The 121,896-nt window shown below is 37.8% G+C and overlaps 2 protein-coding genes across 5 annotated transcripts; one reads left to right on the top strand and one right to left on the bottom strand.

Moving 5' to 3' along the window:
• The first annotated feature begins 430 nt into the window (after window positions 1-430).
• On the top strand, window positions 431-66,660 carry LOC149076722 (protein Skeletor, isoforms B/C-like). Its single transcript, XM_089244352.1, has 16 exons — window positions 431-600; window positions 17,427-17,588; window positions 17,948-18,020; window positions 19,101-19,209; window positions 20,137-20,302; window positions 24,582-24,654; window positions 37,381-37,567; window positions 40,865-40,964; window positions 47,313-47,452; window positions 47,905-48,031; window positions 52,159-52,275; window positions 52,516-52,869; window positions 54,011-54,204; window positions 56,159-56,219; window positions 58,238-58,401; window positions 60,349-66,660. The coding sequence occupies exons 1-16, from the start codon at window positions 573-575 to the stop codon at window positions 61,720-61,722; spliced, it is 3,429 nt and encodes a 1,142-aa protein (XP_089100478.1). The 5' UTR covers window positions 431-572; the 3' UTR covers window positions 61,723-66,660.
• A 2,151-nt stretch (window positions 66,661-68,811) lies between these two features.
• Window positions 68,812-94,672, bottom strand: LOC149076721 (xibalbin-1-like). 4 transcript variants are annotated; one of them, XM_089244350.1, is made up of 4 exons: window positions 94,480-94,672; window positions 77,451-77,562; window positions 75,985-76,056; window positions 68,812-69,229 (listed from the first exon to the last, which is right to left on the bottom strand). In XM_089244350.1, exons 2-4 carry the CDS (start codon window positions 77,543-77,545, stop codon window positions 69,091-69,093), a joined length of 306 nt encoding a protein of 101 aa, XP_089100476.1. In that variant the 5' UTR covers window positions 77,546-77,562; window positions 94,480-94,672; the 3' UTR covers window positions 68,812-69,090. The 4 variants fall into 4 exon arrangements, with proteins under 4 accessions (XP_089100476.1, XP_089100474.1, XP_089100477.1 ...); XM_089244348.1 differs by having other exon boundaries at window positions 75,964-76,056; window positions 94,480-94,666; XM_089244351.1 differs by having other exon boundaries at window positions 75,985-76,039; window positions 77,449-77,562; window positions 94,480-94,664.
• Window positions 94,673-121,896: the final 27,224 nt, after the last annotated feature.

Genomic DNA, 121,896 nt, shown 5'->3' with positions numbered 1-121,896 from the left:
AGTCTGAGTGATATCGTTAGTATACAAACGAAGTAAATAAGATCGGACACCAAAACCGATCCCTGGACGACTCCGCTTGGCACCTGGCATTCCCTTCATATTTCACACTTGCAAGCTTTTTTTCCTTCACAACTGATTTTTTTAAAAAAGCCCTTTGTGGCCCTTTTAACCACACCTGAAATGGCTCCCCTTCCATTTTATTTTCAACCGTTCGCCCCCCCCCCTAGACCATGTCAGGACCACAAGCGTGGAGAATCACTGCTGTAGTAAGAGTAAACTTTGACGGAAAAAGCATGGGTTCAAATTTGTATTTTTCCGCGATGCGAGGAGGTCAGTGGCAGAGATGGCTCTCGCGTGATCACCTCACCGCGAGACCTCTTTCTTGGGATGGTGATGATGATGAGTAATGATGGGAGGGAAAGGGAACGGACGATGCATCAACAAACGGTCATTGCACTAGCATGAGAAAGAACTAGTCTGCGAGCCGGACAGCCACGGAAGCAACACTGTTTTGTGGGTCTGTGTGTTAGTAGGGACGAACGACGAAACTGCTGCTGAGAAAAAGGCGCATCATGATCGCGACTGCTCTCTGCTTCTCGGGTGAGTAACCATTTATCCAAAATCTTTGGCACAAAAAATATGTGCATTTTAAAAATCATTTTCGATTCGACGAAAACAAAATCAACCATCGTGTGAACGATGTAATGACCTGAAATGTGTCTTTTCTTTCGTTCTCTCTCTCCAGTTTATATGCAGCGATATATTTCATGCATAAAAATTAAGCTTATATATGTGAAGATGCGCGATATTTTTTACCTTTACTCTGTACTGCACAAGTGAGATGTAATGTGACCTTCGCTTCGAAATCGGTTGTATATCGTCTGGCATCATATCACTCGATATTTAAAAATGTCACACATATAAAGTGAAAGGGTATTTCTGTTTACATAAAAAATGAAGACTTCGATTCACAAAGTTTCCACAAACAACGGCCTCGCCCCTAATAGGGCAGAGACGCGGGAGCGTCTCGGTTTCACATGGCCCTCCCCTATGCCCCCTCCCCCATTAACAAAGACGATCGAAAGTTTTGAATACACAGTCGGCTCTGCTTAAACGAATATATGGTTCAAGCACATAACATCCGATTAAGCGGGATAGTCGATTATGCGAGGAACAGTTCGATTGCCGTTTCATACCGTTAATATAGTTGGTAAAATGTCTTATATTTTGCAAGGTCTTAAGCATAAAATTTTTCCTTTGCTACTATCTGTGTAACCCCCTTTTGAAGCAAAAAAATTAATCACAGTTTTCAAAATCTTTGGCGATTTCCTCTGCATTTTGTCTAATCATGTCGTCGTGGATTGATGTACTTTTGACTCTTTCAGTACGAAACCATTGCAATACTGCAGCTTTGTCAACAATCTGATTTTCTCTTGCATTTTCTGATCGAGCTTCTGTCCTTTCCCCAATCTTCTTCAACCTCATCAGAATTTTTGTTAATGCTTGCATCTGAGAATAAAAAATTCGACACTCTTTGGCAATTTCAGTTTGAATTTCGTATTTTATTGCATGCGAAATTTTTAATCTGCTGCCGAAATAGAAATCCCTTTCTTCGTGATCATTTTTCTAATTTCCAGGCAATGCATGAAGCCATGGCGTTTATGCAGATTTTATGAGGTTCTTATTTCAGTGAAAATGTTAGTGTTTTTTTCTCTATGGGCTCAATAGAGAACAATAATAAAATGATGTAATTAAATGTACTAAGAAACACAGCTTAGACGCTCTGAAGCTCCCAAGTTTTTTCATAATTCTCCGCTGGTAACATATTTGTCATAATTTCCAAATGTTACATATAATGAAAATATTATGTATACAGTGGTTAATATATATTTACTGTTTTCGTTTGAATCATAATGAAGTTGATTATAGAATTAACGTTAAGAATGAAAAATGATCAGTGAGATAAGAAATTCAGCTATGATAGAACCACTGCTTATCCTTTTCACACTCAGATAACACAAACTTAGCGGGTTGCTTTTTCTCGCTGTAGGTATTCTTTTTTCACCTTAGTGAATTGGACCCTGACTTCAAGGACTGAGGGTGTTTTAACGTTGAAGTCAGGGCTTAACTCCCTGAGGTAAAATAAAAGGAAGGAATATCTACAGCGAGAAAAAAGCAACCTTCGTGCTTACCAGGTCTTATCGATGGTTTTGGCAAGAATAAAACATTTCATTCACCGATATCTTGACAAATTTTTCTTGAATTAGTTACGAGGTAAATTTCTTTCCCTTTTTTTTGTTTCATTGGGGGATGACGCACAAAAATTTTGATTTTTCCTACTTCTCCCAGTTATGAATTTACAGTGATGAAGCTTCTTTTCGTTGTTCGTCTCTTGTACTGTCTGTCTAGCTCTGTCTCTGTGTGTGTGCGCTTCCCGTTTTTCACTTTCTCTTAAATTAGTTTGTCCCTATTTCTACCACTTTGCACTCTCTCGCTGGCGTCTGGCTCTAGCCTATCCAACAAGGAAAAAAAAAAAAAAAAAATCACCGTGACGGTTACCTTAAATCAGTGCATTTCAAACTTTTGTCACCAGCGGTTCCTCGCCCAATTCATGATTCATCTGCGGCTCCCTAGAATAGGTTGGTAGATATTTTCCTATTTAAAAAAAACACTTCAAAGCATGAATGGGTACAAAAATCAACTTCTCCAGTACCCCGCCACGCTCCTAGGAGACACGACGTGTATTTTGAGAATCAATGCCCTAAGTTAATATAATTTTCTATTTAACGAACCGCGAATCTTCTTGAAGTGGTCCTCTCTACAGGATTGGGTGCAATGCAAGTGCCTAAATGACAGGGGCTACTGGGGAAAAATTCTCACCCGCTTGAGACATTTTTCAGTGTCCCTTCTGCTTATAAGCTGCACTAAAAAGCAATCAAGAAAATCATCTGAAAACCCGCAGATTTATAATCCATGTTTAATATCGTGAAGGATAGCCGAGACAATATGAGGAGATTATTTTCAAAAGGGAATATTTCCACTTTTTTTTGAAATGCACTTTTTTAACGGTTTCTGAATCTTGAGAAGAGCTCTATGGTATTACGAGACAGGGCTTATTCACAGGGAACATTTTTCGTACAAATCACAATGTAAAGTTGGTCGTTTCTACCAAAAGGGGCCGTTCAAATATTACGTCAGCATCGATGGGGGGCGGCGGGTTTCCGATTTGCTGACTTTTGATGACGAGGGCGGTTATATAATGCTTACGCCATCAACCACCCTTTAAGAAAATATGAAATATTTTTAATGGCATCTTACTCGCTGCGCCAAAAACCATCAGGAATTTTATTAAATGAGTGTATGGTGTATATATATCTATATAAATTTGTATAACAGAATAACAAGTCCAATTACAGGAGTATAAATCAACGGAATAATTATGATGAATCGTGGTGTAATAATTGAAATCTAAATTGATATTGTAGATTGATATAACCAAAGTTCCGTTGGTGGCGGTCCGTCCGCATTCGTTGAATGCCACAAGTTATAGTCGTGTAGGCCGTAGAACGACAGTCGTGTCTCACAGTAGAACATTTCGATAACGGACACCCGTGGAACCCGAAAATTTTGTCTGTTGTAACGCGAGTGTCCGTCACAATGAATAGTGAAATACATTGAGTCCTGTCGACGTAATTCAAAAAAGTGGCCGTTAGTGGAGATGTCCGCTAACGAGAGTAACCGTTATAGGAGGTTCCACTGTATAATGACCGTATCAAGAAAAGAATTCCTGTAGGCTTCGGACTACTCATTACTTGCTTCCTGCGGTTGCCTCCGTTTCGCTTCACATATACAGAATATATTTTCTTTTGTAAATATTATTTTATGTACAATAAAAAATCCTTCATTAGCCACCCCCAAAGGGATTCAGCAGTAAATTGTCCCTAGACGATTTGCCTGAACTATTATCGGCGAATTGAATTGACTTCTAAAACGACCGTGTTTCTTACGTTGCTAACGAGATGACAGTAAGGGGCCATTCAAGTAGTACGTCAGGCAGATTTTTAGGCATTTCAGGATTGGGCAATGCATCAAAAATTAAATTTTTTTATTTTGCTTCTTATTTCATCCACGCATTTATTTTTTGAATTCTACAAAATATTTTTTTTCTTCTTGCAAATTTTCCTGTAAATATTTCTTCCTCACCCGGATTTGCGTCCCCCCCACACAGCTCTGGAGTCGCCCTGCTCGATAGATTCCAGGAACATCATCGAAATAATATCTTATCGTAGAAAACACCATTCTTGTGGTCACATTTGAGGTCTGCATATTTGCGTAGTTTTTTAAAAGAAAAAGTGTGGATGGTATTCGGTTACTGTCAGCTTTGGTGCTTCTTATGGCTCGTCTTGCAGTGAAAACCCATCTTGTTCACCGGATTTTCTGCTAGGCTGTCCATCTGATGAATGCGAAACGTAGCCTACTCTCGCCTCTCTCTCTCTCTCTTGAAGATTGACGGCAAAGGAGAAAGCATCACGTCCGATGCTGTCTTGCCTGTTGGTAATTTCCATGGATTTTCCCTTCCTAATTTTTCCATTATTTGTTGCCAAATTATTGTTTTCTCGCTATCGTTCAGCGATGTTGGAATTTCGTGAGAATACAAGTAGCAGCAAGGTCCATTTGAGAACGATTTCGACGCCCGATGTTTTCGCAACCAACGTCACCGTATCAAATACAAAATGCATTTACATATTTCTTTTGCAAGTGCTCGCGTGATTGTGACACGGAGGAGGATTGACGAAAGACAAAAGAATTAATTTAAACCCCGCGCCACACAAAAGTCACGATTACTCTCGTGTGCATCTGGCAACTTTGTTGCGGGGGGAAGGGAATACGAAATCCAAATCCATATTTGAGAATGCTGTTGAAAAAGAGAAAACGTGTCGTATGCAACAGGGTTGCAAGAAAATCCAATCTGTCACTGAAAAAGGAACGGTTAGTTCATGTAGGAATAATATAGGGGAAAATACATTATACAAAATCATAGAGTAATACCTAGTGAGGGAAATTCACGCCCGTTGTGGTGGTGTTTTTTGGATTTCTCTTGATGAAAAATTCAAGTATCATGGTTCCCCTGCCTGACTGAAACTACCAGCCTACCAAATAACATATATGCATTTACCATAACATAACTAGGATTTTTTCTGCCCGTGGCAAACATGATTTTGCCACCCTCACAACTTTAAAATTCGATAATTTTATAACGGTGTTCTTTGTTTTTTCATAAAACTGACACCTCCTAAATTTTGCCGCCCAGGGCAGTTGCCCCTTCCTATCCACCTCTAGTTCGGTCTTGCATAACAGGTATTTACTCTCGGAAATCGTAATACCACAGGTGCCTGAGTATAAATGTAATCTGAAACGAGCGAAAACGTGATAGAGGGTTACCCGACGTACTATAAAGTCGTGAGGTCAGTTGGAGGTGATACAAGTTATTTGGCGATCGGGAATAAGACGACATGAGTAAAAGTGACAAAATCCCGTGGTTGCAACTCCTAATGATTTGCCGTGGTACCTTAGAGTGTATTTAAGTGTGTCACGAGGTAATTTAGGGGCAGAAGTTGTATTGAACGTATTGATAGGGCTGTGCTTACCAAACTATGCCCCCACGGCCCACTGCACACCAGGATGCTGTGAGATTGGGTAAGAGTTGCAGCCACACTTTTGGAGATAAATTTATACAGAGATAAGTATATATATATGGAGATGAGTTTTTTTTTTATAAGAGTGAAGATCATCAATGCGGCTTATTGTATAATCATGTAATTTTTTCTCGAGCTAATCAGCCTAATTAACGTACTTATTATAACATACTGATAATCATTTCATATGATTACCCTACTCACACTGTGGAGCAGTGTTATTCGAAAAAATAATTTTGAAGAACGATTTCAGGGTGTTTTTCTTAAATAAGAAACAGAGAAATAACTATTTAAAGAAAAAAAATTGAAGGAGTATTTTTCACTCCTCTCAACGTAATTTGAAGGAGCAAAATTTAATTTTTATGCGTAAATCACTCATCTGGAATGTCCACACTGCACGCTGTGCAGTATAATTACACCCTAATGCTAATAAGTAGCCTTCTCTTACTCCATCAGAATAGTTTACCAAACTCTGTGGTTATTAGCATCCCCACAACGAGCCGCAGGCATACGGAGCGGATGCTCCTCAAACCTGTAGACGAGGTGCAGTGCCTGGAAGCAGAAAGGACTCTTCATTTTAATCTGGGCATTTGAGGATAATTTTTCGGGTTTGACTGATGGCTTATGCAGCCTGTCTCGTCGTTCAAGTGGAAGACCTACTAATGACTCAGATAGCAAGCTTCCAACACGATACTTACTTAACACGAAAACTCAGGTATACGCCGTTTTCATTTCGAAATGGGGAAGGCAGATGGCAGCGCCACCAGAACATGGATTTGGTGACAGATCCGCACGTTGCATTTCCGCACATGGGAGGAATTTGGGGACATTTTACGCACAATCAAGCCCCTATTTCATCACCTATAAATATAATAAAGTCTTGGTATACGAACAAAATTTATTTTAAACTTGTCAAATGATTATACCGAATTTTTCACTTTCACCGTAACCTGTGTATAAAGTACAATATAATATAACCTGTATATAAATATTAAATATAATACGTTGCTACATGTGTGTGTTAAATAGTATGCCTCGTTTGATCCAGCCCGCGCGATGCCTCAGTGGTTGGTAGGAGAGAGAGTGGTCACATGAAAAAAAAAAAAAAGCTTCCTCAAAGAGCTTGTCAGTCATGTTGAATGCATCAGAATTTAGTAGAGCGTTAGCGCTACCTGTCGGCAACTGCGTGAAACTCAAAATTTTCCTCTTTCTATCCATACATTATTCGTTAAAAACGGATTAAAAGCTGAATAGTTATGATTTTTTTAAATCGGATGATTCTTTTTGAAACACCCTGTATTTAAACTCTTTTTGTTTTTCTTCTTCAATTGAACAGTTTTGTCAATCTGCCCATGATTTCCTCTGGAATAAATCATTTGAAGGTTGTACGTCTAAAAATTTTCAACTTATGACGCATAACATGAATTTAAGTCCTCAAAATAAATATTATAATTTAAAATAGTGTGAAATGCAAAATTTTCACTTTCCTGTCTGAAAAAAAAACCTTGCTTTAAAATTTTTCAAAAGCACATTTACATCATGCAGGAGAAAAAAACCGAAATAATAACTAATAACCGAAAATTAAATTTGCCCGCAAAATATTTCGTTTATTAATTCGGTGCTATAATGAAGAAGCATAAAAAAATACTTCGGTTTAAAAAAGACAAAAATGGTTAATAAAATCTAATTAACTATGAAGTATTGTCATCATTTTTTCATTGAATAATTTTTTATTTCCCGGTTATACATGTTCATATTAAAAGCTAAGGATTCCGAAAATTTTTTAATATTTTTCGCGCTTTCATAATTAAGAAGAATGTTTGAGATGCGTTTATACAAATACGCACAAATACAAATACAACACCACAACAGGCAAAATGCCCAACGAGGTGGCTGAGAAAAAGATGCCCATAAAAAATGTGGATGTCATTTATTTCAAAAATACAGCAACTTAATTAAAAATGCAATTAACAAAAATTATAAACAATATATACACATGATAAAATATTATACGATGCCCATAAAGATTACTTATGGTTGTCTTATTCTAAGAATGGATAGCTTCTCGATTTACCCCAACATGTTTATCGTATTTCTTTTTAAACGTGTCAATTGTGTTACAATTTACTACCTCCGGGGGTAAGCTATTCCATTTATTAACAACCCTATTAGAGAAAAATTCCCTGCGAAACCATAACCTTGCATTGTCCCTCACTAATCGATACTGGTGTCCCCTTGTAAAAGCAGTCGATTGGCGGTGTACTAAAAGTTCATGGTCCATCCTATCCATCCCATTGAAAATTTTGAACACTTCGATCATATCTCCTCGACACCTGCGTTCATCCAATGTAAACATATTCAAAAAATGAAGTCTCTCTTCATAACTCAAGCCCTGTGTGCCAATAAGGGCACGCGTAGCTCTTCTCTGCACCCCTTCAACCAAGTCTATGTCCCATCTGTAGGTATGATCTCCAAAACCTTACAGCATACTCCTGTCCAGGACGAACTAAGCCTCGAAAAAGCGAAAGAGTCCAGTTTAGTGTACCTTTTGCATAATTTTTTTGCCCTCTAAATCCACCTGTGCTCGACTCATGAGGAGAAGTCACTGTATTTAGGATTCCTCTCTTAATCACCTAGGATAAGCATTCTTATCTTTGCATTTGGCTACCCATTATGGAATGCATGAGAGATGATTTTAGTGTCACAATTTCATGTGGATACAGCCCGCCCCCTATAACTTCGGGCCGTTTATGGTAGAGAAGAAAAGAAGGAAGAACATAAGGAAGGAAAACAGAAAAAGAAAGACGAAAGACAAGAAGGACTTCTGTTTTCGCAAGTGCGAAATGGACTGTCCGGCTTTGACATCATAAACACGTTAGGACCACACCTATAATCAGAACGCAAGTTCCGGCATGCAACAATTTGTTATAAATTTCTTAAAGTAAAAGTTCTCAAACTGTGTGCCTCCAACCTTTGTCAGGGGCGCCGAGTAGTGGTCACCCTGACAAAGGTTTTTCGAAAATATTCTTTGCTAACAGCTCTGGGGGAGCCGGTAGAGCTCACGGATAAGCATTGAATAGGAAACAGGGACGCTACGGGTGGAAAAAAGTTTGAGAACCCCTGCCTTAAAGGGATGTTTATGAGGTACGTGCGTGATTATATAACTTACTAATGGATATTCGTAATGCTGCTTTAATTTTGCGTTAATTTCAAAAGTGAAAATTAAGATAATGCGGAAGGGAGAAAAAATATCGATTTCTTTTGTTTCTTAATTAGTAGATATATGACGTAGCTGACGTGACTCGTGGAATTTTCCCCAACAGCCTGTCTCCGTAATTTGACAGCTTCATTTTTGTGAAGGGTTGTTTGGAAATTTTCAGATCGTACCCCTTCCGTAGATCACCATCTTCACGGGCGCATTCTACGTTTATTGTGAAGAATAATTTAAAGGGTTATATATTTAGAGTGTTTTCATTCCGTTATTTGTGGTTATTATTATGTACAGTATTACGAATTTTCTATCATTAATAGGGCTGGCCCGAATTATCAGGTCGGTTAATCAATCAATTGCTAATCGCAGTTAATTTTTTTAGTTGAGTTAATCGACACGATCAAACCGATTAGAATTTGTGTAATTCAACTTCATTTATTTACGAAACTGATTGGACGTCTTAAATTATGTTCCTATATACTTTGATACCTCGCTACAACGATACTCGATATACGCTCGACTAAATTAAAATAATCCTTTAGCATATTAAATTGCGTAGAGCGGGGCAAATCCACTCATGTAAAATTAAGAAAATTTGCACATTGTGTCTATTTTCGCAAAAAGTACTGAACCAAAGGTGCTAATAATGCCACCGAAGAAATATGCAAACACTCAGTGTCGAATACGTAAGCATACACGTGCGTGTGGGCGAAGGTGTGACCACGGAGGGGATGATAAGGGCACGAGGCGTTTTCCACGATTCGTGTGCTCGTTCTCCTCGGTACCATTCGCTGTGTTTCTCGCAAGAGTTTGGTAAATTTTATAAGCTATCACAGGTAAAATGAGTAGCCACAAACGTATGGGTGACGGAATGAGATGGAGAATCGTCGGTAGATTGTAGGCAGGGCAATCACAAGTGCAGGTGGCTACAGAGCCGTGTCATCTGCAACAGTCTGGAAACAGGTTCAGCACACTGGATCCATATCAAGAAGACCTGGACAAGGTCGTCAAAGAGCCACGACGACCAATGAGGATCGTTATTTGGCACATTCGTCGCGGCACCACAGGAGTGCTACAGCATCACAGCTCTCACGCGAACTGCAAGCTGCCACTGGAACTCGAGTTTCACGGTTTACGGTTGCCCAAAGGCTTCATGAGAAAGGGCTTTTTGCCATAAGGCCCGCTGTTTGCGTCCCGCTTACTGCAACACACAAGAGAGCACGTTTAGCATTGTGCAGACAACATCAGCCTTGGACCAGACTTCAGTGGCACACACTCATCTGGAGTGGAGCCTGGTACCCTATACCATCCCTCCCACATGAGAGAAATGGACCACTGTGGTGGTGTAATTGTCTGAGCAGGCATCATGTTGGACACCCCTCCATGTGTTTGGCAGATGGTCCGTGACTTATAGAGAGATCTTAGAGGCCTATGCCCGGACTTTTCAGGGGCACAGATGGCCCTCGGTTCCTGTTCATGGACGACAACGCTCACCCACATCGGGCTCACCTGGTCAACGATTATCTGAAAAGTGAGGATATTCGGCGTATGGATTGGCCTGCCAGATCTGACCTAAACCCTATAGAACATGTCATGGACGCTCTTGGGAGGGCAATTGCATCTCGCCATCCCCCTCCGAGAACCATCCAGGAACTGAAAACTGCGTTGTTGCAGGAGTGGGACCGATTGCCACAGGGACTCCTCAACTGCCTCGTGTCCAGTATGCCGTCGCGCTGTGCGACCTGTCTGGCTGTGAGAGGGGAGACCATACCCCATATTAGACTCATTTTGGGTTCGATATCGCAACGTGGATTTTGGACATTCCTGCAATGATAAGCTTTGCTCACAATCATGCGTACCTACTATGACTTTTGTATGGTACATCTCTCTCTCTCCGTTGAGACTATATATACGTACCAAATTTCATTAAAATCTGTCCTAGTTTTTCAGAAATTCGACATAATGTGCTATTTCTCTTAATTTTACACGCGAGCGTCTTATTATAGTGTATATATACTTATCCATCCATTCTTATATTTGTTTAAATATACGGCTGGGAATCGATTAAAATGCTTAACTGGCTAATCAAAAAAATTTAATTGATTAATCGGATTTTAATCGACTATTCTCAGATGCTATTCATTCATAGCAAACGTACTGTTGGTAACTACGTAATATTAATTGATGCTATAAAATTATATTCATTTCACGCATCTATCTACTGAATGGATGTAAATAAATATAGAAATATAGATTAACAAATATAAAGGTTGCCCGCTGGAAGCTATTTAATATCTCGTCCGCACTTTGCCAAAAACATGAATGCGCAAATTTCAAGCGCTTGGAAAACGACATTAGAATGTTTACTCTACCCATGTTACTGCGTGGAAGTTGTTCTCCTAAAATTTTTTTGTAAAATGTGTTTCAATAGGAGATAGACATTTCCGTGTTTCTGGAAAAACCTAGCAAAGTAAGTGATCCAACACCAGCTAATAAATTCAAAATTTAAAATTTGCACATTCATGTTTCTGGTTCCTACAATCTGCTGGACATGCATGGCATATCCTGGAATGTTTTTCTCAACTTGGATCTTGTCGTTTTCTTAAAAATCAGTAATGTTGGAAACCGTCACTAGTTTTCATTGGATCGAATTGGGTTTCCTCATGTCGAAAAATTTGAACAAAAAAAAAATTGATTCAAATATTTTCAGATAAGGTCACTTATCTGACTAGGAACATAATTTAAGACATTTAATCGGTTTAGTCAAATAAATCAAGTAAAATTGCAAACTATTAATGAAAATTGTAATCGAATTTTGATCAGTTCATCTCAACTAAAATTTATAACTGCGATTAACAAATGATCGATTAACCGACCCGATTAATCGGATTTCAATCTGGGGAATATGTGTTTGAAATAAATAAAATACGTTTTTATAGCATGAATTAATATTACGTATCTACAAAAAATATTCGATTAACATAACAAGATTAAATAATCGATTAACAAATTTTACTTAACTAGTTTTAATCTATTCCCAGCCCTAATCATTACTTATCACCGATCATAACTATTACTGTTTTTTATTTCGGTGCAACATGACTTCAAAGATAAAATCCGAAGTGCAAAACGACACGATTCCCACGTAAAAACAGGAAGACTGTAAAACAGTAGTTTGTTGTAATAAGAGAGAAAAAAAAAAATTCCATTGAAATAATACAATGTACGGGTTGGATCTTGGTCAGCGCAGTTATTCTTCAACGTGTTGTTTCTAAAAATGCCACTCATTCATTCCTGATTCGGTGTTTCTTTTATGAATGAGGACAGAAGGAAAAAAAAGAAAGAAAGAGGGGTCAGAAGAGAAGAAAATATTCGCGGAAAAATAAAATAAAAGAGGCGAAACAAAAAGTGGAACGCAATGAACGCAGATGTCCCTGGTTGTTAGACGCGGAAATCGGTGTCATCCTGACCGACCGACGGACGTTTTCCATTCGAATCTCTCATCATGTTTAAGAATCGAATCGGTCTTTTTATTCTTCTCTCTTGTCCCTACCGATTATTTATCATTATACCTAACAGTAGCATGATGGTTCGGCAGTAAATGAAATGAATCCAAGAACGAAATGAAAAAAACAAAAACAATTTCTTTTGGTATTGAAAGGTCTTTATCGTCCTATTTTGCCTGCAGCAACGAGCATTTTCGCACCCGACTTATTTCTGAAAGATTTCATGCGACTTAATAATCTCGATCGTACGTTTTCACGTCAAACTGGTAGCGACGAGCGAAAACCGAATAAATTAATTTGAAAATCGAAACGAAAGGCTCTGGGCAACTCAACGAAACTTGAAGCTTTCGGATTCGAGCGGCAAGCGAAAACTTTCTACTCGAAGAGGAGTTCCAGAATTACGATGAAGTTGAGACGTGATAGCAATCGCCAATCGCAATTTAAATTTTTGTTTCTCTTATATTTATTTCTGTCGCTCTTCTTGACACTTTCTGCGTGATCTCAATTCGGTCTGAGCGAGTCTCATTTTTAGCGAGGGGAATGTTCGATTCCTATATCTCCGCCGTCGATGATTAAGATGCGAAACGGGAAACCCGTTGAAAAAAGAATGGAAGGGTTCGGAACTCATAGAAGGAATTCTTCTTTCATCTAAATCTGGCGTTTTTCTCAGGGGGGGTATTGGGTAACTGATCGATTAAGGAGCAAAAACGTATACACATTTGGAGACACCAGCATTTTGAATGTTGAAGTCTGGTCCGATCCCGGCTAGCCGGGAAAAGCGGGATTAAATAAGAATCTTACGATACATTCAGAAGAAGGGAAATTGAGCATTTACTTATTGCTCCAATATAATTATCAAATTATTATGGAATACAAATACTGTATTCTACGCGTTTTTCAGCATGCTCAGAGATTAAATAAATATGCAATCGCTTTCGTATTATGTACAATATAATGTTTTGCAGCACGATTCTTTTTCATTTTTTTGCTCTGCTTATTTAACACATGATCAAAGAATATAAATTTAATTCGCAGTCTACTAAGTTTTCCGACTATCTCATCTAATCTACGAGAACGAACATGCTTAGTATCCAACATTTGCAATAAATCAAGGTTTGTGGTAGTAAAAGCAAACGTACTTCGTAAAACACAAAGCATCCTAAAATTCAGGGAACAGACGAAGTTCAAATCATTTAATCGATTCTTCGAGTCTGGATATTTAAAAATTTTCCGGAATCTATGACTAAATTTCCCGGCATGCTGGTCCACCTCGCTGTTTCCCGACATGAAGGCTAATGGGGGGGGGGGGGAATACGGTAAATATGAATTGATGAATTAACTCTGCAGAAAGAATGATGACCACAAAGTAATTTTAATTATGACTGTAATTTTAATTATAATTTTAATTGTTAATAGCTTTCAATGATGAGAGTTACCAAAAGAGTTAAAGCAAGTTCTAGATTGAAAACCAATCATGTTCTGCATAATAGCCTATCACAAATCATTATACAAGTTATAGTAATAGTTATTAATTGGTCATTGGTCATACCGCAGAGGAATATGGACGAGTTGCATGCGTTTTGTTTAGTAGTAGTAGTCATCCCCTTAAGACTGATACTTCGTTATGTCCTACCCGTGTAAGAGATTAATTTTGACTGGATGATCGTAGAGGCTTCTACCAGTCACTGAAGTTGGTTTCTGTGGTTTTTCCGTTCGTAGTCTTCTGTTCTAAAAAGTCTCACCTCAGTGAACAGCTCACCCATAAAATTAAATTTACACGCGGGAGAAAATTATAAAAGACTCCCTAGTAATATAATCCGGCCGTGTGCTAGTGTCTGGTCCGTCCACTAATCCAGCGTTTCCAAGTTGGCTGCTTTCGTGTGCGGAAGAGGCAAACATGTTATTGCGTGTCCAGGGCCAGGCTTTGATATTGGAGGGAGAGTGGCTAAGCAAAGCAGAAATTATGGAATCCCTGCGACAAAGTTAAAGATATTTTGTTAGTCAATGAATGCAGGTTGTTTAAATTTTGAGGTTCCCTAAAAATCATGGGTTTCTGAACAAATGGCCCACTTGCCCATGCAGAAATCGAGCAGTGTGCATGTTTATGTACAGAGGTTTGCATCAACTGAATGTTTTTTTTTTACTGCCTTCCAGTAATCCGGAGATTTTGGTATTCCAGCAGAGCCTTGGTCACAAATGCGCCGGCCCCGGTTAGTGAGAGTCAGACACTCACCCGGGGGGGGGGGGGGAAGAGATTCGTAGATCCCCTCAAGCTAACCAAAAATTTCAGTTTGTTTTAAATATTTTCGTAAAAAATTAAAACATCGAAGCAAAATACATTTTCAATGATATTTTTATTCAATTTCCATTAATTTAAATGTTTTTTTGAAGTTTGGTAACACAAAATTTCTCCGGAAGAAATTATTTTTGCCTCTCAATTCCCTCCCCCCCCCCCGTTAGTCCACTGTAATTAAATTAAATTCACGCAGTTTGCGTGTCACAAACATGATACACACACACACACACACACATATACAGGGTGATTATAAAAAAACTATCCCGACATATGGGCCCTAACTATCATACCATTCACAGAAACTGAATGAAATTTTGGCATAAGGTATTTTGATGTATGCGCTCAAGAATGATATGGAAAACAACAGTGTCACTCTAACAGTTACGGTTACAGTGAGAAAATTTCGAAAATATCAACTGGCAACACCAAGTTTTTTGTATTGGAATGTGATCTTCATTGTGAAAACCCCTAAATAGCGTTCGAACGGCAACTGTAGCATGAAAATCACCGGCGGTAGATAGGCTAAAAGTGAGGACAACCAATAAGGACAGAGAAGCAGCATAAAATAAAGCATTTTATTGTGTTTCACAAATTTTCCACATGACCTTGTGGAGGACTAATCAGGCTGGGATCGAAGAAACGGTGTGACGAATGAAACGAACATTAATGCTCTGGTGCACGGCAAAGTCCTTTTTCCTTGCCTAGCTCCGGGGATTTTCGTGCTACAGGTGCCATTCCAACGCTATTTAGTGTTTTTCAGTACGGAGATCGCATTCCAATACAAAAAAACTTGGTGTTGCCATTTGATATTTTCGAAATTTTCTCACTGTAACCGTAACTGTTAGAAAGACACTGTTGTTTTCCATATCATTCTTGAGCGCATACCTCAAAATACCTTATGCCAAAATAGTTTTTTTATAATCACCCCGTATATATATATATATATATATACCCTTTCTAGTGTATTTTCGAAAGCCGTGGGGCTGATCCCCCCCAAATGACGGTCCTGGATCTATTTCCGTTGAAAATATGCATTTTTATCTATTACAATAAGAATGGTGGTGATTGTCATACGTAAATATGAGCGCACTCGAATAAACGAAATGCGTTGATATTAAATTCCTTGATTCATTATTTATTCCTTCCTTAAAGTTTCTACATCTTTTTTGCATTTTACGTTGCGTTGCAAATATTTTTAAGAAGGTTTGATTTGTTTTATTATTATTGTATATTTCGGAGTAATTATGTGTAGGCTGTGTAGGAATTGGCTATCATAGGATTTTCTCAGGGGGGGGGGTTTAAAATTTTTCCTGGAAAATCACACTATAATCGCTTTTCAAGGGGAAGGGTTATAACTCCCCCCCCTCCCCCTTGCGTACGCAATTGTGTGTAGCTCACTGTCGATTTCTTTAGCTGATGGAATAATGCGATGTTGAAAGTTTTGTTAAGACTTCTGGTGTGGAGACAAATTCTATGTGTTTGCCAATTTAGTTTTTCCACTATAACTATGTAGGTTATTCACCCAATCATCTGGTTTATGAACTGGAAAAATAACACCTGATTCTACCAGCTCACCTAGAGGTCTGCATAATTCTTAATACGAGGACCGATGAACTCTCCTTCGGGCATTTAATGCAGGAATTTAATTCCTGCACATTCTCCGCAATGAGGTTCATACAGTTCAGGTCACATTATAATCCTTTGCCATCATCGCAATCACGCGTCAGTCCGACCGCGTGCTATGATTTTTCATTCAAGCGAGCGATTCTATGCTATACAAAATAGACCGTTTCTACTTCTTCCTTCATTATTTCCACAGGGGGGGGGGGGGACGTTATTAGTCTTAAAACAGCGGTATAGGGTGTTTGATTTGTGTGTCTTGAGCTTTCCTACGTCAAGTACTTCGTCAATATCGTACTGTTTGCTATATAAGCAATTTTAAAGTAACCTCGTCTATTGTTTGGAGCTTTCTATGAATACCGTGTAAAAAAAATAAACTTAATCACATATGCTGGTAAATATTTTTCTGAAGAATCTCTAGCGGATTCGTGCATGTCTGGAAATGCTTTGTGTATATGTGTCTCAATAGTATTTATAATGTCTGAGGTTATTGCGTGTTATGAGTTTAAAGAGAACTGCCACCTATCTTCTGAAGTAGAAGCGGAAGTGGCCGATTCTTAAATTTTGTATTTTGTAAGTATCGTGTTGCGTGTCTCTTGCATGCTCTCTCTGTTGACACATTCTTGAACATTGTCAGCTGTGTTACTACAGAGCAGAAATGCATAACCTTCGGTCCGCGAAATGTGTTCCTAAAAAAATATCAAACCACACAATGTACAACGGTCTGTGCAGGGCCGGAACTAGAGGGGGGGGGGTGGGAATGGGAGGAGGTAACTGCCGCAGGTGGAAAAACTTAAGGAAGGGGGTGCGGCAATTTCAGGTGGAAACAAAGAAAACCATCATAAAATTTTAAAGTTGTGGGGGTGGCAAAAAATCTAGTTACGGCCCCGAATCTATATCCCGTGAGCAGGCGTAGGTCCAAAGTGACGTGTCGAGAAGATTCATAGGTTCCTCTCGTACACAGACGAATTTTTCTCATATTTGACTCTTGGGAGGGCGGCGAGGGGTAACTATCGTACATATCTGGCCTCAGACTGAAAACGTTGAGCACACCTGCAATAGGGAATTCACCTATTTTCTCCACTTGTCATTTTTAGCAATTCTCACTTGTGGAAGCAACATTGTGGGAGCGGCTCCTTACTACGGAGCAAAAATTGGCAAGTTGAACGGTCAAGTCCACGATGTTGAGGGTGAAGTGTTCGCTGTTGATGACAAGACCATATACATCAAAGGCTTTTCTTATGACGGTCAAGGCCCTGGTAAGTGATTTTCCTACCGTTTATGATGAAAATCTTTTGTTCAAGGCTCTATCACGAGACATTATTTTGCTAGGTTCGATTCTGTAAATGTTTTTCGATTATCTAGCAAATGAATCAAGCTGCGTAACTGGATCGTGGCATTTCAGTTCGCCGTCACGAGACATGAAATCGAAATGCGTTCGCGGATTGAGCTCTAAAGCGAAAATAAATCTTAATTGATCCCAATTGAACTGCTGATTTCATTGTAGTTTGTGATCGCGTGTTTTATGACAGTAGTAAAAATAAAATAGAAATTTTACGAATATAACGATATTGATTTATTAATTATTATAATCATTATATTGTTGTTTTTCTCACAGATGCTTTTTTCTGGGGTGGAATCACTCGTAAACCAGACAGTACTGGTTTCATAATACCAGATGAAAAAGGGAAGTAAGTATCACGAGTTTATATATTCAACCATAATGCAAAATGAACGTAATTTGGATCAAGTATGGATTCACGAGCATACATCCACAATTCATATAATTTTACCGAATGAATAATTTACGAATTTACAGGCTGCAATTATTGAAAAGAGTACGGGAATAAATAGACACTACATTCTTACAATACGACACAGAGAAAACAAACCACTTGGATGAGACGTTAATCAAAGATAGATACTACCATGAAGAAAATGAATTGTTTGAAAGAAGAATGGACTGGACCAATTGCTAGAAGGCAGGACAGCCAGTTGATTCACCGATATTTTGACTTTGTATAAGTTATAAATGCTAAACGTCCGAGAAGGCGCATCTAAATAAGAGCGAGATTAGAAAGCTGGGTGGACTTAGGATGGAAAGCTGGTGGAACGAGGATGCACGACCTCCGGCTTGTTGGCCAAATGCAATTCCCAAAGGGTTTCTATTCGGTCCGCGAAAGAATCTACTAAAATAATATGAATCCACACAACACGATTAGTACATCAGTGACCACCCACGAACAATAGTCATCTCGCATATCTGGCTGTGTGGGCCGCTGTGATGGTCAAGTGGTCATAGTGACGGGCTCGAATAGCGGGGACACGGGTTCATGGCCCCCCATCACCACAGTGGTGGTTGGCTGAAGTTGGTTTTCTGTGGTTTCCAACTGCGAGGCACAAATGCGAGCTGATCTCGCCACAGAGAGCAACAGGCTATAAACAGTACAAATATTTCATCATTACACTTCACTTGTTTTCTCTCTTAAATATAGATGTCAGCACTGGGGGGAAAATCAAACACAACGCTAGATACGCACTCAGACTGTTAGTTACACACACTTCCGACACAACTCACTAGGTAGTAAATTGGCCATGGTACCTTTTGTTGTTCTCGGTTTATAAAAAAATATCTGGCTGTAAGCTGAAAAGGCTGTGCACTGTTGGAATGGTGAAAGCGTTAGACTGACAGACAATGCAAAAATTTAGAACCGAATATCATGCATATATATTTTTCAAATCAATGTACTATTTGTCATTTTTACTTCCAGAAAAACACCGTTAGGTGAATATAGAAATAAAAACCTTCTGCTCCGACTGCCCAGTGGACGTACGCTGAGGAACATACGGTGGATATCGGTGTGGTGCAGAAAGTTTAATGTAAGTATCATTTTGCAGTTTGTTATTATTATGCCGAAGAAAAAACTAATTTTCGAGATATCCATGAAAATAAAAATGAGGCAAAACTATCAAGTAAGGAAACCTCGCGATAATGAACTCGCGGAAATTCTTGATCTTGTTCTGGAATTTAGTTGGTTGGTACTGTCACAGGGTATCTTATTTTTATGACGGTGAATTTTTAGCTACAGTGAAACCCCTCTTTTGTGAACACCAGCGCGGGATTGAAAATTCGTCATTTAATGAAGAATGACCGTAAAAAAAAAAAGACTTCCTATTACGTGTGTAGTTCTCAATTTCTAATTCTTCATTTTGAAATAAATGAAATTTTAATAACATGAGTGATAGATTGTGTATGAAACTAGACATACCTTTGTACAAATAATGCAATTTATTTTATAATGAAAAAATTATGATAGTTTTCAGTAAGTCGGTGGGAAATTACATCCAGAAAAATGGCAAGAAGGAAAAAAACATCGCAAAAAAAGTTTTCTTAAAAATACCCTCGACTTTACACGCGTCTTTTAAATGTCACAGCTTCGTATAAACCGCACCAATTTTCTTTCTGGAATTTAAAAAAAAATTACAAAAATTTGGGAAAAAGCCTAAATATTTGGCGTTTAACTTTATCGTTCAAGTTATTTTGAGAGAGTTTTATAACATCTCTGGTTAAAGAGTATCTTAGATAAAGAATGTTCATTGGAATCCCTCGAATTTGAATACCAGAAAAAAAAGTTATTGAATAGAGGGAGAGAGAGACCATGGCTTTAAATTTTTGCCGTTACAGCTAAAAATTAATTTGTGAAGCTATTCAAGCAACATGCATGATATAAAACTAACGCCATTAATTATTGAATGATATCACTTTATATCATATCACAGTTGCAATAAACATATTCTTTGTTTCAGGCAAACTTCGGTGATATAATCATTCCAGACAATTTGTTGATACCACAACCTGCCGAAATCGGTAATTTACCGACAAAAGAACACGGAGTTTCATCAGGACCGGTCATGATCGTCGACACGCAAACTCTTCTTGTTCCGGAATTCACCTACGATGGACTCGGTCCGGGTGAGTCAACACATCCTCCAACAAGTGTATGAGCGCGAATTCTTAATCTTACGCAATGTTTTGAAACGCACTCATGTCGAGCGATTGTTTTGAATTGTTATAGGTGACTACCATCGGTAAATCTTCACGCGTAACAAAGATTACGGTTATCACCTTTTTTTTGTTTGCTGAGATTAATAATTACACGCGTGATTCCTTTTTAAAAACTAATATGAAAAAGTGTTTTCAGTTTTTCGATCTGACCCATAATTAATGAGTTATAACGCTTTAAAAATTGATAACGCCACTTAAAAATCCTGCCAAATTCACCAATCGTACATTAAACGTATAACTTGGCGTTTTTGAAAATGCTAAAAATATATTAACCCCCACACAGAAATCCAGAAAACGAGAAAGATATAAAATTATTTTTTCCAATAGTAAGTACACTGGCTCTAATAACTACCATAAAACTAAACCTTTGTGAGTAGATTAAAATAGCCAAATTTTAGGGCAGGAAAAAGAACTTTTTCATGTTCCCAAAGGAAATTTTAATGGTTTTAGGGTATATTGGGGCTGTGATTTCAAAATTGGTGTTGGTTTTGCCGAATCGGCTCTAGTTTTTGAGATAATGCGTAATATCGATATTTCAATATGGTCTGCATCCACTAATTTTTACGTGGAAATTTTTCTTTGAACTTTTTATTTACTTTCTTATTTTCTTATTATATTTAACTCATCATTTCCAGACATCAGTGATCTTTATGTATTCATATTAAGTTTATTAATGACTTACATTTCGCACTGTTTCAATGTGATTTGTATGCTGCTTGCGGCGTGAGCGGATCCAGACAGTTCCTTCTAGAGATAGAAGGCCTATGCACGGGTTACCATAAACGTCATTCAGACTACCTAACGAATTTGCCACATTTTGAAACACAGCATCCTATTCCGTTCCTTCTTATTTTGGCGTAGAATCTTCCTGATTGGCTCACAAATATCGCATATTGATTGGATGTAGGGCATAGAAATCGCCGATTCTGAGCCCGATCATACTGGATCAAAGATGATACTGGCATGAGCAGGGAATTATTTTTCCTTGAATATTCTGAGGGAAAATGGACTACTTACTGACGTCACAAGCAAAGTGCGGAGGCTTCTATCTGTAGGAGGTACTGATCCAGAGCTCTCTGTTGGGAGAGGTGATTTTACAAAATAATAATAATAACAATGATCAATAAATAAAATGAGTTATGCAACTGTGAATAGGGTGACCAAACAACCTTCATTTCATCCAGCATTTTCGGGAATATAGTCCCGATTTTTTCTCTTTTTTCTCCGTCCCGAATTTTTTGAAAAATGTACAGGTTTTCCTATTTTTTAGTCGAAGTTTTCTTGAATTTGTCATTTAATCAAAAAGAAACAAGTAATTTTCAACGGATTGATTGAAAAAATGCAATATTATCATATAAAAGTTTTTATACGACTGAAAAATTTCATGAATTATTGCGTTTTGCTGGGGGGGGGGGTCACACAATTCCCCTCTCTCCCACATTGATCCGAACCTGGCTAATGGTATTACCATTAAAATTTAACTTTCACTTCATCCCCCAAAACTAGAGCCGATCTGATAAAATCAATGTCAGATTCGGAATCAGTGCCCCAAAAGCACCCTAAAATCACTGAAATTTTTTTTTAATAACAAAATCAGTATCGAGCAGTGTGATCAATAGAAAAATCCGAAACAAAAAATTATTTTGAATAGGTCAATTCATAACATAATAAGTTTGATTAAAAGTTTCCGATTGAATCATTGTTGTTACTTTACTATTTCCACCAGCCACTCACATTTCTCAGGCTACTATTTTTATATCTTAATTGAAGCCTTTTACGAGTAACAGCTTCAATGAAAGTTCTAAAAACTCCAAAAAATATTGCCGTTTTATTGATCAACATATAATCTGACTAAAACGACAATGCAAAATAATTATCGCGCAGTAAACACGTACGCACTATGCGCCTTCCCTCCAAAAATTTTACTTGATATTGAAGGTAAACAAATCGCCACATTTTGACAAAAAAAGTATTGATTTAGCTAAAAAAGAATTTCAAACAGATCTCATTTGGCTAATACTACAAGTTATGCCTAATAACAAGGTTATAATATCACACTACATGGAGAGAGAAAAAACGCCAATCGTGAAGGAAGAAGGCAGATCTTGGCTTCTAATGGGATTGAATATTTCAGTTAATTTTCAAGAAGTGAGAAACCGCTGCTGGAGGAGAACTTTCTGATGAAAATTAATACTCAGAGTTGGAGAATTTTTTTAAAAAGCATTTCTTTTTTTTTTCCTCAATGCTCAAAATATCCAGGTTTTGCATATTATGGCCTCTGAAATGCACCAATAAACTTAGAACTAAGTTAAAATAGGCATTTATGGCATTTTGCCTGAACTTCCGGTCTTTAGTGATAACAAATGGTATATTAACCCTGGTATGCTTCTCTACTTCTAGAACGCCCATTTCATATGGGGTGCAGATGTTCCACCCGGTTAACATTCGAAATCGCCATCTCTTTCCTCAGCACGCAGGGACTTTATTTTAATTGACTTGGCTCTCTGGCGCAATTGAGTGCAACATATTTTCCATTGGACGTTTAAAAATATCATTCAATGCATATTTGCTGCGAAATTAATGTTTTCTTTTGTTGTTTTCTTCTAAACAATGACCAAACCATTTCTTTCCGTCTTACATCAGTAAATAGGCCTCGATGGCAATTATAATATTTAACCAGTCTGGTGGATCAACCGACGATATTATTGGGAAATTTCAACTGAAGGACATAAGCGCAGGAAAGAAGGGAGAGCATAAGAATGTGACCTCCTCTCTAAAATGAATTATTAAGTAAATAAAAAAATTCCCTTTCCTTATCGGCTCCATCAGTACCACCCATTTCAAAATTTTCGCGTTTGATTACTATAATACGATAGAAAAACGTTTGTCTCACCAAGCAAATAACTATTTCAGTGGTTTCCAAACTTTTCAGTGCATGTGTGAAAATGTGGACCCCTTTACAAACAGGCATTTTATAATTGATTTGAACGGTATATATAGGGCGTCCTTAATTAAAAGACCTTATTTTAAAGTAGCCTATAGGGGAAATCAGTCATCAGAAAAGTGTAAAATTTTGTGGAAGACTTGAAGTGATGTTTCAGGGAGAAAAAAAGTAGTTGCACATATCGCCACCAGAGGGCATTTTATTAAGAAATGACACATTGGCAAATGATGCAGTAAATCCACACCATGCCGTCACTTTTGGTGAATGCAACGGAACCTCTAAGATAGCGCGTGGATTTTCTGGTTCCCAAATTTGGCAGTTGTAAGTATTGACTGCACCATCCAAGTGACCACCGCTAAGAATAATATAAATATAACGATAATATTTGAGAAATAAAGAACATTTGAAATTTCATATAAGGGCCATTCAAGTATTACGTAAGCAGATTTTCAGCCATTTTTGCCCCCCCTCCCCCCTTGTCAGCAAAAGTCAGCAAACACTGACCCCCCCCCCCCCCAGCAAAATTTCGTCAGCAGCTTAGTATATTTCATATCTTCAAAAAGGGGCGGTTGATGCCGTAAGCAACCTTCAAACCCCCCCCCCCCCCACCTTGTCACCGAAAGTCAGCAAATCCGGAACCCCCTCCCCCTCGATGGCCCCACCTGAAGAAAAGGGGGGGAGGGCTCAAAAAACGAGGAGGAGTTGAATTTTTCAAGAATTTTCCAGGTAGGGCCTCAGAAAAATCACTTGGCCCGGGGACCCATGATGTTCTTAAAACGGCCTTGGCTAGCTGGGCTTTGAAAAGTTGTTTCTCCGAGATGGTTACTGAAAAAATTCGCGGAGGAACAGTTTAACACGGGTATTTGTGCTTGTGTGCACGAAATTGGAATCGATATTCTAAATAATCAAAGAATGTGTCGACGAGACATTGATTGATTCGTACGGGTTTGAGAGTAGATACTTAAGTACCCCCAGAGTCAAAACATCCTTCGGCGGAGGTTCACCTTCTATGAAGAGTGAAAGCGTCGGCGCGTTATCGTTAATGGAGGAAAATGAACGACAAACCGATTTTAAAATTTATTGAAACTAGAAAGTAATGTCAATGCAGATATTTATAGTAAATAAAGGAATAGTAATAAATAAATGAAGATAAAAATTTCTACTTTGAGTCCATTTTGAATATTTTGTTTTATAGCAAGAATTTACTCTCGAAATTAATAATATTTTGCCCTCTGTTAACAGCTGCTTACTGGTGGGTGTCTAGAGGTGCCAAACAACATCCTAGAGGAACAAGACTTGCCGACGAAAATGGCAGGTGAGTACTTGAGACAAATTCATTCCCATTTTGAAACATTCTCTTCTAAATGCGGTGGCAGTTTGGTTTCAACGTATGCTAGGTCAACAACATCCTTGACGAATTTACTGATCCCGAAGAAATCTTTAATTATAATTGAATAATAATTAAATGATTATAATAGATGAAAAATATTTGCATCAACTTGCAACGGGTTCTGGGTGCGTTGGTCGGTAACAAGAGAACAAATACGCCGCTCATCTCTTTTCCCTCTCGTGAATATCAAATACGTTACCCCAGTGGTTCTCAAACTTTTGCCATTCACGGTTCCCTTGCCTCGGTCAATGTTCATTAGCGACAGGCACACATCAAACAACAGCCCGCCACGAAACATGCTTTGAGAACTATTACAGTAATCACTTATTGGAATTCTGAATAATGTTATAATTCGCGGGTATTGTTATTAATTTCGCAAAGTACAAACCAAACATATTTCGCAAACGTTTGAAAAGCTGTATCAGGATTTTGGTTTAAATTATCCATTTTTTTTGTGAATTTTGAAGATAAAGTGTATTAGACATATGAAACAAGAACCTGTTTATGAGGGACTGCCCCTGACTATGGGGGAAGCAAACGGATCTGGTGCCTGAGGCGCTGCATCACGGGGCGCAAATTTAATATTTTAACCTCTCCTTCAACATTACAAGTGGGTGCCAAAATCCTAGCTTTCCCCGGCTGATCAAGCATCTTGATGCGGACCTGTGTGAAACAAAATATTGATATAACATTGTGTATACAATGCGAAACAATGTCCACAGATATTTGAGTCAGAGCTTTTGTTGCCAGAAATTTCTTTCGGAGGGGGCGGGAACCAAACTGAGAGTACAATTAGATTCATAGGCACCGGAACCTAATGACTGAGGCCATTTGACCCCCCACCCCTCCAATAAATTTTGTAAGGGGGCTAAGCCCCTCCGCAACTATTTCTGAAAAACCAATGCAATGCACCCTCCCTCTCTTGTATGCGCTCGAGTCCCGTATGTAAAAGGGACGACCAGCAACTTTCAGCCCCCCCCCCCCCCCAATAATTTTTATGGCCTTCAGTACAAAGGCCACGGAACGGGAGGAACATCGGGATGAGCCAACAACAGGGAACGTTCAGACAATTCGAATGGATAGGGAAGGAAGACTGCTCGTTTGCGCTGCTGCGTGTTATGCCCTAGTATACGGCAAAGAATTAGAACGTGTGTGAAGAAGGAAAGTGCAGCGCAAAAGGCGATGGTGGATGAAGTCAGTCAATAAGAGCCTCAACAGGTAACTAAAATTAAAATTAAACATCACTTTTCATGTAAAGAATTTAATTGAAAGTAAGTTTAACAACTGTAGTTTAAGAAAGAAATGACTAAGTGAAATCATCTCAGCAAATTGCATTTTCTTGGTTGAATGCTTTATTCATTACGAGAAATCCAATTACAATATTTAATGAAAAATCTATCATTATCTCCACCTTAATTATCTTACCCTGCGTCGCGAACCAAGTGATCGTGGGATCCGTCCTCTACGTTTTGCAAAATTCGTCCTTTTGTTCTCCTTTTTAGCTTTCCAGAATCATTTTCTTTCTTTTTTTCAGGGGAATTGTTTTTTTTTCATTCTGAAACATCTGTATTGGTAAGAGTGTTTGCATGTGTCTTTTTTTCCCACACAGTTTTACACGCTTTGATCACGCCATCGAGATTCCCGGACGAATCTCGAGTTGCCTCCAAACAGGGCAGACGCTATATTTCCAACCAGCGACCCAGATGGTTTCAGGATGACGTGAAAAGACAGTCGAAAAAACAGCTTTGAAAGAAGAAAACCGCAATATCCATTTTGATAATACCATTGCTCTGATGGCTATTCTGATTGTACCAGATGGCTTGTACTAAAGGGGGGGGGGGGGGAGGGGTATAGATGGTGAACCCTTGATCAGCGGACCAAATGTGGTCCTGAAGGTTATCTGATGTGGCTTGCCCCCTCAAACCCAATTTAGTAAAAATGAACTAAGCGGAACATTTACAGATGGCTTAAATGACCCGTGGCACAATTCCAGAACATTTAAGTGGTCCGTGGCACATTCAAAGATCACTTAAGTAACCTGCGACACAGTTCCAAAACACTTAAACCATCCGTGGCACATTTAGAGGTCCTTCCCAGATTACGTAAGTGATCCGTGGTATAATTGCGGATCACTTGAGCGATGCGTTGCACAGTTCCAGAGCACTTAAGCGTCCCCCAGAAACATTTCCATAACACTTAAGCAGCCTGGACACATTGCCCGAGCACTTGAAGGATCCGTGAAACATTTAGAGATCGCTGAAGTGGCTCTGTAAGGGATTTATCATTAATGAGAATGTTAGTTCAGGTGATTTGTATATCAGATTTTTTTTCTAATGAGCATGCACTGACAAATTGAAAATATACAGTTTAAAAACGTGTTTGCTTCTTTGAGGGTATTTAATTTTCAAATGCATATTTTCTCAGTTTGAGCACATTTATTTGTTTTGCACATTCACAGTTTTGGAATTTTTAACCACTTTTTTAGGCTTTTTTTGGAGCAAATTTTGCCATGTTTTAGTGCATATAATCCGGGCTCTATTCATAGCTATTAAAATGAGCAACACAAAAATATTAAAATTTTATCGGTAAAATATTTTAAGGTTAGAAAACGTTTTTTTAAAACCATGTTTTCATTTAAGATGAATTCCCATCATGCCAAAAAGGAAATGTATATTCACACAAAACTCCGTGAAAGATATCCATAAGACAGAGTGCGCGACTTGTTGCCCAGTAACATGTTTCGATATGGTTGTTAATTTTAATGTTAGCTTTCTTCACATTTTTCATTATAAGCAACATCACTGTGATCGAAGTCATCATTCTAGACTTAAATTTGAGTAAAATTTCCGGTAAATTTAAATAATTTAGTGACGATTTATCATATTTACCAATACGAGCTGGGGATTACACATAATCACCGATAAATGTGAAAAACAAAATTCATTAAACTTATAAAAATGGTTGTTAACTTACATAATAGCCGGTGATTAGGCATAATAAGCGGATTTATTAGATGTCCTTAACATATTTAACAATTCTGTTTTAATTAGGAAACGTTATTGCAGTAATGGTGAGTTTCTTTTTTGGAAGAAAAGTGACGCCATCTGTTGTGTAAATTGGAGGAAATGACGTCATTAAGGGTGCGCGCGCAGGTATCCTCCTTTCGCAGTTTTTGAATATGGTAACTCTAATCTCATTCTCAAATATTGGAAATAGTGGTGCCATCTATCGAGATATTTTTGAGCAGTATATTTCACAGGGAGTATTCGAAATCGAAACGCTCTTTTGCAATTTTCAAAAGATTCACAAAAGAAGAATGAGGTTCACAAACTGTGCATCGCGGCGCCCTGCGCAAGTGTGCGGATGGTTCAGGGGGATCTTTCCCCTTCCGACGAACGGAAATTAAAAATATGCTCCGTGATATTGCCTATAAAAAAAATTAAACCATCGAAAGAAAATATCTTTATAAGCATTTCACATTTATCAATTTCTGTTAATTTAAAATACTTTTTAAAGTATAGTATCTTAAAATATATTTGGAAGGTATAGTCGCCTGGCAGTCCAGTGGTTAGGGAGCTAGCTTCTAACTGTACAGGTCTGGCATGGGTGTCTACTAACAAATTCCCTGGACAGATGCTAATGATCTCTTGGGAATAACGGATGATCACGTTATTCATTATCGAGACATCTCTCAAACCCGGTGTGCACCCTCCAAAGGCCAATGTTAAAATTCGCCCCTTCGCCTGGAACGCCTTGACAACAAAACTATTTAGGGCCATCACGATGAAATTAGAACGCGTGGATAATTTATTTCATAAGTTGTGCTTAAATTGCTCATGAATTTTAATTATCGTTCTTACTTGGGGGGGGGGGGGGGGGGGAGTCGATTAAAATTTTTAATTTGAATATTCAAAAATTTTAAATCGATTTCTCGAATTTTTTATCGGGTATTTTTCAAAATCAATTACGTAGAAAATGCATGGTATTGGTACTATGTAACTATGGAATATTAATTGATGCCATAAATATTTTTTCTCTGCCTTTAACCATCAGAAACGCATCCTAATTGCGTTATTGATACATTCATCTCTTATGCTTGGAAATTACGAATCAATTTTCATTTTTTCTACCTAACCAATTTTGAGTATGAATGTCGAAATAGTATTAGTCACAAAAAAAGAACTAAACATTCAAATTTTTTGGTGAATACTATACTGTATTTCATGTCATCCAAAAACTTCATACTGTATAATTGTGTGAACAGTAGTAGGTAGTCCTATTCTTAAGAGAGATGATGTGGTTTTCTTCTTTAAAAGCTGTTTTTGGACTGTCGTTACACAGTAATACTGTTCCGGATAATTTTCCACAAGACTTCGGGATTGCAAAAACAAGAAGCGGTTCGACGGACAAACACAGATTTATTTACAGAACAGCAATTTAGACTTATTTACAGGCTAATCAGAGAGCTAACAACTTTCTCGCAAAGTTTAAACACAACTGACTGAATCTCCTTGTGCCTCTCTCAGCCTTTTCTAGCCTGCCATCTTGTGAGCGCCGCACTATTTATAACCCCGGAGAAACTTCGAGAAAAAGAACATTCCACAAAATTCGATTTTACAGTTTCCAAGTCGACGGCGCCACCGTACGGAGGGGGCGGGACTTTCTAGAATGTTCTCACCAATAACATCTCTATCCGATAAACCGAAACCAGCATGAACCGATTTCGATATTTCTGAGAGCCATCGAACAAATCGCGCCATCTATCCCCTATAAATCGTAACAATACGTAAATGAAGCCATGGCTAGAATAATATCCACCATGCTTGGATCAGGGCCGTCTTAAGAGTATCATGGGCCCCCGGACCAAGTGTTTTTCGGAGGCCCTACATGGTAAATCCTAGAAAATTTCAACCGGATCGCATTTTTGTGAGGTCCCCGGGCCGTGCCTGGGTGGACCCATGCGTTAAGACGGCACTGGCTTGGATTACCGTTTTCTGCGAATTTCAATGGTGATTGGTCGATGCATCTGGGGAAAAAGAAACAAACACACACTGATGAAGAGATATGCATTACAGTTATGAAAAAAGAGATGCATGTTTCCCAGAGCAATTCTCTTTTTACCTAGAACGAAACAAGAAAAATAATTCTGGAAACATATAAGACAACACGGACAAATTTCAAAACGTATGACAATGTCTGGTAACCCTAAACTTGTGTTTCAAGATGGCCCGGAGTAGAATAATTGTTCAAAGTCCAAATTATGTAAACTTTGTCTCTATAAAAAAATGCATCACCTTCTTTCTCATCACTTTGGTTTACACAGGGGAATTCTTATACGGTTCCCCTATCCTCTAATTTTCAATTACAAAATTTTTGTCCTGTCTTTTCTGAGTCCAACAAAAGAAAATGTTTTAATTACAATATTCGCTGAGATATTCGAATTCAAAAAATCGGAGAAAAGTTGGGAAAGAATAGCATAAATAGGAGAAAGAAGCATTTTCCTGCGTCTAATTTTAGTAGAAATGAAGCACCAAGCCTCTCTATTGTTCTGCGAATTTTTGTTTCAATGTTTGATATAATTCTGGCTTCAACATTACAAAGTTACATTCCTGTAGCTTTTCCATTAAAATTTTTCTTGAGAGATTCAATATTTTTCTTTGGCCGGAATTACACTATAAAAGTTTGATAAAAATTATTTTACGAAACTTTATAAATACAACCAATAATCGTACAGGTTATATTCGCGCAGATGCGATAAGTCTTATTGGCTGCATTTTTAAAGTTTGATAAAATCCCTCTTATAAAACTTGAAAAATCCAACCAATAAATCTCATAGTCTGCATTCAAGCAAATGAAACCGGTGGTTTGGTTAATTTTCAATAATGTTTGGATAATTTTCCGCTCATTGGTTAAATTTTTCATGTTTTATAAAAGGACTTTTATAAAACTTTTATAGTGTAATTCTCCCCCCCCCCCCCGGCCTTAGTTAAGAATTCTAATGAATTTTTTACATCTCATTTGTTAGACGTAAGCAGGCCAAAGAAACGCAAATCAATGTTGCGTTTCACTATTTGTGAATTTGTCATAACGAAATTTTTCTTTCATATTTTCCAAAAAAGACAGACCTTTAATTTTTACCTTTTGTACTAGTCTTTTAAAAAGATTCAAACATATGTTCTCTCATTGACCACTTCTTGAAATTTCCCGAACCGGCTTCAGGAGGAACCGCTGAACCTTAGCACGGCCACAATATTATGCACAACCACAGTATGGTTTTGATAATCCGATGTGAACAGGACTGAGACTGCCACGGACTCGATTTATCCGAGGAACATTAGAAAACAATTTTCAGGATGGGGGGGGGGGAGAAAAGAACCTCCATTTATTTATTTTATACAGTTATATATATGGTAAATATACCATACATATTGCGTACTAAAAAATTAAGAAAATACCCCAGGGCCGGGCTGGTTGGAACTTATCCTTCTTATCTGATGAAATTGTTGTAACTTTCTCATTTTTTGTGATTGTTGTAACTTGTTTTGTTTGGACCTACGTATTTGTACTCACTCTTACCTTTTAAATTCTTGATTCTCAAGAGTTTATTTCATTAGATGACGGCTGCCAAGACTCATTTCCGTTTCGTAACAAGGGTGCTCTAGCACTGGGGACCCAATACGAATATATATATATATATATTGCTTACACTTTAAATTTACGTACAGGAACCTCTGGAAAATTGTGATTGGTGCCACCGAAGATGGGACTCCCCCCCCCCCCCTCCAGTCATGGATGGAGATGCGGAGTCCTCTTCAAACTAAAACTACTGACATTCCTAGAAAAAATGAATTTCTAGGAAAACACGTTTTTTTTTTTTTTTTTGAAAAAATATGGAAAGAGAGAGAAAGACGATTTTTTTTAGAAAGAATTTCCAAAAAACTTCCAGCATATATAACCCAGATTATCCGGAACCTTGAACTTTCGGGACAAATTATTGGGACTTTACTGTACTTTATTTTTGGCTAATCACCATCACCGGGTACCTTTTGTTTCTGATATATTTTCCGAGTTCGTTTGCAATCTAGATCTGGTAGCATTTCTTTTGATTTTATGGTGGGTCAAACTACACAGTTGATCCACTTATGACACATATACGAGCATGCCCGTAGATATGCACATTCCAAGTTCATGTCCTTATTCTGCATTTTAGTTTGAAGAGGACTCGTGCCTTACTCGGTGCCTTCTCGATGCAATTTCCCTGCTATGATTCGGGGGAATACCAGAGGATCTTGTTGCACTGGTTACAAATTTCCGGAGTAAGTCTGCAATCGAAAAGCAGGTATTTATAGTTAGATGGGGGCATCTAAAAATTTCTTTGCCCGTGGGGCCCAATCTAAAGTGTACACAGGATCGACCTTTCAAGTAGCGCAAGGAGTTACTCACCTTCGAAAAATCATTTTAAATTAACAGATATTGATTTGGCAACATTGAAAGCATTTTCTTCCGATATTTTTACCATTTTTACAAAAATATTTTTAATTTTTTAATCGTCATTTGGAGAGTACGGACCCCTACCTGAGGAGCTTATGTAAGGATGCCCTTTCTTTAACTTATGGAAATTTTGTGGCATCTCATTTCAAAAACTCAGCATCAACTCTAGTTTGCGATAGTATTAGTTTCTTTAGATTTGAGATTTCAATATTGTTCCCGTGGAAACAGCACATGCATCTCATTTTGCGTCAAAGAGGAATTTCAAGGTGTTTTCATCTCTAATATGATCTTGGAGGATTTTATACCGAATGGGTGATACTGTGAAAAATATTGTGCATTAATAAAAAAATATGATTTGATAGCTTCATGTGTGGTGCCCCTTTTCTCTTGATGCCCTAAGCGCATGCTTATTTTGCTTAATGGATAATCCGGCCCTGGTTACCAACCGTCCTCCTTTTTGGTGTCATTTCAAACATCCCTCTCGTCCTTTTGTTCCCCTTTTCAGGTTTCAGGAATCATTCTTTTTTTTTTTTTTTTTCACTCTGAAACATACATTGCTTCATTGGTATGAGTGTTTGCGTGTGTTTTTCCCCCACATATTTTTGCAAGTTTTGACCGACGCCCTCGAGGTTCCCAGACGAATACAAGTTGCCTCCAAGCAGAGCAGATGCTGTTCTAACCATGACTCAACTTACCCGAGGATAACATGAAAAAGACAGTCGAAAAAAACAACTCTGAGAGAAGAAAACTGCAATATACATTTCGTGAATACCATTGTTTGCTCACCAACAGCAGATGCCTTGTACTGAAATGGGGGTTTCGGATTGTCTATTCAATTCAGAAATAAAGAAAATAGGATGCAAACAACATTCAATGCCGATTCCTCTGGCAAAAATACAACACTCCCAGAAGATTAAAAAAAAAGCTTCTGAGGGAATAGAAAGCGCCCCCCCCCCCTCGCCTTTCTCCAGACGAAGTAATAAAACTGACCAGAGAAGGTGGACACGATTAATTAAAAGCGAGGGGAGACCGATCGTTATTTTTTTTTTTTTGCTCCAACTCTTAATGTCTATGCTAGGCAAATATGTCAAAATGCCAAGACTTTTCAAGTCCAAGACAATTGTAGCGTTTTTTGGCCGCCATCATCCTACTCCTCTTCCCGCCTGGTCTGAAATTCTGTAGAAAAAAAATTAACCAATGAACGGAAGCATTAAATAAGCTCAATTATGCATAACCACCAATCGTTTTGGTAAGTTTGATACATTTTTCTACATTTGTCAGGTAATTCCTGAATGTAGTAGGTAAGTTTGAAGTATGATAAATATGGAAGAGAAATCATGCGAAAATATCGCTTCCATTCAACCACTTACCAGTTTTTCACGTACGTGATGGGTGTATGCCATAAAATGCCAAACACATGTAATGTGTGCCATAAAAACCAAATTACCGTATTTTAACGTGTACCCCCTGATTTTCAGGGCTTAAAATTTGGGAGAAAGTTTTAAAGATATAGCTATAATACTATCCATGTATAATGAACCCCCCCCCCTACTGTTTTTGGGACCCAATTTTTGACAAAAAGAGTTCCTTATACACGTTAAAATATGGTAAATGAAAATAAGTGTTATGAGAATAAAAAACGTATATATTATTATCAGCATTGTAACGTTAGCTTTATTCACATTTATCAACATTTTTAAATATAAGCAACATCACTGATCCATTCCATCATCTTAGATTGAAATTTGACCAAAATTTCCGGTAAATTTACATAATTTATTGATGATTTATCATTACTAATACGAGCAGGGGATATAACCAATAAATAGGATATAACCACTAGGATATATATAGGCAGGGGATATAACCACACATAAATGTGAAAAAACATAATGCATTGAACTTACAAAAATGGTTGGTTACTAAGCATAATAGCCGGTGATTATGCATAATAAGCCGATTATCAAATTTCCGGAACATATATAGCGGTTCCGTTTTAATTGGGAAAAATGATTGTGTTGGTGGGTTTCTTTTTTTTTAACTATGGTTACCAGGTTCAAAACCCTAAAATGAAGACGCATATGCACACGCTACTTAAATATGCTTGCAACAGATGTCGCAATTTTCCAACAAAGAACCAAATTATCGTCTAAACAAAGAAATTTTTTTTAATATACACACGTTTTCTTCGGTGCTTTAAGCATTTCGAGGGCCATTTCCCTCCTCCCTATTTTTCGAATTCATTTATTTTTCCTTTTGATTCTCTTCGACTTTTTTCTTGTTTTTTATCAAGCTCACGCGGACCTACTAATAACTTTCCAAGGACCCCTCCGGTATATTCAATTTTCGGTTTTGCTCTCACTCAGTATCACAAAGTGCGATAAAGAAAGACAAAAGTGCTTTTCCCTTTTTGATGATAATAAAGGGAAAAAACCGTCCCTGTTTTTTTAATTCCTTCCTCCTCATATCGGGCATAATTTGTATTAAGCTTCGAGCGATTTCACATCGAATTCTGTCAACACCAGCTATAGTTAGACTGCAACTATATCTAGTGTTGATTCTGTACACGGGCGCACACACACGTTCTTTGTGTGACGACTTTTTTTTTTCATTCGCCCATTTTTTTCCCTCCATGTTCGTTCGGTTCTCTGTAACTCGATTTACAAGAAAACGCGATAACTTTCTGTGTTGACGTGAATACACGTTAATGAAATTTTGATGTCTGAAACATGTTGGATCTCATCATCGACGGTGGGAGCTCTCTTGTTAGAATACAATTTTTTTTTATTTGACGGGTAATTAGATGTCGCTTAACTTCGAACGGTCAAAAAAAGCTTTTGTAGGAAACGGGAGTACCTTGTTGTGCAAATCTATTCGGCCTTCGGACACTAAAAAAATTCAAAGGCGTTGAACAATTAAACTCGCTATCATGTTAAAAAAAGAAACATTATCCAAAACACATTATCATTAACCGCTTAACGGTTTATCCCGCGGGCCGCGTGTGTTCAGGTAATGCGTTCGTGCCCCCCCCCCCACCCCCGATAATCTTGGGTATACTGGAAGCATCTTATATTTTCAAACTTATTATATTTTTCTCTTATTATATTGACGTCTCACTTATTTTAACACTTACTTTTTGATTGAAAAGTTTTTGTGAATTTAGTAATAAAATACTGAACGTAAAAAAAATTATCACTGCTCTTCTATTTCTGACTATTTAAACATACACTAAAGCGTCTCTAAAGCCAACATTACAGAACTGGTGATGATTTTTAGATATGTACGGTACGCACAACTTTTAATCGAACGATGGCGATATCTTGGGTTCGTAAAGTTTAAGAATGGAGCGGTTTTTACCAAAAAATATGGTTTGGGATTTTCTACCAGACTATGTGCAATTCGTCTTGATGAGGGGTCATCTACATATTTACTGTGTATTATATTGTTCAGACTTCAAAATCTTCAATACTCTTATTTTTTTCTATCTTATCTGATTTATCGCATTGCATTTACCCTAAAAATAAAATTTCATCGCTGTAAGTATAAAAAAAAAGAGATATGAGTGAAAATGTGTTTGGGGACACTCTCAACATTGAGAAACTGAATTTGAAGGTTGATTTCAGGGGAAAAACACACACTAAACAAGTTTCGAACGATAAACGCTCCATATGCTTGCTACGCGAGTGTTTGGATTTAGTGCTGTTAAAAATAAATAGTTTTTATTTTATGGGGGTGAAAAACAAACTTTTTTAGTGACTTTATACCCGTTATTGGACGAATATTTATACCATAATTATTTAAAACGATGTGTCACAAAGCAATTGTTTGTGACGACAATTTCATCAATTTAGAAAACAATATATAAGAATTTTCCGTCGAACATTGCTTTATTTTATATTATAATTTTATTTCATTTTGCAATTCCCCAATTTTTAATAATGCTAAAAAAAAATACGGATGAAACGAAATGCCGTGGTTTTAGCAGAGACAACTCCACCAATAGCCACTACCCTAAACTTGGCACACACTAAGATGATTTACGCTATTAGGAGAACCGTTATTTATTGATTATCATCTCCATAAGTATTAACATCCATCTAATTGTATGGTATAAGTTTGTGAATTCTTTGCACATTATTATATTTACCATTTGAGCTCATGAATGTTGTCTTAGGAATGAAACGAATTTCTGAAATGGTGAAAAATTGCAAAATTTCGTTGTTTATTTGTTTACTCGAATACTTAAAAAAAGTTTGAAAAACTGGATGGATGACTTATCTATCGTATCACCGTATACTTAAAACCATAATTTCCCATTTCAGTAAAGTTATGAGCTTCATATTTAAACATTTTCGCATAATTTGTCGAGAAATTTTTCAATAATGAGTTTCAAATTTATATCTAGTATATGGTCCCTAAAAGTGGTCATTTTCATATAATCGCTCATATCTTGCGAAATAGAGGTCAGATTAGAGTGAAAATTGATGCTGTTGGGTTTTCTACTATGCTGATTCTAACGAAGTAAAAATTAATGTATGCTTCTATTCATAAATTTTTAAAATATGTTTTAATAATTCATAATTCATATTTAAAAAAAGCCAAATTCAAAATGAGTAATAAAATTATGTTTGGTCTATTAGAATCTATCATTTAAAATAAAAAGTAATGATGTACCTATATTATTTCTGCAATTACGCTCAAAAACAAGAAGTTTCTGTTTAACATTACGACACTCATTTTTCAATAATTTATATTTCACTAACTGTTCGTTCAAAATTGATGAAGTTTGGCATTTTTGACATTTCTTGAGATACCGAATCCAAATATGGAAGAAAAAAAAATGGGATTACCATTGAACTTTCAAAAGTTGGATCTAGTTTTAACATCTAGATGACCCCTTAAGGAAAAATGAACTTATGAAACTTATGGAAGATCTTAAACGAAGAAGAATGCTACTTTCCTTTTTTTTACAATGAATATAACCCAAGATATCGCCATCGTTCGGTTAAAAGTTGCGCGTACTGTACCTTTAGTTTATGGTGCTTTACGCAAATATCCTGTATGAGAATGAATGCAGTTTTATTCCCATTTCAGAAATAACACAAAAAAGACATTCATTTAACGTTTCTTTCGAAAATAATTAATGATTTATTTCTACAGTTTCGCTCCGCTGACGAAATACACGGGCAAAACAGTGGTAATCACGCTACCCGATGAAAAAACCATCTATGATTTTGATTGGTTCGGCGTTTGGTGTGACGAAGCTCGGGTCGACTTTGGAAGCGTCCAGCTTCTGCAAAACATCGTCGTTCCGCCTTCACCACGGATGTTGGGAATTGAGCTCGAAGTAAGTACATGTCTGAATGTTCTTCGTTGTCGTATGGGTATCACCCATCATTATGAAAGCCCCCTCCCGTACACGATCCAGAAATCCTCCGAGGTAAAAATGGATCAAGTCGGTCTGTTCAGGTCTCGTGATTCGGCCTAAACACCCCCCCCCCCCCCCTCAGCTACTGACGCTCCAAAATACCTTTCTTTTCGCTGGTGGGTGGACGCGACGGACGGTAGTTTGGCTCTTGTCGATTTTGTATTGGCAAGACAGTGCATGCTTAATAGAAATCGTAAGAAAAAGCGGCCTACTGATCTAATGTATATGCGTATATATGAATTGACATCATCATGCTCATCATGCCCATCATGCCCCACAGCAATCATCATCTTGCCCCTCCCCAGTTCTGTATGACCCTCCCAACCCCCCGCACATCTTAGAGCAGGGCCCCTAGGTTGGTACTTTTGGGGGAGGGCAAGCAAAACTTTTCACGAGCGCTTCTATAGTGAATTTACATATTAATAATAATAATAATAAAAACGATGGTAATTGTCCCGGACTCAGGGCTGAAGCGCTGTCAGTCCCATCCTTGTGAAAGGCCATTTATGGCAAGTGACAGAAGCTATGAAGATCTGAAGTTTACAACGATAAACTCTTCCAGAAATTTCTGGCTCATGTTGAATGAACCAAACTGAGCTAACACACACCATATACACTCCGGTCTACCTGTACAGCTCGGGACAGTCAAATTTTTATCCGTATGACGACATATTTTGGGATGAAAAAATTTGACACAATGTCGATGTCAGACAATAGCAGCAATGAAACCGTTTTCAGTGGAACATAATATTGGACGGAATTTACCTTCGTTTTTAAATTTGTGATCTTGCGTTTCTTTATACATGGTGAATCCGACCTGTTCTGCCAAACGAAAGGGAGTGATATTGGATCATGAAACAACCTACCAACCCTGTCCTATCTCGAACCGTTTTTGAGTTATGGTGGGTAATCGATTATGGAAAAAGAATGCGTGAAGTCTGAAAAAAATCCAGATTTGTGAAGTTTCTAAGATTCTGAGAGACCTACGCGCAAACTAAGCACATATTTGGAAAGCGCAGAACCAATCCTCTAAGGTCACACCAATTTCATTGAAATATCTGGATTTAATGGCGAACTACAGGCGCTGAAAGATTGACAAAATCGAATTGCCGCCAAAAGTTTTCATTTCCAATTCCGCAAACACTCTTTTAGCTACAATCGGTCAAATTTGCCAAAAACTTGTCCATTAGCTTTTGAAAATCCTAGAAAAAATCAAATTGGTCATCTAGTTCGGGCGAAATTTAGTCGTTTGTTTGCAAGACATCACTGAAACCGGCGTTCGTCGAAGTAATTTTAGTAGGTTTTGGTGACAGTTCGATTTATGACTTTACCGATCTCTCAGCGCTTCCAGATCGCCATTAAATACGGATATCCTGCAGATAGTGGTAGCGTCACCATCCAATCCTACCGCTTTCCTTGTTGGTGCATCCCTCTTATTGCATCTTTGAACTCACTTTGCAAGATCGGTTGTTTCTCGTCTTCCTCTGGGCGGGGGACCTCAATATTAATCAGTTATGCATACGTGTGACTATAAAAATTTCCCATAAATCGATACCAAGTTTCAGCCTCATCTGAGGCTTCAGTTATTTTTTTACATTCTCGTCAACCACCGTCCTAGGGTTATATATCCATGGTGTGCTCGCAGCAGGAAGCACCCAGAATGCTCAATGCTCGTGTCCGATTTCGTGCTCGCGAGGACTTGATCAACGTGTCACGTAAACATGTTGTGCAAACTGCATTGAAGGATTGAAATCCTCCTGATTTCATGCATTGGTATGTCAAATTTGCCGTAAGGGTGCTCTTCTTTTGATGATGGGTATAGGCAGTGCTCGCGACTAGAAAAGGGGTTGAAGACCTCTGCTCTACACTGTTCTTCCCACGCCTGCGCACTCATTTTTTTTGCATTCCTTTGAATTTTATTGTGAAGTGTTCAATATTTTTCTTGGCCTCTATCCGTTCAATCGTTTTTATATATCCTTTTTTCATCCATTCAGTTTAAAGTGATTGGAGTACGTTTTATTATTTTATCGTTTTGGGCCAAAGAAAGATCCCAGGGCCAAAGCAGCTTGTGTTCACGGTACCATTTTTCCCATTTCGAAAGATAAATAAATAAAATAACTCCGATGAGACGACAAGACAGGGTAGTTTCCGAAGGGAATTTGTATAGCTATAGCAATAAGTAGAGCTCCAACAGAAGGACAAACAAAAGAAGGGATAGGTGAGGCTATGGGTACTTCTAGGAGTTTCTAGGAGTTTGAGCCGCCTCTGGTCTGATGATGATGGTTGTACAGCAGATTTCAGAATCGATAGATCGATTGTGACGCACGCAAACAGCCTAGTCTGACGTGAATGGCGTCACAAATGCAAGTGAAAATCCACGTTCGCTTCCATAAAGGAAATTTTCCAAATATTACATTTCTTTTTCTGACAAATTCACCATTTTGGTTGCTATTTTCTACTTCCCCGCCACCTAGCTTTCATTTGGAGCTGTCAAGATAGGTTCTTCTCTTGGGCTTTTTTCCTCTCTCCAACTCTTTTTTTTTAATTCTTCGAAAAATAACAGGGAGTAAAAAAACATTTATCTCAGTTACTGCGGTGTATGGCAGTTTTATGCCGGTTCCAAAACATTTTGGAATCACCGGCTCGCTATTCGAGTCTGTCCTACCCTTCGGAAAGAGGAGCGAGAGCAAAGCTAGATTCTGTAATCGAGCCATTTTTTTCCTCAGACATGAATTCCCGCCTCGGTAATATTCTACACATTGTAGCGGAATGTTATTGAAATAAATCATCGAAGCTGTGCATTCGTATTCGTTTCACCGGAAAATTTGTAAAAATGAATGTTGCTTGTATTTGATTCGTGTAGTTTTTGGTCGAACTACTTTTGGATTTCAGAAATACCGACCTGGTATAATTTTTCATTTTTCTTTTTACTTCGTCTATATATATATATATATTACACGAAATTTGCTATTTTTTTGTTTCAGTTTGTCTCAGCACCAATAACTCGCCACCCCCCCCCACATGCGCCACCGTACATCTTACAAGAGTAACATACATTGCGTATAGAATCAATTAGTGGTTCTGTATAACATGACATTGTTATGGCTCATGAATAATTTTACAGTTACGTAATAACTCAACCTTCATTTCCTCTCACGGTTGGCAACTTATTCATCCTAAAGTTATTTCTTTCTTTGTATTCATTCATCATTCCAGTACAAACTGAACTGCGAGATTTTGCGAGACGACATCGGTTTTGAGATACGATGGATCATGGACGGAGAAGATATCGTCATGCAACTCGTTGCAAAACTTGGTAAGTTTTTATTAGACTGAAAAAACTAACGGTTATAAGGGTTCGTTTCATAATTCGTTCTCTTGTGTTTCAGCTTCAGGAAATTGTGTACAGTTGTGGTCGGTTGAAGTTGGCGAGACCAGAAAGATATATAACATATGACTGACATTAGCGCAAAAAATTCATGCATTTAACATCTTCACTTTAAAATATGGAAGACAGGCGGCAGCATAAGTCGGTCACGCATGCACAGGCACAACACGTTTTCCTGCACGTACGAGTTCATTGGAAATTCCCCAGTGGAATGTTTACGAGGTCCACGTATGGTAAACTAGTAGCTTCAGAAAATTTGTTTCAACAAGTACCCTTTTCCACACCAGTGGGAAGTGGTACTACTACACCAAACACAAATACAAAACAACGCTACACAGGCAAAATGCCCAACGAGGTGGCTGATAAAAAGATGCCCATAACACACACACACAAATATGGATGTCATATATTTCAAAAATACACCTTTAAAAATGTAATTACAAACAATATATATACATACCGCTGTAATGCAATTTACTGCATGGAAATGAAGCGCTGTGTATCGGTGGTCGCCTCAAGCTCATTAGTGGAGATATCTTATTTATATCCTTCCTCGGGTTTGAACCTGAGACAGTAGCAACAACCTTCACGGTAGTAGACGAAAATCTTACCACCATACCACTCGGGCGTTAGGAAAGTGGTACTGGCACTTGAATAAAATCATGCTGGCACCGATTTATTTTTACTCGGTGGAGACATCGAACCACTCAAGCCCATTTGTCAATCAATCCAGTTCACAAGATCCAGAAAATAACAAAACTTCTTCATTTAACCGAACAAATATCAAAAGCACAACATTCCTGGATGGCAACCATATTTGAACTTTATTGCATCCCTTCTCGCTGAAGATCAAAGCAATGAAATGGTGGTACTTACGTATTAGCCGGAACCCGTTTGGTACTGAATTGCCACCATGACCCATGACGATCACGAACAATTAGAAATAATAAAATTGTTACATCGAAAATACAGATGGAAGCATCACACGAATCATTTCAAAGAACTTATTGTTAGTTTATTATAATTTAAAGCAAACTGAACATAAAAAAAACAACTTTAATTTGTCTCATTCGTTTCGCTAATGTTTCTTTTGGGATAGAGAATTCTGACATAATAGGCAAATATTATTTTGCCAGGTATATTCAAGTCGAAAATGTCATTAATAAAAAAACTCCTTTTTGGAATTTTTATGAGAATACTCATTGGTCTTATAGAACAGATCCCTGAGAAAAAAAAAACCTTTGTAGATAAAATCACCTGATGTAATGCGGAGGTTTATCCGAGTGAGTTAGAAACAAAAAGTTTTTTTCAAATGGAGAATTTTCAGACCTTTTGAATCGCCAACGTCAGATTTTGATTTTCTAGAGGAACGACTTTATTTAGACTTCATTGAACACAATCTCTGGAAATCCTATCGGATGAGGGTAATGGTTTATATATCTTTGGTAATCATTTAAAAAAAAAATACTATTGCAAAACCAACTTTACAAAACAAAAATTCAGCTGATTCAAGATTGAAGAATGGATCAAGTCCGAGTCGCAAAGTAGGTTTTCGTATGTTTGCACCCATCAAATCATTGATGTATTTCCATTGTTTACGGGTAGTTTTATTGGATTTAGTAAATTCACCAAGATGATAGCTATTTCTAGATTGACTAGCTATTTCCGATTTTATTTGTTTTAATAAGTTGTAAGCAACACCGAGATGAGATAATAATAAAAATACCAGCGATTTTGAACAGATAATTTCAAAAAACCGCTTGCGGCTGGAATGTAAAGCAACGTACACTTTTCACAGATAAGCGGTTCCTTTGACTTGGGTTGGGAGCTGGAAAGTACTAGTCGTTATACGTACCGTCAGAACGACTCAAACCACGTGAATAATCACCCTCCAATTTTCAGGTTTGGATCTGGTATAATGTATTGTATAATCGCTCTATTTTTAAAATGCAAGTTTGGCCAACCAGCGAACAGAATAGAATCGTCCTACAAAATTTCCCAATACGGTCATGAACAGAACTTCCAACATCATATATCAAGGTGACATTAGGTGACAAGGTCATCTACACATGATTTGGAAGCACAACTGGCATACAGTAATCTGTACGAATACATTATTAAAACAGATGTAAATGGAAATCAACTTGTGCTGACTTACACAGATTCACTAGCAGCGAAAGACCTGCTCGATCCTAGAGCAACAGAAACATACCTACATTGAGGTAGATCTAATCAGATCTAAATGGTCATCACTCATTATGGGACTATAGAGATGAAGCTTCCAGAGGAAGAACAATTCTACAATTTCTACAAAAGAATTACCTCATACTACTCAATCAAAATCTAAAAACTTCAACGTATGTGTACGGAAAGTCTAAATAAAGGGTGGCCAGATTTTTCTTTCTGCAACTCTCCCACACTTTCGGCTTCTACTTCGTGGGAAATAAGTGACAAGGGCACCTCGGGCCATCACAAGTACATCCGAATCAGCATTGCTGAGAGCATTTGTGTTTCATTCTATCCTCGCTATCACGTAACAGAGAGAAAATTAAGGTTGCTTTGCAAAAAACTGCAAGGACCTCTGAACAATCTATTGAAAGAGCTGAAACATCAAGACACATATGATAATCAAGGATCACTAACCTTAATAAAGAAAGTCTTGGATTTTTTAACGACTGCATGCAGTAATACCTTTACTTTAAAAGTTCCCAAAACTATTTCCAAATTGTTATGGTGGGATGAACATTTGACTAAAGAAAATCGCAAACTTCGTGCGATGGAAAATAAAATAAAATACGTGGAAGATAACAGACCAAGATATATAATAGAATTAAAAAAAAAAAAAGTACTGTTTTCAGAAACTAATCAAAAGCACTAAGAAAAGAAAATGGTATGAATATTGCAGCCGAATGGAAGAACCTTACTGGAATCGCTATAAAACAACGAAAAACAACAAATATTTCACGCCGCAACTCCTTCTTCATTTGTGCAAGATAATCATAAAATAAATACTGTAGAAGCAGCTGAACGGCAATTAAATCTTTCTGATCTATATCCTATCCAGAACTGACGTTTCACTGCACACAAAAGACAAGACTATCACACATATGGAAATAACGAGAATCATCAACAAATTAAATAATAGAAAGGCTCCAGGTATGGATGGAATTTGTGATAGAACCATCAAAAAGCTCCATAGTAGGTTTCATTCCCTCTTCTCTATCTTGTTCAATAAATGCATGAGCATTGGAACCTTTCCGGAACATTTTAAAAGTGGCTTGCTATTATTATTCTTGAAACAAGGGTGGAAGCCTGAAGACCTCGACTCTTACAGACCCATAACATTAGTATCGAATGTTGGTAAAATATTTGAACGCATACTCATGAATAGAATGGATTATTTTTTAAACAAACAGAATTGGTTCCATCCGCTACAGTATGGATTTAGAAAAGGCAAGTCGACAGAAAAAACAATAGACAACACGATGCAAGAAATGAAATGACAAAAAGAAAAGAATAATTTTTCTGCTGTAATCCTTCTTGATATCAGGTCAGCATTCGATAATCTTCGTCACGAGCTCATATATAATGAGCTCTCGTCACAATTTCAACAATACCTGATAATTTACTTAAAAGTACTTTAAGTTATTAAAAGAAAGAAATATATATACATATATTATCAGTCATGACAGATAGAGGGCCTGCAACGAAGACACAGAAACAGGGATGCCTCAGGGGTTGTAGAGGTCCATTTTTTCTTGGAATGTTATTATTAAAGAACTTCTCAAACACCACTGGCGAAACGACGTATGCCTGCAATCATATATGCTGATGATATCATCCTTACAGTATCAAGCAACACGTCAAAATATCAATGAAACTGCAACTCGATGTCTAAAAGAAATAAAAGAATGGCTTGCAATTAATCATCTGCAACTTCAAACTGACAAGATTGCATATTTCTGGCTTTATAGAAAGAAAGGACGCCTGAAAATCCAACATGACAATCGTTACATCAAAAGAACATGGAACTTTAAATGTTTGGGAATCAATTTAGATGAAAAAATTTAACTAGATCTACCACATTAACCAACAAGTACATAAAACACATAAAACACTTTAGTCTTTCTGTATGAGTGGGGGTGGGGGGTGGGGAAGGGGGTCTGCAAGTGCTTAACAAACTATTCAGAAATATCTATCATCGAACCATCATCATTCCCCAACTATCCTATGAATCGAGTATTTGGTTTGCAAACCATAACTGTAGAATGAAACGCAAGATGCTGACTGCTCAAAGACAATACTTACTTTTTGTAGCGGGTGCATATAATACTACGCCGACTAATGTTTTATAAATTTCCACTCGAAATTTACCTTTAAACTTTCAAATAGAAGTTATATCGAAAAGAAGCCGACTCCTGATATTAAGACACAATGTTATATGTAACAATTTCAGTCTACTAGCATCTGCATACGAAGAAAAAATAGCCTCATGGCCTCATCATCCAACTATAGATGTTCAGGATGATCAGCTCATCACTGAAGGAAAAAACATTCCAATAGCCACCAAAATATATACGGATGGCTCGAAAACTCTGGTGGTGTTTCGGCTTTTGTTGTCTCGCGCAATAACATCATCATACACGAATGGTCACAAAGGCTTCAAGACATCGATTCTATTTTCCAGGTAGAATCGTTTGCTACTCATCGGGCCATTCTTCACACATACTGCATGAAAACGAACCTATTCGGATTATATCAGACAGTCTTTCAAGTATTTCTTCTCGCACTTAGAAATAATTTTTCTCCCACCCAACTTGTACGACAAATCAGAGCAAATCTAATTGACAAGCCCAACACTTTCATCTCGTGGACCAGGGCAATCAAGGAAATGAATAAGCAGACGCACTTGCTAAAACAGCTGCTTCATCAGAAAATATGAACTCTGATGATCCTCCTTCTTAGTCTCATGCCAAACACAAGATACTTTGTGCAGCGAAAGAAACTTGGCTGTCTAGATGGATTAATGATGACCAACAAGGCATAAAAGTATTCCAAATCATAATTAAGACCAAAATCTTCAACCAACCATGGATTAGAGAAAGGACAATCCTATATAGTGAGCATGGCCCTGTTCCGTATTACCTAAGGAGATACAAAATATCTAAAAATAAATCAAGTGCTTGTGGGGAAATCGGTACATTTCCTCACTATATTTGGTCTTGCCCTAGCACTGCACCCTACTACCAGATCCCGATTAATCTAAAAAAATATTCATGTCTGGAAACGTCAAGTAATACAAACTAAAAACTGGGCCGACATTATCAGGCTTATCAATTTTCTGGAGGGAAATTTGTCGTTGCTACACTGCAAAACTGAAGATCACTTCGAATCTGATGAAAGTTGTGAAGACCTCCCTGCCTTCCACATGGTGACTAGATCGATGACCAGATCAGGTCAGCACCAATAGCCCAAATTTAATGACTGCGCTGTAATTTTAAAAATGTGTTAATTTTTTTTTTCGATCTCGAACTGTGACGTGTATTAAGATTACCACAAACGTGTTTAATTTTTACACTGTTTTGTGCTCACCATAGTAATATAATTGTTGTCCCCCCTCCCTTTTTCACACATGTACTTGGACTGTGACGTGCATTGTGCTTACCACAAATTTTTAATTCTTTCATTTCTTGTGTATGTTTACCATATTTGCATTTCTGTTGTTTCCCTTTCCTTTTCCATTCTTCTTTTTTTCATTTCGGACTGTGAGATGCATGTGCTTACCACAGATGTTTTACCACAACTTTTTTGATTGTCTCGTGTTTACTTTGTATTTTCGTTTTTTTATCTTTTTTTTTATCCTCACATACTGTGATAAAGCGTTCTCATGTTTGGTCAGGTGGGCTATGGGAGGGTGTTGCTGCTTTTCCAACCCTTTACGTTAGAGGTTTTGTAAGGAATGTTAACGTGGATATCTGTCTGGTATTTCAAGTTCAAGCCTCCAATATTTAACGACCATCATCAATAGTGGAGCGGCCACACTACTTGCCCATGACAAACCTTAGAGCCTATTGGTCAGCCTTAACACGAGTGTGTAGCAATTTGAAGTGGATGAACAAAATTATAAATCATGTTCTATCATACTGCACTTTCTACTCCTTATTTTGTTTTTTTAATCGTGCTTGTAATTTTATGTGTATTTTACATTCTCCCCAAACAAAAAGAGTAACTTTTTTGTACTTTTTCATTATTTTATTTCTTCATATATCATTGCAGAAGATAATGAATACATGTCTTTTGGTCTAAGCAAGAATGATAGTCACTCGGAAATGATAAAAGCCGACGCGATGGTTGCGTGGATCGATAGGAACAACCGAGGGCACGCCGAGGACTACCACTTGGGAAGCAAGGAACAGGTCAGTTACATCCACCGTTTTTTCCTTGCACATCGTGGCACACAATGGAATATGGCTAATTCGAATTTTTAGGATATCCGAAGTTTTACAAACTTCCCTGGAGTTTCTAGTTTGAGTTAATGTTCAAGTTAAGTTAATTAAATTAGAACAGAAAATATTAAGAATCGTCCCAGGCCCCCAGACTGAAGCTCTGTCAGCCCCACCTTTGTGGAGCTATATGGTTACCACTATATGGTATATCCACGTATACGGGAAGTCGTGTATGGATGATGATGATTTACACAGTGGTACATAAATGCTATCATAATATCACTTTTCGCTGATGGCTCTAATTTTAATCGTTGAGATAGCAATATAATCTCGTTCTGGTCATTTATGTTTTTAAACGATGTAAATTCAGTAATAACAGCTTATACGTTATTCGGTTTTCTTTTCCACGCATTTTCATATAGTGCGTGGGACAAAGGGGAAGCTGTCCGGACACACGATTTCCCACAGGAGTTAACAGCGTCATACTACTGAATGCAGCTGTCGTGAACGGATTCACCATGATTACGCTGAAGAGACCTCAAGTTGGCCGTGAGTATATTCAATTTACCCTCCTTTGACTTTTTCAAGTCATCTCCTATGAAGAGGAAGAAGGGGGAAAACCTTAATTTCACAAATGAATTCTGGAAAATCGCCACCATAAAAAAGAAATTAAAAGAAAAGGCGTTCTCCAGTTGTACTCTTTTAACACAAAAATTTCACTCCTCTTTTTAGCAGACATCCAAAAAGTTGAATGACTCGAACAATCCTGATTTTCACAATTTAATTTACAGCGCTGGTCTTTCTTTTTTTACCCCTTCCTGCACAAGCACGAGACAATTTGTACTAGAGAAGTCGGCAGCACCATCTATATAGCAGAAGGCCTCCGCGCGAAGCTCTGACGTCACAGAAGAAGTCCATCTTACCTGTAGCCATTGGATATAGCAGGCCGACGCATGCGATATCTTTACTTTTTTTTGCAATATATCTAATAACTATAGGTGCAATGGACTTTTTCAGTGACGTCACGAGCTTTGCGCGGAGGCTTTCTGCTATAGATGATGTCTGTAGTTGGAAGGAATATTTTAGAGACGTCTTTCCCTCTCATCATCGCGATGTTTCTTTGGTAATCCTATCTGAACGAAAAATTCGATTTTTTCCCTTTATCTCTAAAAACTCTTATATTTTTTATTTTCTCCATCAAAACCCCACCGTCGCCACAGTGGAGATCGGCGAAAGTTGGTTTCCTGTGGTTTCCAACTTCGAGGCGCAAATGCTAGCCGATCTCCCCTTTAGAAAGTCTCACCACAGAGAGCAACAAGCTCACAATGGTACAATTACAGTCCAATCCCGTTATAACGAACTTCAATTGACCGAGGAAATCACTTCGCTATAACGAAATTTCGTTATGGAATTTCCGTTTTCAACATGAGTTAAAAAAAATTTTATAACGGAATTTGATTCTAATTGAAAAAAATTACTTATTTGCGCTCTAGATAATAAAAAGAATGAAGTTGAAATTTAAAAATAACTCAAAGCAACTTAAATCAATTAGGCATCGACGTTTTTTTCCATAAGTTTTTCTTACTTAACATGTTAGAGTCAAATAATCAGTAATTTTCTTTTGCACAAGCTTTGCGGAAGCCGAGGAAACAACAAATTCCTCTAAAGTATACGCCTGCTCAAACAAATGGTCTGGAAGTTTGAGCTGATAAATATCGTTTTAGAGTTTCCAAAGTAGCTAAGGCTTCAGATGCCGGAGGTACCGAAACACAAAGCTCTTCTTCATCACTGCTGTCAGCAATGGATTGTTCTTTATTTTCTTGTATCATACGAACCATATCATTGTCCGTTGACGGTTCCGAAGTGAAGACGTCATCGTCGGAGGAATAAAATCGTCCAGCATCACTCCATTCGGAACGGACGTTTCTTTTGCGATGTGTTCCCACAAATCCTGTAAATCGGTGTGTGCACTTTCATCAGCGTTATTCAGTGTTTCACTGCTTCTTTTTTTGCTGCTGCTCTGAACTCTACTGCTTCTTTTGTTTCTTCCATCCAAATAACTTTTTGAGTGATATCTTTCCAGGTCCAGATATCAAATCCATAGCTTGCTTGACGTCAGGCTTCACTATGATTTCTTTGTTATCAAGCTGGTGAAGAATACGTCTCAGCAGTTGCGTACGGTACATTCCTTTCACGGCCTTAATTATGCATTGGTCAAGTGGTTGCAAAACACGTGCAGTTAGGAGGCATGCATTCGATGCGAATGCTCTCTAACTTTGGAGGTTCATTGTGTACCCTGCAATTGTCAATAAGGAGCAGGGGATTTTCTATTTTTTCGTTTCATTTCTCCATCAAACTTAACTAGCTACTCATTAAAAATTCCTGTAGTCATCCACGCCCTTCGACTTCATTTGTAATCACGAAGAAGTGATTTCACGTTCTTCGGGCACCATGGATTTGCAGATTTGCCAATCACTAAAACTTTTCTTTTTTCGGTTCCGTTCATGTTGCAGCAAAACAAAGCAATCAAGCGTTGCTTGGACTTTTTGCCACTAATGCACTTGTCTTTTTTAAATGTCAAAGTTTTGTTAGGCAAACAGTTGGAAAAAGATTCCGGCTTCGTCTGCGTTGCATCAGAAGGATCGTATGACTTTATCACTTTCGCTATTTCACGAGCTTTCTATTCATTCACATTTTTCATGTCAACTGAATTTGCTTCTCCGCAAATCTGCTTTGCTACCACACCGTACCGTTCTTTGAAGCGATTCAGCCAGCCGACACTTACTTGAAAGTTTTCGCATCCAAAAGCCCCTGCGAATTCTAAAGCTTTTTCGAGTGTGAGTAGACCGGTTATTGGCACATTTCGGGAACGAATGTCTTGAAAACAGGTAAAGACAGCTGCATCCACATCTTGGAAATTCAAAAGTCTGATCTTCCTATGGGATCCTATAACTGCTGTTTGAATTTGCAATTCAAATTTTGTCCGACTTTTCAGAAACATTGAAAGAGTAGATGGAGATATGCCGTATTTTGATGCCACATTCTTTTTCTTTACAACAGCATCAATTTCAGAAATTATGTCAAGTTTTTCTTCAAATGAGAAATATGTTTCATTTTGAGGAATTTTTCACTCATTTCGAAACAGAAAAAATGTCAAACATTCGCCACTCGTAGCACTGATTTGATTTCCTTTTCACGCACTGTATTCGTTTAAGTTTCTTCCCGCAACACCACAAGCCGTAGGAGAATACATAGGACTCGCATCGTGAAGTCCCGGATTCGAACCTCACCGTCGTCACAGTGGTGGTCGGCGTTAATGCGAGCCGATCTCCCCTTTAAAAAGTCTCGCCACAGAGAGCAACAGACCTACAAACGGTATAAATGTAATTCAATCATTACATTTCATTCCCTACACTTCTGAAACGTAGATGACAGCACTGAAAAATCAGACACAACACTAGATACGCACTCAGACTGTTAGGTACACACACTTACACTTCCGACACAACTCACTAGATTGCCCATAGATGGCGATAGACCTGAGTTGTGCTCGGTTTGAAAGAAAGAAAGCACTACACATAACAAGCATTAAATAGTAACAAACTTCACACGTTAGGTTCACAACACGTACACACACATTCCAACATGTACGAATTCGTTAGAAATTCCTCAAAGTAATGTGGACGTGTGGTTGTGACCGCAGTTGACGTGAATGTGTGGTCTAGTAGTAGTAGTAGTAGAGTGAAGATCATGCTAGAGGCGGGGGGAGGGAGTATAGTATGACGAGTGTGTGAAAAAAGAAGCATAAGACCGGGTCCATACCCGCTGTGCCACGTAAAAAACTGATAGTGGGCTCAAAGCAGAGCAGAAGGGTGCAGAGCAACGTTGAACGGAGCGAGGGTTCAGTAGTCGAGCAGCTTGTTCCATGTGGAGCGCGCGTTAGCATCGATCATCGCATCTGAATCGTCATCTGAATCGATCATCTGAAAATGAGAGAACGCCATCTCTATAGAATGCGCAGGAATGAGCGAATTTCTCTCTCTCTTTGACGTTACGACTAAAATGAGTGATTCGAGTGAATCGTGCGACGACGAGCTCGAGGATACGTAATATTGTGCTGCTCGCTGTCCAAATCAACAGTGCTGTGCGCAGTTCGACCGCAAATAACTGGATTTTTTCGCGGATTAGTGCAGCGTAGTGTTGTGGATGTGAACCTGGCTTTACAAGGAAAGGTGTCGTATGTAACTGATAAATGAAACGAAAGCATTTTCCAAAGATACCAGTTTAGGAGTTCATGGTAGTTCATTTCTGCGTTGAACCACGTTTTTTGCTAAAAACCCCGTGTATTTCTAATTAGTATGTTTTTTGATAAACTAATTTATATAATGGACTTGAAGTAGTGGTTTTTGGAGTCAAACCAACAATAATAGCGATGTGGTAGCGAAAAAAAGTTGCAACTTTTTAACACCACAATCCTTCGTGGTTCAGTCTCTTACATTGAAACTTGGAATGGAAACTTGGAATGGAAACTTACATGGAAATCTTTAATAATAAATGTTGACAATTTAGAATTATGAAAAGTTTTTTGACACGTGCATTTATTAGTAAAACAAGGGAAAAAAAATCCCTCATTAAAGTAATTCTATAAAAATAATCGTATGTTTTTCTTGTTTTAGTCGACGAAAAATATGATCAGCACATATATTCTGATGGACCTCAAGCTGTAGTTTGGGCTATCGGACCAGTCAATAACAGAGGTGAAGTGTCTTATCATGGGCCTATGAGATCCAAAGGTATGGTTGTCACCGGACGTGGAAAGATCACCCAAAAAAACATTCTTAACTCAACGAGAGTTAATTTTTCTCGTTCGGAGATAGCTATTTTTATCATATTGAGCAGGTTTAACACTTTCTGTTGACCTCGGACTTTAATATAGTTTTTTTTTCCTGCATGGTTGATGTGTTTTTGAATTTCAATGAAAGGGTTTTTAAATAAAAATGCAGCGTCTCGATTCTCACGTTTTTGTTCCAAAGGTGATGTTTTTGTCGACTTCGCTCGCCCGCCGCAATGGAATTGTCCTCAACCTGCAGAACCGACTTCGACGACAACTCGAGCCACAACAACGACGACTACGACGACGGTCAGACCGACACAGAAACCGACTACGAATTCCGGTCGGGCTCGTAAGCCGAAACCTACTATTGCAACATTAACTTCGGATCGCCGTCGTCGTAAGCCATACGCGGCGGCAAGCAGAGTTACTTCTAGCAGAGTAACGTCGAAATCTATCGCTTGGAAAGTTCCACCGATCGTGTGCCCAGCCGACAGAACGTTCAGAGCGCAGATCGGACCGGCTGGTGGTCAGAAAGGTTACCAGTCGATCACGGGTACGATTTATGGTTTGGTGTCAATATTCATTATATGGAAATGCATAACATTGTGTTTTTCTATCCTTGTCCCATGCATAAGCAAATACAGACTCCTTAACGTTATGCCAAAACTCTATATTTCACTTTTTGAAAAAAAAGAAAACGTCAATATGATAACATGAAATAAACATAAAAGAAAAGTTGTTTGGAAAAAAAAGTTTTATTAAATTAAATTAATTAATTAATTACTATTAATTAAAATTATTTTATTGAGTTTGTAACTTTTATAGTAGTCAGTTCAACATTAAGGTACAACAATCGAAACTAAAAGTTCCACTGCTTAGGTAGAAAGAAATAAAGCCCTTTTGGGTGTTAGGTGAGCTTACGTATTCACCCCCAATGTTATAACCCCTCGTTTCAAAGCGCACTATACTGCTATAGGAATCGGTAGAGTAACGATGAAGGGGGCTTGAGATGGGGTAAATAACTACCCATTGGAACACCGAATCGCCAATTACGGTTTCACGTGGAAATAAACAAAAAGGAAGTGTCCCAAAAAAGGCAAAAAGTGGGGTCAAACAGGGAGGGGGGCACGAATCATCGAGGGCGTGTATAGCGAACGGGGTGAATGTCCACTTCTCCCTGACGCCTATGCAAATAATTTTACAACTTTTTCACTGAACGAGAGAGCGATCTCCTCCTCCCCCCTCGCTCCCTTTCTGTACCAGCCTATGTGTCGATGATGCTTTCCTCCGTCTTTTGAATTGGATTATCTCATTGAATACTGCACTTAAAAACTTGGATTTTTTTTGTTGGCATCAGGAGAGACAGGGCAACAACTTTCTAATTGGGTTCTTGAGCAGAGGGTGTCCGTATAGAAAGTTAACATTTTTATTTTTATAATTACACAATGCCCTTGCAACATGAATGACATATCTGAGTACGACACGTTATTTGAATTATTTTTCTAATTGGAAGTATGCCTATAGGATCAACGGTTCACCAGTGAAATACCATACTCCCTGTTACCTATGCATCCTGTATATTAAATCATAATGTGAGGTGCTACATAGCTTTGCGTCCTTTTTGTGCAATCGCCGTTGATTCGCATTCGAAAAACTAATGACTTTTGATTTTTTTCTCTACTTTCTTTTAACAGGTGACGTGGGATGGGGTATCGCGTGGTACATCGACGGTTACTTGATTCCAGAAATCACGGTACAGAGAGGAAAGACTTACACTTTTGTCGTAGAAGGAGGCGACGATACCGAGAATTCCGCCAGGCAACATTCTCTGTACATTACTGATGATCCAGAAGGTGGATTCGAACACAAAACAGACGCAGAGAAAAAGGTAAAATTTTCACATGTATAAGTTTGTTGCATGGAGGTGTTCCCACGTAATGGAGCACAGCCTGTTGTTGTTTACACTTTTTTTAGAATGTAAAAGAGCAATAAATAAATAGTATGAAATAACTTTGCAAAAAAAAGAAGAACGTGTTATAATAATAACCTATTAGTATGTGCAAATACAACCAACGTTTCTGATCGAATTCCTCATGCTAGACTGAAGTTCGTACACGATGCCCCACAAATTTGAATAATTCATTGACCATTTATCATATTTACCAATGCGAGCTGGAGATCATTACTTAGTCATCGATATCCAATGTGATAAATTCATCAATATAGTATATTATCATATCATTATATATAATATTGTCATATGAGAGGTTCACAACCACAGTAGACCATGTCCATTTATCTTTATTATGGATAACAACACCTCAGTCTTTGATAGACAATTAATTCAGATCAAGTGATGTAAAGGAATTAAATATGTGTTAAGTTTAGTTAAAACTATCATTTTTTTAGTGCCCTGCCTTTACAAAATTTGTAAAAACAGGGTTTTTACAATCTACTATGGTTGCGAACCCCTCATATTATATAGCATCATATTGTTCATATTATGAACGAAATTGATCAAACTTGCTTAAATGGTCGTCGATTACGTAATAATCGCAAGTACAAAGTCCGCAACAGACAAAGGCCCGACGAAGCGACTGAAAAAAGATGCCCATAAAAAAATATGGATGTGGAATATAACAAAAATATTATGTGAAAAAAGCCAAAATTACAAGACTGGTAACAATTTGTGTGTAATTTCATCTTTTTTTTTGCGAACATATTTTCATTTAATTCAATTTTTATCACAAAATACGTGTAGGGCGTGTATTGAGTACAAGTAAAACTGAGTTGTGGGGGGATAAATGATATTTCTCTCCGCTGATCATGCGAAAGTTTCAATAGCTGGCTTATGCGAAGATAAATTCGGGAAAGAAAATTCAATTGCCTTTGCGGGGAATCGAACCCACGTCCTCTCACTTTCTAGATAAGCGTGCTAGACCATTATGCTACAAAGGCAACGAATCTCTCTCCTGAGAGCTCGTGTGCGCTGGACGGGACCGTACACTGATAGTCGTATTGACAGGCAGATCGACAGTCAGTACGAATCCGATGAATGGATAAATCGCTATCTTGTGGCAGTAGCAGTAATAGTGAGCTTTGGCCGGAGTTAAATCTCATATAGAGGGATCCTGTTCGGCGCACACGAACCCTAAAAAGAAAGGTTCGTTCCCTTTGTAGCGTAATTGTCTAGCGCGCTCATCTGGTCAGTGAGAGGACGTGGGTTGGATTCTCAGCAAAGGCAGTATAATTTTGTTTCCTCAATTCATCTTCGCATCAGTCAGCTATTGAAAACTTCGGAAATGATATTTCCCTATGAGTTTTCCACATTTGATCAAACGTGTTTTTTTTTTTTTTTTTGATTCCCAATGAAAATGAAGTATTTTTTAGAGCCAATATCTCTGAAAAATGATTTTTTTTTCAAGCCTTAAAGGTTGTGACACCTCTTGGGAGAAACAAAAGTTTTCTCAACTTTCCAAAAGGCTCCAACAGTTTCAAATCTCTGAAACCTCTGTTCGTCTCAGTTTCTTTGAAATAGCGTGAACGTTTCTCTCTCTCTTTATTTCACCGCTTAGTCCCCATTTAAATAAACGATTGACCAATCAATTTTTACATCAGCATTCAAAAAAGATAGAGAAGGAATCGACGTTTCTTTATTGTTATTTTATTAATCTGATTTTTTTCGTCGCGGTTGTTGTTTTGAATTTTGTTTCTACCTGCAGATATTCTCTCTCGCATGTACATGAACTGAACTTTTTTTGAAAATTACATCGTTTAATTGTGTTACGTTGAGCTTAATTTATGTGCCAACGAATTATCTTCCATAAATTGTTTCTTTACAGAAGTCTAAGCTGTACGGTGGCGTTTCCCGTGACAGGCGCGGTAATTACTCTCCGACGGCGAGTGAGTATATACAATACATGGATTCTTTTCACTTTCTTTCTCAGCTATAATTATTGCTATCTCGCTTCGTTCTGTCAACACCGTTTTCTGTCCTTAATGACTGGAGGCATTTCCGGAAGCTCAATAGGGCTGCTGGAACGTTTTTCTGAGGGCAAGAAATTTCATTCACTAATATTTTTTAGCCCGTTTCACAAAAGCGTCCGAAAGGAATAAAAATTATATGATCCTTTCTGGAGTTAAGATAAAATATAAAGAACGAACTGTGCCCCTAAAACGGGGAATCGAGCTGAGAAAGTCACAATAGCTTGGGAAATATTAATTAGAATAGATAAGAAAATTAAAATTTTAACACAATCTCCCAGTCTTGAAAATGCCAACTACACTCGCGTCCAAAAGTTAAGCACGCGACGGCTTATATAACGTAACGACAACTACACCACTTAAATCTTTCCCCTCTAGATGCACGGTTAGTGCATCGGTTATACCACAAACGCGTGGTACTCGTGCATACAATCCCTTCACGTGGAGCCGTCGACACTCAGTACTAGCAAATAGTGTCTTACCAAGTGATATTGCAACCTTGGAAGTAACAGTTGTGGAAGAGTCGCTCGTCGATTCCGTTTAGCTACTATAGCACGATATACCGATCACGAAAACACTTCCCAAGCAAGTGAAACAGCTGACCGGAGACATGGGTCGAGTCAACCAGGTCGCTCACGCCCCTTGCAGTTCCGGCCCTGATTTGAACATATGCATACGAGTACGTCAACATTACCAAATATTAATGATTAATCTTCTTTTTATTTCAAGATTGAAATTTTTTGTTAAGGTAATGAAGTCGATGAATTCGATTGGAATTTCCTTTCAGAAGTTTGATTTGTTTCAAAACCGATATAGAAAAAACCCCCGTTTAAATCTTTTAACTTACAGATACTTAACTTACTTAGATACAGCAGAAATCCAAATCTCATAACTTATTTTCGGTTGTGCGTATATTTTTAATACAAATCTAAATATTTGGATTAATGTCCCACCAAATTTTGTATATGTCGAAGGTGGATTAGGAAATCTTGCTTATTGCATAGAGCCTGGTCATTTAACAATATGCCTGACTAATTAGAAAGTTATTTATCTTGAACTTTTTAACTAGCCTAATATTGTTTTAGGTTTATTGCAGTGACTCCATACACCGTCAACACCATAACTTCAGCCCGCAGACCGAACTTATACTCATTTCATTGGAAAGAACAGCCAAATTATTGCATTTTCCAGCACCTTTCAATTTCAATGATAGTCATGTAGAATTTCCTGCTCATTAAATTTTTTGTCACGAGGAAATACAAGTTTATACAAAAAAACTGAGTGAATTTGGCTTCGAATTCAATGGGATTTACAGATGACAAAACTAAAATGTTGTGTCTCCATTGTATAGAGCAATTCCCGTATTCTGGAATCTAACTGCATTACTATTTGGGAGCGAAACGCCCTTCAAAAGATTTCCTACTGTATCCACCTCCCCCCCCCCTCCCATAGATCCGCGCCTGGAAGCACCTGTATTAAAATTTGAAGCTATCTAATTAAAAACAAAAAAAAACACCAATCTCCTCGCAAAGAAAATCTAGGACTTGGCAAACAGTTTAACACTATATGTTGAATTGCTTCCAGCGAATCTCATAAATGTCTTTGTCTATTCTTCTATTTACAACAAATGGGTTCGTAAAACGAACAAAAGAAATTTATATGGCATAGGCTTATATTGTATCGTTACAAATACTACGCTTGTCACAGATGGTCAAAATTTAAAAATAACCGATTAAAAACTCGATCAATGAAGAAAAAAAATTTCGATTATTGGTAAAAAATGTTAATCGATTCTCGTTCCTGATAAATAAAGATAATTCTATAAACATAATTATACTCTGCACATTATACGTAAAATTACCCAATGCGTCAATGCGTATAATCTGCAATTTAGTTATTCTTATAATTGGTTGATGCTTTATCATTTGTATTCCAAGTGGGAAGAATGTGTGAATACAAGTTGCCGGATGACATGCAAGCCAGTGATTTCGATACATTCGACGAATTTCAACAAAATCTAGAGCTTCGATGTGAAAGAGGAAAGGCGGGAAAGCTTATATTCAGGCCTGATGAAAACACACCCGATTTACTCTATTACCAGGTAAGAGTTCTTATGCATTTATCCTAACTGAAATGAAAGCTTATAAAACTCCATTTAACTGTCTTCTTGTCGCGGGTCGTTTTCATGACAATATATATAAGGAGAGGACATTGCACAGTAAAAATAATACTTCAAATTTTATGTTATAAACTTATTTTATTTTGATCTTTTAATTTTACTACTTTAACAATAACATTTTACAAGCTTGGTCAGATAAACAATACCCAAACGCTCACTCATAAATCAAACAAAAATAAGAAACCTTTGGATCACTCAGCTTAACCATCTTTTGGTACTTCATTCAATCCCAGGTAGACCATAGATGATTCGCCAATCGATCATCTTTCTACTGTCTTGCCTGCTCGAGCGAATGAAAGAGGGAGCAAACTCACAAAATTTCACGCGATATGTTTCCCGACCATCGCCTAAAACCTCTCTGCCAAAAAACAGGGTCAGTACTAACTCAGTGGAAAACTCCCCCCATTGGTTGAGTAGCATCACCTAACAACCAACAACGTTTTCATTGCCCAACAGGCGTGTGTGCAGTAGCGTGATATTCTTCCTTTGTTTGTGGAAAGTGATGAGAGAAATGTGATTTCTCTGCAACTCTTGTATGTATTTCCTATATATTCTTTAGAATATATCCTTATACAGTCGCCTTAGTTTTTTCTATATCAAAAAAAAAAAAAGGTGCGCGTCGTAAGAATTCCCGAGCCAGGAAAGGAAAGGAACCAACGTGTTGTTTTCGGGTGTAAAACGTGTGGTTTTTAAATACGTTAGAGGGGGGATGCGATCATGACATTCTTATTTCGAATTCATTTCGCTCTCCATGAACGAAATGAAAGTCTGTTTCAAACTTTGGAGGGGCGCAAACTTTTTTCATAGTCAAGTCTACATCCAGCCTGAAACCCACCATTCTATGCATTTGACAGAGGGATATTTTGTGACCCCTAATTTACAAAAACAACCTGCTTATAAAAATTTCTACACTTAGTCTTGAAAATCATAGCACCAAATCTCATTATCACGAGGCCCCTTGTGCACTTGAGGTCTCCGGGCTGTGCCCGGGTACGCCCACGTGTTAAGACAGCATTATAGTCAACCCTCGTCCACAAATGTCTGGGATGCACTTGGGAAGTCAATTGCAAATCTTTAACCACCCAAAAGCCGAGAACTGCATGAAAGGAGTAATTTAGTGTTAGAGGAGGAGGTGCACCCTGCTACTAGAACTCATCAACTGTCTCAACGGTGTCTCAATGCTACGTGGCCGTATGCTGCTGCTGTTAGAAGCGACCATTAGTCTAATTTTAGGCGTCTGCTTGCAACGGCAGTCAGACATTCCTGATCTTATGAGAGTTACTGACAATCACGAATGGGTAACTTTCATTTTTGTGTGGTATAAATTGAAGAAACGTTTTTCATTGTTATTTTCCTTTATCATTGGATTCTTCTTTCTTTTGTTATAAATTGCTACCAGCATCATACTGAAATACATTCATATCAAGTTTGTGTCAGGATTTTTGTTTGAGATATTCGAAAAATTGTGTTCGATCTCTTAATTTTGAACACTGTTGTTAAGGAGGGTAGGATGATGGGTGCAATGGTGCAGCTCACAGTTGGAAAGGTGTCATGGTTCGAAAATGCGATTTCGACGAAAACAAGAAACACTTTCTTTTTAAGCATTACGGTAAAAAATGTTACATAATTAAAATATTTTAATTCAATTATTATTCACAAAAGGATCTTCAACCAACATCTTGAACACGATTGCTTTCATTAACTTATATACTTGACAATGCATCATCATTCGAGATGCAATTTTTGTTTATTGCTATCGGAAAATAACGTTCCTTATTTTTACCCCACAACATTATGTAAATACATAATCATTTAACAAAATGATATTGTATCAAATGCATTCTAATAAACTATCTTCTTATTTTACAGTGCTACACTCATCGCTACTTAGGTTGGAAAATACACGTAGTAGATTCGTGCGAAGAATATATACCATCTTTGGATACCGATGCTAGCGTTGCATATGTCAGAAACGTAACGTGGAATTCAGTTAAGGACAAGAAACTTCCCAGAAAGCAGAATCCCGTTGATGAAGACGATGGCTCGTACTCCTATCACTTCACGCATATGTCACCTGCGGATGACAAAGCAACTGTAAATATACCAAATGACGATTTTTCCAAGAACATAAAGTCTACATTGTCGTTCAGGCCTAACAAAGCGACGGAAAATCCTATTCGTACTGATGCTTACACAAAATCGTACGCATTATCAAACAAGAAGCGAAGCCATCTTTTTCCATCCACAGCACCAGTATCATATTACTCAACCACTGCATCCACACTCTCCAGCTATCCCAAAAATATGATGTTTGTAAAATATTCAGATTTTCCGAGCGTGCAGAAATCAAAATCCGCGAACGGTAACTACGGCGGTGCTGTTAGATACTCACCCGCGTCTAGAACACCCTTTGTTTCAGACGCGACAAAAAAGCGGCATCGTACATCTAATGTTAGATTGACTTCGTCCGCGATTGCCGAATTCTCCACTGTACCAACTAGAACAACACGTAGCCACACCCCATGGTGGAAGCCCATTGTGAGTTCCAGCGATAACACTCAAACCATGCGACAGGGAACCCTCGAGATGGGACGTTACCCGATCCAGGCCGAATCGCGCCTGAATTTCGAAAACGGTTTCCTTCCGATCGTAGTCAAACAAAATGGCACTTTCGATAGATCTTTCATCGAAGTCCCTCGTATGCACGGCGATCGAGCTTTGCTCAAGAATAGCCGACACGTTCCTGTGCTCGTGCAGCGACAGCTCGTCGGCTCGGACGATAGTTCAGCTGAAGCCATCCGAAAAAAACCCAAGAACAGCCTGACTCGAGCGCAAATCGAGGCTTTCCCTTTTGTCGAATCCTCTTCGCCGAGAAGGAAGAGTCCGTCTCGTGGAAACTCGGATACGGCTCTGTTGCCGTTCGTGTTGCGAGAAGGCCAGTCCAAAAAGGGCAAAAATTTATTGCCGACATTACCCATCGTAGTGCCCAAAAAGAAGGGAAACAACGTGTACGTTCTTCATCACGTTCTCTCACTAATCACAGATGACCCTCTGGACAGGATCATAGATTCTTCCGCGCCGAAATCGCGGCGGGGAAGGAGCGCCGAATATCGAGATACGGCGAGCGACGAGGGACCTACGAGCTCGGGTACTCGCAACACGATTTCTTTCCTTTGGATGTTTTCGGTCGTTTTATCCGTCAGATTCTTGTGGGCATCGCGTAATTGTTGGGTATCATATTGAAATCGCAAACGTCACATGATGCCGATCCACTATACCTTCGGAATGCGGCGACGTACCCCGGAATTCGACTGCGGATTGAAGAAAATTGTATATAGTCGGGATACGTCGCAAACGCAGTAAAACTTTAAAGCATCATCATTGATACCATCTCGGAGATGGGAGGAATAACTTCGCTGTTGCGATCATCAGATGACCTCATGTACAGATGCACTATACGTATGCAAATAAAGTAATAAAAATTAATACAAAGTCTGGAAGTAAAACATAACAAATAATATAAAACATACTAGAATATTGGTAGGCCAAAATGGTTTGGTTTCCACCCCATGATAATTATTGTTATTTTTTGAGAGATATACTGTACTTATCTTTTTTTTCAAATACTGATTTTTTTCAATGAGAAGTAACGTTATTTTTCGTACACCAGAAGTTTGTTATAAAATTTTTGGTCGCATGGTCACAACTTGATCGCGTGGGGAAAGGGGGGTAAGAAACGTGCTCCTACTTTTTACCTTGTATTTTTTTTTCGTACGCTCTGAACTTTTCTTTAAATAGTAATGCTTAATACCCCTCCAGAGATCTCAGTTCTCTCTATTCAGCGCATAATAACCAAATCATTGCGCATACCCGAATACCATTACTGTAATCCCAGTGCAGGAAACTAAGTTGCTCATTATCAAAAACAGATTTGGTTATTCTACTTTACTGCTTAAGGTACGAACATAGTAGAAAAGCCAGACACACATCCCCACGTTAATATTCACAACGAACCTCTAACGTACATAGTGCACGCTGGTTTTCATTTCTACGAGTCGGCGCCGTTACGGGTTGGCTAAAAACCGGAATTTCAAGTTTCTTAACCAATTCGTAACGGCGGCAATTTGTAGAACCGAAAAACACCGTGCATTAATACGAACCACGCTGTTCGTACCCTAGCGCAGAGATTTTTGAACGAGCAACACTGGACAGAACTAGTAAATACGATCGTTTGAATACTTTGTCAGTCGGGGCAAGCACGTATTTTGGCATCCCGTTCGATGTAGAAGGAGCATTTAAAGTTTAAATTCGGTGCCCCTTCGAGTCCGGCTCCCGGGGTAGCGGACCCACATTTCTCCCCTCCCCAGTTGCGGCCGTGCTAGTAAAACTCAATAAAGGAAAATACTGTAAAGTTTTGTTCTGTAACAAACGCCTTTGATTTTTGTGTGGTAGTAACTGCATTATGTTGTGCCACGTCTGAGCTTCGGGAACTTCTTGACCTTTATTTTGCGACATATATATATATATAAATATATATATATATAACACCGTGCATATATATATACCTTTTTAAATGCAGAGCAAAATACAGTGAAACTCCAATATACCGATATTGAAGGGACCGGAGAAACGTATCATTATAGATGGAATACATCAAATTTATGAAAGTGCACTTTCGAACCAGAGATTAATATCGTTTTGAAGTTGCTTAATCGTTTTGATTTAACCTCGGTGCAATAAAAATTCTTGTCCTTAGGAATAGCCTATAAATAATCTAGGAAGTACAGGTGGTATTACTGTGGTGTAGAAATCGGCCATGAATGAAATGAGTATAACTATCTCGGAATATTGTCTTATACACAACAGTTATTCATAATATCTGTTGTATATAGTTGTTTTTGCAGCATTTCCACTCTTTATAGAATCAGAGTTTGTGGCATTTGCCACTAATTCCTTTAATTTCCTACAACTTTACGAAAAATGCTGTAGATTGCAGACTGCCAAGATCCACCGATTCACATTTTCCCCCACCTGGAGTTTGACAGGCTTTCGCTGTCGTTCGAATTTCTCCAGAAGACCATCAACTCGTTGATTAGACTCGACAGGTCGTTTAAACTGCTTTTAAGAGTCTGTTTCTATAATGGTGGCGGGTTTATAGGGTGATTGGTACTATCGTTAGATTCAAGCTTTGAAAAACATCCCCTTGTGCCTAGCATCCTTGAATTTTCGGGTGGTTTTGAAATACCTTGAAACTTTCATCGAGTACTCTGTGTATTGAGCACCTTTATCGCAAAATTTTTGTTTCTGAATCCATCCCTTAATTTGAATATTTCAACAGTTTCTTTCCAGAGAATTTTACTACCTCGTTAGTCTCAACTGATATTTCAGCCACATATCTTCTCTTCTTTAATTGCCCCCGACTCTTAAATTTTATTCATGGTGTAGATCGTTTGAAGAGTTCTCTTTGATTTTGAACGGATTATTCTTGATATCTGTTATATGGTATTTTCTAACTGCACTGCATTTGTCGGTATTCGATAACACTTTTGTTCTGCAGTCAATGTGGTTGTCTTTTTCGCTCCCGACAGTCTATTACCATATCTCAGGTATGTAGGACAATGATTGGTTTCATGAGTTTGGTTCGATTGTTATTGTTTTTAATTTTCTTCTTTCTTTGAGTTGCACTCGTTCTTTGGAACTAAATGCAGGTGAAAGTACGTCTCCATTGAAGGGTTGGCCAGCCACACTTAGAATATAATAGAATATCACTGAGGGACAGATAACTAACGTATAAAAAGACCGTTTATGGGTGAAAAGTGAAAAAAAGTTTATTATGAATACAGAAATTTCCTGCAGATAGAGCAACTATTTTTGACCGGCGTTTCTTTTCCGTAACGCTTTGTTTACAATTTCTTTTCAAGTAATTTTCACAGGTATTTTTGAAAAAAAAACCAATTTCTAGGAACCAAAGGTGTAATGACTCGTTTAATTAAACTCGTTTCCAATATACATTTTTTATGATTTTTTTAAACTAAATTTTTAAAAATTTTTATCCTGAATTTTCGATCAGTAATTTTTATTTCTTTTCCGTCCATCAACAAAAATTATATATATATTTAAAAAATTACGAAACATTTCTCGTTTAGTACAACGTTTAACACAACTCGTTTAATAATTTTATTCAACGAACCGAATTGTCTCTACGATGATTATGCAAAAAAGGAAATTATGCTAAAAAAGAAAAGTCAATCGATTCGAAAACTATCTGTTTCTTTCATTTTATTTCCCACCCACGTACATGCATATATTTTATAAAATGACCTTGGGAGATGCTGAAAGCATTACGACGGTATAGTGGAATAGAGAAGATCAATTTCGACTTCGTGACACTTGTGACTCACCACGTCGACGAACAATTAGTACCGTATGAGTATTTTCTGCCAGTATTATGTAATCGACACACATTTTTGACTGTGCTACCTCTTCATTTTCCTTCCAACTCATCAATAAAAAAAGCTTCTTCCAGGTCCGCCACAACAGCATCTCAGGATTTTCTGGGGCTCGATCTGGTGAGAAATATCCGATAACCAATTTAACCAAATCACTGTCGAAAATTTTTATCGGATCTCGTTGCCATAAAGTTCTTTTTGCATCCCTGCCAGGGTGCGCCTATGTGTTAAGACGGCTTTGGTCTCATCAAAAAATTTCCAACGAAGAGATGAACGGGATTTATATTTATTATTATACGCGATTATATATTTTTTTCAAAGAAGCATTCGGAGGAGAAAGGATACATACCGCACGTGCAAAGTGAATAGGAGAAAGATACATAACTCGTTTTACGTTTTATTTTTATAGTGTGTTACACACAACTATTCCGAAGAATAATCATATTCCTACAGCTCGGTGCTTACTTATAATCCACGTTCTTAATTTTTGCCAAAAAATCTCAACCGTGAATGCTGAGGAAGTCTGGACTCCAATGAATTTTGGAGCAACACGAGCCAGGTTTCTCTTTTAACAGTGAAGTTTAAGGGTTATTCGACCAAAGTGATCTTGATTTCTCACTTCACTTTTTTTTTTTTTGGTGATATGTCCGGGTTCGGTTCGGTTTACGAAGTCGAAGGCTTTTGATTTTCACGTATTTCTCTGTGTCAACAACTGGTGGCATTCTATGAGAAGCATCTTTTCCCACAGTATACGACTTCGTTTCCAGCAAAACATCGCGATTGAAACTACGAGATGAGATAAATGAAGCGTTCGAGAGAAAACGAGTTTGATAATGCAGTAGAATCTCGTAACAAAGAACTCGGAGGGGAAGGGGGAAAAAAAACCTTGTAAACGGAAATTTAAAAAAACCCATCAAAATAAATGAAAACTTCATTCAACGCCCATTGAAATTTATTATGCGAAAGTTTCTCTAGTTTTGAATAATACTTTTTATGTATTGAAACACCGAAATGCTCGGTCAATTTAGCGCAGTTATTTAAAGAATAATAAAAAGCCAACAGAAGCAGTTTGGGATATTCATATTTATTGTGCTCAATCGCAGTTTACTGGAATCGGTTCAATTACCAAATGCAATCGAAAAGAAAAAAGTGCCTTATATAGCATGCATACTGACCAACCAAACAACATCCAGGTTCACCTTTTTTTGTTTTGACAAACTCGAACTCTTTTCTGAGGGGGAATGACAATGCTTCCGAAGTCGTTATATATGGATATTCGCGGTTCTTCGTCCAGTTTACATAAATCGAAACTTTCATCACTTTACTCATTATTTACAATTGATGAACCGTTTTTATCCTCTGTCAAGCTTTATATTGTCATTCACAAACATTAAAAAAAAAAAAAAATAGAAAATTAAAAAAAAAAAAAAACACTACTTTTTTGGAACTTTACTCGTTAATCGTATTCATTGTAACGAGATTCTACTGTATTTTGCATGATATTTTTAGAAAAGTCGAATAAAAAATATATTTTATATATACCATGAATCCATGCGAGAAATAATCTCGAAAGCGTCATCATGTTGACGCTACTTCTCCGTTTGAAATGCTCGAATGATCAAGTATTTTGTGTTCATCATAAATATTTTATGGACCTACATAATATGTGTAAAAGTATCATTCCTCTGTACTGTCATTATCGAAAAATAAATAAAAAAATAATGTGTCTGTAGCTATGGCCTATATCGCACTTCATTTCGACCTATAAATAAGGTGTGTCCCAAAATGATAAAGCCACATGTAATATTCTATAACAGAATTTATTTTCTCAAAGTGAAAATTATTTTTTATTAAAAATCCCTTACTGCATAGGAACAAAACGATAATAATAATTCCATATGTATCTACATTTCTTATGACAGAAAAAAAAAATAGATCGAACAGTGGAATATAAAGTCCTGTCCCAAAAGGCATAAAGCCACTCAAATAAACTCAAGTCGAATTATATTTTCAACGTCCAATAACTTTTCCATTGTTCTTTATAATGTCAAACACTCGTCCAGGCTTCGATTGAATAAATTTTTGACAACGCTGCAGTGCCATGTCTTGCCATACTTTGAAGATCACCAGTTCGAGTTCTGAAACATTTCTGTATTTCTTGTCATGCTCATACGGCATGATGGCAGTACAGCTACTACTACTTAACTGCACACGCACCTTGTACATATTCCTCTACGGAATTTCTAACGTATCGTATTGGTACATGCTGGACTGTGTGTTCTGAATGTGTGTGTGTGTGTGAGGTGGTCCTAATCCCAGTGCCGTCTTAACGCATGGGCCCACCCGGGAACGGCCCAGGGGCCTTCAAAAAAGAGGGGGCCTCACAAAAATGAGAACAGATTGAAATTTTCAAGAATTTTTCTCGGTAGGGAAAAATCACAAAAAAATCATCTTCAGAAAAATCACTTGGCCCGGGTTCCCATGATGCTCTTAAGACGGCCCTGCCTAATCCTAACGTATTTATGTTGTTAGCATTGTTTTGTGTGCTTTTACGTGCCAGTGCAGCCCACATGTTTTCAATCCGAGTAAGGTCTGGAGGGCATGTGTGCAGACCACTCCACTACTGGGATCTCATTCGCAAGAAACTACTCCCAGGTAGAATTTCCACTGTGAGATAGTGTATTATTCTGTTGAAATTGAGATGTCAACAGTTGTTTACACGAGTAGTAGGTTTTTGTGCGGCTGAGAATTCGAACATTCAGATACAACAGCTAACTGCACTTTTCTATTAACATTGAACTCACCCCAGACGGCTACACCTCCGCCTCCTTGTCGACACTAGAGGCAGCTGAGTTCCTTCTTTTTGATATCATTCATACCAATAATATTTCCAGTCATCTGGACGTCCAAATTAAACTTTTACCATCACTCCAAATGACATTACGCCCTTTGGCAGTCCATCGAATTCTTTCTTGTTTACGATGAGCAAGCATTTTGCGATGGTAGATGTATTTACAACGCTGAAGAACGCGATTTAGATAAATTACGCGTCAGGAAAAGAGATGTTATTTGCCTTAAACGTGTGGAACCAAGTTATTTTGCGTAGAAGCGCACATTGACGTTTAGTCAACATAGGAGAACGGCCTTTAGTCTTTCTGGTGCCATACAGAGTATAATAATACCATAAAAGTTTTTTTTTTACCTTCCCCTCTATTCTAGCAACGAACACTCACTAATCAAACGCGACGAAATTTGCGTAACGATACGATAAAGTTGGGTGGCTCTATCATTTTGGGCACTTTCTTTAAAGAAAATATTCAATAATTTTTTTATCCTTTGAAATTTCAACAAAGTTTCTGTCTGAAAAAGATTTACTATAAGCTGTGGGTATAACAGCTCTTATAAAAAAAAGAAACTTATACTTAAAAAAAAATTACACGTGGCTCCGTTATTTTAGAACACACCTTAGTTCAAGTTCAGGACAAAAAAAAAAATTTGTAATGAATTTTTGAAATGATTTTGAGATTTCCATTCATGTATTTTGAGGTAACGAGACACGGCGAGGAAAATTAAAAACCGTAATTGCGATCATCGTTTCCAGTGAAAATTTTGTTCTTCTTTAGTGTTGTCTCATTTAGTTTAGTCGCAGTGTTTCGATTCTTTTTTCGACGAGAGATGAATAGGTGAATCCTGGGCACATTTTCGACTTCAAGACTACGAAATTATCAAAGTCACCACAAAAAAAGAGATCGAACTTTTGAATTCAATTGATTGTATTCATTATAAACAGCGTTGTCCATTTTTATGACGGTTTCAAAATACTGAAAAGGCGCGTGGGGGAGAAACAAACCACACATACACAAAAAAAAGAACACAATCAACAAACGGTTTCAGTATTGCATTACAAACAACATGTTCAGGTCAAATCAGATGGATGAAAATTTTGGTTTATCACCGGATGAAAATTCGAAGCGACTCATCAGTGCAGTTCGAGGCGGTAGATAAAACACTCATGGGGTTCAGGAGGTGGTAGACGGAATCAAAAAAGAGAAAAAAATTAAAAAGTAGAGGGAGAAAAATAAATGAGTATGTGAGTTGGGCCGCAAGACAGACATAAGAGCGTCGTTCTCAGTCATTGTCGGCATTCTTTTCAGCGACTTCCTCATTTGCCCCATTTCTGGAAAAGACCAACTCTCTGGCACCGGCAATTCGTGCCCCACAAGTTGCAGCGGCAAGATGAACTGTAGCAACAATCGTTTGGACGTTGATCACAGCTTCCACCGCGTCTAATGCAGCTTCTTCTGTGGGAAGAAAAAATGGAAACGATAAAATGTTCTTCTCTCATCAGAAACGCTAAATAATCTACATACACCCCTCCTTTTTTATTTTATAAATTCAAATTACCACTAAGCACGGAACCGAATGCAATTCAGATTTGGAATAACGTAATAGTGTTTCTTTAAATGATACGGTCTTGTCTTCGGAGAGACTGACCGACCTGTCCAATAGCTGAAAAAAAGCAAACGCGTACTCACATGTGCGCACGTTATGATGAACATTTTTTTTTCTGCGTGGGTTGGAAAGAAAGTAATGATATCACATATATATATATACGTATAGTTTATCAAAAACTACAGAGTTGTGCACAACAAATTTGCCTCCTTACTACTCCTCCTTAAAACCAAGAGTTTTTTGTCACAAATAAAATCCGAAATTGCAATCTTAATATTTCAATATTCAAAAAGACGTCCTAGTATATAGGTTATCGAATATTAACAACACTAGCTGCAATCAGCCTAAATATCAGATATGATTTATTTTATAGTACGCAAACTATTGTCTTATCAGAGAACGAACTACCAAGCGGTCTTTAAACTACATCCTAAATTTTCGGACCTGCGTGCTCTTAAATGTTTTTATGCATCAACTCTCTGTTCATGAAACAAAATATCTCCAATGTCGGTACTGTACTAAATGAGTAATTAGATTGAGGAAAAAAAATCGGAGAGACGTCTTACCTTTTTTTTCGGAAGTTCAGTAGTAAAAATTGTCAAAATTTAGAATTTATACATTGTATATCCATCTTCCGGAATATATGAGAATGATTCAGATGGTGGTGTTTGAAAATTTCCAAGAAGTTCTCGAGCCTCCCTAGGGAAACATGACAGTTCAGAATTTCCCAAGAAGGCATGCAATTAACTCTCCGAAGGTTAGTGGAAGTTACCTCGCTCCGGGCAGTCATCATCTAAAGATGTCCATGCTACAGGCTACTATCAATAGTGGAAGCACCGCCGGATCACCTTGTGCTCACTATTGGTACCTCCAGACCAGATGGTAACTCAAACGAGAGGGGGAGGTTTCAAAGGGGGGGGGGGGAAATTACTAGATTTCTTTTGTGGTGTTCCTTTTCGTTTGATGACCTAAGCATGTTTTTTTTTCCTTGGTTATTCTTTAATGACAGAAAGAAAGGCCAGACTTTTTTCAGGGGTAAAGAATGTGACCACCTGCATACACTCTTTTCCTCTTTGAAATAAGCTAATGCCACACCTAATACCGCTAAAAATGGTATTATAGGGGCTTCAAACTGGAAGCCTCTTTTCACAATCAATAATAGTTTAATGGGAAAAAAAATAAATTTTAGTCAAAAATTTAAAAAACATCTGCTGAGTAAGAAAATGTTTTCTTTTGGAAGAATTACAGCCCCTGAAATTTTGCGGCCCGGTGCGACCGCACATTTCGCACCCCCCTAAGTCGCGCCCGGCTAGCACACGAACTGTTCCGTTTGCGACTTCAATATTATCTTTATACGAGTTATCTAACAACGTGAAAAAATTGATATCGTTACTCACGTGGCACCAAAATCAACAATCCAGTTTTCCGACCCTATGCCTACAGTGAAAGCAAGGTATCCTTTTGCTGAGCGGCGCTCACTTTATTTTCACTTGAGTTCCTAGGCGTTTTTTCCGGATGATTCCTTTTCCACTCTATGTATTTCCTGCATCTGCTCTTGACATGGCCGGTCTTACAAAAACAGCACTTTATTGAGTTTTTCTTCTCGACGTGGCTTGTGATCCGTGTTTCATTATTCTTTCGGTGAGGATGTGGTATGCTGGCGCCCTCAGCTCATTTCTCACTTGTTAGATAGCTTCACCATGCCACAGTGTGTTTCCATCCTCATAGCACATATTTTTCCTCTTTTGTTTAGTTGTACGTGTTTTAGTTGTAGCGTACAACTCGACAGCTGCACGTGTTGTTGATTGTTGTCTCGACGCGCCGGAGCCGATGCACTTTCGTATCTCATGCCACAAAAACGATTCTCATTACGTTATAATTAGTATAGATGTTTAATCTAATTAAAAATTAAATTTCTCCTTCTGATTATCCAGGAGTCTTTGATTCATCCTTACAAGGATATTGCCTGAATCCGCGTGTTGCTGCCTTCTTTCGTATTCGTACCTTCTGCTGGACAACAGCGAACGCCAACTCCGTATCTTCACGTGTTTCCATTGCGGTGATCATCAGGTCGAAGCTCCTTGGCTGGCTGTTGAGTAGCATGGCGGTACTCATTTATCCGATAAGGATTTCTCGCAGACGTCCCTCACTTGAGAAAAAGTTTTTGCATGCGGACGACGTGCTCGGGAACATTTCCGCCTTCTAGCTTTAAGGAACAGATTGTCCTCATCAAGTGAACCTTGTTGATGAGGGTGATCTTCTCGTGATACTCCTTCAAGGCGATCCCCATGTCCATCGCGGATTATCTATCACGGATGTGGATGAGCTGATCATCCTCGATAGATAGTTTCATAGACGCTTGTGCTTGGCTGTCGGCTTCATCCCATAGATCGAGTGCCCTTCAATTCGCTTCACCTGGATCCGGCCTGTCGTTCTCGATAACTTTCTTGAAAGTTTCTATTTCATTTTGGAAGAAGTTTCACTTTATATTTCCAGTTCGAATAGTTTTGATTATTCAGCTTGACAATGCTGACCTTGATGCTACTTCACCAAACACCAACTCTGACCATATCGCTATATTGCAATTTACTGCCAATAATGAGATGGGTGGGAAATGAAGGCACTGTCTATTGGTGGTCGTCTCAAATTCGTCATGGAAAATATCTTATCTATATCCTCCCTCGGATTCGAATCCAGGACCTTTCACCGTGGTAGACGAGCATCTTACCACCACACCACTCTGGCGCTGTCCTTGATGCTGGCGATTATCGTGGCGAAGATTCCTGATGCACACGATAAAAAGAAAGGAAACAAGACTTCTAACGCGATACCATTACTGCCGTCTCGGCGAGCGAAAAAGTATGTCCAAACGCGACCTTCTCAAAAGCTACGTCTCTGGGCCCATAACCTGTGGGCGGGCAGAGTGTGGAAAGGAAAGAGGCGACTACGACGAGAGAAACGAAGTACAAGCAAAGAGAATAACGATCATAGAGCAGCGGTCAAGTTGAGGGAAAGAAGAAAGTCCCCCGAAAAGAGGGAAAAGTTGCGTATATGGGAAAAGAACATGAATGCACACAGTATAACAGGGGTAAAAATATCTTATTCCAACAGGGCCGCTGCTTTTGCGTTTCGGAATCCCTTGCCATGAAGCTTCGTCTTGATTTAGCAAAAAAATAAAAAATAAAAAACAAGTAAAAAATTTGTTGGGGATATATAATGAGGTCTGTGTGTGCTTTTTTTGTTACAATGCAAAAACTATAGACCTCGCGAGCCTACCTGGTATGGGATCGTCGTATGTAGTAGGTAATCATTAGCTTTAGAGCTTATATTACGTTACTTATTATTATTTTTTTAATAGGTAAGGATTGATTTCCACGGACCTCCCTCTCATCGCAAAGAGCAAGTAAATTTATGAAGTGATACTGCACTTGACACATAACAGTTACAGTGACACAACTTACAAAGGCTTAAAATGTCATGCTTAATAAGTCATGAATAAACAGCAAAATATCGAGTAGTGGTCGCACCTGACTTAGGTACACTAATTTTTTCAGTCTTAATACACATTATTCATAAGCAAGTATGTTTTTCAATATTTTTTGGAAAACTAAATGCCTTTCTTCGACCCGTTTATTGAAATTTTTGTCTATCTTACTTAGATTACAAGATAACACAGAAGTTCCTATATTCCCCACTAGGTGGCGTTCTAACCTTCCCTATCATTTGGAGCTTACTTGTATTGCTATATCATAACGCTACTTTCATGATTCTACCTGACATATTTCAGGAGTTGTTAACGATTATGTGAAAGTTCCAATATTCCTTATTATGATTCTTAGAGAAAGAGTGATTGTGAGAGGTTGCGCGTAGGTCATTGTACAAGATACTCGTAACATTTGAATGGATGAAGATAGAGCGATGGAAGAAGTGTCTAGGTATACTAACTCGGACATGTGCTACAAGCTAATATAAACAAAAAAGGCACCTGGTGGATCGTTTTTGAACCTTTTCACCTTGTCTAGACAAATCAACGGTCCTTGAACATAATTGCAGCTCAAATTTGTGAAATTCTATTTAATGAGATGACAATTTATAAAGCTTATTCAGAATGTGTATACTGACTGCCAAAATTTTTAAATTTTAATACCATCTACTATTACTTTCAGCCATCGATGTCTCGGAGAATTTTCTTCAAATGTTGCTGGAGAATTTCTTTCTGTGTAAAACTGAGAGTTGAAAATTTAATCAATTCGCACATTTTTGATTGTAAATAGCATAAAATTTTTGATTTTCGCGTTGCTTCAGACTGTAATGTTGAAGAGGTAAAACTATTACAACTGAATTAAAGCTTACAGTTTTCCATGTGTAACTTCCGCTCTGAAATGCTCCATAGAATTTAATTACTTTTGAACACTCTCTAAATTCTTCTCGTACAAGAACCAAATATCTCAGTCTGGACTAGATCGATCGTAGAAATGTATTCGAGCGCTATACTTTGATGCAATATTGGTACTGAATACACCCTACCATACCGGATGAATCAGGTATGATCAGGTAGTTCTGATATTTAGATTTCTTCATTACATTCATGAAGATTTACTTGTGTTCATGAGATGTTTACTTCTACTTAATCGTATATACACCTTGTACACAGTCCTCTGCGGAATGTCTGCTGAATTCATACACATGAGATATTTATATCTGACTGCACAATCTCAGCGGGAGATTGCGCCCCCCCCCCCCCCAATGTCACTGGATCTGTCGACTTACGATTATTATTTGGGGGGAGGTTCTTGAAAGGAAAAAAAATACGATGGGGAATTCGCACGCTATTTAAAAATTAAAGCATTAACGTCAGGAATACCAGCAATAATATCACTATAAGAGTGTTAACACGTTCATATTAAATCTACTTCAAAGTTTTCCAAACTTATTTGTCCCATCGTCTTCCTTGATAAGCTAATTCATAGGATCCCATGTTGTATCAGCAGCTTCTACCGCCCCCGATACGGTTCCATTGTCGTTAGGGGGGGAGCAACATGACCCATTTTAGGAAACACTGACCCACATGAACATGCTTGCAAGTTCTCAGAAGTGTTTGGATTTTGGTGGAGGATATTTCCAGTATATATTGTGAAGGGCCTGCTACTCTCACTACTGTCTCATTATTGCCGAACGGTTTTCGTTCACAACCCTGTGCCGATTGTCGATTCTCGACCACCTCGTTGGGCATGTTGCCTGTTGGGGCGTTGTATTTGTAGTTGATTGAGTCACCTCCTTAGGTATCCACGGTCGTATTTATAAGCCATCGCCATTACTCTAAAAGATGATCAGTGACCGGTGTTGTTTTCCTATTGTTTACACGAGTATCACGGAATTCCTAGTGAGGAAAAGTTGTCTCTTTAATGGACGTCAGAATCATCGACTCTAAAGTGGATATAGACAGGGTATTCAAATACTTTCCACTTCTTTACTGTTAGAGTTGGTCTCGCACTGGAGAAGCACTGCGACAACAGGCATTATCGTCATGCAGGGAAACAATATGTTTGTTTACAACCCCGTTGACGGCACAGTGGTGGTAGGCTGAAGTTGGTTTTCTGCGGTTTTCCAGCTGCGCGCGCGCGTCTCCCATTTAAAAAAGTCTCTCCGCAGAGAGCAGGCAGACCTACGACACGATACTGACATAACATGAAAAGTTCAAGCATTTCTATCTTTACTTCAGAAAATGGAAGCCAGATGGCAGCATGCACATGAAACAAGCGCAACTCGACAACATAAATACGTTAGGGCCACACATACACTCAGACCAAACATTGCTGCATGTACCAATTCGTTAGAAATTCCGTAGAGGAATGCGTACGATTTGCATGTACGGTTAAGTAGTAGTAGTAGTAGGGAAACAATATGCCTTCTTGAAGACATGAATTTCCTTCCTTTATGTTTCTGTTATTCGCCACTCTAGTTTTAATCCAGGGAACTGATGATTTGTCATGAACATCACGCTGAGCGGTGAGATTTCATGCTATCAAGTTACAGCTTAGCGTCCATCTGTCCACACACACAGCATTATCTATGAATTAAGAGCCGCTAAGACAGCTATAATTTTCTCGTAAATATCGTGGGAACAAGCGCCCTCCCATGTTCTTACGCATAGTGGCGTGTGCACCAATGTAATCACTACTTTCCTTCCAGCCCACATATTTATGGACAGATAAACTAATCAAACAGCAACTTCTTTAGAACGGCTTGATAGTCGTGTTTTCGGCTTACTTCTTATCCAGAACTTCATAAGTGAAAGCTAACGTAACGCAATAAAGTCATTTTGTCGGATGAGGTGAAAGTTGATCGGTAGGTGTCGAAACAAAATAAATTCACCTTCAGTGCATTTTCCGATGTAGCATAAAATCGGAGGCATTAAGACTTTTCAGGGCAATAATTTCCTGCAGGGAAAAGATATTCATCCCAACTCAAAAATTATTTTTCTCTACGTATGTTACACGCGATGAGTTTACTTCGGTGCGTATACTATTGAAATATTTCTTCCGGAAAGAGACGATACAAAAGAAAAGGAAGAAACTCTTACTTCCTTGTAGACATCAAATACCTCGCTAGGCTCTCATAACTCGGGTCTTGGTAATTGTCAGTCAGCGAACTGCTGTCTGCGAGGGAAAAGCCAAAAATTGGAAAACAAACATAGAATTAGACCCTCACAGAAAAATGGTTACACCAAAATGTCACACATTAGCAGGGCTGCAACTAGGGGGATCATGCGGGTCTGGTGCGCCGAATTCATCCTTTAACTGCTTCTTCTACATCGCATCGCAAGGGCCACCAAAATGCCGGTTTACTCCGGGTGACAAAGTATCTAGTTGCGGCCCTGCACATTAGTATCATAAATGAATTACTATATCAACATTAATATTCAACATAACCCAGGTAGCCCAAGCAAAAGTTTTTGGTCCCAGTTATTCCGGAAGGTTTAATCTTGGTAATGATCTTGGGTATTGATCGCTAGGCATCTTGGGTAAATAAAAAAAAAGGGTAAAATGCATGAATATATCACGGCAAAAAGTGGTAAACTGGTAATTATGTAAAATCACCGGTTATTAGGCATAATCAACCCTAATTAAGAATAATTACCAGTCATCTCTGCTAATTTGATAAATTTCACTTAAGTTTATTTTTAATAAGTTGATTTTTATAAAATTAATCAAAAATGCTTTCCTTGCTTTATCACATACTATTACAATTAAAAATATAATGCCAAATATAATATAATACATAAATATATAACACTGTATTTATGAATGCGAAATGGTGAATTCAAAAAATTAAAGTAAATATATTATAGTTTAATGTAAGAATTATGTATTCGAAGGTATTGAAACTTCAAATGAAACTTCAAATCTTACACGAAAATTCAAGTATATTTAAAAAATTTTGCTTCAATTTCTGCTTAAATACAATCAAAATGCAATCATTGGCGTAGCTGCAAATATTGGATCGGAGTAGATCAATTATAGAAAAATCAGTCTCTTTCGTTTATAAGACACACTTTAGTATGCTATAATACGATACACTTTTTAATGTGTTTCTAAATTTATAATGCAATAACTAAATGAAATGCGGAATTCAAAATTTTTTTAAATGTAGTGACTTCTCACTTGTACGTTGCTCTGTCATAATACGATTTTCTGCACACTCCCAGTCAAAGGTTTATGTAAATAATTCTATTCACTTATATGCCTCCCCCCCCCCCCACCACCATGTATCTTTCTATTTTTTCCTTGCACCGAAGTGAGAGATCACTGTTTATTTAAACCACACGACCGATGTGCGGGGTAGGGTATTAACGAAGCGAATGGAAGAAATTGTTAAACTGAGCATTATTTTTGTGAAGCTCGGCGTTTCTATAAGCAATTACGTAGGTGCTACGGAACATTTTTATATTTAAAAACCAATGAGAGCTTCAAATAGCTTTTACAGATAATTAGCGAGCAGAAAAATTCTGGTGATTTCAAACGTAAAACTGCATGTTTTTTGGTTGAGAGATGAATTTGTTACTTACCACGCATCACGTAAGCAGAAGAGACCGCGATCATCAAAGTGAAGATCAAAATAACTGCGACGAAGAACGACAAGTTTTTTACGTTAGTCTTCTTCATGGCTAATCTCAGAAAACCTGTGAATCAATAATAAGAAATGTTATGACAAGGAATATTAAATAGCAAGGAAACACGCATGCATAGTTGTTTTCTTTATATTGGTATTATACACTTATACGGTACATTGACCAATGAACTGGATATCCCTGAGTAACGATGCAAATATTGGTTTCTGTGATAAAACGTCAGAGTTCGCGTGTATCTCAATAACGATGAGGTATTGAACGCCTGTGTATTGGAAAAACGTGGCGAGCTCGGCTGGGTCATTCCTGCATCTTTGATTTTGTTCCGGTAAAAGGCGTAAGTATGATTCTTATTGCTGTACATCGCACCCTCTATGGTTCACGGATAGCGTGCGGAACCTTTATCTTGAAAAGAAAAGAGCATTCAGAGAGTATAAAAGTGGACGAGGTGACCTATCATTGTTTACTGATAAAAGAAGAGTGTTGAAGAAAGCTATAAGGGATAGTAAAAAGGAAGTTGAATCTAGGTTGGCAGATAACATTGCCTCTGACCCAAAATAATTTTTTCGATACGTCAATAATGGATGTAAGGGGACGGTTAGCCCCCCTCTCGATAGGAGGCTCTAGGTTAGAGAGCAATGTAGGCATGTGTAATGCTTTCAATAACTTTTTCGCGTCGGTTTTTAATGGAGATAATGATATTCGATATACGGGTGTTGCATGGGGTAATAAAACCCTCAACGATATTCAAGTAGAAGACGTGGAGGTCTTAAATCTTCTAAGAAATTTATGTGCAAGCAAAGCACCAGGACCAGATGATATCTATCCCAGGGTCCTCAGGGAATGTGCTAATGAATTGTTGGGTCCAGCCGCACAGATATTCAGGAGTAGTGTTGCTGAGGGTATCGTCCCAAGGGATTGGAAACTTGCTAATATTGTTCCGATATTTAAGAAGGGTAGTAGAGAAGCTGTGTCCAATTATCGTCCAGTGAGTTTGACGAGCTCCCTCTCGAAACTTTTGGAAATTATCATCAAAAGGCAGTTTGTGAAGTGGATAGACGAGAATAATGTATTGTCTGATAATCAGCATGGGTTCAGGAAGGGGAAGTCATGTGTAACTAACCTCCTTTGCTTCTATGATCACGTGATTAAGGCTTTGGGTAAGAGCAAAAATGTAGATGTTGTTTACCTTGATTTCCAGAAGGCATTCAATCGGGTCCAACATGGTGAACTGTTGAAGCGTTTACACGAGATTGAAATTGGGGGCAACTTGATGAATTGGATAGAATCGTGGTTAAGAGATAGGCCGCAACGAGTTATGGTGAACGGGGAATTCTCTGGTTGGACAGACGTCACAAGTGGAGTTCCTCAGGGAAGTGTCCTTGGCCCCTTACGTTTTTCACTTTTTATCGATAAACTCGATCAGGGTATCGATGGGATTACTAGCAAATTCGCAAATGATGTGAAGTTAATGAAGGTAATCGGGAATCAAAGCGATAGGGAGTCGCTCCAGACCAGTCTAAACAGGATTGTAGCATAGGAAAATGAATGGAGCATAACGTTTAGCGTTGATAAGTGCATGGTCGCTCATTTTGGTTCGAACAACCCACGGTTCTCTTACGAGTTGAATGGTGTCACTATCCCGGATGCAACTAGGGTTACCGATTTGGGAATTCTCATTGACGAGCGGCTTAGGTTTTCTGAACATTGTTCAGCGGTGGTCAAAAAAACCAATAGAATGCTTGGTCTCATTTTCAAAAAAGTCTCTTCGCGTTCTCCTAAAGTCATTCTTCCGCTTTTTCGAGGATTAGTTCGTCCTGGACTGGAGTATGCTGTAAGGTTTTGGAGACCATACCTACAGAGGGACATAGACTTGGTTGAAGGGGTGCAGAGAAGAGCTACGCGTGCCCTTATTGGCACACAGGGCTTCAGTTATGAAGAGAGACTTCATTTTTTGAATATGTTTACATTGAATGAACGCAGGTGTCGAGGAGATATGATCAAAGTGTTCAAAATTTTCAATGGGATGGATAGGATGAACCATGAACTTTTAGTACACCGCCAATCGACTGCTTTTACAAGGGGGACACCAGTATCGATTAGTGAGGGACAATGCAAGGTTATGGTGTCGCAGGGAATTTTTCTCTAATAGGGTTGTTAATAAATGGAATAGCTTACCCCCGGAGGTAGTAAATTGTAACACAACTGACACGTTTAAAAAGAAATACGATAAACATGTTGGGGTAAATCGAGAAGCTATCCATATTTAGAATAAGACAATCATAAGTATTCTTTATGGGCGTTGTATAATATTTTATAATGTGTACACATTGTTTACAATTTTTGTTAATTGCATTTTTAATTGGGTTGCTGTATTTTTGAAATACATGACATCCACATTTTTTATGGGCATCTTTTTCTCAGCCACCTCGTTGGGCATTTTGCCTGTTGTGGCGTTGTATTTGTATTTGATTGAATTCATTTTACGTTAACCATCTCTTTACCATTGATGAAATATCTCGCCTAATTTGATGCATTGCAAGATATCTCGCCACCTTAAAATCTTCCCATTTCGGCAATGACGATCCCGGAGACATTGTGAAATATTTTTCTGAGTCAAATATATTTTCCATCCCTCCCGCTGCTGTCAGATCAACTGCTAGTGCTAGTGGGTGGAGTCAGCTTTCGTTCACAATTTCAGTTTTGAATAAACGTTCTAGAGATAACTCAAGTAACTCGAGACTTCTCCAGCGCATTGCCTGTCAGTTAGAAAACACCCTCAACAACTGAAGAAAACAAAAAACAAAAAAAACAAAAAATTCAAGATTATAAGAATTCTGTTACACAGGAAAAGAAAGATAAAACTAAATTTATAAACCTTCTTTGTGTGTGTGTCGTGGAAGCAGATAAATCAGTATACGTACGTCAAATGTAGATGTTCCCGAAAATTTTTATATCGTAATTTAATAGCGTTTGTGTCACGCAATACGCAACGCCAATATGAACGTTAGTATTGGATTTTACCTACTTTACTTACATAATGTGTGGGATTCGGTTCAAGTTTATTGAAAGAATTCCTGTTGCAGTAGAAAAAGTTGATGGTATATAGTCTATTTTCAACGTTACCCAATGTTAAAAATTCAGTCTGAAGGTTATAGCCTTGTCTATATAAGTTGAGAGAGAGAATAAAAGAAACTATTGAATTCTCGTGAGACTATGGAAAAGAGCTATAATCTAATATTCGCCGTTTGTTCGTTGTATTCGTAAACATTATTCCGTTCATTCGAATTCACAATGGGTCGAATCGTCTACGGCTCCAACTCTATCACTTATTGATAAAAACAGCTGCCACTCGAAATATGGGGCCGTATAAGAGAAAATTCCAACCAACAACATAGTCGCATATTTGAGGATGATGGTACCCATTGAATGTGATAAAATGATTTCTGTGCAGCTAAGCCTTGCAACGGTCGATCTATGTCTAAGTAATAACCTCGATCTACAAAGGTCCTGAAAGTTACTCGAATGATGAAAATTTAGCATTACGAATGAGCTATCTCTCGGTAAAACTGTTCCTTCCCAAAAAACATAACTGACTAGCCTAGTTCATGCAGAACTAAAAGAATTTTTGCTTACAGAAACAAATTCGGCGCACGGAACATTCGAAAACGCTATAGACTTTGACCTGAAACTTTTATTCCGATTATCGTACGTTTCATACTCATCAGCGGAATGCTCATTTCAAAGTTGGCACTTTTTAATTGAATGCATAAAATAAGGAAATTTATTTCGCGTTGGTGGCCCGCCATCAATTATGAAAAAAAATCTAAGGTAAACTGAGAGAGGCAACTGGAAATTGGGGGTGAGTGGAACCACCCATGATTTGTAAAGTTCAGTTAGCTTCTGGAAGCAATCTCTTGCGGAACTTTTCTTTCGTATTTATTCTATTTTTCAGCAAAAATGTGTAATTGATATGATAGCTGCTCGTATAAGGTTACAAGGAGCCTTCGTATGGAGAAGTTAAGTTTGTGGTCATAGATATATCTGAAGTTGTTAATTAACTGTTTAATAAATTAAAATGTTTGGGCTTTTCATTATTTAACTGAATTTTTTCTTTTTGTTTAAACTTCTTTCATTTGTGAATCCTCATTTTATGAATGATTTTGAAGCGCATTCAACCTCAGCAGCCCCCACTAAAAATGAAATTAATCTTGAAAAGTAGGGGAGAGGGACACAAAAAATGAGTTAAAGCGCTGGTCCTAATAATTCAAAAACCCCGCTGCCATATTTTTAAGAAGTTTCGTTGACTTCTCCAATGTAGGCGCTATCTTGAAGTTAATTAATGAAAAAAGCGGTTCCACTTACTCAGCTTACCTTATGTATTTGATTATATAGAATTTTATTATGAATAATATCTTTGCGATGATGCGATCTAATTGAAAAATTTTCTCGGTTCATCTTCAACTTTGCTTATAAGAGGAATGAACCGTTTTTAATATAAGTTTTTCCAACTAAAAAAAATTCTCACTTCTTAAAAATCGTAAACTGTAACTGGTCATACTTATTCTTTTCCCACGGTATATCAATGCTTCTATAGATTTTAATTGTTTTGATTTCGCTCTGAATGAGACTTGGTTATGGCAAGTCGCGTCGGAAGATTCTATTATTTTCTAGGAGGCCGAGCTAAACGTAGAAGCTCAGAAGAATTGAAAATCGTCCGGCGTGACGTGACATAAGATGCCCAAGTCTCACCTCGTTGTTGGAGGACTGTACATGGTGCATAGGAAAAACCCATTATCCTAGCATAACTGTTGATCCTGAAACATACATATCCCAACTACGTAATTCATATTTCAAGGGGTTGTATATTTATTAATATAAAAAATTTATTTTTTTATTTTGCCACACAGTCCAAGAAAACTCAATTAGAAAGCTGTTGCCCTGTCACTCCTGAGCCCACCGAAAAATTCGCATTTTAAAGGGTAGTTTTCGCTTAGATAGTCGAATTCGAAAATCACTGAAAATAAAGGAAAGAACCACATAAACTAATGGAAAAGCTCAATATACGTTTCATATGCTGCTCTTTTCCCCCATTTTCAAGGATTTTTCGGATTCAAACATGTCGGCGAACATTGCACTTGAGAACAGGAAATTTTTTTGATGAGCTCAGTATATATAGGCAGGGCAGAAAATTTCTAATTAGGTTTTTTTTAGGCCAGGATGGACGAATATAAAGCTCGTTTTTTTAATTGTATTGGTATATGAAGGGCATATCTGACATGCATATATACACGTTATTTGGATACGTTTTTGAATTAGAAGTATGCTTCTAGGATCAACGGTTCGCGAGTTATTCCAGGATAAAGAGACTTTCCTATATATGTATCCTGTATATATATTTCAAACACTGCCTCTCTCCTTCTGTTATCAAAAAGGGAAAAAAGAGCTGATTCCGCCTACTGGCACTTTATCTCGCTGGTTTTCGGTAAGTTGTTTAGAAAACGTGTTCAGGAGAAGCATTTACAATGTATCCGGGCTCGTCATTGGCGAAATTAGATGGTTCTGAGGAGGCGAAATGTCTCGTTATTGCCAAAATGCAAAACCCCAAGTTAGACAAAAAATTTCGTGATGCCAAAAAAAAAAAAAAAGCCCGTTGAGGTTAAAAACGGGTTTTCTTCCCCATTAGTTTAGCTTTTCCTTACGCGGGTTAAAAAGCTAATGGTACTTTAAATTGCAGTTAGTAAAGAAAGGGTTAAAAGTATGTAGTCGAACTTTTTTGTTATATTTTTTTGATGAATGATCCGGGAATCTTGGAGGATGTTCTATAGCAGTCTTTTATGTTCCGAGTTTCTGCGACAGTGTAACATTATGCCAAGTTACTCCGACCATGACAACAAATTAGTTTTCAATTTCTTCAAGTTTTTTTTTTAATTCAAAATTATTGCCTTTTTTTCATTCTTGTAAAAATTTATATTAAGAATTCATATAACCGATTGATATATTGCTCCCACTCCAAAACTGCCACCGTCAACTATATGCACAGTATTTTCTATTCTCCCCTCCCCCTTTCGTGTATTATATATATCATTATTATTTGCTATAATTGTACTGAATTTTCTGTAAATATCCACTTTATAATACTGTGATTTCCAGTATGAGCCAAATCGGCTTCTCGGCAATTTATTTTTTCCCCCGTTTCTTGTATAAAGTTATTTTCTTGAAAAAAAAATATTGATTGATTGATTGATGATAGTGGCTGATACATATATTGTACCTGCCGGCTCGAATGCAGGCGAAACACTCTAGAAATCAGGCGATTTCTCATTCATAACGTAATCGAGCTACACGCGCACACGCTGAAGTTTTCATAGAAATTATAACCCTACCGAATTTCCTCTTTGTAGCTGAATTTTTTTATTGCCGTATCACATAATTTCATTTTTCTTTTTTTGCTTGGCACACGTCTGTTTTGGCTGGTACGTCTGTTTCATCGGAGATGATATATTTTCAAGACATAAGCTCATCGGAAAAATCAAAGTGTTATTGCAGCCATTACAGTCTATTTTGCCACAAAAATGCTTCATTTTTAACTCGTCTTTGCGTTCTAGATGGAACAATGAGGGCGTCCTTTTTAATCAATTGTTAACTTTCGAAATTTAATTCAAAAAGAGTTTTGAATATTCAGAATTGAGTTGAGTTTGATTCTTCTACAATTTTTAGGAATCTCAATCTACAGCAGGGCCGTAACGAAGATAGGATTTTTGCCGCCAGAGGCGAACATGATTGTGTCGTCCCCACTAATTTCAAATTCGATATTTTCATAATGGCGTTATTTGTTTCCACCTAAAACTTGCCGCCCGTGACAGTTTCTTTATGTTGAATGCGCGTGTTTTTTAGTTGTTTTGTATATCTTTTTAATCGTCTGCACAGATAAAAAATGAATTGGTTGATTGGAAAAATGAACACCGTGACCAGATTGAATTGATGTAGGCCATCGTGTATCATATCGTGAACCTAACGACAAAAGTTCGAATCCTGCTTGAGGATGTTTTCAATTGCTGGGGTAAATCGAGAAGCTAACCATACTTAGAATAAGACAACCATACGTATTCTCATGGGCATTGTTTAATATTTCATCATGTATATATATTGTTTGTAATTGCATTTTTAATTGGGTTGCTGTATTTTTGAAATGTATGACATCCATATTTGTTATGGACATCTTTTTCTCAGCCACCTCGTTGGACATTTTGCCTGTTGTGACCTTGTATTTGTAATTTTTTTAATCGTCTGTCCAGGCATTTGCCTCTAGATGATTAATATGTTTCTCGTAAATTCATTTCAATTTTTCTCTATGTATGAAGTGAATAAATTTGATTTGATTTTAATCATTTCTTTTTGTTTATTTATTATGTTATAAAGTAGATTTAACACTAGTTAGATTCTTCATTTCATATTGAGGGAAATCGTGGTGAGAAATGGTTGCTGAAATTATTTTTGGCTTGAAGCCTTTTCAGTCTTGAAATATCATTGACGGTTGCATCAGTCTCACAGGATAAAAATTTGAGAATTTGGCTGATGCGACAATGCCGAATAATAGTTGATCAAATAGCAGTAGTAAAAATGAATCAATCATTCTGTATTAGTATAATAGACTAAGTATCACACTTAGTATTAGAATACTTAAAAGTTTAGAACTAATACGGCTGCATTAGAAATTGCAATTTCAGCCTTGACGCGCGCGCGCGCGTTACTGAAGTTACGGACTACAATTTTTCATTAGTTTGATCAAAATTTGGTTTCATCGTCATATTTTGAAAAATAAAATAGACACGGTGATTTTCAACTTATTTAATTGTATGGTTAACCGATCAAAAATTTTCTTACATTATTATGTGGAAGATGAATGATATATGAATAATTCATTCACTAGTTTGAATTGTATAATGTAATGCAGTAAGAATTGTATCATGAATGCACAGTGTATTCTATATTCATAATTTTAAAAAAAAGGCATTGTGATTCAATTATATCCAATACTTTCAATTATTTAATATATTCAATGGAATCAATTATGATTCTCAAATCATGCTATTCTTTTTGGTTGCTGCGTTAAAATAGACTAATTTTTTTCGGAAAAGAGCGATCTGTTTCTATATTTCCTACTATTTTTTTTTATTGGACTGAACACAACACATAAAACATACAATCAAAACAACCGAAAAAAAACCACAAAAAAATGGCATTACAATGACACACACAGACACTCTGTGACCCCAAGGGACTACAAGTCCTTCCAGTGGGTCAATATAAATTAGATTCAAGAGTTAATTGGATTATGCAACAGCCTTGTTAATGTACTACTTGGTTAAATAGTTTATAAAGTCTTATTTATATATTTAGTTTTTTCCTTTTTAGCTGAACAAAGAAAATATATATACATGTGTAAATACAAACATAAAAAATTATTCAGTTGGCATGCACAGAATTCACGAATGGTCATACAATAACATGTATTTTTCAGTTGATAGTAGGAATGGTTATATTTTTTGAATTTTTTCCCCTTTTTTTTAGAAAAATTTATTTTGTGTTGTTTTATGATCTATTATTGTTGTAGTATGGATTCAAGACAAGTGTTTATTGAGAGTAAAAATATATTGTGATTGGATCTTATGCTATTATTTGTCTGATTAATTGCATGGTATAGGTTCATTATTTTTGGGGCGGTACATCTATAACTCCTTTGGAATAACGTTTTATTTGTTTTAGCATTTGATATATATGTTATTCAATTCTTCTAGCCATTTATTGTTTGAGAATGAAAATTTTATTTGTCTATAAAAGTAGATGTGCTACAAACTAGTCCACCAAATTGTTTATCTACCATCGAGAGAGCCTTTCTTTGAGATCATAGACAGGCGAGTTAACCTACGTAGGCATCGCTTCCAAATAAGAATACCAACGGCTAGAAGGGATTGCTTTTTCCACGGATATAGATGCCGTGTGGCGAGAATATGGAACAGTCTTCCATCAGAACTTGTACGTGCCTCCTACGCAAGATTTGTTTCCGCTATTGAGGATTTCGACCTGACTCCGTATACGAAGTGACTCGCTTTCTGACTATTTTTTTTTTCTTCCAGTATAAGTGCGTTTCATGCTTTCTGGGGTTATTGTAAATAAATAGAATAAATGAAATAATAAATATAGTTTTGCCTTATAGTTAGTTTGTGACATTCTGTTGCATTATTGTTTGCTATGGTGTTTGTTATTAGGGACCGTATTTTATTTTATCAAGCTTTTGTATATCTATTTGATAAGCACCTCCACAAGCAGTAATTCCATATGTTACTATTGAGTATATCCAAGCATAAAATAAATCTTTTAGAAAGTTATTGTCGAGATTGGGTTTTTTAATCTATATAAAATGGCGGCATATGTTCTTAATTTTTTTATTATTTTTTCACATTGCGAGTTCCATTTTAGGTCATCTTGTATTATTATTCCTAGGTAGTTGTATTCCTGAGCTCTTTCAATTTCATGGCAGTTACATTGTGAAATATATTGGCATGAACAGTGATCATGGATTTGATTTTTATGTTAGTTAAATTATTTATATTTCTTGTTTTTAAGCATATGTATTTTGTTTTTTGTATACTTAGTTTGTTTATTTTTCTTAAGCCTGTTGTTGATTTTGAATAGGTCCTCTTCGATTTTGGTAAATTTGTAATTTCGGTATCTTCAACATACATTTTTTTAATTTCATTCCGTGCACCGCCCAGGCTCTATCGACCATTGTCAATTGTAGCCATTGCCCCGGATGAGGGGGCTGGACGATGCTTTATTATGCATATAAAAATATAAAATACATGAACATTGAATATAAAAACACATTATTAAAAAAAAAAGTATATACAGATTTAAATATTTCTATTATACAATATACAATTTATTCCGATGAGCTCTTCTGATGTCTTTTTTATCTTTATTGAGCTGGAGCCCTTTGTTTTTCTCTGTGGCCAAGCGCCTGGTCCTGAACCACGTTTTCCCTCATTGGCTTGTTGGCTCGGGTGAGCCTCCGCCGTGGCATGGTCCTGGACCACGCGTCTTCCCTCGTCGGCTTGTTGGCTCGAGTGAGCCTTCCGCTGTGGCCAGGCCACGTCCTGGACCACGTTTTCCCTCATTGGATTGTTGGCTCGGGTGAGCCCTCCGCCTTGGCCAGGCCAGGTCCTGAACAACGTTTTCCCTCATTGGCTTGTTGGCTCAGGTGAGCCTCCGCCGTGGCTAGGCCAGGTTCTGGACCACGCGTCTTTCCTTGTTGGCTCGGGTGATCCCTCCGCTGTCGCCAGGCCAGGTCCTGGACCACGCGTCTACCCTCGATGGCTTGTTGACTCAGGTGAGCCTCCGCCGTGGCCAGGCCAGGTCCTGGACCACGCGTCTTTCTTTGTTGGCTCATCTTCAACATACAGTACTGTGTCGTCAGCAAAAGAAATCAATTTACCATTTATATTCAGTTTGAATATGTCATTTATATAAACAAGAAACAAAATCGGCCCGAGTACCGATCCCTGGGTACTTCTTTTTTTACTTCTAGAAATGTACTGATTTCTTCACCTATTTTAACTGCTTGTTTTCCATTAAATCAATATGTTTTAAACCAGCTTAATGTATTACCTCGTATACCAGCTAATGACAGTTTCTCTGTTAGTACCATTAGATCCACATAGTCTAAAGCTCTTTTTAAATCCAGAAAAACCGTTATTGAATATTTGAAAATTTATGATAGTTAAATCCGGTGTTCAAATAATTACTTAGTTCTAAAATGGCTATTTCTGTATTTTTACCTTTTTTGAAACCCATATTAGTTAGGTGCTAGATAGTTCTGATAATTTAAGAAACTTATGAGCTGTTTTTTCATACACTTTTCTATTATTTTTGAAAAAAATAGGAAGAATTGATATAGATCTGTATTTCAATAAGTTATCTGCCTCTCCTGTGCTATAAATGGGATGTACAATGGCATTTTAACTCCCTATAAAAGTATCCATTTAATATAGATGAGTTAATTAGGTCTTTCATTATGTCTATGTGATAGTGGGCGATTATTTTCAACATCTAAGGGGTTATTTGATCGTATCCACTCGCTTTGTTAATCTTTAATTTTGTTATAATCTCCTTGATCTCATTATCATTAATTTCGAAAAAATACATCGAGTTGTTAGAGTCAGTTATCGTTTGCTTCTCCTCACAGTTACAGTCTGTACCTAATTCCATTTCTTCTATGTTTCTTGTTATAAAGTCCTCATTGAATTTTTTTGCTAGATGTTTTATTGCTGTCAGAAATTGGAAGTGTATTGTGCTTTACATTTTTATTTAGAATATTGTGATTTATACATTTCCACTGCTGTTTCTTGTTATTTCCACATAGTCTAAATGTATCCCTAATGTGCTCCTGTTTTATTTTTTTAATATGCATTTTCAGATCTGTATTATATTTCTTGTATTCTAATTTGTATGAAACAATATTTGGGTGTTTTTTATATTTTTTGTACAATCTTTCTTAGTAACTTATTCTGTTTACTATTTCCTTCGTGATCCAATTGTTTTTGCTTTTTTTGGGTTTCTTTTCAACTTGTTTTGCCCAGAGATTAGAATTTGATGTTATAATATCTAAGAATCTTTTGTATTTATTTTCTAGACATCTTTAATCATATAACATCATATAACATCAACCCAATTTATATTTGCAATAAAATCTTCGAATTTATTATAATTTATTACATTTAAATGTTTGTCTTGATAATTTTTTCTCCTGGTTTCTTTTGTAAAAAATGTATAAATCCTATTACTGGATAATGGTCTGTTATTTGAGTTTTGTATACCAGAAACTTTTGTGTTGTGTTTATTTGTGTTCTGTAAAAAACATGATCTAAACATGTTTTAGATTCATTAATTTCTCTTGTATTACTATTATGAAGGGGTACAAATCCGTTTATTGACATTATATCAAGGTATTTTGAAGTTTCGTTATCTAGGCTATGTAAGTTTATATTAATATCTTCAACTATTAATGTATTGTTTTTAAATTTTTCGTGTTTGATTCCAGTTCTTCATTTAAAAATGATATATTATAAGAACGTGAGCGGTATAGTAACAATATATCAGTATCATAATCTGGGAGTCCAATACATAATTCTTCAGCTGAGACAAATTTTGAATTGTTTTTCTGTACAGATTTGATTTTGCTATTGATATACATCATTACTCTCCCTGATCTAAGTTCTACAGTTTACATAACAATAGTAGTCATTTGTATTTTCAGTCTGCAATATGGTAGTTGAATATTTCATCATCTTCAATCCATATTTCGCTTAAACATATAATATCTATTGGTTCGCTTAATGTTCTTAAAAATATCAATATGTTGTCGAAATATGCCCTAAGACTGAATATTCAATACAAGAAATGTTAATGATTTATCTGTTTTTCCATATTGATTGATGAATTTCTTGACTTCGTTGATTTCCTCCAGAGATCGTTGATCTTGATTCTCGAAGAAGCCCTCAGGAATTATTGGCATTTGCCTTTAACTTATTTAATTGTTCTTCATTTAGTACTCGAATTACTTTTGTGTTATCGTGTCTCTCCGGAGAAAATTCCTTCCTTCACCCAGGCAAACTTGTATTTGATTCTTGTTTTGCATTGTCTTGTGAGGTAGAATAATCTCTTGTTTTCCATGGTTAAGTGTTCATTAACATAAATTCTGGTGTCTCGAAAAACATCATTTATCTTGTCTGCTGTAAGATTGTCTTGACTCTTGGCTTTTTGTAACCAGATTTTTTTTTTTTTTTGATTTCTCACTATTAAATCTGATGATTGGTTTTGGTATATTTTCATTACGTGTTGGAACTCTGTGTGCATTTTCAATTTCTGTTGTTTCCTGGATACTCAACTGTCTTTACTGCTTGCATCAATTCATTTACATTTTCATATGGCATCTCCGGTATTCCGTTTAGTTCAATATTTTTCCTCCTGCTCTTTGTCTCAAGTTCATTCATACGGTACTTTAAGCCTTCTATATCTGATTTCAGCTTCCTGTTTTCCATTTTAATTTCTCTGTTTTCCTTAATTGTTTGTCCTATTAGATCTTTCAAATTCTCCATCTACCCTGTGAAATTGTTTTTACATTTTGAGGTAAATTCAACCGATTTTATAATTTCTTTGTCCAGCTTTTGCTGTCTCTGAGGAATTTTTCTGTTGCTTGTTCAATAGTATCTCTCACCTCCCTTTGAAGTTCTGTTACGTATTTGTCCATCCAGTTTCACTTGTCAGCATCTTCCTGGTTACTTTTCTTTGTTTCGTTTTCACATTTTTTGCAGATAAAACTATTTTTTTCCTGTTTAGACATTCTCCTGAAGGCAGATTCGTTCACTCCAACGCATACAGGGTGCGTAAATTCTTGACATTTTGAACACTTGTAGAATTCATTCCTGCCTATCTCAATGGATCCTTACATACACTGCAGCCAGAGTTATCCATTGTAGTTATTCACTGAAATGACCAAAAAGTTGGGGAGGGGGGGGGGAAGTCGGCGAGTTTTTAGTTTGTATTTTTTCTCAGAGATGACGACTATGTATCTCTTCGTTTGGTATGTTGTTTCAACGTATTACTTACACATTTATTTATTTATCAAGTATTATTTCAACCAATATATTCCATTAGAATAACATATTTACCGACTGTTATGCGACCGCAACTTTACAATCGAGTTCCTGGCTTTATTTATCTATACAACATTTATATTTAGAATTATTTTGCTAGAGCTGTCCGATAACGTGTTTGTAAACATCATCGATGGCCTGTTGCCAACTTCAACTATTTTTGAATGAAGTAATGTACGTTACAGGAAATGAAAAAATGCAACACCTCGAACGTGTTGCGCTGTATGTATAAAATTTCTGACAGGGAAAGTGCTTATTTGGATGAGTAAATGATTACAAAATCAATAGGTAATATGCTCGATTTCATGTTTTACAGAGAAGTTGGAAAATACCAGGGCTGGAGAGTATCAGTAACTCCTCTCGTGCTCTTATGAAAGCTTAAATGCGTTGAGCAAGGCTGCAATAAAGTGCTTCTATGTAAATGTGGTCGAGGTAGACCTATGTCATGTTTAAAAAAGACGATGCTCCAAATTTGTTAAATTAATATTTTAACCCCTCTTGTGGGCTCTGACTGCATTCCAGCTCTTGGGCCCATCATGGCTCAGAAGTTTTCAATTTTCGAGGATGTGGTGAACGGGACGAGCAAGTTAATCACGTATACGTTGTGGGCCTGTATGCACTAAAAAGACGCTCCACGTCGATGTGCACTTTCCTGTTAGACCAATGTGTCATGTTGCTGGAAGAATAACCCAGTCACTAATTTTAAAATACTGGTAACGAGTCACTAGGATGTCAATGTTCCTCTGACAATAACCAGTTGTGACCGAGATGCAAAGCTTATAGCACCCCACACCATCAACCGTCATGTACCGATAACGTCAACAGTATGGTGTATTTTTTCCCCCGGAAGGCATCGTACCCGCTGTCTAACATCATTTTGACCAATCCAATGGAAAAGCGAGATCCGTTGCTCGTGGTGACATCTCGACTGTCCGTAGAGAGAAGGGATGGGAAACAAGGGGGGGGGGGGTTTCGTTCCTCCCCGAAATAGGGGAAAGGACTGATAAATATGGAATAACATGGTTAAGTCCTCCAGTCACTAGTTGTCTCTCTGCGAAATAAATTTCTGGCTACGACCCTGACATCTCTTCATAGTTGAATGTTCCAGTTTGCTTTATATCGACACCAATGCAGGTGATATTGCTTGTGGATGGACGACAGAGGCACCCGCTCTAGTGGACGACATCATCACGAGAACTGCAGAGGTCTATTCCGAACAGTGTAGGTTGTGACGGATGACGCTATAACAATATGTCTGCTGAGATACAGTCACTCAGATTCATGCGTCGAATTAGGTCATCAGATGGTTCATTTGTTTCCCATTGTCTGCCAGAACCTTCTTGACGGGAACTTATGCCTGAGTGAACACGATGCTGCCACAATCTGTGAACAGTGGTCTAACTTTAATTATCGCGGGGATCAACTTCTCTGGATAATAAATTACTGTAACGTATGCCGATGTAGCAACTGCGCCATAATGTTGAAACTGCTGCATACTTCTTCAAAAAAGCGTTATAACTGATGAGAAGAAATTCAAGCAAAAGGTGGAGTATGAAAGTCTATACGCACTTTTATCCACTGCCCTATATCTTTGTCGTCTTTTCGCAAATGATTGAATGGTGAAATCTCGACGAGAGCCATATCTTTTGCATCTTTTTCCCTACCTTGCATGTCTTTGAAATTTCAATGCAAAAAGCATTACTCTTCGAAGGTGTTTACATTTTTATTTTTCGGTAGTGCATAACACTAAGAGAAATAGTGAAAGGTGAAAATTTTACTAACTGAAATTTTTTACGTTCGATTTTTTACTTTTTTTACTCAAAGGATCAGTTTTTGATTTAAGTTTAATCATTATCAAATACATATCGGGTCCAGGGAATTTGTTAGTGTTAGTAGACATCCATGTCCGAACCCAGACACTCTCAGAGGTTAACTAGAAATTTTAGAGCATTTTGAGTGTCCGTAAAAGTGATAATGATTTTGAATATGAAAAAATTATTGTCAGCTCTTCAAAGTGAAATAGAAAGATGAATTTGCTACAGATTTATACATTTGGTGCCAAGAAGAAAGAAGAAGAATTAAGTGAAGGAAATATTATATATAAAGTATTTTGAGCATTTTCTATAGAGACTAATAAAATATACACCTGCACAAATAAATAATAAAAACTCTATCTCTGTAATCTATAACATCTTTTTTGAAATCATGATGATGACATTTTACGGTGAAGTTACAAAATAACCTGTATCGACGACGAGAAAAAAAACAAAAAAACAACAGTATCTTTCAGAATGTGCAATGCCAAACCATTTCAAGCTCAAAGATTGACTTTAAAACGATCAAAAATTCATTTTATAACTGTCGACATTTCGAGAGAGAATTACAAAAATGCACATTAAATTAATCATCAACGTTGATCTAAAAAATCGATTAAAAGGAAAAAACGGGGAGAAGAAAAAATAGGCTTATTCTCATTCGATTTTCAGTATATTTTGATCACTTTTGATCGTCCATTCAACTTGTTTGTAATCGAAATCACACAGGGAAATGGACTTGAAAATCCCTCGTTATGCAAACATTTATTAATATTACAGCATTTCAAAATGCTAATATTATAACTACACATAAAAAAATAGTTATCGGATATTTTTGTCTCTAAACGATAGCTCTATAAGACATCAGGCCGTTTTACCGAAGAGATAATTTGATGAAATACGTAGCATATAAATGCATTTCGCGCGTACGAAATAATAACCAATGCCACCGTATTGTTATAACGCGAGGAACACAAATCCTGGCAAGTTCTTTTGTCACGTCAAATCTTTTGATAGAATTTGTTTGATGCTAGTGTCATAAGCTCTTTGAATAGAACATTCATTTGCAACGTGAAAAAGAAAAATCCCGTATATACACATAAAAAGCTGTTTACGATTGTGTTTTCCGGGCTCTGCTTATCTTGTGGGGAACTAGGTTGATTGTTAGCATTAGAAACGCGATATGTCTCGAGACGTTTCGCGAGTGGTGGGTTTAAAATTACGGGTCACATCAGTCCTCGTTCAACGTGGCAGATGTTTCGAGAGTACGGCGAATGGTACAAAGAGATGGGTATCGGCACACGAAACGTACGAAAACGAAAAAAAAATTTGAACAGTTTTGAAAGGATTCTTACTTTGTGATTGTTGATAACAGATTATGCAAACCGAAAAAACTTGGTCCGGATATCAAAGATCTGTTAATCAAGTTATAAACTTACTGTGTGTTCGGTGTGTTGCCTCTGCGTCAGCTGTGTTTAGCTTCCGATTATGGAAAGCGACTACAAGTTGTTCCCTTTAATCTTTTGATATAATGATGATCAACGTCAAGGAGGGGAAGAGAATCGTCTTGTCTTTCTTATAAAGAACACACCACCACGCGGGGGTTTGTCTCTTCTTGAATCTTGTGGCGCATGCGTCCAACAAAGATCAATAGACACGTGATTCTCCCGATCCGTAATTTCTTTCGCTCCCGAACCTCTCCTCGCTTCTCTTTTGAATGACGTTTCAGGACACCACCGATGTCTTGTTGTTGGCATCTACCGCCATCTCTCCCACAGTACAGCGAATTCTTCGAACATCTTTTTTTTCTTCCCCCTGTTGCCTCCGCAAGAAACAATCTGTTGATTCTCGTGGGCGTGTGACGCCGTCGGTAACGAACAAAGGGTTACAAACATGCACAATACATCAGCTCTCATCGTTTCTTGTTATCGTTGCCGGATGGTTAAGTGCTACGAGTGGCCTCGATTATGTTAGGTTTGCAGTTCTCTATTTAATGAACTTGGACAAAGGGTGGCTAACCTTTTTCCACTCTTCGACGTTTCTAAATGATTTGCTTTCCCCTTGAATTTCAATCCCCATATTAGATGCCACGTTGTTGTTTTCGAAGATGAAAAATAAAACTGAATAACTTTAAATGTAAATAAATCATTACCTATATTAGTGTTCGTCATTCTTCAATCACCCGTCCGCGAAACATTTCCCCAAATTGGTAAAGCTACTACATGATTGAGGAGTCGCAATGCCTCGGGATGAGAACGATGATTCTACCACTAAAATATTGTAATTCGGTGCACCAAAAAAATAATTGCTCAAATTCTGCGGAAAAGGTAAAAATATAGTTACAGTTTTTATATGGCGCGTAAAGTTTACATCAGCGTGCAGAATAAACGTAAGCAGTTTTCGGTTAACCATACATTCATTTTCATGCTGAACATCTTTTAAAACCAAAAGCTGTTTGTACTTAAAAGAATTATAACAAACAATTTTTTTCCTTTTTACTGGATAGATGGCAACAAGAGTCCTAGTTAACTACTGTAAATACTAACTAACTACACTAAATACTAACGCACATAACAAGAAAAAAAAATGACCGAGTTAGAAAATAATGAATTCTGTGAATTTCATCAGAAAACGCATCGGGGCGAAATAAAAAGTTATATCTAATAACAAATGTTCCTTTAATACGATTTCATAGCATTAGAAGTTAGAGGTTTTCAGGAGTGTTCCTGAGATGAATAAATTAATTTCGCGAAAAATATTTCTCTTTGTGAAATAATATAAAAAAATTCGATTTCCAACCGTTTCAAGAAATAATACGTTGCTTTTTTTTATCCTTACGAAACTTCTAAAATCATGGGCACATTTGAGACTATTTTTAAAATTGGAAATTTGCTCTAAGACTAAATGTTTATGAACTACACAAAGATAAGAATCGACATTTATGCATAATAATAATGGTAGGTTTTGGTAAATTTTGTTTATATATGGTTTATTTATCACTCAAATTATATCGAACATAATCTAAGATGAATTCAATAGATAAAGCATTGTAGTGTTTGTTTTTTTGCATATATTTAAGTGTGTGAGGAAAGCCAACGTTGTGTGGCTCTGATAGTAATTTTCGTTCTCTCTTATACAGTATTTTATTTATTTTTTAAATATATTTTTGTTTTATCCGTCTGTTTTTTTGTTTGTCTTTCAATATTTATTTGCATTAAAATTTTTTTTTTTTTTTATCATCAAAGACGTATCATGTACGGGCAAAACTGATAAGTGGTTGACTAAATTAAATTAGACAGTACATAGGGAGGGCATAGGGAGATGGTGCTCCTCCCCCGATTAGAATTTCGAATAATCTTTAACACGTTCACGCCGGCGCCGATTTTCATGTTTTCGCTGAGAGACGGTGCTCGAATTCATGCTTCACTTCATCTGGCGGCATATTCAGTCATTGTATGTGCAACTGTTCATCCAGTAACATAGTGCGTGCTTAGTTTATAATATTGAATTGTTATGTTTTTACTACTGAATTTTTGTTTTATAAGTTATGTTTATAACGTTGAAATAAAATAAAATAAATCCTACTTTTTTCAATTAAAATACGTTAAATTTCCATTATGTACATTTTCAACTGTATGGAAATTCTGTCTAGTTACTAAACGAACTACGTTTTTTTGGTACGCAGCGTCTGGTCAAATATTCAAGTGTGACCCACAGGTGGTGCACGCCGTCCGATGGGACAGTCGAGTGCGACCCACCGGCGTGCATCACCGCTTTGATGCACGCCGGCGTGAACGTGTTAATCAATTTCTGTTAAAATTGAAATCGCTTTTTGAAGGTTAGTAAATAAAACTCCGGAAGAGATAGCAGAATACAACATTTCCGTTATTTAATCATTATTAAGACATTCGAACCGAAGAATAGGAGAATGAGGCCCATCAAAAGCTGGTCTGCACTTTTAATACAGTCTGTAATTTTATTTACCAAATAAAAAGAGCTTTTATTGTTGCTGTATTTTATTTAGTTTTTGGAATAAATTTGAGTGAAAATGAGCAAAAAATAATAATTTTTTATAGCATTAAACCCTAAACGGTCAGGGACAAGATATCTCGATCCAACAAAAATGAAACAAATTAATTTCAGATGTCCATGTTTTCCTTTATTACTTATCGAACAGGGAAACCAGGTTTTTGAGATTCATCGCCGACACTTCAAATACAGATCTTCAAATTTGTGGAAAAAGCTTGTACGTGAAGGGGTTAATTTAGTATTACTTATACTACGTATAAAATAAATAGTCGGTACCTATAACCAACCGATTAAAAATTCAATAATTCGATCAAAAATTTTGATCAATCAGTTAAAAACTGTAATTGATTCCTAGCCCTAATAAAAACACCGACGCAACAAATAAGAATTTATGAAAATTCAGAATTTAAATAAAATTTCCCACGAAGCGGAAGAAAATAATCGTAGAGTTGACGAATGAAATAATTTCAGTATTGGTGAAATAAATAACTTCGGTATAAATGTAAATTTTTAATTTATGAATCAAAGTTTTATTACCGACAAGACTGAAGTTTGCGCAACCGGAAAAAAAAGTGACATTAGATACTGACCACGTTGGACAACCCGTTGAGACACCATTGATTGTATTTCATTTCGATGTGAAAATTAGTTTAATTAGTGACGGAATGTAACAAGAGAACTGGACAAAAAAAAAATCAGATTTTTCCGAACCGGCTGAACCTCATGACTGAATATGCTGTGATGTCTTATTTTCAAGAGCTATATGAATAAATGCAGAAAAATAATGTCCGAGAAGATTCTTCAATTTTTCTCTTCGCTTCTTTTCTTTCAATGGTTCGAAAACCCCCTCCGCGTTCTGGATTTTCAAACCGTCGACTCCTACAAATTCAGGAATGTCCTTACATAGATACACCCCGTTGTCAATGGCTATGACAGGAAAGTGACAATTGCTTTTTCTTTCGAGAAAATTTCACGGGGCAGTCAGAGTTGTCGTACAGAAATATATATGAATTCCACTCAGAATATTTGGTCTCTTGACATCTGCATTTTTTCCCCTTCAATCTATTTTTCTTGTTGTTTGTTTTTATTTCGTCTCGTGTCAAACTTAAGTATATCATATTGCCGGTGTCCGAAACTCACAGGCCGGCTGATATCCGGAAATTAAAAACGTTTCCTGTTTGCCACGAAACAATTTAAGACCGAATGATATTTCAGCAGATGAGAGACCCTGATTCCATCAGGAAAAAAGTGTGCCAATCGCGTGAACAAATTAAAGCCTATGACAAAAAACAAACATCTCAAAGAAATATTTTTTCCAAAAAAAGGGGAAAAAAATTGCAATCACATAACCACAATAGACAAACAATAAAGAATAAATAAATAAATCTTTAGTAGAAAACAAATAGAAAATTCACGTTTACACAAGGAACATTTACATTAAACAAAGTCACACATTCGATCCGCAGGGGATTTGAAAATTATTGTATTTCTCTCTAGAAGGTTTAAATAGGTTTTCCATATTTGTTTTTTTTTTCGAGACAATCGCTGCTTCACGTTATTTTTATATAACACAATTTGGAAAATGATATCAAAGTGTGTCATGTTATATTACTGGAACTGCGGTGTACAGGGTGTCCTGTAAAAGTCCTAACGCCGCCTCTATCTCATCAACCGTTCGTCGTAGAGGTATGGTTCCAATTTAAAAAATGTTCAAAATTCACTCTATAAGTATGGGGATTGTGAATACAGTGGGTGATAAAAAAAAAAAAATCTAATTTTTTACGCAGTCCTCCGTCATCTCACTTCCAATTAGAAAGTTGTAGCTCTGTCTCTCCGGATGCCACCAAAAACCCCCATGTTTTTAAGTGCAATATTCGCTGAGATATTTGAATTCACAATTCGGGGAGAACTGGGAAAAGTAGGAAAAGAACAGCTTAAACTAACGGACAACGCTCCTTTCCCTCATTTATGCTGTTCTTTCTGGACTTCCATTTATTTTCACCTTTCAACTTTTTTTTTCTCCGATTCATTTGAATTAAAATATCGCGGTGAATATTGCACTTAGAAACACGAAATTTTTTTTTGGATGGTTTTAGGAGAGACGGGCCATCATTTTTCTTATTGAAAGTTAAAGAACAGCGGAGACCGCTGAATAAAAAATTGAGATTTTTGTTTTTATTTTATGGCATACTATATTTTCAATCTCGAATTTGGTAAAGTGTGATACCTGAACAACAACAACAAACCGACCATGACCTCCGCTCTGTCCTTGTAAGGGATATAAGCTGGTAATTCAAAAGAATATGGATGATGGTGGATTGGTCGTGGAATATGGATCATGGTCATATATGATTCCCTGAACACATTTTGATTATTTTTTTAAATTAGAACCATACCTCTACGACGAACGGATAAGGTCTCGGTAGCACTTACAGGACACCCAATGCATTATTAGCAAATATGCTGATTGCTTGACATCTATCATCTGTTTGATGTTATCTACGATGGAACATATAACTGGGACTAGCGGCAGATGCGCACAACATCACTTTAATTTTCCGATTTTAAATCTGATTATTTATCATTTCTGATAAAACCGAGGATTTGAAATTGTATATTCACAAAATATTCAAACTTATTTTTCTCCAAATGAACCAGCATAATCACTGAAAGAATTTTTTGAGAATATGAATGGTTCATATATAATTTTCCTCTAAAATTGTCATATACAGGGTGTCCTGTAAGTGTTAGCACGGCCTTTATATCATCAACCGCCCGTCGTATAGAGGTATGATTCCGGTTTAAAAAATGCTCAACTGGCGTTCAAAAATTACCCTGTACCAGTTTTGAGTGTGAAAATACAGTGTGTAACAAAATAAAAAATTAACTTCTTATGACGCCTGTTGAGCAAAACGCAATTAGAAATTTGTTGCCTTGTTTCTCCTGATGCTAAACAAAAAAAAAAACCCCATGTTTCTAAGTGCAATATTCACAGAGATATTCGAATTCGAAAACTGGTGCAGTTTGACCATATTGGTCCTTGTGCCAATAAATCCAAAATCCAATCCAATCGAATTCGAAAAACGGAGGAAATTTGGGAAAGAACAGCGTTAAATGGGGAAAAACAGGAAAAATTTCTGTGAATATTGCACTTAGAAACATATTTTTTTTTGGTATTAGGTGAGACAGGGCAACAACTTTCTTACTAGAAGTCAGAGCACAGGGGACAGTATAATTTGTGAATAACATAAACTTTCCGAGTACAGTAACTTGATAGCATTGTGCCTGCCAGCTTCAAACGAGAATCAACAGTTCTAACTACAGTTGAAATTATTCGTTGAAAATTACAGCCCTGTTACAAAAGTTGGTAGCACATTATAAGTGTGTGTGTGTGTGTGTGATATACATATGTTCGTTTAATAACGACGAACTTAAATAATATCAATTTCAATTACATACCGCCGCCCCTTCCCCCCCCCCCCCCACTTAGGGTAGAGACAAAAAGAAAAACGAGACCAGAAGGGGGAATAAAAGATAAAGGAAGACAATGAAAAGGTGGGGCTACGATTTCCGCAAATGCCCCGAATTTCCCTTGTCGCAAGTGACACCACGCCCATCTGTCTATAGAACGAAACTATGAACCTCTCCGCTAATTGTACGAAGTACAGATGACGGGATTCCAAGCGGAGATAATTGGAAAGAAAAGACACATTCACTGCGGGAAATCGAACCACCAACTTCGCACTTTCCGCGTGCGTGCTCTACCATTAAGCTACAGAGGACAGACATTTTCTTTCCTAAGAACACTGTATTCCTTCCGGCTGAACGGGACTGCGCAATAGACGGCCTCCTTACTCAGCAGCAGCTCGCCCTACTACTACAGGGGTTGGACAAAATAATATGAACACCTGTGAAATGAGAGAAAATCTTTATTAATAGGCTGTTGGCCCTCTTTTTTCATTAATTACAGCTTGTATCTGTCGTGGGATGGACAAATACAAGTCATGCACAACAGTCACGGAAATACGTAGCCACTCCTCCTGCAAAAATACCACTAATTCAGAACGTGTCTTTGAGGTGAAAACCTACTGCACATTTTGGCCTGCAAAATACCCCACAAAGGTTCATTTATATCAAGATAAGGGGACCGAGCGGGCTACACGAGGTGTTGCAGTTCATCATGGTGTTCATCAAGTCAGTCTCCGATAATTCCAGCAGTGTGAACGGGCGAATTATCTTCTTGGAACACAGGTCGAGAATCAGGGAACAGATATTGCACCATTGGATGAAGATGGTCGGCCAGAATACTGACATAAACCGCTGCATTAACCCGTCCATCCAGGACAGCAAGTGGGCCGAGACCACAGTGAGACATCGCGCCCCACAGCATCACTTATCCCCCTCTATGCTTAACAATAGGAAGGAGACAATCAACGTCATAGGCTTGTGCTGGGGTTCTCCAAACGTAAACACGTCAGTTAGTCTGGAATAATGTGAATGACGATTCGTTTGACCAGATGACATTCTCCCATTGTTGTTGTGTCCAATTCTTATGTTCGTCGTTTCAAGGCATTGCAGGGTGTCGCCAATGATTTTGGAATAGTCGCTCTACCTCGTATGTTTGTTGCATGCAGTTCACGGCAGATAGTTTTTGTCGATACACCTTCCTGTAGACGTGTATTCATCTCAGATGTTATCTGGGATGCTGTTGTCTTGTGCTTTCTGGCCACAATCCACTTCAAAATCCTTCTGGGTCTATCAGCCATCTTCGACTTTCGGCCACTGTTATTCTTGGCAGATGATGTCTTTCCCTGTCTGCTATAGGCTATCATTACCATCGACACAGTACTCTCCCGATACCAACAAGGGTGGCCGTTTTCATTACTGTGGCCCCGGCAAGACGGGCTCCAACAATCACGCCTCTTTCGAAATCTGTGAGGTCAGCTATAACGAAGTTTTAACGCCTACATACATCGCATCCGAATGCTATCGCTGCTACGACTAGACTGTTGTGTGCACATTCTCGTCCGCTAGGTGGCACTCATCCACACTAGAGGGCGGGAGTATACTACAGATTTCCCCGAGTGTTGTTTTTTTCACAGGTGTCATACTATTTTGTCCAACCCTTGTACTTAATCGCACATGCACCTCCCTCAGTGGAATTTCTAACGAATCGGAACATGCACAGCTGCCTGCATTTTTCGGAGACTTTTTCAAATGGGAGACCGGCTCTTATTCGCCGTGTATATAGTGTATAGACATCATATAACTGAAGAAAGCTGTGACGGAAATAAAATAAGTCTACGTGTAACCTCATGGAAAGTTCTTTAGCATGAAAACGGTTTTGTGCGAGGAATTAATGGAGAATTGAGCTTGTAAAACATCATAGCATATATTTATAATATGTTAGTTTTCATCCCTTCAAAGCTATTTTTAATTGTACATAAGCATGCAGGTAATATATGTAGAGTATTTTTATTACATTTTTCTACATGCGCAAAAGGGTATCTTTCATTGGATTGTGACTGTGGAACAGTTTCACGGATTCGCAAGTCCTTCGTCTACACGCAGTTCATCAAAATTGGTTTTCTCATTCTTTTGTCCCAAAAACTTGCCAGTAAGTTTCCACTTCGCTTTGTTTTTGATGCTTCAATTGCCACAGTTTTCGCTCGTATTTATGACTTCTGTTAGGGCGTTTTCGAAAAAAATTGCAATTTAAGCTAAAAAAGAAATTGGCTTTGAAATGGGGCTTTTATTATTCCAATCTAATTAGTTAACTCGTGTGCAACATGAAGCTTGAAGGCCCGGGGCATTGTTTCGGTTGCCTATATCCGGCGTAGTTTTATACGCGTGTGGCCCTGAACAAAGTTCTTTTCAACTGAATTGAGAAGCTTTACGCTATTAATTGGTTGCACAAAATAATCGCTTCTAACGAAAGCACGTAAAGCGAACTGAATTAAAGATAGGGTGTAAGCACAGAGGGGGAATTCCTTTTCAGTAGAATTTTAAAAAATGAAACTTGATTCCCAGCAGCAAAATAAATTTTTATGAATGAAGTAATTATTCGAAACTAAAAATAAAGCTCACTAATTCACGCTGTAAGAACGAATTTAATAAACAGTCTTACTTCTGGCATCTCAATTGGATGATGAAGGGACTGGTTCGATAGAGAGGATCTTTGCTCTACTGAAAAGCTTGGGATGATGATAGAGGCCGATGATTTTTTTAATGAAACAGTCCAGATTTTTAGCTGGCGGATATGATTCTTCATCTCTTTTCAAAAACTTTTGTGGGAAAGTCAAAGAATTTTGAATAGCCCTAGTGCCATTAGAGTTGTTTTTCTTCAATTAAATTGCCAACATGTTACCAAAAATGTTCATCGGTGCACTCTGTTAAAAACGGCATTTCCGTTGAAATTTATCGGGAGAAAAAGAACACCATGCATGCAAATATAGCCTGGGAAAGAAGAAGAAACCGTATGCGAATCTGCGTCACAGTGAATAAAAGGTGCAGACACCAGCCCTGTGAAGTTATTCCGGCATGCAACCGCGCGCGCGCGTTCTAATAGTTGTAGCGTACGGGATAATGGCGCACTTTAGTAATGCTGAAAAAGCAGACACGCATTTAATTTACGGAACTGCAAATGAAAGTACCACAGAGGCAGCACGAATGTACGGCGAGTGTTTTCCCCACAAGCAGTTACCCAATTCGAAAACATTTGCGAGCTTGCAGCGGCAGTTGTGCGCAACGGAATCCTTTCTTGCTCCCCGGTCTGATGCAGGCCGTACAAGGACTGCCAGAACAGCAGGTATGGAAGGCGAGATTTTGAGATGGTGGCAGATCAGCCAACTACAAGCTCACGAGCTGTGGATCGTAGTCTTGGTGTGCCACAATCCACGACATGGCGGGTGCTGAAGGTTGAGAGTTTCACCCATACCATTTTCAACGAGTCCAAGCATCGAATGAAGATTATGCTCGTCGCGTAGACTTCGCCCGCTGGCTCCTACAGCAGAGGGCAGCACGCACAGATTTTGCGGCAACTGTTCTTTCTTCGATGAATGCATTTTCGCACGAGATGGTGCATTTAATACCCACGATAAACATGTCTGGGCGTCCGTAAATCCACATGTCGCATATCCACATGCGCATCAGCGACGCTTCTCCATCAATGTTCGGGCAGGAATCATCGTTGACCACCTAATAGAACTTTATCTTCTGCCGGAACGCATTGACGAGCGCAAATATCGAACGTTTGTGCAAGAGGTGCTGCCAGACTTGCTGAAGGATGTTTCAACTGCCCTCCGGCGGCGTATGTGGTTCCAGAAGGATGGAGCTCCAGCCTATTTTGGGCGAGAGGTACGGTACTATCTGGACGTGACTTTTCCAAACCGATGGATCGGGAGAAGTGGTCCTGTAGCTTGGCTGGCCACCACGATCGCCCGATCTGTCGTCTCTTGATTTATTTTTGTGGAGACAGTTGAAGAGTCTGGTGTATGAGACTTCTCTTGACTGTGAAGAGGAACTAACCGCAAGACTTTCGCTGCTGCTGAGGAAGTTTGCGATATGCCTGGAATATTCCAGAGCGTTCGCCAATCCCTCCTTCGTCGCTGTTCTTCTTGCATCACCGTTGACTATCGCTCTTTTGAGCAGTTATTGTAAATTATTCATTAAAATTGTTTTTCTTAACGTATACGTCATTCTTGTGTTTTCTCCTCGTATCCTCGGTTTTACTATGTTGCACCCTGTAGCACGTTTGCATTTCATTTTAGACCATGCATTCTTGATGAAAATTGTTTGTTTTTGTGTGTACCACCACCTGTTTTTCTCATCTTTTCTGAATCACCCTGTATCCAAATCTAAAATTTCAGATCGATCGTCGCTAAAATTTTCATATATATCACAGGGCGCGGATTGAACGATAGGTTACTTTAAAAGTTTCTCAGAGCAGGGCAAAAAAACCGTCGGGCAACCGTGGTTCCCTAGCAATGCGTTTCCGACATGTATACGCCATTAAAATGGTTTACCACTTCTCTAATGCTGCCAGTATAATACTTTATGCCTTTATAATGGTTAGTCACTTTTTCAGTCCACCCAGTAATTTAAGAAAACTCGGGCAGCGCCGTGTATTGTACCTAGTCTTATATATAAATGTGAAAGCCTGTATGTCTATACAAATCTACACTTTTGGACCGATCGTCGCCAAAGTTTGCATATACCAAACAGGAACGGGATTGAACGATAGGCTGCTTTAAAAGTTTGTCAGATAAGGGCAAATTCCCGAAATTGGTGAAAAACCGTCGCGAAACAATGGTTTCTCGGCCTGAACAATGACTTTTTGGATGTTTACTTTGGTAACCGTGGTTTCCTAACAATGAGTTTCAGACATGCATTTATGGTTTTTCACTGCTTTAATCCTGTCAGTATAACAGTTCATTCCTTCATAACGGTTTGTCATGTTTTCAATCCTCCCAGTAATAGAAGAAAATCCGGGCAGCGCCGAGTATTGTTGGCTAGTAATAATAATATAATACAAGATCATGTAATAGATCTATGAGAAAGGTGGATTTGTACTTTTCATTCACATTTGTCTGATCTATACGTCATTTTAAGTACGCCACGTCTCTCATTCGCAGGATCATTTTTACCATTCAAGATCAAATTCCAGGCCGAATTTCACAGGTTTAGATTTTGTGAATTACCGTTTCAAAATCGTGCTACAGCGAAATCACGTAAAGCGAGTGATGCCTGTATAAAGGGATATATAAGAAACATATATATGTATTCGATCTTTAGGTGAAGGGGATAAAAAAGAGAAAGACGGAACGACGAGTTGTGCACGATCACTGGCTAGAGAGCAAGCAACAACGTCCTCGTTATCTGAGCTCTTTCACTCACTTCCCACCTTGTGTAGGTCGCACGCATAGTACTTCGAAGATGATCGATGACCACTTGTCATATATCATTCCCGTTAATTTCCTTAGTCGTCCACAGATAAATGATCTCGCTATCATGAAACAATTTACTAGAAAACGTTGGATCTTCTCGAACGTATCCATCACTGATGACGAGAAAACTGTACATCAAGTATAAGGAAATCTTACACAAATTCAGTTTCTTTCCACCTTCACCCCTACCGATGCCTTGTAGTAAAAATGAATGTATAAAATGTGAAAAATACATTTCTTCATTTGTATGATTTCATTTTTCTAATATATTCCCGACCACTTCACATATTACTTTTCATTCACACTTCGGTGTCGAGTTCGGTTTTAGGACTGGAATAGACATGCTACTTGCTACTTCGCAGCATGAAAGCATACTTTCGAGCAAATACAAGCACTAAGCATTGGTAGAATTCAGAAAGGATGCTATCAATAAATATATATAAGTCAACTGGGGGGGGGGGGGGCTTTGCCCCCCTGCCACCTTTAGCGGCCAACTCCCCCCCCCCCACTTCTCTTCTCAACATATCTTGTTTATTTCGCCCCACTTCATCAGCGTGCTATGGAAAGAGACGTGTGAAAGCACCAGCTTACTGAAGAAGCGAATTTTAATAAAAATAATAATAAAGCAACAAAAAACAAATGAGATTCATCAAGTACCCCCAGACAACTTCCCCATGGGGGGTCCCCAGAATTTTAGTGGGGCCCCACACTGGATATATCTTGGGCTACCGGTGTGTTGAAAATTTTACAATGTTAAACAACAAAAATCAATGAGATACATCCAGGGGCACCAAATTAGAACCTGTCAACATTTCCATGGAGCCCTGACCTGGAAGCTTGTCTGACACCTCCCTGGGAGGGGCCACGAAAATTTTTCATTTTTATCAATTTTACAACGAATGAAATCCAGGGCCCCACATCCAGTAGCGGGGACACAATACGCAGATTTTTAGTGGGGAATCCAGACAGGATTTATCTCGGTCTTCCGCTGTTGCAAATTCTACAATGTTAAACAACAAAAAAGAATCAGAATCATCCAGGGCCCCCAAAATGAAACCTGTAAACATGGGGGACCCCCGACTTGGAAGCTTGTCGGTCATCCCCCGGTGCGAGTGCCATGAAAAATTTTCATTTGCATTCGTTTCACCAACGAATAAAATCCAGGGCCCCCAACCAATTACCCGGGACACCAATTCGCATACTTTTGGTGGGGCCCCAGACTGGCTTTATCTCCGGCTTCCGCTGTTGCAAATTCTACAACAGAAAAGAATGAGATTCATCCAGGGTCCCCAAAATGAAACCTGAAAAACATGGGGCCCCCAACCTGGAAGCTTGTCGGTCATCCCCCGGTGCGAGTGCCATGAAAAATTTTCATTTGTATTCGTTTCACCAACGAATAAAATCCAGGCCCACCCACGCAACTACCCGTGACCGAATTCACAAATTTTATGGACCCCCAGACTGGATATATCTTTTGCTTCCGCTATCGAAAAATTTTTCAACGTTAAAGCAGCAAGAAAACAATGAGATCCATCAAGGTCCCCTGGAAATGGAAACTTTTAACTCATACGTGTAATCCCCCCCGGGTACCCCGACCCTGTGTGTTGGGAGCACTGATGTTGTATGTACACTGAAGAGCCAAAAAAACTGGTTCACCTGCCTAATATCGTGTAGGGCCCCCGCGAGCCCGCAGAAGTGCCGCAACACGAAGTGGCATGGACTCGACTAATGTCTGAAGTAGTGCTGGAGGTAATTAACACCATGAATCCTGCAGGGCTGTCCATAAATCCGTAGGAGTAAGAGGGGGTGGAGATCTCTTCTGAACAGCACGTTGCAAGGCATCCCAGATATGTTCAATAATGTTCATGTCTGGGGATTTAGGTGGCCAGCAGAAGTGTCTAAAGTCAGAAGAGTGTACCTGTACCCACTTTGTAGCAATTCTGGACGTGTGGGGTGTCGCATTGTCCTGCTGAAATTGTCCAAGTCCGTCGGAATGCACAATGGACATGAATGGGTGCAGGTGATCAGACAGGATGCTTACGTACCTGTCACCTGTCAGACTCGTACCTAGACGTATCAAGGGTACAATATCACGCCAACTACACACGCCCCATACTATCACAGAGCCTCCACCAGCTTGAACAGTCCCCTGTTGAAATGTAGGGTCCATGAACGTAGGTCTCCATACCCGTACACTTCCATCAGCTCGAAGCAATTGGAACCGAGACTCGTCAGACCAGGCAACGTGTTTCCAGTCCTCAACAGTCCAATGTCGGTGTTGTCGGGTCCAGGCGACGAGGCGTAAAGCTTTGTGTCGTGCAGTAATCAAGGGTACACGAGTGGGCCTTCGGATCCGAAAGCCCATATCGATGATCTTTCGTTGAATGGTTCGCACGCTGACACTTGTTGATGGCCCAGCATTGAAATCTGCAGCAATTTGCGGAAGGGTTGCGCGTCTGTCACGTTTAATGATTCTCGTCAGTCGTCGTTGGTCCCGTTCTTGCATGATCTTTTTCCGGCCGCAGCGATGTCGTAGATTTAATTTTTTACTGTATTCCCGATATTCACGGTACACTCGTGAAATGGTCGTACGTGAAAATCCAAATTTCATCGCTACTTCGGAGTGGCTATGACCCATCTCTCGTGCGCCGACTATAACACCACGTTCAAACTCACTTAAATCTCGATTACCTGCCATTGTAGCAGCAGTAACCGATCTAACAACTATGCCAGACACTTGTTGTGTTATATAGGCGTTGCCGACTGCAGCGCCGTACTCTGATTAGTTCCATATCTCTTTATTTACATACGCATGCCTGTACCAGTTTTCTTGGCTCTTCAGTTTATATTATACATATACATACCTCTCGGCATGAACTCCCCCCCCCCCCACAAGGGCAGGGCTGACAGGGGCCACAACGATTCTTATCACTTTTTGATTTTTCACACTATAAATTAACCACAGAGGGGCCCCCTGAAGAGCTGGTTTGGGGGCTCGCCATCTAAATTCCAGCCTGGGCTCTGCTGTAGGATGTAGGAGCCTCTCGGTACATGCACATAACATGGTCCCGATGGGTCAAATGGGTGCCGATATAAGCTTGAGTTAAATGAATACTTGACCCAAAATCGTAACCGACTTCCGTAACACAAAAACGTAACAGATTTCCCTCACCCATTTCCGTAACATAAAATCGTCACTAATTTCGGTTGCTTAGAAATAGGCCCTTTTCGAGTTTGTGATTTTATATTATAGAGTAGATATATCATAGATCGCGAGAGTCGAATTGACGCCCAAGGAGTTGATTAGTGCACCAGTAGACTTCGAGAGGAGTTTCCTCATTGGATGGAAAACGTGACAAAAGCCAGTTGTGTGTATAGTATTGGCTATCCGTAATGGGTAAACCCGTGATGGTACCAAGGTAAAATGGACTAGCTTCGCATGCACAAGGCAGACTACCTTTATATGTGAAAGGATGCGCACACGCACTATTACCGGTTCTCTTGTATGTATATGTCCTGTATGAGACTACATGGAATCAGATTTGCGATACATGTGTTATTATTACTTGAGTTACGTTCTTGGAACAAAATATCGGCATTTTATTAAGAAGCCACCAACGAATAAGACAAATGCACGAAAAATACAAAAATGTGTGTGTATTTGCCTTATTTGTTGGTGACTTCTTAATATTCTTGGGCAAAGTTGATCTGCTTCTCCATATCAGCATTTTGGTTTGAGAAAGTATTAGTTTGCTTCAACATGGAATGACACCAACCTGCTATGTCGAAATTTAGCCATGACTACTTCTCTGTTTTCGACACAAAAAATCGTAGTGTCTGCATGTGGAACTTCCTTGTTCAATGGCACAATATAAACCCGACTATCCCATATGACACATTCTTGCTCTTTGGAATTATTGAGGTCAGCGTAGCCTATATGTAGTCGGTTGTAATTTCGAGGTGTCATTGTGAGTTCACATCCACTTTGAAAAAGTTGTCGTCACTGTGAGCAGACCACCAAATATGTATTCAGCTACAAATACAAAGACCACAAAAGGCAACTTCCTCAATGAGATGAAAAGAAATGGGGTAAAAATGTCCGTAATAAACTTCAAGAGATACACAATACATGTGTCCAACAAGGCAGTGGAATGATACAATAGCTAATTGCTATCGTCACTAGAAATGATGAAGTGCGCTTATTGGTTGAATTTTTCCAGTTTTATAAAAGATCTTTTTATCAAAATTTTATAGTGTAATTCCGGCCTAAGGCCGGTATTACACTATAAAAGTTTGTTAAAAGTTCTAATCGATCATCTTATTGTGGTTGTATTTTTCGAGTTTTATAAATGAACTTTTATGAAACTTTTATAGTTTAATTCCGGCCTAAGGGCGATTACACTATAAAATTCCTCAAAAAGTTACTCAGAAAACTTGAAAAATGTAGCCAATAAGGTTATCGGTTACTCTCGAGCAAAAGTATCCAATAGGCTTATTGGTTGTTTTTTTTACCTTCTATGAAAAATCTTTCATCAAACTTATGTGGTGTAATCCCGACCTAAAGGCCGGGGGATTACACTATAAAAGTTTGGTATAAGTCCTTTTATAAAGCTTGAAAAAGGCAGCAGCCAATAAGGTCACCGATTATATTTTCTAGAATGTAACTAATAATCTTATTGATTGGATTTTTAAAGTTTTATAAAATTTAATTTAAGAAATTTGAGAAAAACCACCAATAAGCCTATTGATTACATTCGCTCGAATGCAACCGATACGTTCATTGGTTACATTTTTCACGTTTTATAAAAGATCTTTTTGAAAACGTTTAGAGTGTATTACCGGCCTATGATGCGATGCATCCAAAATTAGCATCAATGGCTGTAAAATAAAAAAAAGGAATCAAACTACACTACATCATGTGACGTATAAACCTGCTTTTTCTCCTTTTCTTTCCTACGTCACCTTTTTCCTCTCACCCGACTCTACTTCTGGAGGGAAAAAATATAAGAAAAGGAAAGATGGGGTACTTTCGGGGTGTGATTTAGAATTAAAAATAGTGTTTTGAAAAAAATAAAGATGATGTAAAATATGAGAGTTTTTCTCATGATCAGAAGAGAAAAATAGCAAAGAAAAATGTAAAAAATTCACAACGACAACAAGAAAACATACGCCACTGTAAGGATCGGGAGATGGAACGAGAGGAGCCTCGGAGAGAAGAGAAGCAACTATGAAATCGCGAGATCGTGTGTTTCGACGTTCGAAGAATTCGAGAAAGTTCCGCCATCACGCTTGCAATCATCTCGAATTTCTCACATAGAAAATCCCCGTCTTTCAACAGAGCTTACAAAAGTTACTTTTTTGAAAACTTCCCATGGAAACATTCAGAAATATATTTAAGCCATATTTTCTCTTAAATACTTGGCAATGTTCGGATCAACCTACATTTACGAGCAGACATTCTCTGCCTAGATTATTAACAAAACAAATATCGCAGTCGGATGGTAGTTGATATTTGGAGCCGTTTTGGACTGACGTCTACGAGATTACACCGAATTAATAAACGAAATATTTTGCAGGCAAATTTAATTTTCGGTTATTATTTAACTATTATTTCTTACTTGGAGCTCTATCTTTTTTTTTCTCCTGCATCATATAAATGTGCTTTTGAAAAATTTTAAAGCAAGGTTTTTTTTTTCAGACGGGAAAGTGAAAATTTTGCACTTCACACTACTTATAATATTTATGTTGAGCATTCAATTTCATGTTATACGCCGAATCAATGAGCGTGATAAATTTTAAGGTGCACACCTTCGAACGATTTATTCCAGAGAAAATCATGAGCGGATTGACAAAACTGTTCAATTGTGGAAAAAAAAGAGTTTAAATATTTTGTAAATAATGACTCTTTATCAGCATAAATATTCAGATTCCAAATCGGTAAATTATTGGTTTATTTCATGAGTTAATTCTGATGTGCTAAAATATGCATTCAATATGACTGATGTCTAGTTGCACGACGACAAGCTATTTTGGAAGGTATTTTCATATGTGGGTGTTCGTGTGACCTCTTTCTCTCGTGCCAACGACTGAGGCATCGTACGGGTTGGATCAAACGAAGCATACTATTTAACACACACATGTAGCAACGTATTATATTTAATATTTATACACCCCTAGGTTATATTATATACACACATAATATTATACGCAGGTTACGGTGAAAGTGAAAAATTCGGTGATTATGCATAACCATTTTGATAAGATTAATAGATTTTGTTCATATACCAAGACTTTATCACATTTATCAGTGATTGAATACCAAGGTCGTAAGTAAGGTCGAACTGGTAAATATGATAAATCGTCAATGAATTACTTGAATTTACCAAAAATTATGCATTCGATCGGTAGCGTTGGTTTTATTTGTACACTAGCCATAGTACCCGGCGCTTTCCGGGTTTTCTTCAATTACTGGGAAGATTTGAAAAATGACAAACCATTGTAAAGAAATAAACTGTTATAATGGGAGCATTAAAGATGTGAGAAACCATTGTAAAGGCACATACATGTCTGAAAAGCGTTGTCGGGAACCACGGTAACCAAAGTAAACGTTCCTCAAAAACACGAAAGTGTTTGGCCCCAAAATCATTGTTGTCCGACAGTTTTTTGCCCATTTCGGGCATTTGGCCAGCTCTGACGAATTTTTAAAGTAACCTACGGTTTAATCCCGGTCCTGCAAAATCTGGCGATGATCGGTCTAAAACTGTAGATTTGTAGGTATAAAGAACAGACATAATACAGCGAGAGAGACATACATACTTTCACATTTATATATAAGTTAATTATGTGTGTGTGAAGAAAATCTTTCGACGCTTATTTTAATTTAATTTTTATCGCAAAATACGTGTCTCGTGATCGTAAAGTAAACTAATAAACTGGTTAAATGAAGAGAACAGAAATGGTAATGTTTTCTTCTATATTTATCAAATTTAACCGACTTCAATGGGAATTATGAATAATCACCAGTAAAAGTGATAAGCGCATTAAAATTCATCGAATTTAGAGAAGTAAACAGTAATTATGCATAATCATTGATTTACCAATCTTTCCAAAGTTTTGAGTGAAACACTGTCCTGTTCATAGGCGCAATTTGGGTTCTAGTTTTCTGCGATTTTCAACGGCGATTGATCAAAGCGTATAAATATGTGTGGGGGGTGGTGGGGACCGGCATCCACACACGCACCGATTTTTGTATCACACAAATGTTTCACAATTTGTTTTCCTACAAAGAAAAGAAAAACTTCCTGGAAACCCTTCCTGGAAATGAGGAAGGACTAAAGGGAGAAATTTTAAAAACGATGATTAAATTGACATTACAGATGAGGACGTCTCTATTAACCTCACATCAAAACTACCTGCACAGAGAAGATCCTCTTCAACTGCGATAAAAGTTTTATTCTTCAAAAAGAAGGAGATGAAATGAAATCGTTGTTGTGATCGAGATTTGGAGAAAAAAATAGAATGACAGAGATCCCCGAAATTACATAGAATTAAGCTGAGAGAATACTTACAGTTCTTGTGTCGCCCTCTTTTGGGGTTAGTTTTATTCAATAACCATTTCATTCTTGCAAATGTAACAAAAAATAGAAACGCATTCAAATTACAGGAACTGTGTTAAATACCGATCCGTATGTGGAATTGTAGTCTACGTAAGTTAAGAAATGAGCCAATATTAATATAATAAATAGTATTAATATTAATATAATGAATAGTATTAATATTAATATAATGAATAGTATTAATATTAATATAATGAATAGTATTAATATAAATATAATGAATAGTATTAATATAAATATAATGAATAGTATTAATATAAATATAATGAATAGTATTAATATTAATATAATAAATAGTATTAATATTAATATAATAAGCTTAGAAATGAGCCAATATTACCTGTCACGACAATGTTCCTGAGACCGCTGGTCTCAGGATCGGTGCTGGTCCCTGGGAATTCTGCAGATCATGTGCACCTGCCCATGTTTCCCCATATCTATGTACTTGATATGTCATTTTATGTACAACAAATGGGGGAAGTGTGAGTGGGGGGGGGGTTGAAATACTGGGAGGGGTCCTGCTGCTGGTTGGATTGTGGCTGTTTGGCCTGGTGCAGACAATTTGCCGGTCTTGAATGTCTCTGGATTTGTCCACCGTGATCCACATCTCCTGAGACGAACCAGCTTATATCCCACGGGGGGCAGAGCCGTGGTCACGGTTGGTCTGGTGGTGCTCCTTGGACAGGGTCGTCTTAAAAGCATCATGGGCCCCCGGGCCAAGTGATTTTTCTGAGGCCCTACTAGGCTAATTCTCGAAAATTTCAAACAGATCTCGTTTTTGTGAGGCCCCTCTTGAGGTCCCCGGGCCGTGCCCGGGTGGGCCTCATGCCTTAAGACGGCACTGTCCTTGGGAATTTCCTGTCGATTTCCGCCAAACATTTACCCTAATTCTTTAATTTGTTACCGCACGATTGGGTAGCTGTGATGTTGCGGGATGAGAGGGATGCTTTTGAAATTTCTGTGTCAGTCGTAGAAACCACATAAATTTAAATTTGTTGCTGTTGTCATAAAACCAATTGAGAAAAAATACACAGAGTAATTGAATGTAACTTGATGCAGAACTTTACAGGGTGGTAACTATCGACCGCGCAATAATTACACACGTGATTCCTTGTGAAAAACTGATATGGAAAAGTGTTTGACGTTTTTGGATCGGACGAATATTAAGTGAGTTATAAGTTTTTGAAAATTTGTGACGCGTCATTTTTCTAACGGTCAGTTATATGCCAAACTCCGAACGAAAGTACATTTCTCCCCCAGCAGTGGGTTGTCACTTCTCTTCTTGAAAATTAACTGAAATATTTAACCCCATTAGAAGCCAAGTTCTGCCTTTTTCATTCACGATTGGCGTTTTTTCTCTCCGTGTAGTGTGATATTATAACCTTGTTATTACGTATTAGCATCGTCCCTTATGTTGGAAAATTTATCAGCAGATGTGTAAAGTATTAGCCAAATGAGATCTGTTTGAAATTTTTTTTAGCCAAATCAACACTTTTTTGTCAAAATGTGGCAATTTGTTTACCTTCAGTATCAAGTCAAATCTTTTGAGGGACGGTGCACACAGTGCGTAGGCCTACGTGTTCACTGCGCGATCGTTATTTTACGTTGTCGTTTTAATCAGATTACATGTTGATCGATAAAACGGCAATATTTTTTGGAGTTTTTAGAACCTTCATTGAAGCTGTTACGCGTAAAAGGCTTCAATTAAGGATGTAAAAATGGTAGAGCTTGATGAATGTGTGTGGCTGGTGGAAACAGTAAAATAATAACAACGATTCAATCGGAAACTTTTAATCAAACTTATTATGTTATGAATTGAACCTATTCAAAATAATTTTTGGTTTCGGATTTTTTTCTATTGATTACAGCACTCAATATTGATTTTGTTATAAAAAAAATTTTCAGTGATTTTAGGGGTGCTTTTGGGGCACTGATTCCGAATCTGACATTGTCAGATCAGTACATTTTATCAAAAAATTCGGGATGGAGAAAAAACAGGAAAAATCGGGACTATTCTGGAAAATACGGAAAAAACGAAGGACGTATGGTCACCCTATTCGCAGCGCAGTGTATAACTCATTTAATTAATTTATTATTATTATTATTATTTTGTAAAATCACCCCTCCCAACAACGAGCTCTGGACAAACAGCATAAAAATCACATTGAAACTGCGCGAAATGTAAACATTAATAAACTTAATATGAATACCGTATATACTCGTGTATAAGCCAACTCCCCGCCCCACTTCAGGACCACCAAAACCGCAATAAATTGAAAACCCGTATATAAGCCGGCCCCCAAAAAATCCGTGCATTTTAGAGAAAAAAAAAAATCTTATATTTTCATGCAAAATGGATAGCTTGCGGAATCTCCAAGCTCATCGTAATCCATCAGATCATCATAGGGGGTGCGGCATCTTCGTTTTTATCATCATCTGGGCTGTCATCGCCAAAAGGCTTGTTGATGCTCACATCTAAATTTTGTACAATCGATGTTAGCCCACCTGGTATCAAAGCCAATGAAGTTTTCGATTTCTTTGCCTCGGCTTTGACATTATCGGTTCTGTGGGGTTTGGACATATCCCATACCAATAATGCCGGTTTCTCGAACACTGCTACAAAAATGACTAATGATTGCGAGTCGATATTTTCTCATCAAAAATTGACCCGAGTATAAGCCGACCCCACCCCCCCCCCCACATTTAAGGAACGAATTGTCCCACAAAAAACTCGGCTTTTTCACGAGTATATACGGTACATAAAGAGATCACCGATGTCTGGTAATGATATAAATGTGATTACGTGTTGAATAAAATACGAAAGTGAATAAAAAGTTGTGAAAGAAAAATTTCCACGCAAAAAATTACGCATTATATCAAAAACTAGTGCCGATTGGGTGAAACCAACAGCAGTTCTGAAATCAGACACACACACACACACACACACACACACACAGCAGCTCCAATATAAAAACCATTAAAATTTCCTGTTACTAAAGTTGGGGAACATGAAAATGTTTTTTTCCTGGCCTGAAATTTGGTTATTTTAACCTACCCACAAACGTTTGTGATTTTACGGTAGTAATTAGAGCCAGTGTATTATTTTCAAAAAAAAATAATAATTTTGAATAACTTCATCCCTCTCAAAAATTTTTAAGCGTAGTTCAGCATACAATATTCCTGTATGCTGAATGCCATCAAATTAGAAATTACAACAAAAAATAAATAAATAAAATACTCAGTACCTTCTGGAGAATAAAACAATATGACTAACGCTTATCTATAACTTTTGTAAAGCTGGCGTTGTGAGATGTAAAGATTCTGATTGACTGATGTTAATTGTTCTGATTGATTTTTTCCTGAAAAGTGTGAGGAAAAAAAACTTGTTTTTAATATCTCTTTCGTTTTCTGGATTTCTGTGTGGGGTTAATATATTTTTGGCATTTCCAAAAACGACAAGTTATACGTTTGGAGGATTTGGCAGGATTTTAAAGTGACGTCATCAACTTTTAAAGCGTTATAACTCATTAATTATGGGTCAGATAGAAAAACTGAAAACACTTTTCCGTATTAATTTTTCACAAGGAATCACGTGTGTAATTATTAGGTGGTTGATAGTTACCATCCTGCATATGACAGATGATAACGTATAAAAAAATTTTAAACAAAAAAGCAGCGGATGTCACAACAAGTAAAAAATTGTAGTTCGATACATCAAAAAGTGATTGCTGAAATTCTGCGGAAAAGAGAGAAATATATAGTACAGTATCTGTTATTATATATATGCCACATAAAATTTACAGCGGGCTGCAGCATAAATATAAAGCAAAAACTTTTTGACATTACAGGCATATGTTCGTTTTCATGCTGCACACCAGTTAAAAACCAAAAGTTGGTTGTATTTGAAGAATTATAACAAAAAATTATTGTGTTTATGCCGAGTAGATGGCAGCCGGACTCACAGTTCAACGACCGTTCTCTGGCTGTAAGACCAGACATGGTCCACGCTCTGTCCCGATGGTTCTCTGGCTGAAATTCTACAACAAACATAAAAACATAGTAACCGGTGGAAAGCTATACCGGTGCGCAGCATAAAAATCACAGTCTCGCAACAGAGAGCATTAGGCCTACAATGGCACAAAAATTCAATCATTACATTTTTCTCATAGTTTGAAAAATAGATGGCAGCACTAGAAATTAATTAACAACGCTGGATACGCAATCAGACTTTTAGGTACACCTGTATACTTCTAGCACAATTCAATGGGCAGTAAATTGCCCATGGTGATAGACCAGAGTTGTGCTCGGTTTGAAAAAAAGAAATCATAAAAATAACCATCACAGATCAAGAAACAAGCATAATTATGACAACATAAATACGTTAGGGCTATCAGAACACACATTCCGGCATGTACCAATTAGTTAGAAATTCCGCAGAATAATGTGTACGAGGTGCATGTACGATTAAGTAGCAGCATAAAAATAAGGAATTTTAGTATCATACACTGGTGTGCAAAAATTAAGGACTAGACGGTTCTTCTAATGTAACATCGTGCAAAAGTGTTCCAGATCGACACAAATAGCATACCATGCCCAGGAAGTAAGAACGGGGGAAAAGTAAACAAAACCTTCCAAAAAAGAAATTCCAAGTATAAAAAGAAACTTTATTGAAAAATTAGCGTCAAGCATAATTGGACGGAAAGCTGATACGTCTATGTGACGAGTGACTAGCGAGGAAAATGAAGCCTTTAGTAGAGGATATGATCACCCCTGACTGCTATGCAGTATTTACATCGTCTGCCCATGCTGAGTACAAGGTTGTCAACGAGGTGTTGAAGTATTGCTGTCCATTTTCGTTGTAGCTCCACAATCGCAGCTCCGGAATCGTTGCTGGCGGCTGGTGGCGTGCTGCTAAGCGTCTCCCTAGAATGTTCCACATCTGTTCGATTGGATTTAGATCCGAAGACCTTGCCGGCCAATCTATGCGTTGAATATCTCCAGTCTCCAACAGCCCTGTGGCAGCCACTGTACTATTAGGTGTAGCGTTGTCGTCCATAAAGAGGAACTGAGGACCCATAGCAACTCTAAAAAGACGCACGTGAGGAAGGAGGACATCGGTACAATAGCGGGCACCAGCAGCACCTTAGTTCAGTCACTGGTGCCAGCACCTTCTATAGCAGAAAGCCTCCGTCTTAAGCTTGTGACGTCACTGAAGTCGTCCATTTCACCTATAATCATTGGATATACTGCAAAAAAGGTAAAGATGTCACATGCTTCGGACTGCTGTATCCAATATGGACAACTTCAATGACGTCAAAGCTTCGCGTGGAGACTTTCTGCTATAGAAGGTGTTGGCCCCAGCGACTGAACCACCTTGGAAGATGTATGGGTACCAAGCATAATACCTCCGCAAACGAGAACTCTGCCACCTCCAAACCGGTCCTTTTTGATGATGTTGGACGGGTTATTGCGTGTTACCTGCTCTGTCCATACGTGTATGGGTCCAGAATCGCTAGTCAGAGTAAATCTGCTTCCATCCGTAACTCGACATCAATTTTTCAGCTTCGTCCTTAATTTTTGCACACCAGTGTATTATTATAAATACTAATATTTCGATATCGTATAACTTAATTATAAATTTGTGTTATTCGGGAAGCAGTTTAACTGGTTCTTCGCTGGAAAAAGTACAGTACATTTTCCTAATAAACTCTTAGTTAAGGGTCCTGAAGAAGCATCAGTGGACAGTACCTGGTCGAAAAACGTCAAGTTTGCGCTATGTATATTGCACTAAAGATTTTTGTTTGCCGTTTCGAGGGATAAACTTATTCCTTGTATGTACTGATGAAAGTTTTGGCAACATACTCAGACGATATATTGCATAATTGAGTTACGAACGAAAAGTCTCAAAAACGTGAATATTCGTTTTAGTGTGGTAAAAAGGATGGCTGAATTTTGTTATTTTTGTTTTATCAACCTTCATAATATTTTATGTGTTTTGTTGAGAATTTGTTAAAATCCAGCCTGTTTTTTGCTATTTCCACTCGAGAAGAAGGAATAATAATTACTGAGTTAATAATTACTAAATTTATCAATTTTTTTCCAAATTCACCATAAAATTACTGAACACTGCAATCCTTTTAACTAGACGGACATTAGTTAATGCGCTCTTGTCAGGGAATTGAAAGTAATGACCGTGAAACAAGTTCTGAAAACAGTTCTTCCGACATAACTTTTGTTGGTGGCCGAGATGGCAATGAAGAAAGTCATTGACATTGATGGACCGGTAAAACAACCCACTTCACATCTCCAAGAGGACATTTCCAAGCGTTTCCTGGGGGATGGGTGCTTCCGAAAGTTCCTTCATAACATTCTGAAATTACAAAAAGAAAAACAGTGAACAGTGACAAATTCGCTCACATTATCAATTAAGAAAAATAGAAATAAGATCGTGTATATTTAAGTCTTAATAAATCATTATGAATTATTTACATGTAAATCATGATAAATCATTTAGAATCGTTTACGTATAAAGCACGAAAAATCATTAAAAATCGTCTATACATGAACAAAGATAAATAAGTCAAAATAGAGCACGTGGAGGAACCATCATCAATCAATAAGAATTGTCAATAAAAGGGAAAAAATGATTTTCTGGCAATGTCGTGAATCCCAGCTTGCCTCCGATCTCATTATCTGCTTAGAGTCACTGAATCAATGAAGTCAGAACCGCGTGCTGTCATTGAAGGAGATGCGTTTGAAAGATAATTCTGATTGTGTACGTCGAACTTTTTTTTACGGAAATAAAATTCGTCTTTTCGAAGACATGTTGTAACGGCTAAAAGTCGAATACAAAAACCAATTTAATTAATATCAATCTCTCTCATAATTGATAGTTAATTTTATAAACCGTAGCCGTCTTTGTATGGGCTCGTCAGGTCTTTGTGACGGAAATAATAAAGACTAATTGAACTAAAGATTGAATTAATTAAATTAATTGTTGAAAATATACGAGGAATAAAATTAATATAAAGAATCCTGGCTGCGATTCAATTTTTTAAGTTTCAACACATCATCATCGTAGTTGGTTTCACTACAGTATTTCTAATTGATTTTTTTTTTTTAAAATTTCGTTCGAGACATATTAAGTTTAATCGATCTGGGAGATTCTCCGCATTTTCTTTTACTGTAAATGGGTTTGTGTAGTGTGGAAAGTCTCCGATTCTCAAATATATGTGTTTGCCAAAGAAATTGAAACTATTGTTTTTTTTAGATAAAATACGCAAATTCGTGCTTTCGTTTATAACCTCAGATAGAGCGGAAATATGTTCCCGAAATTGCATAAGCGCAGGCGTTTTCGGAAGTGTTGAATGACGACGTCGAAGTTCGTGATTTTGCTGGAGATTTGCCATTTCATTTCCTTCGTGTTGAGCGTATTCACCGCAGAAAATAGTTTCCTCGCTTTTTTATAATCGAATTTCATACGGAGGTATGGCGCATTCGATTTCCGGAGACAACGCGTGAGAGAAATTCCTTCCTATCATAACTTCTCGTGGCGTGAAATATGCTCGTCCTCATTTGCAAACTGTTTCCAAAAGGAAATTGACTGCCGAGCCTATCGAAATACCTTCGTTATTTATGATAGAGATAAAGGAGTGCTCTCTGTGGGGCAGGTGAGTAAAAATGTGTGAATGAATGTGAAATAAAGTACACATAAACATACCGATGAGCCATACCGTTATGACCACCCGTCTGATATGTTGGCCTGCCTCTACGACGCGGGACCATTCGCGAACGGCTGCGCTGCACAGCATGCTGCTATACATTGATCTGGTCACCACTGTTGCAGCAGCTTTACTTCACTGACCATTTACAACCTCGTACCCTACTATAAAAATCCAGGTCGACTCATCATCCGCCATTAATGCGTAGTGTGATGTCAGTATTACCGATACAGCGTGTCCGGAAAATTCACTGCCAGCAATTCACAGACAACAATTTACAGCCGGAAAATTCACCGTCATGCAATTCACCGCTAGGAAAATTCACCGACAACAGTTCGATGTGAGTCAGTCAGCGAGGGAATGAGCGATTGAATGAGAGAGTGAGTGAGTTACTGAGTCAATAACCGAGTAAGTCGGTCCATTAGTGAGCGAGCTACTGAGTCCGTGAGCGAGTGAGTGAGTGACCTAGTGAGTATGTGAGTGAATTGGTTAGCTAGTTAGTTTTTAACCTAGTAGTGTCACAAATGATTAAAAAATCCGATTGT

This window comes from Pholcus phalangioides, unplaced genomic scaffold (genome assembly GCF_987345545.1).
Source record: "Pholcus phalangioides strain wild (caught in Gottingen) unplaced genomic scaffold, Ppha-v1.0 ptg000015l_1, whole genome shotgun sequence".
NCBI lineage: Eukaryota > Metazoa > Arthropoda > Arachnida > Araneae > Pholcidae > Pholcus > Pholcus phalangioides.
The sequence above is the reverse complement of the archived record's forward strand: the minus strand, read 5'-3'. Positions and strand labels throughout refer to the sequence as shown.

Excerpts from the sequence above, each read along its gene's own strand:
- LOC149076722 (XM_089244352.1), top strand. The coding sequence starts at position 573 with ATGATCGCGACTGCTCTCTGCTTCTCGG. Across the intron at positions 52,276-52,515 it reads TGGGCCTATGAGATCCAAAG|GTGATGTTTTTGTCGACTTC; the intron begins GTATGGTTGTCA and ends TTTGTTCCAAAG. Across the intron at positions 52,870-54,010 it reads AGGTTACCAGTCGATCACGG|GTGACGTGGGATGGGGTATC; the intron begins GTACGATTTATG and ends TTCTTTTAACAG.
- LOC149076721 (XM_089244348.1), bottom strand. The coding sequence starts at position 77,545 with ATGAAGAAGACTAACGTAAAAAACTTGTCGTTCTTCGTCGCAGTTATT. Across the intron at positions 76,057-77,450 it reads TCTTCTGCTTACGTGATGCG|TGGCTTTTCCCTCGCAGACA; the intron begins TGGTAAGTAACA and ends TTTTCCAATTTT. Across the intron at positions 69,230-75,963 it reads TATTTGATGTCTACAAGGAA|AAGAAGCTGCATTAGACGCG; the intron begins GTAAGAGTTTCT and ends TTCTTCCCACAG.